The sequence below is a fragment of the Chelon labrosus genome (assembly GCF_963514085.1).
Source record: "Chelon labrosus genome assembly, chromosome: 15".
Classification (NCBI taxonomy): Eukaryota; Metazoa; Chordata; class Actinopteri; order Mugiliformes; family Mugilidae; genus Chelon; species Chelon labrosus.
In genome coordinates this window covers 28,804,475-28,943,735 of record NC_140348.1, presented here as the reverse complement: position 1 = coordinate 28,943,735, position 139,261 = coordinate 28,804,475, and the positions used below count along the sequence as shown (strand labels likewise).

General features: G+C 47.5%; 10 protein-coding genes across 21 annotated transcripts in view; 2 read left to right on the top strand and 8 right to left on the bottom strand.

The window, feature by feature from the left end:
- The window catches only part of ppp2r5d (protein phosphatase 2, regulatory subunit B', delta), a 16,919-nt gene extending 6,747 nt beyond the window's left edge, over positions 1-10,172 (bottom strand). The window contains exons 1-10 of one of the 3 annotated variants that reach the window (XM_084562083.1): positions 9,750-10,172; positions 8,013-8,090; positions 6,701-6,875; positions 3,823-4,025; positions 3,631-3,741; positions 2,329-2,421; positions 1,542-1,672; positions 536-595; positions 331-439; positions 132-185 (exon numbers count right to left, since the gene is read on the bottom strand). In XM_084562083.1, coding sequence (XP_084418209.1) covers positions 132-185; positions 331-439; positions 536-595; positions 1,542-1,672; positions 2,329-2,421; positions 3,631-3,741; positions 3,823-4,025; positions 6,701-6,875; positions 8,013-8,090; positions 9,750-9,776 — 1,041 coding nt within the window. In that variant the 5' untranslated portion in view covers positions 9,777-10,172. Of the gene's footprint in view, positions 1-131; positions 186-330; positions 440-535; positions 596-1,541; positions 1,673-2,328; positions 2,422-3,630; positions 3,742-3,822; positions 4,026-6,700; positions 6,882-8,012; positions 8,091-9,749 lie in introns of all 3 variants that reach the window. The other 2 variants (XM_084562081.1, XM_084562082.1) reach the window with 2 other exon arrangements.
- Positions 10,173-20,260: 10,088 nt separating this feature from the next.
- Positions 20,261-31,840, bottom strand: znf318 (zinc finger protein 318). Its single transcript, XM_084562466.1, has 11 exons — positions 30,806-31,840; positions 30,344-30,453; positions 29,571-30,081; positions 28,283-29,465; positions 28,069-28,175; positions 27,877-27,976; positions 27,484-27,797; positions 26,324-26,509; positions 26,149-26,242; positions 25,604-25,722; positions 20,261-23,787 (listed from the first exon to the last, which is right to left on the bottom strand). The coding sequence occupies exons 1-11, from the start codon at positions 31,037-31,039 to the stop codon at positions 21,232-21,234; spliced, it is 5,514 nt and encodes a 1,837-aa protein (XP_084418592.1). The 5' UTR covers positions 31,040-31,840; the 3' UTR covers positions 20,261-21,231.
- A 1,855-nt stretch (positions 31,841-33,695) lies between these two features.
- Positions 33,696-55,070, bottom strand: LOC311500172 (uncharacterized protein). Its single transcript, XM_084561410.1, has 21 exons — positions 54,052-55,070; positions 53,915-53,965; positions 53,648-53,832; positions 53,515-53,557; positions 53,282-53,407; positions 53,096-53,200; positions 52,809-53,027; positions 47,275-47,421; positions 46,963-47,193; positions 46,455-46,673; positions 46,234-46,380; positions 45,467-45,727; positions 45,213-45,395; positions 44,931-45,140; positions 43,247-43,351; positions 43,026-43,163; positions 41,981-42,088; positions 41,850-41,887; positions 39,360-41,697; positions 39,151-39,262; positions 33,696-34,812 (listed from the first exon to the last, which is right to left on the bottom strand). Exons 1-21 carry the CDS (start codon positions 54,745-54,747, stop codon positions 34,208-34,210), a joined length of 6,267 nt encoding a protein of 2,088 aa, XP_084417536.1. The 5' UTR covers positions 54,748-55,070; the 3' UTR covers positions 33,696-34,207.
- Positions 55,071-57,853: 2,783 nt separating this feature from the next.
- On the bottom strand, positions 57,854-89,906 carry cul9 (cullin 9). 8 transcript variants are annotated; one of them, XM_084561672.1, is made up of 45 exons: positions 89,614-89,906; positions 87,203-87,877; positions 84,574-84,728; positions 82,369-82,986; positions 82,154-82,295; positions 81,888-82,078; positions 80,207-80,393; positions 79,911-80,129; positions 79,645-79,843; positions 79,330-79,531; positions 79,052-79,242; positions 78,752-78,948; positions 78,150-78,298; positions 77,984-78,072; positions 77,798-77,903; positions 76,201-76,428; positions 74,017-74,107; positions 73,774-73,945; positions 73,356-73,461; positions 72,969-73,064; positions 72,707-72,882; positions 72,163-72,296; positions 71,486-71,671; positions 70,791-70,820; positions 70,237-70,379; positions 69,963-70,145; positions 68,966-69,123; positions 68,694-68,892; positions 68,260-68,521; positions 67,105-67,250; positions 66,904-67,030; positions 66,624-66,829; positions 64,876-65,114; positions 64,380-64,497; positions 63,137-63,385; positions 62,891-63,031; positions 62,656-62,820; positions 60,971-61,134; positions 60,415-60,508; positions 60,194-60,268; positions 59,964-60,074; positions 59,772-59,889; positions 59,555-59,688; positions 59,309-59,397; positions 57,854-59,218 (listed from the first exon to the last, which is right to left on the bottom strand). In XM_084561672.1, the coding sequence occupies exons 1-45, from the start codon at positions 89,747-89,749 to the stop codon at positions 58,999-59,001; spliced, it is 8,016 nt and encodes a 2,671-aa protein (XP_084417798.1). In that variant the 5' UTR covers positions 89,750-89,906; the 3' UTR covers positions 57,854-58,998. The 8 variants fall into 8 exon arrangements, with proteins under 8 accessions (XP_084417798.1, XP_084417801.1, XP_084417795.1 ...); XM_084561675.1 differs by having other exon boundaries at positions 68,350-68,521; XM_084561669.1 differs by having other exon boundaries at positions 81,888-82,295.
- A 5,944-nt stretch (positions 89,907-95,850) lies between these two features.
- Positions 95,851-102,187, top strand: syndig1 (synapse differentiation inducing 1; the record flags this gene model as incomplete). The annotated part of the gene is made up of 3 exons (XM_084562493.1): positions 95,851-96,333; positions 97,706-97,843; positions 101,985-102,187. The coding sequence occupies 3 exons, from the start codon at positions 95,851-95,853 to the stop codon at positions 102,141-102,143; spliced, it is 780 nt and encodes a 259-aa protein (XP_084418619.1). The 3' UTR covers positions 102,144-102,187.
- A 906-nt stretch (positions 102,188-103,093) lies between these two features.
- On the top strand, positions 103,094-106,891 carry cst7 (cystatin f). The gene is made up of 4 exons (XM_084562494.1): positions 103,094-103,495; positions 103,789-103,967; positions 105,632-105,751; positions 105,823-106,891. The coding sequence occupies exons 1-4, from the start codon at positions 103,450-103,452 to the stop codon at positions 105,901-105,903; spliced, it is 426 nt and encodes a 141-aa protein (XP_084418620.1). The 5' UTR covers positions 103,094-103,449; the 3' UTR covers positions 105,904-106,891.
- A 1,950-nt stretch (positions 106,892-108,841) lies between these two features.
- apmap (adipocyte plasma membrane associated protein) lies at positions 108,842-116,337 on the bottom strand. 2 transcript variants are annotated; one of them, XM_084562464.1, is made up of 9 exons: positions 115,816-116,337; positions 114,686-114,802; positions 114,494-114,609; positions 114,279-114,371; positions 112,952-113,068; positions 112,594-112,768; positions 111,833-111,967; positions 111,201-111,393; positions 108,842-110,900 (listed from the first exon to the last, which is right to left on the bottom strand). In XM_084562464.1, exons 1-9 carry the CDS (start codon positions 115,905-115,907, stop codon positions 110,691-110,693), a joined length of 1,248 nt encoding a protein of 415 aa, XP_084418590.1. In that variant the 5' UTR covers positions 115,908-116,337; the 3' UTR covers positions 108,842-110,690. The 2 variants fall into 2 exon arrangements, with proteins under 2 accessions (XP_084418590.1, XP_084418591.1); XM_084562465.1 differs by lacking the exon at positions 115,816-116,337 and adding an exon at positions 115,023-115,810.
- A 192-nt stretch (positions 116,338-116,529) lies between these two features.
- LOC311500788 (uncharacterized protein) lies at positions 116,530-118,768 on the bottom strand. The gene is made up of 3 exons (XM_084562381.1): positions 118,701-118,768; positions 118,452-118,524; positions 116,530-118,356 (listed from the first exon to the last, which is right to left on the bottom strand). Exons 1-3 carry the CDS (start codon positions 118,764-118,766, stop codon positions 116,759-116,761), a joined length of 1,737 nt encoding a protein of 578 aa, XP_084418507.1. The 5' UTR covers positions 118,767-118,768; the 3' UTR covers positions 116,530-116,758.
- A 9,254-nt stretch (positions 118,769-128,022) lies between these two features.
- LOC311500863 (uncharacterized protein) lies at positions 128,023-131,353 on the bottom strand. 2 transcript variants are annotated; one of them, XM_084562491.1, is made up of 5 exons: positions 131,207-131,353; positions 129,916-130,027; positions 129,667-129,725; positions 129,478-129,586; positions 128,023-129,314 (listed from the first exon to the last, which is right to left on the bottom strand). In XM_084562491.1, the coding sequence occupies exons 1-5, from the start codon at positions 131,333-131,335 to the stop codon at positions 128,140-128,142; spliced, it is 1,584 nt and encodes a 527-aa protein (XP_084418617.1). In that variant the 5' UTR covers positions 131,336-131,353; the 3' UTR covers positions 128,023-128,139. The 2 variants fall into 2 exon arrangements, with proteins under 2 accessions (XP_084418617.1, XP_084418618.1); XM_084562492.1 differs by having other exon boundaries at positions 129,567-129,725.
- A 1,259-nt stretch (positions 131,354-132,612) lies between these two features.
- On the bottom strand, positions 132,613-136,639 carry vsx1 (visual system homeobox 1 homolog, chx10-like; the record flags this gene model as incomplete). The annotated part of the gene is made up of 5 exons (XM_084562368.1): positions 136,145-136,639; positions 135,975-136,050; positions 134,918-135,041; positions 134,135-134,330; positions 132,613-132,914 (listed from the first exon to the last, which is right to left on the bottom strand). Exons 1-5 carry the CDS (start codon positions 136,632-136,634, stop codon positions 132,613-132,615), a joined length of 1,188 nt encoding a protein of 395 aa, XP_084418494.1. The 5' UTR covers positions 136,635-136,639.
- Positions 136,640-139,261: the final 2,622 nt, after the last annotated feature.

Genomic DNA, 139,261 nt, shown 5'->3' with positions numbered 1-139,261 from the left:
GTGTCTCTGTGGTGTCTGTAATGTCTCAGGCGTGTGTCTCTGTCCACATGTCCACTGTCTGGGTGTCTCTGTGGAAACCACCCACACGCAGTGTTGCCATGGAAACAGAGTCTCTGCTGCAGTTTACTCACAGGCTCCGTCAGACCGCTGTCCTTCTCCAGGAACTGAACCACACAGTAGGCCAGCTGAGGACAGACAGAGAGACAGTCAGAGACAGAGAGACAGAGAGACAGAGACAGGTAGAGACAGTCAGTCAGAGACAGTCAGTCAGAGACAGTCAGTCAGAGACAGACAAAGACAGGTAGAGACAGGTAGAGACAGGTGTGTTACCTGAGGGTGGTAGACGCTCAGAGACTTGACTTTATGCAGCGGCAGCAGAACCCTGATCAGGAACATCTTGTGTTCTTCTTTGAGAGGGAGAGCGAAGCCATTGATGATACTGAGACACACACATGAACACACACACACACGTTAATACACACAACACAACTGACTCAGTGGATACTGTGTGTTAGTGTGTGTTAGTGTGTGTTACCTGCCCAGGATCTCCAGCAGTTCAGCGATGCCATTGTGATGTTCTGTCTCATAGATAAACCTGCACAACGACACATTTAATCACTCTGTCAGTGGTTCTATGTGGTTCCGTCAGTGGGTTCTGTGTGGTTCCGTCAGTGGTTCAGTGTGGTTCCGTCAGTGGTTCTATGTGGTTCTGTGTGGTTCCGTCAGTGGTCCTGTGTGGTTCTGTCAGTGGTTCTGACAGTGGTTCAGTGTGGTTCCGTCAGTGGTTCTATGTGGTTCTGTCAGTGTGGTTCCGTCAGTGGTTCTATGTGGCTCTGTGTGGTTCCGTCAGTGGTCCTGTGTGGTTCTGTCAGTGGTTCTGACAGTGGTTCAGTGTGGTTCCGTCAGTGGTTCTATGTGGTTCTGTCAGTGTGGTTCCGTGTGGTTCCGTCAGTGGTTCTATGTGGTTCCGTCAGTGGTTCAGTGTGGTTCTATGTGGTTCTGTCAGTGGTTCTATGTGGTTCTGTCAGTGGGTTAGTGTGGTTCTGTCAGTGGCTCAGTGTGGTTCTGTCAGTGGTTCTATGTGTTTCTGTCAGTGGTTCTATGTGTTTCTGTCAGCGGTTCTGTCAGTGGTTCCATCAGTGGTTCAGTGTGGTTCTATGTGGTTCTGTCAGTGGTTCTATGTGGTTCCGTCGTTGGTTCCGTCAGTGGTTCAGTGTGGTTCCGTCAGTGGTTCTATGTGGTTCCGTCAGTGGTTCAGTGTGGTTCCGTCAGTGGTTCTATGTGGTTCCGTCGTTGGTTCCGTCAGTGGTTCCGTCAGTGGTTCAGTGTGGTTCCGTCAGTGGTTCTATGTGGTTCTGTCAGTGGTTCCATGTGGTTCTGTCAGTGGTTCTGTCAGTGGTTCAGTGTGGTTCCGTCAGTCGTTCTATGTGGTTCCATCAGTGGTTCTGTCAGTGGTTCAGTGTGGTTCCGTCAGTGGTTCTGTCAGTGGTTCTGTCAGTGGTTCAGTGTGGTCCTGACAGTGGTTCTGAGGAGGTTCTGACCTGTAGAAGATGTTGTTGATCTGGCGGCGGATGTAGGCACGGAGGCCAAGGAACTTTCCATAGATGCGGTGGAGGATGGTTTTCAGGAAGTCTCTCTCTCTGGGATCCTCGCTGTCGAACAGCTCCAGCAGCTTTAACACAGTCAGTCACAGGTTACCCCTGTCTCACCTGTTCCACCTCTTTGACCTGTCTCACCTGTTCCACCTGTCCCACCTCTTCTACCTGTCTCACCTGTTCCACCTCTTCGACCTGTCTCACCTGTTCCACCTGTCCCACCTTTTCTACCTGTCTCACCTGTCCTACCTCTTCTACCTGTCTCACTTGTCTCACCTCTTCTACCTGTCTCACTTGTCCCACCTATTCTACCTGTCTCACTTGTCTCACCTGTCCTACCTCTTCTACCTGTCTCACTTGTCCCACCTATTCTACCTGTCTCACTTGTCTCACCTGTCCTACCTCTTCTACCTGTCTCACTTGTCCCACCTCTTCTACCTGTCTCACTTGTCCCACCTATTCTACCTGTCTCACTTGTCTCACCTGTCCTACCTCTTCTACCTGTCTCACTTGTCCCACCTCTTCTACTTGTCTCACCTGTCCTACCTCTTCTACCTGTCTCACTTGTCTCACCTGTCCCACCTCTTCTACTTGTTTCACTTGTCCCACCTCTTCTACCTGTCTCGCTTGTCTCACCTGTCCCACCTCTTCTACTTGTTTCACTTGTCCCACCTCTTCTACCTGTCTCACTTGTCTCACCTGTCCCATCAACACTTAAACACTGACTTCTTACCGACAGTACAAACTTTTGGTCGATGTATTTTTTGGCGATGTTTGGCTGAAAGTCTGGAGACTCCAGGAAGCGAAGGAAGAACTCATAAACCAGCTGTGAGACAGAGACAGACAGCTGATCAATTCATGTCATTAATGAACGTGACGACAGCATCAAACAGACGTGTGGTCCATACCTGCAGGTATTGTGATAATGTTGTGTTAGCATTGTGATAGCGTTGTGTTAGCGTTGTGTTAGCATTGTGATAGCGTTGTGTTAGCATTGTGTTAGCGTTGTGTTAGCATTGTGATAGAGTTGTGTTAGCATTGTGATAACGTTGTGTTAGCATTGTGATAGCGTTGTGTTAGCGTTGTGTTAGCATTGTGATTGCGTTGTGTTAGCATTGTGATAACGTGTGAGCGCTGTGTTAGCATTGTGATAATGTTGTGTTAGCGCTGTGATAACGTTGTGTTAGCGCTGTGTTAGCATTGTGATAATGTTGTGTTAGCGCTGTGATAACGTTGTGTTAGCGCTGTGTTAGCATTGTGATAACGTTGTGTTAGCATTGTGATAGCGTTGTTAGTGTTGTGGTAACGTTGTGATAGCGCTGTGATAACGTTGTGTTAGCGTTGTTAGCGTAGTGGTAACGTTGTGTTAGCGCTGTGATAACGTGTTAGCGTTGTTAGCGTTGTGGTAACGTTGTGATAGCGTTGTGGTAACGTTGTGTTAGCGCTGTGTTAGCATTGTGTTAGCGCTGTGATAATGTTGTGTTAGCGCTGTGTTAGCGCTGTGATAACGTTGTGTTAGCGCTGTGTTAGCGCTGTGATAATGTTGTGTTAGCGCTGTGTTAGCGCTGTGATAACGTTGTGTTAGCGTTGTGTTAGTGTTGTGATACTGCTGTGTTAGCGCTGTGTTAGCGCTGTGATAACGTTGTGTTAGCGCTGTGTTAGGGTTAGGGTTAGCGCTGTGTTAGTGTTGTGATACTGCTGTGTTAGCGCTGTGATAACGTTGTGTTAGCGCTGTGATACTGCTGTGTTAGCGCTGTGTTAGCGCTGTGATAACGTTGTGTAAGTGCTGTGTTAGCGCTGTGATAACGTTGTGTTAGCGCTGTGATACTGCTGTGTTAGCGCTGTGTTAGCGCTGTGTTAGTGTTGTGATACTGCTGTGTTAGCGCTGTGATACTGCTGTGTAAGTGCTGTGTTAGCGCTGTGATAACGTTGTGTTAGCGCTGTGATACTGCTGTGTTAGCGCTGTGTTAGCGCTGTGATAACGCTGTGTTAGCGCTGTGATACTGCTGTGTTAGCGCTGTGACGTGGTCCATACCTGCAGGTGAGGCCAGGCTGCCTCCAGGGTCGGCTCGTCCTCCTCGGGGTCAAACTCTGCTCCGGTCGGGTTGGAGGACGGAGGAAGCGTCCGGAACAAGTTGACTGAGAACTGGACAGACACATAAACAGCTGTCACTGACTCTCAGACAATCTATTTGGTTGATGTTGCGTTGACATTGCGGTGTCTCACCATGATGACGGCCTCGGGATAGATGCACTCTGTCACCACGTCACTGTTGTGCGTGATGTACTCGACCATCTCGTTAAGCCCCGCCCTCTTGACCTCCTTGTATTTGAGGTCGCTGAGTGGGTCGCTGATGAAGTCGAACAGAACGCAGCACTGACGGAGCTTCTGAACGAACAGCTCCTCCCGCTCCACCGGGTTAGGGGCATCTGAGGAGGAGGTAGGTCACCACAGAAGAAGACGCAGCGTTACTGACACATGGTGGCTGACAGTCACTTCCTGTTCTGGTCAACAGACACGTTCTGTGACTAAACACTGGAGGAACTTAGAACCAGGCCGGTTTGACTTGTCTGTTACTGTTAACATGTGTATAAATTGTGTGTATGTTGTGTACACAGTGTTTTCTTTTGGGGGGGGGGGGGTTATGCTGTCTTATAAATAAAAAAATAATTAAAATACCAACCTGCGGGAGCACGTGTATGAAAGTGCAAATAAGTTCAGTGATGAACAATTTCTGCTGACACTGTGAAGCAGCTCATCTTATCAATAAATAGATTCTTCAAAAAATACTTTTGCTGGTGACAGAAAGAAAACCACTAATCAGAGACGCTAACCAGAAAAAAGGCTTCAGTCTACTAGGGAGCATAAAGACTGGACTCTGGAGGAAGGGAAGGAGGTCATGTGGTCTGATGAGTCCAGATTTACCCTGTTCCAGAGTGATGGGGGCATCAGGGTAAGAAGAGAGGCAGATGAAGTGATGCACCCATCATGCCTAGTGTCTACTGTACAAGCCTGTGCTATGGGGCAGTGCTATGATCTGGGGTTGCTGCAGTTGCTCAGGTCTAGGTTCAGCAACATTATGAGGTCAGCTGACTACCTGAATATACTGAATGACCAGGTTATTCCATCAATGGATCATATTCCAAGATGACAATGCCAGGATTCATGGGGCTCAGATTGTGACAGAGTGGTTCAGGGAGCATGAGACATCATGTTCACACATGGATTGGCCACCACAGAGTCCAGACCTGAACCCCATTGAGAATCTCTGGGATGTGCTGGAGAAGGCCGGTGTCACTTGTTTTTGACCAGTCAGTGTAGAACATTGTAAACTCTAACTCTGTTAATGTCTGGAAAAATGCATTTAACAGACCTAAAGTTAAAGTGACATTTTAATACTTGAAGTATTTTTCAGAACAGAATTGACTTAAAATGGTAAAAACCCAGTTTGTGCTGCTGACTCTTGTCCGTACTGGGACCAGGACTGCTAGCGCTAACAGCACCCATGGTTTCTGTGCTCACTGCAGCGTGCTGTGACTTAGACGTGTGCATCAGCGTGATCGTGTACCAGGAAATCATGCACCGACTAAAGTTCTGCCTTGTTTGGAAGGAAAACAGTGATGAAATGCATGAATTTCTTTGTAATTAATGAATCGTAATTAACGCATTAAAGGGATAGTTCACCCTAGAATGATATTTCGCTCATTATCTACTCACCCTCATGTTGACTAAGGGCTGGAAGAAGTTTCAGAGTCCTCCGTCCCTTCTCTGAGTTACAGGGGGTCTTGGTGTAGCAGTGCATTTCAATGCAACGGTTGTAAAGGGACACCAGAGCTCTTCGTAAAAAAACACACACAAAAAAACATCCAAATACCTCCATGATGCTCGTATGTAATGTCCGTCTTGTGCTGAAGCCCCAAATTGCGTAATTGTCCCGAAAAAAATTAAATAAGTCCACATTCCAAGCATGTTTGTAGCATTAGCTCCGAGTGTTGTTGTCCCGGCTCTTCCGCTGCCAGCGCGCATGCGCAAGGTTCGCACTGAGACTCGCTTCCTTGTTTACCCCGGCGAAGGACTAGAAGCAGCCCGTAATAGCACTGCCTTGCATCAGAAGTAGCTTGTTTAGCCATAGCAGCATAATGTATATAGCTTGTAAAAACGTAAAGTTGTTGTACACACCTCTGGTAGCGTTGTGTTCGGAACAGCGGTTGATTTCAAACACATCCGTCCTATTGGGTTTCTTCGTAAATCATCTGGTGAAAAATGTTCACTACAAACACGGTAGTGTTTGAGTACTTGCAATGGAAGGTCAGGGTCCATGCGAAGCGCCAATAGCCACAGTCGGAGTCTATATGGGTCTTGCAATGGCAGCCGGTGGAAAGATGTATTCCCGGTTCTCCACTTCAGAAGCTTTTCTTGGTTGAAGCATCCAGGGTAGGAACAGACGAGAACCATTTTGGATGGCAAAAAAGAAATGCCGGTATAAGGCAGGCTACTCTTCTCCTCCTCCTTCTTTTTCCTCTCCTTCTTCTTTTTCTTCTTCTTCCAAAGACGGTTTATAAACCTTCACCTTCTTCTTCTTCTTCTTCTTCTTCTTCTTCTTCTTCTTCTTCTTCTTCTTCTCTCGTTGCACGGCGGTTCTGGTCCTTCGCCGGCTGGCTCAATTCGCCGGGGTAAACAAGGAAGCGAGTCTCAGTGCGAACCTTGCGCATGCGCGCTGGCAGCGGAAGAGCCGGGACAACAACACTCGGAGCTAATGCTACAAACATGCTTGGAATGTGGACTTATTTAATTTTTTTCGGGACAATTACGCAATTTGGGGCTTCAGCACAAGACGGACATTACATACGAGCATCATGGAGGTATTTGGATGTTTTTTTGTGTGTGTTTTTTTACGAAGAGCTCTGGTGTCCCTTTACAACCGTTGCATTGAAATGCACTGCTACACCAAGACCCCCTGTAACTCAGAGAAGGGACGGAGGACTCTGAAACTTCTTCCAGCCCTTAGTCAACATGAGGGTGAGTAGATAATGAGCGAAATATCATTCTAGGGTGAACTATCCCTTTAAAGTCCCATCCCAACAAACATACACTGAGTACGTACCTTTGAGGGCAGGGAGCTTCTGCAGCTCTCTGTTCCTGGTCAGACTGAAGCGAGAGGAACTCTGACGTCGTTCCTTCTTCACCAGCTGAGGTCCTCCAGAGTACTTGATCTTGTTGAGCTGAGTGGGAGGAGGCGTGCTGTTACTGGGACGCTTACTGCCGCTCTGCTGCTGCTGCTGCTGCTGGGACACACCAGAACCACGTCACTGAGGAGGAGGAGTACTCTACCCATATACTGTCAATGAGGAGTACTACTCTACCCATATACCATCAATGAGGAGTACTACTCTACCCATATACTGTCAATGAGGAGTACTACTCTACCCATATACTGTCAATGAGGAGTACTACTCTACCCATATACCATCAATGAGGAGTACTACTCTACCCATATACCATCAATGAGGAGTACTACTCTACCCATATACTGTCAATGAGGAGTACTACTCTACCCATATACCATCAATGAGGAGTACTCTACCCATATACTGTCAATGAGGAGTACTACTCTACCCATATACCATCAATGAGGAGTACTCTACCCATATACTGTCAATGAGGAGTACTACTCTACCCATATACTGTCAATGAGGAGTACTACTCTACCCATATACTGTCAATGAGGAGTACTACTACTCTACCCATATACTACCAATGAGGAGTACTACTCTACCCATATACCATCAATGAGGAGTACTACTCTACCCATATACCGTCAATGAGGAGTACTACTCTACCCATATACTGTCAATGAGGAGTACTACTACTCTACCCATATACTACCAATGAGGAGTACTACTCTACCCATATACTATCAATGAGGAGTACTACTACTCTACCCATATACCATCAATGAGGAGTACTACTCTACCCATATACTGTCAATGAGGAGTACTACTACTCTACCCATATACTACCAATGAGGAGTACTACTCTACCCATATACCATCAATGAGAAGTACTACTCTACCCATATACTACCAATGAGGAGTACTACTACTCTACCCATATACTATCAATGAGGAGTACTACTACTCTACCCATATACTACCAATGAGGAGTACTACTCTACCCATACACTATCAATAAGTACGACTACTCTACCCATATACTATCAATAAGTACTACTACTCTACCCATATACTACCAATGAGGAGTACTACTACTCTACCCATATACTACCAATAAGGAGTACTACTATTCCAACTCTGCCAGTGTCTCTCTGTCTCTGTCTCTGTTAGGGTGAACATAGGGGACTGATTCTGGAGACACGGAGGACAGATGTCCTCCATGTCTCGTCCTCAGGGACTGACCTCATCAGTGCTGTCTGAGACGTTGTCCTTCCCGCTGCTGTTGTTGTTCTTGGAGCTCTTGGAGGATTTAGTTGTTTCCTGTTTAGAGAACAGAGACAGTCAGCTGATCAGGACACCAACCATCCAACCAACCAACCAACCAACAAGCCAACCAACCAACCCACCAACCCACCAACCATCCCACCAACCCAACCAACCAACCCACCAACAAGCCAACCAACCAACCCACCAACCCACCAACCCACCAACCAACCAACCAACCCAACCCACCAACCCAGCCAATCAACCCACCAACAAGCCAACCAACCAACCAACCAACCAACCAACCAACCCACCAACAAGCCAACCAACCCACCAACCAACCAACCAACCAACCAACCAACCCACCAACAAGCCAACCAACCAACCAACCCACCAACAAGCCAACCAACCAACCAACCCACCAACCAACCAACCAACCAACCAACCAACCAACCAACCCACCAACAAGCCAACCAACCAACCAACCAACCCACCAACCAACCAACCCACCAACAAGCCAACCAACCAACCAACCCACCAACAAGCCAACCAACCAACCAACCCACCAACCAACCAACCAACCAACCCACCCACCCACCAACCAACCAACCAACCCAACCCACCAACCCAGCCAATCTTACCCACCAACCAATAAGCCAACCAACCAACCCACCAACAAGCCAACCAACCAACCAACCAACCAACCCACCAACAAGCCAACCAACCAACCAACCAACCAACCCACCAACCAACCAACCAACCAACCAACCAACCCACCAACAAGCCAACCAGCCAACCAACCAATCCACCAACAAGCCAACCAACCAACCCACCAACCAACCAACCAACAAGCCAACCAACCAACCCACCAACCCACCAATCTTACCCACCAACCAATAAGCCAACCAACCAACCACCCACCAACCAACCAACCAACCCACCAACCAACCCAGCCAATCCTCCAAGAGAACCAGAACCAGTGACACCTAGTGATTGCGCCTCAGACTGCAGTCTGCTCATGACAGCCCTAGCTAACGCTAACCCCAGCTAATGACAGCCCTAGCTAACGCTAACCCCAGCTAATGATAGCACGAGCTAACGTTAACCCTGAAGAGAAGACACTTCACTGTTAAAAATGGAGGCCAAAGTTAAACTGTCTCAGTCTGATCTCCAGGTCTTTAGAAACCAAAGATGGCGTCTGTGAAGGTTTAGATTTAACATAAATAAAAACTAAACAAACAGATTAATTAATAAGCAGCCAGTTCATTGGTTAAAGCAGGAGAAGAGACATGAGGGTAGTTATCACACACGCACATCAGATGGTTTCCACATGATAAAACACTAAGCTAACAGCTAACAGTGGGCTAGCATCACAGTCATCCCAGAACCTCCACATCCAGCCTGGGGGAAGGCTGGGGTTCCTAGCTCCTCATTGGTCCTTCCACTGGCTAGCTGTTTAGCTAGCTGCTCAGCTAACATGGATGCTCTGTGGCCGTTAGCATGTTAGCAAGCTGTTTCCACCTGAAAGAAAGCGGCACTGATGCTGTTAGCTTAGCTAGCTGGGCCTTAGCAGGGTTAGCATAGTTAGCAAGGTTAGCATGGTTAGCTAGCCGCTTCACTAAAATGTAACGTCTCAAGTCTCCAGCAGCCGAATAACTGCTCCGTTATACCGGCAGTAAAACGGTCCCCGTAGCGGCTCCGCGGCCTCCGGCTCACCTTGTCCTTCTTGGTTTTGTTCGGCATCTTGACCGCGTTGCTGGGATTCTCCACGGAGGTTCCGTGATGTTCTTCCCCGGGACTCAGACGCTGTCACCCGGTCCGTCTCAGCTCCTTGTGCCCGTTCCCGAGCCGGACACACTGATTGGCTACTAACCCTCAAATCTGCCTAGTGACGCGGGCAGGGATTTTTCTGATTGGCTGAGCAAGACTTTGATGGCGGGGGTCTTCCCTAGCAACAAACACCTTCAACCTGATGATGCTGAGCCCCGCAGGCCGAACCAGAACCAGAACCAGAATCAGTACCAGAACCAGAATCAGAACCAGAACCAGAACCAGAATCAGAATCAGAACCAGCTTTATTGGCCAAGCATGTGTGCTCATACAGGGAATTTGACTCCGGTAACTTTTACTCTCTTGTACAGGAACACACGGAACATAAATAAGTGTAAAAAAAATAAATATCAAACTGTACACAGAAAATAAAAATAGAATACAAAAAATAAAAATGGAGAGAAAAAGGATAAGAGCAGATATATTCAATGATCCAGGGTTTGTACACTGTAAAATCTAATTAGTTGACCTTACTTAAAAAAAGTATGCAAACTCGTTGCCTCAAAAAAATTAAGCAAAGTAATCTTAAGATTAGTGACTTAGGAAAGCTTGTTTATTTTAAGTGTGCAGTACTAAATGGAGTAGTACAACTAAAAAAAAAAAAATAAGTTCACGTAACTTAATAGCCATGCTTAGAGTTAACTTAATTTTTTCATGTTGTGTGGACTGCTCGATACAAATTTAACCCCACTTAGAATTACTAAATACCTACAACTTACTACTCACTCATTTTTATTAAGTTCACTTAAATTAAACAAACCAATTTCCTTGAATGGGTCCTTGTCCTTCTTCTCTCTCTCCCATTTTTTATCTATTTTAGCTGTTATTACCTAATAAAGGCAACAACACCATAAAAATATACTTTAAAAAAACACTCACTGGTTGATTCAGCTGTATTACAACATTTATTAAAAAAATAAGAACTGCATCATTGACAGATCTAGGCTGAAGAATAAACGTTTGATATTGTTATTACTTTTGTTATTACTTTACTTACTCCAATTCTCCAATATAAAATTTGTGTTTTATTACTCATGTAATAACCTTACAATAATCAATAAAAATCGTCATATTTAATGTATTTTAAAGCTAATTGTAAAATTGCTCATAGTGTGATCTATGTCTGTTAGGCTATTGTAATAACAATATGCATTAAATCTATTATTCAGCCTCAAGTGTTCTGTTCCCAAGTATCACTTTCTTGTACATTCAAGTACAAAACAGCAGCTAAACAACAAACTTGTAGTTTGATTTGACTGTTGAACATGACATGGACAAGACAAAAATAAAACCAAATTTTTGTGAGCTAATTATACGCATGTAACAGTCTCACAATATTAAACAGGTAAACACCTGATAACTACAGGACTTCAGTGCATGCATTCATTGCATTTCTGATCAAAACTGAAAGTACAACAAATGCTTTTGTGTCCCAAGGCAAGCATCAGTTCAAGGTTTAAAAGAACACAAAGAAAAACATCACTCCGTGGGTTTTGTATTTGTACTACATTACAACTATTAAAAGTTTTCCCAAAATACGGGTCAGCCTTGCTAGGTTTCTTTCTGACAACATTATCTAACAACAACTCTTTGCAACACCATTAACATACCAGCATAACATGGTACAGTGTTTAATGGAATTTTTTTTGTTTTTAACTGAAATCATAAACAAGCCAGCTCAGTTGCATGAAAGCATCAGACTTTCTCTGATAACAGGAGAACATTAATGGCTGCATAACTTACAAAGTGCTATCTGACAGTTGATGGCTCTTTACTGCTCTAACCCAGTAGACTGTTCTTCAGAGTTAACAGTTTTGGTGGGAGGTTTTTCTTTCCCAGTCCAAGCATCACAGTCTGAATGAAGTTGAGTGTATTTGCCATGCATTTTGGGTAATCCAAATGCAAAGCATATGTTAGCCCAAATAACAGACAAACCGCCTGAGGCAAGTTTTTAATACGATCCATGACAATACCTCCCTCCAGAATGATTGCAGTGGAGATGGGCTGGGGGTCCACTGAACTTGGACCCTCGTGAGGACTATCTTCACTGACAACTGTCAGCACACCAACAGTGATGCATTCTAGGGCCTCGTCTTTCGCTGTATCCTACAAAGACACACACGTTCTTCAGCATGGCAATTTGTGCTCTTCTAAAACATTCATTTTTAGTGTTGAAAGCATTTGATAGAGAATATGATTTTAAATATGTGCTCACATTGGATTGTTGTAATATAGCCAACAAAATAAATTTGGTATTGTTTAAACTAAAGCTATGGTCCACAAGGTCCATATATTCTTAAACAGTGACACTGACTTTTCAACCTAGACTCCTGCTCCTTAGATTAAAAATGTATTAATGTGTACAACATTTATGTGGCAAATTTCATTTTTATTTACTGGCTGTTTAAATACCTCTTAGATTAGCTGTGGACAAAATACATCAATCACTGTACAAAATGTATATTGTATATTGTGCAGATAGAATTACATCTTCTATGTCAGCACAGATACAGTTCTATATTAATGCAGACCAAACTTTTTCTTATGTGCAAGTACTTACAGAGCACGTCTTGAAGAATTCACTGGAGTCGTCACCAAGTAAAATGGGAATGCCTTTGAGGACAACAGAGCGAAGTGCTGTCACGTCTGGTGTCTAATAATACACAGAGAGTGAAAAGACCAGTTAACAGAGTAATTTGCACAAGCACAAGTCAGACAGGAAATAGAATAGGTTGGTCTGGATCATCTCATTTAGAACTTGATTGATAAACTATCATACAGATCAAAAGCAAATTTAACCTACTTACCATCCAGCTCATGTGCTGCATCAGCTCACCGAGTTTCTGGCCTACAGTTCCCTTTTTTGTTTTGAAAAGTTCGATGAAACGCGGGGTGTACTGGTCCAGAGCCTCAAAGAAGTCTCCCTCAAGATTCTTACTAGCAATTCTATTAAACTCAGCAAACACCTGTAAAGTAGAGAGAGGGGTGGGTAGGGATGGAGAGATGGCAGAGGTGTTAACATTCCAACAAGTGTGTTTGGATTTCTAACCACACACCTTGAATTTCTTTTTGACTGGCATTATTTTATTGGTTGAGAACACAAATAGCTTACCTGTCTCTCTGTGAAGAGTGCTGGCCATCGTTCAACCATGTTCTGTACAGCAGGCTCCTTTTTTACAATTTCTTGTCTGCGTAGTGGGAATGATTGGTCCATCATTTGTGAGATGAGAGTGCCATTGGGTTGTTTTTTCTTCATTTCTTCCGCGAGAACCTTTCTGGCAATTTCAAGGCTTGTTTCATCATGTCCTTCAGGTAAGTTAGGCAGGTAGTTTGCTTCACCTCTTTTTGGCCGTTTGATATTCTTGCTTGAGGAATCTCCTTTTGGGTTGCCTTTACTTCTTTTGCCTCCATTGATTGCTACATCCTCACATCCAGCTTTTCGAAGCTTTGTGCGATAATTGGCCATCTTAAATTTAAGGCTGTTTTTCCAGCCATACCATCTGTGTGGTCCAGGCTCAGTGAGGCAGGGGTGTTTGCTAATCAGTGCTTTTGCAACACTGCTGAAGTCATCATCTTTAGGGTAAGCCTTGAAACTGTACATCGTCTCAGCAAGCTTTTCTAGTATGTCATGCTTCATATCCCGTGGTAGAGTCATACGTGTTCCATCTTTCATAAAGGCAAGATCTGCCTGTCTGAGTCTATACTCAACATCAACTGAGAAACTGGGTATGTCAAAGAACTCTGGCCACTGTTGTCTTAGCGATGGTGATGCTCTTCCAGTCGACAGGATCTCAGTGTCTGCTGTGCTGCACGTGTCTGATGTTGTGGTGGGTGATGACAATGGGGTTAAATGGAGACTCACAAGAGGGATGATTTTGAGTGTAGCTCTTTCAGGTAAATCAGTTATTTCAGTCAAATTGCAGAGGGCATTATCGAAGTCTTGATCTTCATACTGCAGTTTAAAGTCATACTGCAGTGACAGTTTATCCATCAGTTGCACTTTTAATTCTTCAATAGACTGTGGTCTCTCATTTAAAGTCAACTTCCTTATATCATCTTCAGCGATGATGACTCTCAGCAACAACCTTTGGTCCATTTTGATAACTGTTTGATTCACTCAGCATAATATGTGACGTTTAAGTGTGACAAGCTGCTTGTCTCGAACTCTGTAAAGTGAAAGAGGGAAAACATCATTTAGTTCAGACAACTGGGTGACAGAGAAGGTGGACAAATGGCTACCACAGAGCTCGTATGCTCTAAGATGCTCATTATACCATGATGTCATGAGTCTGCAGACAAATATTATGTCTGTATTGATCACCACAATCTTTGTTATTTGTCTGAAATCTGGGAGCCCTGAGCACGATCCAACGGAAATGACCATATCAGCACTGTACTTAATGCCATCTATGCAAACAGAAGCTGCTACAAGGACTGTGTTCTGGTAGTTATTCCTGAGATAGAGACAGTTCTTCACATTTTCAGGAAATGAAGCAACCATTTCAGACTTCACTCTGTTAATTTCAACAGATGGCTTGAAAAAGGAGGTGGCAGCTAAATGGAAGGCTATCATATGCTGGTGTCTAAGAGCTAAAGTAAGGGGTATGTTCTTGAAGTTGTGAATGTGACGCACAACTTTCTTGAAGAACTTGTGTTTGCCTTCAAAACGCATTGTCCACACATCACACAATGGACCAAAAGTTTGAATTAGTTGAGGGTAGTGCTCAATGTAGTGGTGTTTCGGTCGTAGCTTCTCGTTTGGGAAAACTTCCTGAAATATATCTCTGTGTTCTGCAATCTTGCAGTCAAGAAAGCACACCGACTCCTCTGAGAAGCTTGCAGACACTGACAATTCCACTACATCTTTTAAATTCATTAAAACCTCCCAGGTTTCATCCCCCTCAGGAATGTGATGACCTATCAGTAGTGGCAGAAGGCGGAGGAGTGTCCAATTTTCATGACCATTTCCTCCAATTGTTGCTTTGGAAGCAAAGTTCTTTGTGATGAGCTGAGGTTGGTTTGTTCTGTCTGAAAATGTATATGGAAACTGTTTAATAGCCACATTCAGGGTTTCAAGTGAGAAGTATCCCTTTGATATTAGTGCCTTCAAGCACAAGGCCAATTCAGCCGGAACAACACCCTCCAGAAGATCGTGCAAAAGGTCTGGCGGATAACCATTGACAACATGAAAATGTTCCAAGCTTTCAGTAAGTGGGCAGCTTCTTTTCACGCCATATTGTTGAGCCATGGTAGGATCCTGCAATACATCTTGCACCTGTCTGTCATGATTTTCTTTTGTTCTCGGTTGAAATGAGCCTGTCCGCACTTCCTTGTGTTGTATTTCCTCCCGTTTGGCCATACAGAATCGGCACATCTGACTTACTGTGAAGCTTTCAAAGAACCCTCCCAATGAATGGGCAGCCAAATTGTCTGCTGCAACAAATAATACTGTGCCTTTTATGCTGGCTCCTAACTGTTCAACATATACACCCTGTTGCTCAAGAGAAACAAGGTCCTGAATGAGAGGCCGGAGAATTTCACCATAACCATGGTCTTTGAGACTGTTGACCTTGCAAAGTAGAGCAAGCTGAATGGAATGAAGAGAGGAGCGATATTTAGGGTGTAGATTTCCAAGTACCCAGTAGATGGCACATAGCTTGTGTTTCTTTCTGGAGGTTCCCAAGGGGTTAGCCACCTCAAAATCATCTATGTACAAGCAAAGAGCAATCCTGAATTCTTCCTCTGTCAAGAGAGAATTGTCTTTAAACCGGGAACCATCCCTGTGAGAGCTGTATCCTTGTGACAAATTTGTCTCAGGTGACATGGCCTTATCTAAAATTTCTCCATTGCTTAGTAATGTCTGCAGCATTTTTAGTATGGGGATATACACAACTGTCTGCCTGTCATTTTTTAGGACAAACTCAACAGGCGTTACCACTGAGAATTCTTTTGAAATGTATGATGTTCGCTTGCTAGTGGTTGACAATGACCCCCCAGTAGAAGTAAATTTCAGGAATACATTACTCTCAGTAAATACTTTAGCTATCTCACTCACTAAAGAGTCCTCAACATCTCCACAATGTTGATTTAGTATTTTTCCAACCGAGGTATGTAACAATGGCTGTGAAAGCACATAAATTTGGTTGATCTGCTCTATAACTTCTTGCAGGGCATTTTCAGAGATGTTAAGAATGGATGACATTTTCAGAAAGAGAGCAGCTACATTATGTTCCAACTGACTCTCCAAGTCCTCCACATCTTCACTGAGCTCAGCAACCTCAAACTCAACCTCATCGGTATCAGGGGCACTATCCTCGGGTTGAATATTTATATTAGGTGAAGGTTCCTCAAGTACATTATGTGACACAATTTCAGGTTTGAATGCCATCTTATTGTGGTCTTGATGTTCTTTGCTTCTATGTGCATTAAAGGTAGAATAAACATTGCTCTGAAAGTTACAGCCTTGATATGGACAAGAAACCTTTTGCTTCAGCTTCAAATGTCTTCGTAAATGGGTAAAAAAGTCAGCTTCAGTGCCAGGCTCCACAAAGTCACACAGCTGACAATGGAAAGCAGTTTCACCCACGTTCCCTAGGTCCTTTTGAGTGTGCCATGTTGATAAGTGGACTTTGAGTGCATTGAAAGATTTAAATGTGCACAGGCACTCCTTATGAAGGCACGGTAGTGGTGATATTCTAGTGTGGCACCCATGTTTTAAGCGATAATGCTTAAGTAAGTAGCCCCTCTTTCCAGCACAAAATGTGCAGTACTTACACGTCCACTGCATAGGAAGTTTTTTGTGTTCTCGGAAAAATCTGAAAAGAAAGAAAAGATCATTTTAGCATCAAGCCCAGCAAAATAGAAAGAAAAAAACAAAAACACTAACATGCAGTATCAGACTTGAAATACCAGAGCTATAGAAAAAAACAAAATCCTTGCAAATATCTATCTAATTATCAAGCTTTTAATCATCAAACTTCTTTAAGACAAGAACAGCTACCAAATGAACACAGCAGTACATAAGGTAAATGGTAAATGACTCACTTATGTGGCTCGACATCAAGGGAACTGTAGTCCTGGGTATGATGGACTATAAGTCTAACCCACAGTATCTATAGAGACAGTCCAGAAATACTAATTACATTAAATATTTGAAATTCAAAATATGCACAAAAAAATATTCTGTATGATGAAATATACTATAAGGATGAATTAATTTTAACCATCATGAGATAGATGTATTTTGATTTTCTTGAATTGATTTGCTTTTGTTCTAATCCAATTGCTCTGATGTAAGCATAACTTTTACTTTAGCATGCAATGTGTAGACAGTTCTTAGGTGAAAATACCTTTTATTGCTGGGATTATGGAATGTGTGGATTGATCACCATCTGCCTGAGCCTGGAAGGGGACAGTTAAAAAGTATACAACAATTTAACCAAAGCTCACCACAACTCATACATATCTTGTGTCCAGTACAAGTGAAAACTGTAACATAGGCCACAAAGACAGTATTGTAATGTACACATTCTAAACAACATAGCCTTAATCAGAATCCAAATCAGAATACTTTATTAATCCTTCAAGGAAATTGTTTTGTTGCTGTTGCTCCCATAAAGTGACAGTTGCTAGTTAACAGAGCAAATGCAATCGAATAAAAGTTATACAATAATATATAAAAAATAGGTAAGTTGCATTTTAAAGTAAAAAAAACAATATTGCACAAGTATTCTCAATATACAGAGGTAAAGAATTAAAGAATAACTTAGGCCACTGAGTATGCCAGCAAATACGGATAACAGGCTATGATAAACTGAGTGTAAAGATCTTTTCAGACAGGGAGACATTTGAGTCTGATCTGTTGCTCTCACTGCGCTCCTTGTGTGATCAGACAGGGACTGCGCGGGTAAACAGTGGGCGCGCTACACGTGGTAACCATGGAAACGGCACAGCTACGAATATCTGCTAGTGTTAAGTGAGGAGGGTTAAATAAAATAACATTAAGTTAGTTTACTGTGGTAATATCCCTGATCATAGGTCGACACACAGTGGTAGTCCTGTCTTTGACGAGCACAGACTGTTATTGTTGGTAGCTCAAGTTAGCTAAGTTAGCATTCCTAACTTAATAGCCTAGCTTAAAATAAAATGATAGCCTACATCCAGACTTGTTCTGATGTTCTGTCATGTGAATGCCCTCCTGTTCATGGAAACTCACAAACCGCCAGTCTCTCATCTTGAGTCAGTACTCGATTAGTTACTGGCCTCAGACAAAAAAAAAAAAAAAGTCAACTCTGGCAGCGGGTGTACACGCCCGCGACCGTTAAGCTAAACTTTAGCATAACGTCGCGGGGGTGCTCGGCTAAAGTTTCTCCTCAACTTTAACGTGACAAAAGTCTTCAGTGTTACCTATTTTCAATAACGTCGTGGGTTGAAAAAAATAATAAAGCATTGACCAAGTTTCATTAAAATTTAGCCACATTATGTCTATAAATTAAGCTAGCGTTAACCGACATTACTACACTCATTACTAGCTAGCACGAAAAATATGGCGCTTACTTACAGAAACAAAACGGTCTAAAGGGTAAAATATTACTCACCAAATGAGTGTGCCAAGCACAAGAATGCTGAAAATAATTATCAAGAGTGCCCGCTGCAGCAATTAGGTCCAGCTCCACCGCGTCCGTTGCAGGTATGTTGTTGACATGTATCGTCAAGCGCAGAGAAGACAGGTCTGCGCATGCCCACGGGTCGAAAAAAAAAAATAAAAAAATCCAAATCCATAGAAAAAAAGGACAATTATCAAAAACTTACTTTTTCTAAATGAATCCATCTCAAGTAGACTGAGCTGGTGAGATTTTTTAACCACAAATTACAAGTAACTTACTAAAAGTAAGTGTTAACAGCAATTTGATAAAAACTGACTTAAGTCAATTTACTATTTTTAATTATATACCATGTTTGCATTTACAGTGTACAGTGACTATATCCAGTTAAAGCAGAGTTATAGTCTATTGTTCATGTGGATGGTCTCACACTCTGTGACTGCTCAGAGTTCATCAGAGCGACAGCCCGGGGGAAGAAACTGTCCTTGTGGCGGCTGGTTTTGGCGTACAGTGCTCTGTAACGCCGGCCTGAGGGGAGGAGTCTAAACAGGTTGTGACCAGGGTGTGAGGGGTCTGTGGAGATTTAACTGGCCCGCTTCCTGACCCGGGACCGGTACAGGTCCTGGATGGAGGGAAGGTCGTTACCAATGATCCTCTCTGCAGCCCTGACTGTTCTCTGCAGTCTGTCCCTGTCAAACCAGACAGTGATGGACGTGGTCAGGACAGACTGGACTATTGCAGTGTAGATGATGGTCAGCAGCTCCTGAGGCAGGTTGAACTCCCTGAGCTGATGCAGAAAGTACAGCCTCTGCTGGGCCTTCTTCCTTATGGAGTCTATGTGGGAGGTCCACTTCAGGTCCTGTTAGACTGTGGACCCTAGGAACCTGAATGAGTCTACTGTTGGGACTGTCCTGTTGAGGACTGTGAGAGGAGGGGTTGATGGGGGTCTCTTCCTGAAGTCCACTGTCAGGTTTAGCTCCAGGTGGTTCTGACTGCACCAGAGGACCAGCTGTTCCACTTCTCTTCTGTATGCCCAGATCGAACAGGAGAACCAGAGGACCAATAAAATCTAAATAAAGTCCTGAAGTAAACGGTGACTGGAGCAATAAAGTCAGTCAGTGATACAGGTGGACAGCTGGGACAGGCTCCAGCAGACCCCCACGACCCTTAACAGGAATAAGCCGGTATGAATGAATGAATGAGTGATACAGGTGAGTTCAGTTACATTTATAAAATATTAAATCTGTGCAAACTTTTATAATTTATTTTAAACTGAAACATGTGAACGAACACGTCCATGTTTCTTTTCCGTTTGTTCATGACTTTGTTTCTGCAGGTTGTAAAAGTTTCATCATGACTAAAAAAATGATGTGAGTGAAGACTGACAAATAAAAATCTGAACGTCTGATAATAACTGTTAGTGTCATGACTAAAACCTGTGATAAAAACTAATGACTCGTAAATAATGAACGGATTGATCCAGCTGATGTGACCAGACCATAATAAATAAAATCCTTAAAGCGACAGCGCACAACATTTGTCTCCCCCATCTGGCAGAGTAGTTACACAGTTGATACGCACATGATGTTCTGTATAATAACAGTAATTCATTCATTCATTCATTCATTCATCTTCTGTAACCATTTGTCCTTTGAAGGGTCATTTTACATTTTTTGTAAAGAGCCTTTAAGACCACTGGACCGACTCGGTCCTTTAAAACGTTCTGATCCATAAAAACAATAAAAACGCTGCTTTGTTTCTACTTGACCTCAGAATCAGCACTCAGACAACGGCTGGATTTTCTCACCAACTTTTATTAATGAAAACCTATTTACAGAACAAGGGATGAAACATGAATCAGCCATTTAACGATGAGTAAGAACCAGAAGAACTACAGTCAGAGAAGAAGAACCAGGAGCTTATCTTCAATAGAATCTTTATGAACAGTCCAACTAGCTGACAGAGATCATCTGACACCAGAGAAGACCTTCTCATCGTCACCCTTAAATAAAAACAGTCCTTTAGAGTTTTATTTATTACAGATGTTTGAAAAGAAGACCGACTTTTATGGTGAACTGTTATCTTCTGAAATAATCTTATGACCCAGACCCGTTCCCCCTTCGCTCCAGGAACTTCCCCTGAAGATCAGGAACCTTCTGTGGAATCGGGTCTGGAGGGAGTTTCAGGGGAAACGGGCTTGGTCCAAACACATTTATTTGGTTTGTGATGAATGAACCGACGGCCGACTTCATTAAGCTTTTGAGACGGCGTCCAGCAGGAACCTGTGGAGGTCAGGTTCTCAGGCCTGGCTGTGGTCAAACATTGGCTGAATCGTTTTATTAATCTCTACGAACACAAGTGTTTAGTTCCTTTGGAAAGTTTGCGACAATAAAAGAGAACCAGATGCTCTTATAGTTTTAAGGAACTTTAAGGTTTTTAAGGAATAATGTTCAGGAACTTTCTTATGAACTAAAAGGTTCCTTCACCCCTGAAAAGATCAGATCATTCAGGGATCAAAAAGAAGAACAGTGATTTTATTAGACACGTTCCAGACGAGAGGACGACGTTGACATTAAATAACTTCCTGGTCCTTTTATGTCAGACTAAGTATTTTCTAGGCTGATCTAAAACAAACAAGAACTAAAGGATTCATCTAAACCTTATGTCCCAAACTGTCCTTTAAACAGCTGAAGGTCAATGTTTCTTCTACAGCTGCCTTCAAGTCCAGTACATGAAAGACTTGATGATCTCGGTCCAGTCAGCTGCTACTCGAAGCTGAAGTCATATTCAAAGTCCAGGGAGGTCATATCCGAGGGCAGGCCCAGGGTTTCTGGGGTGATCTCTGACATGGGGGGGTCCTCCTCACTGGTTGCATTAGCCTCCGGCTGTGATCCAGGGCCTGGATCTAATGTGTCTAACTCCTGTGGGTCTGAATCCCCTGAAGCGGACTGAGGTTCTGATTCAGACTGGGTTTGTTGTTGTTGTTGTTGTTGCTGTTGCTGCTGCCGCCGGGTCTGGTATCGGGTTTGAGATCGTGTTTGTTGGGGAGGGCGGGGAGCAGGGGGGCTTTTCTTTGACGGTGTTGTCTTTCCTCTAGTTTTGAGACTTGGTTTGGGTTCAGGTTCCGGAGCTATGTCAGGAGAGGTCTCTGGTTGGACCTGGGTGTCCTGCTCTAGTTGGGGTTCAGGTTGTGGCTCAGGCTGGATTTGAGGAACGAGTTTGGACTGTGACTTTGTTTGAGATTCTGGTTCAGCAGACTTTGCTTGTGGGGTAGTTTGGGATCCAAATTCAGTGGTAAACTGGTTTAGGGCCTCAGAAAGAACTGGCAGAGTAATGTCTGGTGGGGTTGCTGTTTTGGGTGGTGTCACATCAGGTCTTGGAGATGATGTAGGCTGTAGGGACCACACCGACGCTATCTGGATGTCGGAATCTATCTGGGTTTGTGGACTTGGAGGGGAATCATTGGAGGCTGCTGGTAGATCCCGGGCCTCAGTTGGAGGTTGTGACTGCATTCCAACAGGCTGAGGTTCTGGTACTTGTGGGACAGGAAGTGAACATTTTCTAGTGCTACTCTTGTCAGTTTTGGGGTCTGTAGCCGGTTTGGTGAATGAGGATGGGCCTGAGTGACCGGTGCTGCTATAGAAGATGCCGAACAAGTCCTGGGCTTTGGCTGTAGCCAGGTTGCTCTTTAGCTTCTCAAACTTCTGTGCTACGTCGCCCTTGTTCATGAAAGGTGGAGGCTTGACGAACACTGTACGAGTCTGCTCGCTCTCTGGGACTCCAGGAGCCGCCACGTCCGATACAATTTTTACCACCGTGGATTGGGCCGGTGGAGCCTTAGGTGAAGCAGGAGGTCCAGCCTGAGATGGCAAAGGTTTGACGTCTGCTGGGGCTGGTGGTTTGGACACGACTGGGGGTGGGGGCGTAGACACTACTGGGGGTGGGGGCGTAGACACGACTGGGGGTGGGGGCGTAGACACGACTAGGGGTGATGGTGTAGACACGACTGGGGGTGGGGGTGTAGACACGACTGGGGGTGGGGGTGTAGACACCACTAGGGGTGGAGGAGGCACAGACATGACTGGGGGAGGTGTAAAAACTGTGGGGGCAGGGTTGACTCCTAACAATGCAGGTTTTGATGGTGGAGGTTTTGCCTCGATTGGTTCTGGTCGTCCAGGTGGTGGGATGGGTGTTGCTTCTAGCAGTAGATTCTGAGGATTTAGATTCTTAGTGGGGGGCTCAGGCAGTAGTGGACCCACTCTAGGAGGGGGTCCTTGTAAATGAGAGTTTTGGGGTCTCATAGAGAGAAAAGTATTTAAAGGTGCAGGTTTTGCCACCACCGGTGTTGACCTTAGAACGGCAGCAGGAGCTGGGAGGTTGGGTCGGATGCGGCCACGGTTTGCGCCGTTGGACGCCCAGGGGGGAGGCGTGGTCTTCTGTCCCGACAGTTTCTGAGCGATCTCTTTGGCAACAGCCATGGACTTAGCAAACGAATCCTCCACCGAGACGGCCTGATCTTTCACCGCTAATTCGTCTTCCTTGATAAACTGGGCGGCAATTTTCTGCGCCTCCTTCGCCAGGACGCTCTCTTTCTTCTTCCACGTGAACTTTCCGAAGGAGGGGGTTGTGGTGACGGGTGCTGGCTTGGCGAGTTCCTGGTTCTGCTTGCGGAGCTTAGCCCTCATGGCTGGACTGGGACCACAGAGGACCTTGGGCGGGTCGTAGGGCTTTGGCGGTGGTTCTAGTTTGACTTCCTCCGATTTCCCAGCTGGTTTTTCTGGCTCACCCTTTTTCAGAGCCTCCTTATTGTCACCTTTAGGTTTCCCTTCATCTCGTCCCCGTTCATATTTGGTTCTGACATCCGAGTGTTTAGGTCCGTATCTGGGTCGGTCCTCATACCTGGTGTCATCGTCCCTGTGGTACCGGTACCGCTGTTCGTCGTCTCTACCGTATCGGTACCGGTCGTCCTCATCTCTTCTGCTGTATTTGCCCCGGTCCTCGTCCTCTTTGCTGTTACGGTATTTGTCCTCCTTCTTGCTGTATTTAAACTTTTCATCGTCCGCCTTCTTGCTCATCTTCATTTTATCATCCTCTTCTTCCTTTTTAATTTTAGATTTCTCCTCAGTCTGAACAGGGTCGTCCTCCCTCTTCTTCTCTTTGTCCTTTTTTTCTTTTTTGTGTTTGAATTTTTCCTCCTTGTCAGCGGCGTCTTTCTCTTCGTCATCGTGTTTGCGTTTCTTTCCACTTGTCTCCGAGGCCAGACCAGCTTGACGGTCCAGGTTCCTCCTCTGTTCATACAGCGGATTCTCGTACATTTGTTTCTGAAAAAGGAAAGAATGAAGCAAGCTACATGAACGACAACCTTCAAAAACGTCAGTAGAAACCAATGAAAGCACCATCTGTAGGTGGGAGGTGTTTCCTACATTTCATAAAAATGACTTAAGACATCAGATTTTAGTCCTGAAAGTCGACAAAGAGAACCCAATGAACACATGAAGCAGAGATATGAGACTAAAATGAGCCAATATCAGAGAGGAGCTCCTCTAGGATCCAGTCAGAGTCCATGTGTTCAGAAGTGTTTCCATCAATGTAATGAGACTCAGGTGTGGCTCAGTTCCTGGTTTAGTTTCAATAAATCAGGGATTTGTCTCAGTCTGATCTTCACAACACATGTTTGTGGACAAAGGAGCTTTCTGAGGAGCTCAGAGAAAGAGTTGTTGTTGCTCATCAGGCTGGAGAAGGTTCCAGAACCATCTCTGAAGAGTTTGGAACCCACAAATAATCCACAGTCAGACAGATTGAAGACGACTGTTCCCCTCCACAGGAGTGGTCCACCAACAAAGATCACTCCATAATAGTCTGAGAGGTCCCAAAGGAACCCAGGGGAACTTCTAAGCAGCTAAAGGCCTCTCTCTCATTGGCTGATGTTAATGTTGATGAATCCACTGAACAACCATGGTGTGATGGACAAAGACACTGCTCTCCAAGAAGAACATTTCTAAACATCATGTGGACAAGACAGAAGACTATTGGGACAATGTTTAGTGGACAGATGAGACCAAAGTAGAATAGTTTGGTTTAAACTATTTACATCTACAAGAAATCCTTCATCCCCTCTGCAATAGCCATACTGAACAGCACAACATGAACACCACAGTTAGCTGATACCTCAACACCCCATGTCCTGTTTGTATATGTCTGTATGAATGTTTTTCTTGTGACTGGAGCCTTGTCAAAGACAATTTTCTGTAACCTTGTGTAACAGACAATAAAGTATTATCTTATCTTATCTTAAATGAGATGAAACAACACTGCATCATTCCAGCATCAGAACCTCATCCCTCCATCAAACATGGGGGTGCTAATGTCCTGGTTTGGGCCTGTTCTGCTGCATCTGGACCAGGACGGCTTGTCATCATTGATGGACCAATGAATTGTGAATTCTACCAGTGAACTCTAAAAGAAAATGTCAGGACATCTGTCCATGAGCTGAATGTGAAGAGAAACTGGGTCATGCAGCAAGACAACGAGAACCAAGAACACAAGTGGTTCTACAAAAGAACGGTTAAAGAAGAACAAGATGAATGTTTAGGAACGGCCAAGTCAAAGTCCTGACCTTAATCCAATAGAAATGTTGTGGAAGGACCTGAAGCAAGCAGTTGATGTGAGGAAACCCACCAACATCTCAGAACTGAAGTGGTTCTGTTCTGAGGAATGGGCTAAAATTCCTCCAAGCTACTGTAGACCACTGATCAGCAGTTACCAGAAACATTTAGTGACAAGGAGGTCACAGCAGATACTGGACACAAGGAGGACATGATATGTTATATTGGCTCACTTTAGTCTGATATTTCGGTGCCTTGTGTTTGATTGTGTTCTCTTTGTCTACTCTCCGGATGTTTTGCGTAATTTTATGAAGAAATGTAGAAACATTAAACTATTAAGCTGCACTGTCTGTGTCTGGCCTCGTTCTTTAAAGAGTCCGATCCTTGTTGGTTTGAAGATGGAGCAGAAAAGCAAAGCAAACCTTTGTCCTTCAGGTTCTCAGAGGGTCCAGGAGGTCGGACTGTGCAGGTACTGCAGTTTCCCGTGATGGAAACCTAGCTATGTGTTAATATGTGCTGCAGCATTTAATACCTTGTACTTCTCATTGTGAGAGTGTGTGGTGACATGTTCTTCTGCACAAATGGCGTCTCCATAAAACTCTCTACACAGCAGACAGAAGAATCCTCTGACAGGAAGTAGAAACTCTGAACCTGTAGCAAAACACAAACATCACCTTTTAAACCCTCAGGAGGAGGTTAAATCAACTGTCAATCATGTTTACCTGGTGGATGTCTCCATCTCCAGAACCTGTCAGGACATTAGAGGAGGTTATTTCAGAGTGGTGAGCAGAGCTCAGCAGAAACAGGGTCACTATAGGACATGAGGAAAAACTGGGTCTTCTCAGGGAAATGAGGACTTTACATTTGGAGCAGCCTTCAGTGGAGGACGAGACATGAACAAGAAATGAATTGACATCAGAAGTGTGGACAGGAGTCTCCTCTGTGGCTTCGTTAACTTTCATTTAGAGACAGAACCTGCAGCAGATCCACCTGGAAGAGGAAGGCGGCTCAGAGAGCACATCATTGGAGCAAGGGCAGCGTTAAGACGACAGCAGCAAGTCAGGAAGGTGGAGATACCTTTAGCAGGTTTAGTCAGTTTCTCCTCTGGTGCCATGTTTTTGGAGATTTTGGAGGGTGTGGACGCCCAGGGTCGGTCGTACGGGTCCAGAGTCTGTGCAAAGAAAAGAGACGAGTGAAGGAACCGACACTAAAGAACTGTCCAGGACATAAATGTGGCATCTGATGAACAAACCTTTCGGTGCGTTTTGCTGTGCAAGTGTGTGAAAAAATCAAACATGGAACCACTGGTGACGTTACAGTTCTTACACCAGTGGTTTCCAGCGTCATAGTATTCAAAGGGCTCCAGGGGCGGAGCAAGAGCCAGGCCGGGGGCAGGCCGTTTGTCTGGGGACGCCCTTGACGGCGTCGCCGAGGAAGTCTGAAAAACAAAGATGGAGGAGTGTCAACACAGCGAAGGTCAAAGGTCAGAACTCAGATGAAGCAAGTTGTTGTTAAAACTACATTCAGCAGAAAAAGCCGCTTACCTTCAACGAGTTCCAGAAAGTTTTATCGTCCTGTGGCCGTTTACACCGAGAGCAAATTCAGATCGACTTTAAACCTGATTCATTTCTAAGACCTAGACTGAAACCAGTTCAGAGCCGCTGCCTAGAAACGTCTTTATGCCGCTTTTAAAATACAAATATGAGAAAATAGATCTTAACGATCTTCAGTGTTTAACTTTGTAAAGTTCCTACAGAAAACCTTTCAACTTCAAATTACATGAACGACGACGTTTCCAGCGTTTAAAGAACCTTCTTCTCTGGAACACGTCCTGAACCACAGTCAGGCCCTGGTGTCTGGCTGGTATCGGTCATAAGCCCCGCCCCCTCCACATCAGTGGGCGGGACTAAAGTACACATCACATACATTTTAGTTAATATAATGCTGATGTATGTTCAAGTTATTGGACGCTATAGAAACAGGAAGTGAGGTCGCGGTGACTGACAGTTGTCATGACAACGTGTAATTAAGCACCTGTCTGTGTGAGAGCTATTAAACTGTAAAGCTAGCTAGCTACGTTAGCTCTGTGTAACGGATCAGCAGAACCTGGATCCAGTTCTAGACTCAACGGGAGGAAGAAGATGAGACACGGCGGCCATCTTGTTTCTACAGTCTATGGTTCTAGGCTTTTAATGTGAAACACATGCACAGGAAGTGTAAAACTGACATCACCCATCGGATGTCCAACAGGAAATGACGGACGGCGAGGATTCGACCCGTTGAGATGACGCAAAGACAAATCAACGAACACATTTCAGCTAAAATAAAAGTTGAGACAAATAAAAAGACGTCCGTCCGCTGTTCCTAATAAACTGTCCCTAGCTGCTGTCTGACCGAAGCTGAAGGTCGTACCTTCGTCGTGGAGCTTCCCGCCGCCTGCTGCCGCTCGGGGCTCCTCTCCGCTTCCTGTTTCTTCTTCTGTGGTGGCAGCGGCTTGTCGTCCCGGACCTCTGGCGGTTTGCCGGGCCTCAGGGGCCGGTCCGATGGGCTCAGGCCGAGGATGAGGGCAACCTTGTCGATCTCGTTGCGTTTCTTCTCGGCGGCCTCGTGCTCCTTGCGGAGGGAGGAGATCTGAGTCATGACCTCCTCCTGCAGCCGGCTGATCTCCTGCAGCAGAGGGTCTTTGTGTCCGTCCTTCTCTCGTCGTTTCTTCCTCAGGAGTTCACCTGGAAATCAAACGTGTGGACGTCACAACACCGCCCCCCCCCGAGGCCGTCGCTCCATCCAGAGTCCGGATCAACTCACCCTGCTGCTTCCTGAGTCGCTCCAGCTCCTTCATCAGATATTCTTTCTTCTTCATCCTGATCTCTCGGTCCTCCTTCAGCTTCTCTCTCTCCTCCAGAACCTGAAACAAAAACATCAGAACCACACGTCATCGTCCCGTCAGAACCGGCTTTCAGTCCGTTTAAATATGGATGAAAGACTCAGAGACGGGACCTTTTGTTTCTGACTCTCGTTGTTCAGCTCCTCAGAGACCTTCCTGTCGTGGCTGCTGACTTTAGAGCTTCCTGTTTCTCTGTCGGGACCAGAACTCTTCACCAAACCTGAGGACACCGATGTGTTATTACGACGTTACGCGACCAGTAAACATCCAGTAATCAGCTGATCACATCTTAACCTGACAATAAACGGGGAGGGAGGCGGGTCTGACCTTTGGCGGACGCCTCAGCTGCTGCCTTGCTGTAGGGCGGTTTGTAGGGCAGAGTCGTGGGGAAGTCGTTGGCCCCAGTCTGGGGGGGCAAGCTCATGCTGGGGGGTGCATACATGGGGGGCCACTGTTGGGGCATGTAGGGCATGTAGTTCCCATACTGGTTGTACCCCGGCGGGGGGAAGTTGGGGGTCATGATACCATGGACCTGCGGGGGGGGGTAGCTGGGTATGGGCACCCCTGGGTGAGGTGGGAGGACAAGGGGGTCGTTGGCTTGAGGCGGCGGCGGCGGCGGCACTGCATTGCTCAGCTCCACCTTCGCCTCCTTCACATCTCGACTGGGGGGCGGTTTGGGCGGGACCGAGCTCCTCCGGCAGTCATCGTCCTCATCGCTGCTCCAGCTGCCCCCTCGCCCGCCGCGCCCCCGTCCGTCGCTGCTGCTGCTGCTACTGGAGCTGTGGCTCCGCCTCCTGTGACCTGGACTGCGCCGGCTTCCGTCAGAGCTGTCAGACGAGAACCGTCTGCGGCGCGTGGGTGTCTTTGGTGGGGGTTTGTTCCCATGGAGACGCTCTTTGGTCCTGGCAGCCATCTTGCTGATCTCGGCCACGCCCAGGTCCAACCCGATGGTTTTCAGCAGGTCCTGGATCTTCTCGTACTCCTCCAGTGCCTGGCGCTCACTGTCCTCCAGCGGTTCCGTCCCTGGTGGGTAGGACGGGTGCGACACCTGGGCCACGACGTTCTGGTTGGGGGGGCCCGGAGGGTGAGTCGAGGCCCCCAGGGAGCGGCTGTAAGCCAGAGGAGTGGCAGCCTTCTGAGGCGGGTAGTCTCCGTACAGCGCCTCCTCCGTCACGTCTGCGTACAGGTCCAGACTGTGGTGTCGGACCGGCTCCGGCGCCGGCGGAGGTTTGGGCTCCTCTGAGTCGCCATACAGGAACTTCTCCTCGTCATCAATGTCATCCACGACCTTGTCCAGAGCCTTGGACGCAGCTGCTGCCCCCCCCAGCAGCTGGAGGATCTCCTTGATCTCGGTGTCGAGGCCAGCGCGCTGAGCCATCTGAGGATTAGACTGCAGCTCCGACAAGATGGACGCCACCTCGCCGGAGTCCATGGACTTCACCGCCTGTAGTAGTTGCTCCGTGACCCGGGACATGGTGGAGGCCTCAGGCCCTCGAGGAGAGTCCAGACTCTGAAACACAGAAACACTTCCTCCATCAGACAGTCTACATCTGTAACACCTTCAGCTTCACAACGACTGATTCAGTTTTTCTTTTGGTTCAGGGCTCGGTCCTACCCGGACAGACGGCGAGTCCTCAGAGTTGCGTTTCTTGAGGATGGACTTGGTCGGCTGCCTCAGCATCTCCTCCAGCTCCTTCCTGCGTCGAGCTTTCTCCAGCTCCTGGAACGGTTTCGCTCGGTCGTCGCCGTCGCTCTGGCTGCTGGAGCTTCGACTGCGACTCCTCTGTCGACTCTTACTCCTGGTGTTGCTTGCTGGTTTGCTGCAGCTCCGCCCACGACTCCTCCCTCTGGTCCTTCCCCTGGACCGGGACCGGGACCTGGACCTGGACCTGGAGCGGCTACGGGGACGGCTCTTGCTCCGCCCCTGGCTCCTTGCCCGCCGCCAGTCTGGACTGCGGCTCTTGCTCCGCCCCCGGCTCTTGCTCCGCCCCCGGCTCTTGCTCCGCCCTCGGCTCTTGCTCCGCCCTCGGCTCTTGCTCCGCCCCCGGCTCTTGCTCCTGTCTGGACTGCGAGGTCGACTGCGACCCCGGCTCCGGCTCCGCTCGTACTCGGGCCGAGGGTAGTCTCTGTGGAAACCAGGGATTCAGTCTGAGCATGCTCAGTAGGACACAACACTGACAACCAATCAGATCGTTCCAAACTTAGAAGTCACCGTTTAATAGTGTCAATAAAATAAATAAATAAATAAATAAATAAATAAATAAATAACCTTTGTTTTGATACGACTTGAACTCTTTAAACAACTCGATAAAGACTGAGTTTGTGGTTGAACCGACTGTTTCCTGACGTTTGTCTCAAACTAATTAAAAGAAGAAATAAAACTAAAACCTGTCATGGTGGCGTGGGGGGGCGGAGCCTGTTGGTCCCGTCAGCTCGTTGCCCACGGTGATGACCAGGTTGTGGTTGAGTGGAATCGGTCCACGAGGAGATGAAGACCTCTGGAAGAGATGAAACGAAAGCGACTGATCAATGAATGAATCAATAACATCAACACAGGAACAGAAATGTCCCACACTGGAGACCTGCTCCTGAACGCACCAGTTACCATCTCATGAATGACTGGGACCAGGTGGGACCAGGTGGGACCAGGACTGGTGTTCAGATCTAAAGACTCTACTCATTCATAAACCAAGTAATCAGATTACTGAGCGGAGTATTAAACGTCGTGACCAACACAGAGGCGGTTTTTGACCGGACCTCTGTGTGATGTCACAGACCACTGATCTGAGCGGAGGTTCGGAACCGGAAGCAGCTCCGCAGGGTTCGGGTCGCTCGCCCCGGATCACTCACCTCTCTAGGCGGACCATCGGCCCAGTACTCCCCGGGGGACGGGTACCTCCTGCGCGGTGGGGAGCGGCGGTGGGGGTCCGGGGGTCCGTGGTCGTGGTAGGCGGGTGGGTACGGGGGTCTGGGCCGGCTCCGGTCGTCCCTGAATCCCGGGGGCTGGTAAGGCCTCGGTGGCGGTCCCCGGCCTTCGAAAGGCGGCGGGTAGCCTCCTCTCGGCGGAGGCCGTCCGCGATACATGTCCTCCCGCAGAGCGCGCGCGTTCCCTCCGTTAATCAGCTGATGTTCGTTGGTTCCAGGAGAAAAAGCTGCGGGTCAGTCCGAGGAGGGTCCGGGTTCATCTGGACCCGAAGGAAACCTGCTGCTGTGCGCCTTCTTTCTTCTTCTTCTTCTGCTGCTTCTTCTTCTTCTTCTTCTTCTACGGTGACTTTAGCGGCGGAGCGCGGTGCTGCCCCCACAGGCCATCTACCGAACTACACTGAATGAGTTCAACCTTGAACAGAGATGACTTTATTATTATTATTTATTAAGTTATTTATTTTAATGTCATGATATTTAATGATGATTAATCTTTATCTCGGGTGTTTCTAACTCTTCAGGTCATTTCTGTAACGATCTTCCACTTTCATCTTATTTTTCTACTCATTTAACTTCAGTTGTTTTTAAAGCTCGACAGTGACTCGTCCCTTTAACAGATTCTCTCTCATCAATAGGGATCAATAAAGTCGGATTTATTTATTACTTGATGTCGTTTTTACTGTCTAGATTTTCTATATTGCTATTTTATACTTAGCTAATTTTATTCTACTTTTATACTTTTTACTGTTTCTGCTTTGGCTTGCACCGGGACCAGAGTAACTCATTTCATTCTACCTCAGGTACAAACATGTCTCATTTATTAGTTATCGTTTTATTTCTGCTGTTATTGTCTATTGTTGTTTAGGTGTTGAATCTGACTTCTTCACTCAAAGCAGTGACCTCTAGATCACAGCAGCGCCACCATGTGGTCAGAATCAGACCTGCTCTTCCTCCAGTAGTTTGATTCATAAATTCAACACTAATAAAAGTCTCGGGTGTGATTCTTCAAGGATCAAACGACTGCAGGGTCATTAAACGGTTCTCTTCAGATTCTTTATGACCTTTACCCAAACTAATTTATTTCTCTACAGTTTAGTAAAGAAGCTCATGAAGTCATTACCACTGATGATCAACAGAGCTGAACGAGGTAAATGAAGAGCTGAGGCTGTCACTGACAACATGGACCTTAAAGTCTCCTCCTATAATGACTTGATCTGTTCTAAGGTCTAAATCACAAACAGACACAGGAGCAGGTGGACGATTCAGAAAGAAAAGTGATTCTTGTAGCATTTTAGACTTTCTGACACGAGGTACCTGGTCCTCAGCAGAAGAACCAGGTTTATTTAGTGCTGAACACAAGCAAATAGACTAGAGACTACTTCCTGGACCAGAGAGTCCTGGACCAGAGGTCACCGTGGAGACTACTTCCTGGACCAGAGAGTCCTGGACCAGAGGTCACCGTGGAGACTACTTCCTGGACCAGAGAGACCTGGACCAGAGGTCACCGTGGAGACTACTTCCTGGACCAGAGAGCCCTGGAGCAGAGGTCCCCGTGGAGACTACTTCCTGGACCAGAGAGACCTGGACTAGTGGTCACCACGGAGGCTACTTCATGGACCAGAGAGACCTGGACCAGTGGTCACCATGGAGACTACTTCCTGGACCAGAGAGACCTGGACCAGTGGTCACCATGGAGACTACTTCCTGGATCAGAGAGACCTGGACCAGTGGTCACCACGGAGACTACTTCCTGGACCAGAGAGACCTGGACCAGTGGTCACCATGGAGACTACTTCCTGGACCAGAGAGACCTGGACCAGAGAGACCTGTTTCAGTCAAGGACGTAAATCATCTCAGGAGAAACAACATGAAGACTGAGATTAACTTTAGACGACAGAACAAATGGATTTAAAAATAAAAATCTTTTAAGTCTTAAGTCAAACCTTAAAAATACAAGAAATACAGAAAATGAAAAGAGTGAAAAGAGAAACTGCATCTAGTTCCTGTTTGATGCATTAAATCTTAGAGAGCTGGGACATGAACACATTCAACGCAGACATTGAGGGTCAGAGGTCAGAGGTCAGAGGTCAGAATCGACTCCTCTCATTGGTCCTGGTTCTACTGGAGGGGGCTTCCTGTGGTGGAGAAGACTCCTCCGCAGTCGGACCCTGTGGAGAAAACAAAGACTCACCTGGTCGCTCTGACAGGAAGACGACAGATCAACTGACATCACATGGTCACATGATCACATGATCACACGTTGTCTCCTGTTTGTTACCATGAGGTTTTTAGTGGGCGGGGCTTATCCACAGGAGTACGTTAGCTAACTGGTTTAGAAAGGTGAATATCTGAATATGTTCAATGTTCACATTAATGGACGGAACCAGATCCACCTGGACCCTGATGGACGACAGAACCAAGCGTGGACGGAGAAACTGAGGATGTATAACTCCGTAGACTCCAATAAATATTTGTCATGAAAATAAATTTAACAGATGAGTTTTGTGTTGTGTGAAGTTCTGGATTAGCCTTAAAGTGAACTACATGTGTTATGTTATAGCTGATGAATTTGCTAATGGAGGCTACTATACAGGCTCGTGGCTAAGAGGTTAACTGTTAGCTGTGTTACGTTCAGCAAAATATGAAGTGAGTGAAGCCATCCAAGTATCAGTGTGGTGTATTATTTCTAACGTTAGCTAACTTTCTAGTGGGAGCAAGCTAATGCTATTTAGTGAACGCAGACATACAACTAGAAGTTATCTAATGAGCTAATTTGTGATCAGTTGGACAGGACCAATCTTTAGAGGAGTAACCAAACTTACAAAAGACAAAACTTTATTTACTGATGCTGAACAAATGGCCTGGACCCAATCCTTTAGTTTTACCACATTTAACCACAGCTGGTATACGATAACATTTCAGTTTGGAGCCATTAACCCGACTCCTCTGGTTGTGGCACCGACACAAGAACATGTTGACAACAGTAGCCTCATATTCTGCACTGTGCTTCCTGCCTCCAGCTCACCACCGTGACGTAGGACATAAAAGGGTCTTTAAGCTCCGTGTTCTCCAGTCGAAGGTCTGGACGTTAAACATATCTGTGTTTCTATAGCAACCTGTTCAGGGTTCACTTCCTGGTTGTAGTAGACGTCTGAACTCCAGTTTCATTTATCAATCAGTTCTGACTTTATTAATGTTGGAAAACTTTATTTCAGAAAAACTCAACATTTTGACTGAAAGCGTTAAACAGAACGAACATGAACCTTCAGATGAGTCGATGACGTACTAGTGCCTCTACTAGTGTCTCACTACCGTCAAGAATAAAAACCTCTAGCCGGAGTTCGCCTCCATCTCCCATTTCTCCAGGAAGTCCTGCAGGTTGAGGTTGAAGACGTCGATGCCTTTGGGGGACAGGTGGACGCCGTCGGCCCGGTACAGGCCCGTGTTGGCGCCGCACCGGATGTTGTCGTGGGTCAGCGAGGTTCCGCCCAGCTCTGAGATGATATTCTGGATCCGACGGTTGACCGTGGTGCGGACCAGGTCGACCTCGTGGTTGTCGGCTGAGTGGCGCCACACCCGGCGAGGAAGGATGTTGGACCACACCAGAACACAATGTGGGAAGATGGCCCTCATGGAGGTCAGGTCCTTCTTGACGGAAGCCAGCAGGTCGGTGGGGCTGTCGGTGCTCAGGTCGTTGCCGCCCAGGTGCATGATGAGGACGTCGGGGTTGGGCCAGGTGACCTTGAGCTGGTGGAGCTGGGGCAGCAGCTGCGACCATGTCATGCCCTGGATGCCCTTCCACCAGACGGCCACCTTGCTGGGGTGCATGCCCAGCTGCATACCTACCTCTGGAGATTTGGCCCGGGACTCGGCCCAGTACACCAGCGAGTGACCACAGATCCACACGTTCTTGGGCTCGCTGCTCGTCGCCTTGCCTGGAAACGTCAACAAGATAAATTTACTGAACTCTGAGTCTATCCGAAACCATACACAAACATCTGTCGGACCGAGTGGACGTTGTTTTAGCAAGAGACAGCTGCTCTAAAACTGCTGGAGACGTTTTACCGGTGTCCTGCGTTCAAAGGTTCGTTCATAACTCACTATGCAAATGATCTTTACTGCATCAGAATAATTAAAACCAAAGCCGTGTTCATTACATCTGACAACGTCCCAAAGGTGACGGGCTAATATCAGAAACACGGTTTAATGTAACGAGCTAGAGACAAATGTGTAAAACAATTAAGTTTATCAGTAGATCAGAGAAAATCTAAAATCATCACCTACCTTCACATTTTAAACCAGACAAACAGCTATTGACAGCGCGTCCCTAGCTAACAGCTAATGGCTAACAGCTAACGGCTAACAGCATGTAGAGAAACATGCAAAACAACGTCCTTAAAATCTGAACATCATACTTTAACATTCATTGATAATTATTGGTTTAACTTTAGTTTTATTTTTGTATTAAGGTCCATTCAGAGTCCAGTATTTAGTTGAGGAAACGGTATGAGCGTTTAATAGGTACAACTTTGTGTTCTGAAAATAAAACGTCCACAGATTTATAATGTGGCCACTAAAGATCTAACATCTAATTAAATGTCCTCGTTCTACTTGTCTGGTTTTTCTAAGGTTAGGTTTTGTTTCCCGTTTCTGATCCTTAACTCCATACTGGAGTCTGAAGTCACGAGTCTAACCTGGACTCAGGTGCTCACAGAACTGCCACAGGTGAACAGGAAGTGACCTGAGATCATGTTTACAGGTGATCAATGAGTGAACTCAGATGAACCTGAATGACCCACTAGCTTCATGCTAAGGCTACCAGGAGAGTTACAGTTTCAGCAACTCAACTCAAAACGTACAAAGCTAATGCTAATAAGTAGATGTGTTAGCCTCCAGAGCTAACGTTAGCGCCACAGACTGAAGGCTAGTTAACAGCTATGATTTAGCGTTAACGCTGCTGTTAAGTATTTTATAAAGTTGTAAATAATCTTAACATTCAAGAGTAGCATTTTACCTGATGAAGTTAGCTAGTGTACCGCTTGCTGTACCGATGACGAACTAGCACTAAGTTGTGTCGACACCACGCTAAGTGCTAAATGATTAGCAGCACTGTTAGCATTAGCTAAATGAGTTAATAATCAGTATTATTTAAAAACATGGTTGAGTTTAAAACATGATGGGGCTACACGGAATTACTCAAATATTCTTAAAAATACTCACCACAACATTCAGAAGTGTTTAAGCTAACGCTATCCAACTGATGGCCTAAATGATGCCTCCTTTATGTTAGCTTCATAAGCTAACGTTAGCATCAGCAGGTGAGGACAAGCTAGTGCACGGCTCGGAAGACAATAGGTCCACATTCACAGTTTTATTACATTACATGCAAGACACAGGATTGATATTAGCATGTTTCTGTCCCAATGTGTTCTACCAAAATGTCTCAGCTTTAGCTCGCTAAGCTAACTACTCTAACCACTGCATGACAACACTGTAAACAAAAACTGTAGTTGACAGTAAGAAGCTAAAGTATCTTCTTAACTGTTGGTGAAGCTCGGTGAGAACATGTAGCTAGCATCCAAGCAGAAGATGTGTTGGTTCAAGCTGAGGTCTTAGTCTTAAAAAGCTCTGCCTCCGATGTATCTCACACATTAATCTACCAGTGCTAGCTCTGGCTAACAACAACAATAAAGAGTTTTACTGTAAATAAATTAGGAAGTCTTTACTTTTCATGGGAAATGTTCTGAGCAGTCCTCTGGATTTTCTGGACATCCCGGGAAGTCGGAGACACTCTTGACTCAGACTTACCATCGTCAAAAATACAAAACCCAACGTCTGCAACGCTGATGAATTAAATATCTGGAACATTTAGTTTAAACACGGAGCAAGAGCTGATCTAACGGCCAGGACAGGCCTCGATGTTTAAGGCTTTCATGAACATGGCTTACGTTTGTTTAATTTTTATCATCTGCCCACTAACAAGATCTGAAGCTAATCCTAAACCTCTCTAACCTTTATCAAGTTAAAATAATACGACTCAGATTCAGTCTGTCATCAGCTGATGTTGACAGAGAAGAGAGAAATACTTTTACTGGTAGCTTCTAAATTACATTAGCATTAAACTAGCTAGCCTAGATGACTACAGCACAACATGTAGCTAGATCTGAAAAGATACCGACTACTACAAGTGATCCGATGAATGTGAGCCTCACTATACTGAACAAGAAGATGAAGAGGTGGAGATGTTACAAATGAATGGGTTTAAACTTAGACGTCAAAGCTGGAAGAAATTAAATGAAAGTCAAGGCCTTACGGTCGAACCCTTCCTACATGGAACAGATCCTGGACTAGCTACTGAATATCAAACATTAATTAATAACCTGTGGTGTGAAGGCATAGATTCGTCCTGATATTCTGACTGGATGTTTCCTGGTCTATTTAAGCCATGTCTGTAAAAGCCACTCAAACCTAGACGGCCTCCTCAGTCCTGGACCAGACATAATCCTAGCCTAGTTTCCGCTTGTCCTTCTTTGGAGTAAGCAGTTTCAGCTACATGCTGTTCAAAGACAGCAACCAGTCAGGTTTAAGAACAGACTGGAAGTCTTAGCTGGAGGTATAAGCCATAGCACAGACATTAGTGAGGGCTGAGTTTCTACTGGTTCTTCTCCAGATGACCATTCCTGCAAAACTGAAGAAAAGTTCCTGGTTTACTGAAATGGCAGAATGTCTGTATCACTGAGAACCACAAGGTCAAATCCAAGCCAGCAATGACATTTAAAGCTCGCTGCCCTGTGCTTACACTCAGTGGTCACTGTTTAAGAACAACTCCTTAAGCTTGTTACATACTTCGCAAGAAGCGAGAACTTTGTTCTTGTTCCTCAAGGTGAGCGAGAACAAGAACAAAGCTTGTTATACTTCACCAGTAGCTCAAGTACGGAACTGCGGGGAAGTCCTCATAGGCCCCTCCCACCAGCATACATCACACACGCTAAGCATTGTGGGAGATGCTGGACGTGGATAACGAGAGGCAGTTTTCTTATTATTTTCGGATGTCACCAGTTGTCTTGACGTCCGCATCCGTCGGATCATACCGTTCCATCAGCACCCACACACAGTACGACCTCTACCCAGGAGAGATTTGTGGTCACACTGAGAATATTAGCATCTGGGAGCTCACAGAGTGGCAGCTAGCATTTCCTGAACAAACTTCTCTCTCCTCGTGGAGTATGTGACAAGCTTCAGTCTCTGGTTTACCCAAGCTGAGACAAAGACAACTAGAGTTTTCAGCCCCAAACTGGTGGGGACTTTTTATCAGGACCATCTGTGGGTGGAGTCCACCTGAAGGTTACATGACCAGGCAACACCCACAGATGGTCCTATTTGAACTTGGATGAAATGTCTGCTAGCAACCTTTGTTTGAACATTTTGGACAAACCACGACCTGGATTTAGTCTCTGGTCCTTTAGGTGTCTTGTTCAAGAATAGTTTCTTTCATGTTTTCTTGTCAGATGTCCCTACATAGATGCAACGTCCTCCTAAGAATGAAGATTAGCTAGTCAACAAATCAACACAGTTAGAAATCTTGAATAAAAATGAAATGTTCTGTTCAAGGTCAAAGGTGTCCCATCATTTTTGGAAACAACCAGCATCTACACTGGTAGTTATACTAATAAACTGTTCAAACTCTACTGTCTGTATTGGTAAAGGTTTGGAGAATCAATGCTTAACCCTAGAAAATACTCTAAACCCTAGGACAGTCTCATCTAACTACTCATCCCTAGACTAACATGTCTTTTTTAAAAGCTAGATACTAATGAGTCGCCGTATAAAGAGGAAAGAGACGTTACTGTTGGAGCGCAGACCTCAGTCGTCTTCTTGTCTTGATCTGTGGGCTTCGCTAACGGGTGCTGCAGGAAGAACGACCGAACGTTTTATCAATGTCAACGCGTCCTTGTCAAGTCTCATGGGAATCTACGACTGCGTGACCTTTTCGACCAGATCGACTTTTACCACAGGCCTAACGCACGACCGGGCCTCACTAATCCAACCAATACTTCAGTTAGTCCCCATGTTCTCGTCTTCAAACTTTCTACAGTGTGTCCAGAGATGAGGCTAATCAAGTATCTACAATAACCTGCTGAACTGAATGAGAAAAGAAAACAGTGACAGGAATGTACATGAGAAGCACCAGTTTACTTGTATTCATGTTTCATTCATGTTCCTGACCTCCCTGTAATTCAGAACTTAACAAGAACGTAAATGAGTTATAATACCTGGAGGGATCAGTGAACCGTTCTTGTTCCTCTCTCCCTGTTTCCTGGAGGCCAGCATCTCCTTGTATTGTTGGTCTCTCCTTTCTAAAAGCCTCTGGTTGTACAGATCCAGCTGCAACACACACACCTCATTAAGATACAATACTTCAGTCATCCTTTTGATTTGCGCCTACAAACTTCTCAAGTACGTCTACCGCAGTTGCTCGTACCTTCTCCTTCTGCTTGGTCTTCACGTCATCGTCGATCTCTGCCGAGGTCTGAGGAACGGCGACTGATGGCGACTCTGTGGGTAAACTGAACTGGACTGACTTGGCTTGTTTTGCTGGAGGCTGCACAGCCAGAGATTTCACTGTCTCTATGACCTTCAAACATCTGGCCACTGTCGTAGAGATGACCGATGACGAGTCATCGTTTGTAGGACCTGAGGCTGCTGGTGCTGATGATGGTGGTGTTACTGCAGAGGTGGTTAAAGGCTGTGAAGAGGAGTTACAGGGTAGAGATGTGTCAGGCTGTCCCATAAAATGCAAAACGGCATTATTAGAAGGTAGAGGGAAGGGAGGTTGTCCAGTGGGACGCCGTGGGGGAGGTCCAGGTGGAGGTCCTGGAGGAGGCTGTGCAGGACGCTGAGGGGGGGGACCAGGGGGTGGTCCTGGAGGAGGCCCCAGCCTCTGGTGTGGTTGACCCGCTGCAGGAGGAGCAGGGGTGGCCATACCAGTGGATGTGGAGGTCTGTGGTGGGGAGATCTGGGAGGTGATACCAGGAGGCCAGTTAAGCGGTGGAGGTGGGTGTTGGTAGTGAGTGGGGGGAGGGCCAGGAGGAGGTTTGGGAGAAGCCGAGGTGGAGGGTGCGCTCCCCATTGTCTTGGTAAGACTCTGAAGCTGCTGCGCCTTCTTTAGCGCCTCCAACTCTTGCTGGTCCAGGAAGTCTTCGTACTGCAGTGCTGCAGTTTTGCGACGGCGGATCGGCTCCAGACTGGAGGATCTGGCTGGGGAATGGATCTGATCTGATTCAACAGAACCAGGTCTGTGGGTCCGCAGTTCTTCCATTGGGGATGATAAAGTCTCTCTTTCTGCAGACAAGGCCTTTGGGGCGTAACCTTCCTTCTGGGCTCTGCCGGCCAGTTTGGACACGTCCCCTGTGCTCAGCTTCAGGCCGATTGTTCGGAGTAGACTCTGGATCTTATCATACGGTTCCGTCTTTGATTCCTCACCGGATATTTCTACCGAGGATCGCTTAGAGCATGGTTCATTCTTCTCCCCTTCCAGGGGTAGACCGCTGCTAGCTGGTTCCTGACCCAACCCCACTATCCGAGAGAAGCCCTTTCCATCCTGAAGCGCTCGCTCGTGAGGCAGGAGGTCATCAGCAACACGGACCGGCTCAGATTTCTTTTCAGCGTCCGCCTTTTTGTTGAGCATGTCGAGGAAACGATCCAGAGGAGGTCTCTCGGCCGGAGATGACTGCCGTTTGGGAGAAGGGCTTCTAGGAGGAGACTCCATGGGGGAGGGAGGTCGGAAGGGAGGATGGGAAGAGGAAGTGGCAGCAAGAGGTTGGGTAGAGGCAGCAGGTCCAGACTGAAACGGAGATGAGGAGCGATGGGGTTCTGGAGACTGGCTTCGCTTGACAAGACCATATGGATCATAAGGTCGGTCGTAGGGCTGCTCAAAGTGGCGTTCCTCATAGGGTTCGTCATAAACATCATAGCGGTCGGTGTAGCGGTGGCTGGACGACGGCAGGTAGGGAGCTTCACCGTAGAGTCGACTTTCATACAGGCGGTCGCCGTAGGGACGGCTGGCATAGCGATCGCCATAGAGACGGTCCTGGTAGGGACTGTAGGGCCGGTCGTAGTAAGGGTCGTCGTAAGGAGGACGATGGTGGTATTCGGGACCCTCAGGGCGTTTCTTCAGGATGGATCGGACCGGTCTGTACTCCGTCAGGGGGACAGCTATCCTGCCATGATCGTAGTCTATGCAGGTCCTCTGTCCGGGGTCTACCTCCACCAGAGATTTTTTGTAGGCGATCATCTCATTCAGTTCCTCCAGCTCCCGCTTCTTCCTCGCCAGCTCATCGTCCATGACTACTCCTCTCCTGGGGGGCGGTGGGCTCAGCTCCCTCCTCCTCTTGCGGCCTTCTTCATGCTCTCTGGTGACTTTGCTCCTCTTCCTGTAGGCCCGGTCTTTGCTTCTCTCTCTGCTCCGACTCCGACTAGAGCTCAGGCTTCGACTGCGACTCCTACTGCGACTCCTGGAGCGACTCCTGGTTCGCCGATGCGACCTCTCTCGGCTCTGCCTGTACTTCCTACTGCTACGCTCAACGCTGGAGCTTCGTCTCCTCTTGATGATGCGTCCAAACTGGTCCCTTGGAGGACTTCTACTCCTGCTCCTCCCTTTACTCCTGCTCCCGCTTCTTCCTCTACTCCGACTCCTGCTGCGACTCCTGCTGTATCTACACTGAGACGCACTGTTATCCCGTCTGACACTCTTGTTTGTGTCTTGTGCTCTGAGACTCTTCACCACAGCCTTCAGCTTGTCTGTCTCTGGCTTTTCCTTCCTGAAATAAGAAGCTATTGTAAGACCATTTGGAGAGACGTTCTGCTCCTGAGAATATATCTGTCACGTTAAAGTAGAAATAGGCGCCTAAAGGAGTAATAAGAACAGAAAACATCTTCCTCTTTAAACATAAAAAACTGAATCAGAACTCACTCAGATTCCTCTAAAGCCTTTGTTAGCTTGATGGTCATCTACAAAAAGAGACAAACCAACAGAACCACAATGGTCACATCTCCATGTCATCACACACTGTGATTAAATGAATATAACCCAGTCCTGGTTACCTTTCCTTTGTTTGCACTGACTCCTCCGAGTTTCCGAGCAGGGAGGAAAACGCTCTCGGTGTAACGTTTTATCCTGATGGCCTGGTTCCCCCCCTCGGCTGTCTCATGCTTGGAGAAACAATAACAGACATGTTTTAGATCAGAAAAGCTCAAAATTAAAAACATCTTGAAATCCACGACAATCGATTTGCATGTCTTCATTAACCTCTTCCATCCAACACACACCACATGGTCACTTGACCGACAGAATCTTATCCATTTACCTCCATCTAGTGGTCTAATGGTGGTACCACGCATAACAAACACAACACAGTAGTCGTGACAGTTAGCTTAGCATTGATATGTAGCATGCCTTGGTGACTGGTTCCCCTGGGGAGTTACATGTGTGAACAACATGGAGGAAATCTCCATCTTCTTCTGGATTGTATAATGATCACAATGGTAGAATGTGATGATGTCCAGGATAAATAAAATGTCCAAAGGTTGAATTGTGTGTACGTTGCCTCCTGTAGTGGAATCAGTAGGATTTTGTAGCCAGATTCACTTTCAAGAGGTAAAAACCCAACGTGGAACACTTTGGGTTCTTTGGTTCTCCACATGTCCAAATGGAGGAGTGGGCCTGGTTCTATTGTTACTAGAACCTTTGTGGTATTTCTCTAAACTCTTGGTCCAGGTCTAGTCAAGGGGTTGCTGAATGAGTTCAGAATGATATCATTGCTATCAGGGTGTTTTCTACTCTCTGATCTAGAAGATGTTTTAGTTTATCACTAATTAATCAGACACAATGTTACTGACACTGAAGTCTGACCTATCATAGAGACCAGGGTCCATGGAGACCAGGGTCCATGGAGACTAGGGTCATATAGATACCAGGGTCCATGGGGACCAAGGTCATAGAGACCAGGGTCCATGGAGACCAGGGTCCATAAAGACCAGGGTCCATAAAGACAGGGTTAGGAACGTGCACCTGATAGTTCCGGAGATAATCCTCATTTATTTGGTCTAAATTAATCTCAGATCAGTCACCTGCAGCCTCTGAACTCACCGGGACGACGCTGAACTCCACCTTCTCATTCAGCTCCAGCTTCTTTTTCTCAATCACCTCGGACATGTGGAAGTAGAGCTGAGGGTTCTGAGAGCACTTGATGAGCCCTGAGTCCTCCGAGAACTCGATGACGATGCCCTGGTTGGAAAACATCCGACATACCAAGCGTTAAAAGCTGCTCCCACACCAAACCCAACCCAACTCTAGTCTGAGAGTCTTACATGTCGGCGCTGCTCGGTGGACTCCTCGAAGGAGTCCGGGAGAATCTCCACGAACGTGGCTCGCTCTTCTTTGGTCTCCTGGTTGGTGGCGACGTTGAAACGCACCTTCAGAGGGAACACAGGGTCAGACTCGAGCTAACCAACCAGGAAGTGATCAAGTCGATTCTGACTGGCGTTCATAGATTCACAGAGAAACTAAAAGCCTGGGACTCGGTTAGATCTGTGAGACCCTGTTCTGCTTTAGTGATGAACCTTCAACACAAAACCTCCCTAGCAGCTGACCTGTGGACTAGTCTCCTCCACAAGACCCTCTCCCATGTGGACACTGTGCTGTTTGTTGACTACAGCTCAGCATTCAATACCATAGTCCCCTCCAGACTGGCCTCTAAGCTGCATGACCTGGGCCTGCACTCCTTCCTGTGCAGGTGGATCTACAGCTTCCTGACCGGCAGACCACAGGTGGTCCAAGTGGGTCACCACACTTCAGCCCCCCTGACTCTCAACACTGGATCCCCCCAGGGCTGTGTGCTCAGCCCTCTGCTGTACTCGCTGTACACACACGACTGCAAGGCCACTTCAGACACCAACATCATCATCAAGTTTGCTGACGACACCGCTGTTGTAGGACTAATCTCCCACAACAACGAGACAGCCTACAGGAGGGAGGTGTCCCACTTGGAGGACTGGTGCCAGGAGAACCACCTCCTGCTGAATGTCAGCAAAACAAAGGAACTGATTGTGGAATTCAGCAGGAAACAGCAGAGGGACTTCCATCCACTTATCTGTGGCTGTGAGGTGGAAAGAGTGGACACCTTCAGATACCTGGGAGTGACCATCTCACAGGACCTGTCATGGACTCACCATCTGAACACCATGGTGAAGAAGGCCAGACAGCGTCTCTACCTCCTCAGACGCCTCAGAGACTTTAAGCTCCCTCTCAAGGTGCTCAGAAACTTTTACACCTGCACCATCAAGAGCATCACCACCTGGATGGGAAACTGCACCAGGCAGGACTTCCTGGCCCTCAAAAGGGTGGTCCGTTCAGCAGAGCGGACCATCAGAACCCCCCTCCCCAACCTGCAGGACATTTATACTAAATGTTGGAGGATATGGGCCAAGAAGATCCTGGAACAGCCCAGTCACCCCGGACATCAGGCCGGCGTCTCCTCTGTCTGAAGAAGAGTTTCTGTCCCCGTCTATCCGTCTGATCAACTCTGAGCCTGAACTGGACTAAGGCACCACTGCATTACTGCACTTTATTGACACAGCTGCTTTGCAACATAGGTAGCAGGTTTATAAGAGCTACCCCCTTTAGCTTTCAAGTTTACAGTCTATATTTTATTATTTCACAGTTATACATTTATACTTATATTTTTTACCCAGTGTGCTATGTGTAATTATTTACTGTATTACTTTTACACGACTAAAGTTTTTAGAGGTGAATTATTTAATCCCAGGGTGAACGTGTTCTTAGAGGTGACTGAAGATCTGAGTTTGGATCCAGACGATAATCAGTCAATGAAGATAAGGACCAAGTTAGAAGAGACAACAGAATAAAAATAATAAAGTCGCCTTTAGCTCAGACTGAATTTTAATCTGTGGAGCTACTGAGCCCCCCCTTATATGTCCTTGTCTCTATATGCGTCCTTGTCAGTATATGTGTCCCCGTCTTTATGTGTCTCACCTTGTCTCCGTCCAGCATGGTGGCCCCCGTCAGCAGGTCTCTGAGCCCGAAGCTCAACTGTTTCTGTTGACCGTTGACGGTCATCACCAGACGACCAACCTCTGGGTCTGGTTTGGCTCCGCCCCCTCCCCCATCTTTCTTCTTCTCTTCCTCTCCACCCTCCACCTCCGTCTTCTCGTCTTCATCCATTTTCTCCACTTTTATTTTCATCTGCAGGAGAAGAGTTATTCCTCCATGATTTCATTTAATTTTCTGGTCCAGCAGGAATTTGTCTTTATTTACCTGTCCTCTGTCCTCAGCCTGTCCTCCGTCCTCCGTGGCGTCCTCCGTGGTGTCCTCCGGCTCCTTCTTGACCTCCTTGCGGGGGTGTTTGGAGATGGCTTTGAGGACGGTTCCTTGGAAGCGGTCCTTGCTGATGTCGTCCATGGTGTCTGGGATCCTGATCGTGTATCCAAGCGGCGTCCACTGCAAGAAAACATGAGGACACATCACAGGATGAAGGACAGACACCGTCTCTTAAAGGACCTGGTTCTCACCTTGTTTTTAGCGGCCTCCAGCGCTGCCGCTACTTCCTCCTTCTTCCTTTTCTCCACTTCTCTCTCACACTCCTCCTCCTCCTCCCTCCTCATCTTCTCCTCTTCATTCTCCTTTTTCTTCTTCTCCTCTTCCTTCTTCTTCTTCTCCTCTTCCTTCTTCTTCTTCTTCTCCTCTTCCTCTCGTAGTTTCTGCTCGTGCAGGATCTGGTCCTCGATCCTCCTGGCTCTCCTCAGTCTGATGGCTCTCTTCTTTGATTTCACCTGAAGAGACAGAGTGATGAATGAGACGAAGAAGACGAAGAGGAAGACAAAATAGAAGAAGATGAAGAAGCAGCACAAGGAAGAAGACGAAGAAGAATAAGAAGAAGACAAAGAAGACAAAGACAAAGAAGAAGACGAAGAAGACATGGACATAGAAGAAAAAGAAGAAGAAGAAACAGCAAAAGGAAGAAGAAGTAGAAGAAGAAGAAGACAAAGAAGAAGAAGGCGAAGAAGACGACGAAGAAGAAGACAAAAAAGACAAAGACAACGAAAAGGACGAAGAAGAAGTAGACAACGAAGACAAAGAAGACAAAGAAGACATGGACATAAAAGACAAAGAAGAAGAAGCAGCAGAAAGAAGAAGACGAAGAAGAAGACGAAGAAGAAGACACAGAAGACAAAGAAGACGAAGAAGAAGACAAAGAAGATGAAGAAGCAGCAGAAGGAAGAAGAAGAAGAAATAGTTCTGTCCAAGAACCGGTTCTGTGTGGTTCTGCTGGACTCACTATGGCCATGGTGAACTCCACCTCCTTGTGGAGGTCGTTGGGGTTGAACTCTGAGTCGCTGAAGTTCTCACTGATGTCGAAGGGAAGCTCTCCATGCTCCTCTGAGCTGATGAAGCCTTCGTCGGCTGAGAGGCCGGTGATGACGCCCTGAGAGACAGGTATGGTCAGAGGAGGAGCCTGGTTACCATAGCAACGGTTGATCAGGCGATGGAGGGCCTTACCAGCTCCCTGGTCTCCTTGGTGTAGCTAAAGGTGAAGGGGATCTTGGGTTTGATGTTGGCCGCCCTCCGCTTCCCCGTCACCACGTCCACCAGCAGGTTGATCAACACGTGGTCATTCTTCAGCAGCGTCACGCCACAGTCCCTGTGGTCAAAGGTCACGTTGGTCCTGAGGGGCCCGATGTTGGCGTGGATCTGACCCGGGTAGCCGGGCATGACGGCCTGCAGGAGAACCAGAAGCATGAAGATCTGAGCCGGGAGAAAACCTCTCTGCAGGTATTTACTCCAGAGACGTTAACGTTAAATCAGTATTTACTGTAGGATATAAACTGACTAAAACCACAGAAGAAGAACCAGCAGAAGAAGAGGAATGAGAGTAGAACTGGATAAAGACTCTTTATGCAGACTGAAGTAGAAACAGGTGAGACAGGTTACCGCCATTCTCCTCTCTGACAGGATGGTTTCAATAAAGCTCCATTCAAACAAAATGGCCGCCGTGCTGTGTCCTCACCGTGGGTTCGATGATGGGCTGGCTGACGATGCCCTCGTACAGCTCTGTGTCCAGCTTCATCATGGGCCCCGGCTCCAGCTTGGTGTTGGCCCTCCCTTTCTGGGTGGAGCCTTCCTCATCGTCACTGTTCTGGGCGTCGGCCTCCTCGCTGGCAGCGGTGGCGCTGCAGAGCGTCAGTAGGAGGGGCTCCTTGACCCGACGGATCCTGATGGCTCGTTTACCTGCTCTAAGCTGAGGACAGGAGGACAGGACCATGTGAGGACAGGACATGAGAATGTGAGGACAGGAGGACGTGGACAGACGTCTTCTCACCTCCATGACGGTGAACTCCACCTCCTCATTGATATCCTCACTGGTGAATTCTACGTCGCTGAAGTTCTCTTTGACATCGAAGGGAATGTCTCCGTGTCTGTCCGACCTAAGGACGCCCTCGCTATCCTTCAGGCTGAGGACGACGCCCTGAACCAGAGACACATTTAACACTGACGACCCAGATCATACCAGACCAGGTCATCAAATCTCTGAGGTCAGATCAGTTTAATCAGTCCAATCAACAGAAATAATGAAAAGATCAACGATTATCTAGAAGATTTACACCAGGATAAAGGATGAAGGATAAAGGATGAAGGATGGAGGATAAAGGATGGAGGATAAAGGATGGAGGATGGAGGATGGAGGATAAAGGATGGAGGATAAAGGATGAAGGATGGAGGATAAAGGATGGAGGATAAAGGATGAAGGATGGAGGATAAAGGATGGAGGATAAAGGATGGAGGATGGAGGATGGAGGATAAAGGATGGAGGATAAAGGATGAAGGATGGAGGATAAAGGATGGAGGATAAAGGATGAAGGATAAAGGATGAAGGATGGAGGATAAAAGATGGAGGATAAAAGATGAAGGATGGAGGATAAAGGATGGAGGATAAAGGATGAAGGATGGAGGATAAAGGCTAAAGGATGGAGGATAAAGGATGGAGGATGGAGGATGAAGGATGAAGGATAGAGGATGGAGGATAAAGGATGGAGGATAAAGGATGAAGGATGGAGGATGGAGGATAAAGGATGGAGGATGGAGGATAAAGGATGGAGGATAAAGGATGAAGGATGAAGGCTGGAGGATGAAGGATGGAGGATAAAGTATGAAGGATGGAGGATAAAAGATGAAGGATGGAGGATAAAGGATGGAGGATAAAGGATGGAGGATAAAGGATGAAGGATGGAGGATAAAGGATAAAGGATGGAGGATAAAGGATGGAGGATGGAGGATAAAGGATGAAGGATGGAGGATGGAGGATGGAGGATAAAGGATGGAGGATAAAGGATGAAGGATGAAGGATGGAGGATAAAGGATGAAGGATGGAGGATAAAGGATGAAGGATGAAGGATAAAGGATGAAGGATAAAGGATGAAGGATAAAGGATGGAGGATAAAGGATGAAGGATGGAGGATAAAGGATGAAGGATGAAGGATAAAGGATGAAGGATAAAGGATGAAGGATGGAGGATAAAGGATGAAGGATGAAGGATAGAGGATGAAGGATAAAGGATGGAGGATAAAGGATGGAGGATAAAGGATGGAGGATGAAGGATGGAGGATAAAGGATGAAGGATGAAGGATGGAGGATAAAGGATGAAGGATAAAGGATGAAGGATGGAGGATAAAGGATGGAGGATAAAGGATGGAGGATGGAGGATAAAGGATGGAGGATAAAGGATGAAGGATGGAGGATAAAGGATGGAGGATAAAGGATGGAGGATAAAGGATAAAGGATGAAGGATGGAGGATAAAGGATGGAGGATGGAGGATGAAGGATGAAGGATGAAGGATGGAGGATGGAGGATAAAGGATGGAGGATAAAGGATGGAGGATGGAGGATAAAGGATGGAGGATAAAGGATGGAGGATGGAGGATAAAGGATGGAGGATAAAGGATGAAGGATGGAGGATAAAGGATAAAGGATGAAGGATGGAGGATAAAGGATAAAGGATGAAGGATGGAGGATAAAGGATGGAGGATGGAGGATGAAGGATGAAGGATGGAGGATAAAGGATGGAGGATAAAGGATGAAGGATGAAGGATGAAGGATGGAGGATGGAGGATAAAGGATGAAGGATGGAGGATAAAGGATGGAGGATAAAGGATGAAGGATGGAGGATGAAGGATGGAGGATAAAGGATGAAGGATGGAGGATAAAAGATGAAGGATGGAGGATAAAGGATGGAGGATAAAGGATGAAGGATGGAGGATAAAGGATAAAGGATGGAGGATAAAGGATGGAGGATGGAGGATAAAGGATGAAGGATGGAGGATGGAGGATGGAGGATAAAGGATGGAGGATAAAGGATGAAGGATGAAGGATGAAGGATGGAGGATAAAGGATGAAGGATGGAGGATAAAGGATGAAGGATGAAGGATAAAGGATGAAGGATAAAGGATGGAGGATAAAGGATGGAGGATGAAGGATGGAGGATAAAGGATGAAGGATGAAGGATGGAGGATAAAGGATGAAGGATAAAGGATGAAGGATGAAGGATGAAGGATGGAGGATGGAGGATAAAGGATGAAGGATGGAGGATAAAGGATGAAGGATAAAGGATGAAGGATAAAGGATGAAGGATAAAGGATGGAGGATGAAGGATAAAGGATGGAGGATAAAGGATGGAGGATGAAGGATAAAGGATGGAGGATAAAGGATGGAGGATGAAGGATAAAGGATGGAGGATAAAGGATAAGGATGGAGATGAAGGATGGAGGATAAAGGATGAAGGATAAAGGATGAAGGATAAAGGATATAAGGATGAAGGATGGAGGATGGAGGATAAAGGATGAAGGATAAAGGATGAAGGATGGAGGATAAAGGATGAAGGATGAAGGATAAAGGATATAGGATGAAGGATGAAGGATGGAGGATAAAGATGGAGGATAAAGGATGAAGGATGGAGGATAAAGGATGAAGGATGAAGGATGGAGGATGAAGGATGAAGGATCGAGGATAAAGGATGAAGGATGAAGGATGGAGGATGGAGGATGAAGGATGGAGGATAAAGGATGAAGGATGGAGGATAAAGGATGAAGGATGGAGGATAAAGGATGGAGGATAAAAGATGAAGGATGGAGGATAAAGGATGGAGGATAAAGGATGAAGGATGGAGGATAAAGGATAAAGGATGGAGGATAAAGGATGGAGGATGGAGGATAAAGGATGAAGGATGGAGGATGGAGGATAAAGGATGGAGGATAAAGGATGAAGGATGAAGGATGAAGGATGGAGGATAAAGGATGAAGGATGGAGGATAAAGGATGAAGGATGAAGGATAAAGGATGAAGGATAAAGGATGAAGGATAAAGGATGGAGGATAAAGGATGAAGGATGGAGGATAAAGGATGAAGGATGAAGGATGAAGGATAAAGGATGAAGGATAAAGGATGAAGGATGGAGGATAAAGGATGAAGGATAAAGGATGAAGGATAAAGGATGGAGGATGGAGGATAAAGGATGGAGGATAAAGGATAAAGGATGGAGGATAAAGGATGGAGGATGGAGGATAAAGGATGGAGGATAAAGGATGAAGGATGGAGGATAAAGGATAAAGGATGAAGGATGGAGGATAAAGGATGGAGGATGGAGGATAAAGGATGGAGGATAAAGGATGAAGGATGGAGGATAAAGGATGGAGGATGGAGGATAAAGGATGGAGGATAAAGGATGAAGGATGGAGGATAAAGGATAAAGGATGAAGGATGGAGGATAAAGGATGGAGGATGGAGGATGGAGGATGAAGGATGAAGGATGAAGGATGGAGGATGGAGGATAAAGGATGGAGGATAAAGGATGGAGGATGGAGGATAAAGGATGGAGGATAAAGGATGGAGGATGGAGGATAAAGGATGGAGGATAAAGGATGAAGGATGGAGGATAAAGGATAAAGGATGAAGGATGGAGGATAAAGGATAAAGGATGAAGGATGGAGGATAAAGGATGGAGGATGGAGGATGAAGGATGAAGGATGGAGGATGGAGGATAAAGGATGGAGGATAAAGGATGAAGGATAAAGGATGAAGGATGGAGGATGGAGGATAAAGGATGGAGGATAAAGGATGAAGGATGGAGGATAAAGGATGGAGGATAAAGGATGAAGGATGAAGGATGGAGGATAAAGGATGAAGGATGGAGGATAAAAGATGAAGGATGGAGGATAAAGGATGGAGGATAAAGGATGAAGGATGGAGGATAAAGGATAAAGGATGGAGGATAAAGGATGGAGGATGGAGGATAAAGGATGAAGGATGGAGGATGGAGGATAAAGGATGGAGGATAAAGGATGGAGGATAAAGGATGAAGGATGAAGGATAAAGGATGAAGGATGGAGGATAAAGGATGAAGGATGAAGGATAAAGGATGAAGGATAAAGGATGAAGGATAAAGGATGGAGGATGAAGGATGGAGGATAAAGGATGAAGGATGAAGGATGGAGGATAAAGGATGAAGGATGAAGGATGGAGGATGGAGGATAAAGGATGAAGGATGGAGGATAAAGGATGAAGGATAAAGGATGAAGGATAAAGGATGAAGGATAAAGGATGGAGGATGAAGGATAAAGGATGGAGGATAAAGGATGGAGGATGAAGGATAAAGGATGGAGGATAAAGGATGGAGGATGAAGGATAAAGGATGGAGGATAAAGGATAAAGGATGGAGGATGAAGGATGGAGGATAAAGGATGAAGGAAAGGATGAAGGATAAAGGATAAAGGATGAAGGATGGAGGATAAAGGATGAAGGATAAAGGATGAAGGATGGAGGATAAAGGATGAAGGATGAAGGATAAAGGATAAAGGATGAAGGATAAAAGATGGAGGATAAAGGATGAAGGATGGAGGATAAAGGATGAAGGATGGAGGATGAAGGATGAAGGATCGAGGATAAAGGATGAAGGATGGAGGATAAAGGATGAAGGATAAAGGATGAAGGATCGAGGATAAAGGATGAAGGATGGAGGATGGAGGATAAAGGATGAAGGATGGAGGATAAAAGATGGAGGATAAAAGATGAAGGATGGAGGATAAAGGATGGAGGATAAAGGATGAAGGATGGAGGATAAAGGATGGAGGATGGAGGATGAAGGATGGAGGATGGAGGATGGAGGATAAAGGATGAAGGATGAAGGATAAAGGATGAAGGATGGAGGATAAAAGATGGAGGATAAAGGATGAAGGATAAAGGACGGAGGATAAAGGATGAAGGATGAAGGATGGAGGATAAAGGATGAAGGATGGAGAATGGAGAATGGAGAATGGAGGATAAAGGATGAAGGATAAAGGATGAAGGATGGAGGATAAAGGATGGAGGATAAAGGATGAAGGATGAAGGATGGAGGATGAAGGATGAAGGATGAAGGATAAAGGATGAAGGATGGAGGATGGAGGATAAAGGATGGAGGATAAAGGATGGAGGATAAAGGATGGAGGATGGAGGATGAAGGATGGAGGATGAAGGATAGAGGATAAAGGATGGAGGATAAAGGATGGAGGATGGAGGATAAAGGATGGAGGATAAAGGATGATGGATAAAGGATGGAGGATTGAGGATGGAGGATGGAGGATAAAGGATGAAGGATGAAGGATAAAGGATGGAAATGGAGGATGGAGGATAAAGGATGAAGGATGGAGGATGGAGGATAAAGGATGAAGGATGGAGGATAAAGGATGAATGGACAGAATGACTCTCTCCATGAAGCTACATTTGATCAAATCACTTCCTTCCTTTGTTATTTTCTGGTCATCTGTGTGTTGTTCTGTCTCAGACGTGAAACCCGTTAAAAGTGAAGCCCCCGTCGCCTCGTCACCTTCTCCCTGATCTCCTTGGTGTGGCTGAAGGTGGCGGGGATCTTGGGCCGGATGTTGGTGGCCCTCCTCTTCTCAGTGACAATGTCGGTCAGCAGGTTGATCAGCACCTGGTCGTTCTTCAGCAGCGTCACTGAGCTGTCCTTCCTGTCGTAGGTCAGGTTGGTCCTCAGGGGCCCGATGTTGACGTAGACCTGGCCGGGGTACTGGCGCTCGCCGGGCTGCAGAGGAACCAGAGTTGAGGCGAGTGGTGCCTTGGATAGATGTGAACTCTGGAGGAGACACTGACCTGAGGCTCCAGGATAGGCTGACTGACCACGGCCTCGTAGATCTCTGGGTCCACGTTCTCCGTTCCTCCTGGAGCCACCTTCACGTCCGTCGCTATAGCGCTGTCCTGGAAACACAAACCAGGAAGTTTACCTCAGAGACACTCACCTCCGTCAGCAGCATCTCGCCGCCCTCGCCGCCGTCTCACCTTCTCCTTACAGCCAGTGAAGTGAACTCTGACCCCGGGCGTCATGGCCTTGGGGTTTCCAAAGAAGGCGTTGAAGGTGAAGGTGAACTTCTCCAGGTCCTCTCTCTCGATGTAGCCAAACGTCGGCTGCAGGACAGAGACAGAAGAAGAAGGAGGAGTAGGTCAGACAGGAAGTGACAGGTGGATCTGCTTCTTCTTCTTCTTCACGTTAAATTGACGCTGTGTTTCCTCACCCCAATGAAGGAGATGATCCCTGTTGACCTGCCTGGAGGAGGCCTGAGGACAGACACACCACAGAAGAAGAAGACAGGAAGTCAGACGATGATTCTGAGACAAGCTCGACTCAAACATCGACCACAGACTTACTTGTCAAACGTGCGTTTTCCCAGAAGCCCGAGGACTTTGTTGGTCTTCTTAGCCACAGGTTTAGGTTTGGGGGGGGCAGCCACAAGCTCGGCCGCCGGCGCCTTGGAGACCACCGGCTCCTCGGAGGATTTCTGCGTCTCGCTGGGAGTTGACTCAGCAGCCGGAGCTGAGATCAGAGCTTTGATCTGGAAAATAAGAAATAATGAATTATTAATAATTACTGATCAACCAACAGGAAGGGTTAGGGTCAGTCAGTTCTGGACTCACCCACTCCGGCTGCTCAGGGGGGGGGTTGAGCATCGGTTCCTCCACAACTGGCTGAAATCAAAGTGACAAAATAACATGACTCAACCCAATCAGGGATCAATACGTGATACTTAAGGAGGAGCAGGGGACACACTCACCTCTCCGGTCCAGCTGGGGGGAGGACAGGCCGGGAACCCAAATGAAGGCAAGCAGCCCGGAGGGGGGACAGGGGGTAGGGCCATGGGGCCAAAGGCTGTAGGATCTGGAGGAGGAACCCCGACAGGAGGAGGAGGAACGCCGATAGGAGGAGGGGGGATCCCGACAGGAGGAGGTACAGGTACTGGGGGACCTGGCTCGGGCCCCCACGGCTCGGGACGACCTTCTGGACCCCAGCCAGGAGGCCCCCAGTCCTCAGGAGGACGTCTCCAGTCGTCAGGGTGTGGGGGTCTCCAGTGGTCGGGGTGACGACCCCAGTCTTCCGGAGGAGGCGGCCAGTCGTCAGGATAAGGCCCCCAGCCTGGAGGCGGGGGGCCCCGAAGATGCCAGTCGGGAGGCGGGGGCCCTCTTGGGCCCCATCCTTCTGGCGGTGGAGGCCATCCATCAGGAGAAGGAGGGCCCCAGGCTCCTGGCGAAGGAGGACGCCAATAACCCGGCGGAGATGGGCCCCAGCCACCAGGAGGGGGAGGGCCCCAGCCACCAGGAGGGGGAGGGCCCCAGCCACCAGGAGGAGGAGGGCCCCAGCCTCCAGGAGGGGGAGGACCCCAATCCGGTGGACCCATGTCGAACGGAGGTCCGTCCTCCATCGGGGGTACCATTGGAGGTCTGCCCCGCGTAGGTCCCTTTCCCCGGCCCATGTCCTCAGGGGAGCGGCGCTACAGAGCCTCCAGCTCGGAGCGGAGGATGGATGTAGCACAGGAGCTAGCTGCGTTAGCTAGTAGCAGAGTCAGCTAACGGCTAGCTGCGTTAGCTAGTAGCAGAGTCAGCTAACGGCTAGCTGCGTTAGCTCGTAGCAGCGTTAGCAAACAGAGCGGGTTTTCCCGGTTATTCCTGGAGAACAGTCCGTGCAGACTGAGCCGGTGTCGTTTAAATATTCACCGCGGAAATAAAAAGTTTCAAGCCGAACTCTGAGAAGGTTTCTCCGCTGCAGCTCAGTCTAATGGCGGCTCGACTCTGGGTCTTCTTCTTCGTGGGTAAACCGCGGTCAGCAAACAATACACGAGCGTTAGCGCCGCCGGCTGGTTGTGATGATATCGGTCTAATGTGATCCGGTCCTTCAGTGATATACAGGGTTCTCCTTCAGTGATCTACAGGGTTCTCCTTCAGTGATATACAGGGTTCTCCTTTCAGTGATATACAGGGTTCTCCTTTCAGTGATATACAGGGTTCTCCTTCAGTGATCTACAGGGTTCTCCTTTCAGTGATATACAGGGTTATCCTTTCAGTGATATACAGGGTTCTCCTTCAGTGATCTACAGGGTTCTCCTTTCAGTGATATACAGGGTTCTCCTTCAGTGATATATGAGGTTCTCCTTCAGTGATTTATGAGGTTCTCCTTCAGTGATATACAGGGTTCTCCTTCAGTGATATACAGGGTTCTCCTTTCAGTGATATACAGGGTTCTCCTTTCAGTGATATACAGGGTTCTCCTTCAGTGATATACAGGGTTCTCCTTTCAGTGATATACAGGGTTCTCCTTCAGTGATCTACAGGGTTCTCCTTCAGTGATATACAGGGTTCTCCTTTCAGTGATCTAAGTGGTTCTCCTTCAGTGATATATGAGGTTCTCCTTCAGTGATTTATGAGGTTCTCCTTCAGTGATATACAGGGTTCTCCTTCAGTGATATACAGGGTTCTCCTTTCAGTGATATACAGGGTTCTCCTTTCAGTGATATACAGGGTTCTCCTTCAGTGATCTACAGGGTTCTCCTTCAGTGATATACAGGGTTCTCCTTCAGTGATCTACAGGGTTCTCCTTCAGTGATATACAGGGTTCTCCTTTCAGTGATCTACAGGGTTCTCCTTCAGTGATATACAGGGTTCTCCTTCAGTGATATACAGAGTTCTCCTTTCAGTGATATACAGGGTTCTCCTTTCAGTGATCTAAGAGGTTCTCCTTCAGTGATATACAGAGTTCTCCTTTCAGTGATATACAGGGTTCTCCTTCAGTGATATACACGGTTCTCCTTTCAGTGATCTAAGAGGTTCTCCTTCAGTGATATACAGGGTTCTCCTTCAGTGATCTAAGAGGTTCTCCTTCAGTGATATACAGGGTTCTCCTTCAGTGATCTACAGGGTTCTCCTTCAGTGATATATGAGGTTCTCCTTCAGTGATTTATGAGGTTCTCCTTCAGTGATATACAGGGTTCTCCTTCAGTGATATACAGGGTTCTCCTTCAGTGATTTATGAGGTTCTCCTTCAGTGATATACAGGGTTCTCCTTCAGTGATATAGGCCTACAGGGTTCTCCTTTCAGTGATCTAAGTGGTTCTCCTTCAGTGATCTACAGGGTTCTCCTTTCAGTGATATACAGGGTTCTCCTTCAGTGATCTATAGGGTTCTCCTTCAGTGATATACAGGGTTCTCCTTCAGTGATATACAGGGTTCTCCTTTCAGTGATCTATGAGGTTCTCCTTCAGTGATCTACAGGATTCTCCTTCAGTGATCTACAGGGTTCTCCTTCAGTGATCTATGAGGTTCTCCTTCAGTGATCTAAGAGGTTCTCCTTCAGTGATCTAAGAGGTTCTCCTTCAGTGATATACAGGGTTCTCCTTCAGTGATATACAGGGTTCTCCTTCAGTGATATACAGTGATCTATGAGGTTCTCCTTCAGTGATTTATGAGGTTCTCCTTCAGTGATCTATAGGGTTCTCCTTCTTCAGGAGGACCAAACTATCTCACTAAAAATACTTAACAAACGTCAGAGTTTATTTCACTTATTTCAATAAAAAAATAAAACTCATAGAAGCTGAAAGTCCTTTCCCCTGTGAGGACACGTGTCGGCCATGTTGGAACCAAAGTGGTTTCAGACCGATCTCCAGAGTTGAGTCAATAAAATCCTCATTTATTTATTGTTACAGCTTAAAGACATTAATGTCTGTCCAGTTTAAATATTGATGGAAATCTGTATTTCCACAAACAGGAAGTATAACGTTGCCATGGATACAGTGAGCCACACTATGGGATGCAGATTTGTTATGACCCTATAATCAGACATTTTCTCAGGCAGCTTCTGAACTGATTTATTTTTTTATTTTGAAGGAGAGCAGAGGTCACGACCCTGAACACGTCTGACCTGCGGCTGGACGCAGAGGTCGTGACCCTGAACACGTCTGACCTGCGGCTGGACGCAGAGGTCGTGACCCTGAACACGTCTGACCTGCAGCTGGACGCAGAGGTCGTGACCCTGAACACGTCTGACCTGCGGCTGGACGCAGAGGTCGTGACCCTGAACACGTCTGACCTGCGGCTGGACGCAGAGGTCGTGACCCTGAACACGTCTGACCTGCTGCTGGACGCAGAGGTCGTGACCCTGAACACGTCTGACCTGCGGCTGGACGCAGAGGTCGTGACCCTGAACACGTCTGACCTGCGGCTGGACGCAGAGGTCGTGACCCTGAACACGTCTGACCTGCGGCTGGACGCAGAGGTCGTGACCCTGAACACGTCTGACCTGCTGCTGGACGCAGAGGTCGTGACCCTGAACACGTCTGACCCGCTGCTGGACGCAGAGGTCGTGACCCTGAACACGTCTGACCTGCGGCTGGACGCAGAGGTCGTGACCCTGAACACGTCTGACCTGCTGCTGGACGCAGAGGTCGTGACCCTGAACACGTCTGACCCGCTGCTGGACGCAGAGGTCGTGACCCTGAACACATCTGACCTGCGGCTGGATGCAGAGGTCGTGACCCTGAACACGTCTGTTTCCTGATCAGCTGATCTGGGAGGAAGAGAGTCATCGTGCATCGTAGCAGAAAAAGCTTTTATTTAGTTCAGCTTGAGTCGCTCGACTCCAACAAAGAAACATCATAGAACAACAATATGAATATAGGATCTGTCAAATTACAGCAGAACAGGAAGCGGGACGATGTCCTCCATCAGACGTCCTTACAGACAGAGAACAGCAGGGGGCGTCTTTGCTAGCGAGTGACGATCGGTTATTGCAGTGATACTCGAGGATTCCTCCCGTCAGTCTTTCTTCAGATGCATAGAAACGTCCAACTCTTCAAAGCATAAAAAAACTAAATGTGGAGTTTTTATTTTTAAATGAAGGCGTCCTCCGTCAGAAACATGGAGGCAGAACATGAGACGTGTCAGGACGAGAGAAACAGTCCGACTGCGGATCCACTTTCCCTTCGTCGCAGGCAGAAACCAAAGCAGCAGCAGCAAGAAACAACAAGGAAACCACCCAGAACCAGAACCAGAACCAGAACCAAGGTGGTCCGCTACAGAAGAGACGGTGGGATGCAACGGGACGAAACCGGTTAAGAGATTCATCGATTAAACGTTAAATCGTAACGTGAGACAAATAATAAAATGCTTTGAAAGCTTCAGACTGGTTTAATCAGGTTTCAGACTGGTTTAATCTGGTTTAATCAGGTTTCAGACTGGTTTAATCTGGTTTAATCTGGTTTCAGACTGGTTTCAGTCTGGTTTAATCAGATTTCAGACTGGTTTAATCTGGTTTAGACTGGTTTAATCTGGTTTCAGACTGGTTTAGACTGGTTTAGACTGGTTTCAGAGCTGAGTGAATGAATAAACACAGAAACAAGTCAAATATTTGACTTAATTTATCATCTAAAGACCAAACTAAGACTTTTCTCAGGATTCAAACGTTGAACTCAGAACTCGTGTCCGTCTCGTCGCCCGTCTCGTCGCCCGTCCTCTGAACCAACGAAAACACAGACGGTGAATTACAGATGTGAAAAGCAGGTGCAGCTGTGTTTGGGAGGGTGGGGGTGTCCAGGCGCAGGAGGACGTCTCTCTGATCGTCTCCCGTTGTGCCCGACGTCCTCGGGTGGCGTCAGATCGTAAGGAGGGGGCGGGGCCTCGTTAGCGTCCGAGTCGCCTTCACTCTCTCCCCCGAGGTGTCCTGTGCTCAGTCCAGATCAGTCGAAGGGACCGAAGTCCCTCTCCAGGTTTTCTGACTCGTCATCGTCGGAGAAGAAATCGTCCTCATCAATGTCGTCCTCATCGTAGTCCTCGTGCCACTCGGGGACGTACTCTTCATCGTACTCGTCGTCGTCGTCCTCGGCCTCCTCCCCACCTTCGCCTGTGTAGTTGTTATTGTCGGAGTCTCCAGAGTCCGACGCCCGTTCCGACTTGGACCTGGACCAGAAGGAGACCAGATTACTGGCTGCTGGACGGAAGCGGGACAGAGACACGTCTTACATGAAAGGTCAGCGGTGTGGTACTCACACTTTGTTGGCGTCGCTGTTGTTGGACAGGTTGGACGTCTGAGTAGATTCTGGTTCCTGGCTCTTGGACTGATATCCAACCCTGAAGTCCTGGACGACACAGAGACACTGATCAGCTGATAAGAGACACCAGGACCAGACCACCACACGGGAGTCTAAATGGTTTAACTGAGAGACTGGTTTCAATCTGGTTTCAATCTGGTTTCAGACCGGCGTCAGACCGGCGTCAGACCGGCGTCAGGGGTACCTGGGTGGAGTGCTGCAGGATGGCCAGCAGGCGCTCCTGGATGCGTCGGATCAGCTCCAGCCCGGTGTTCAGGTGTTCTGGTTTCAGCAGCCGGACACATGAGGCCAGGTCAGTGCACTGCAGCAACGTTTCCTCTGAGGACAGAAACCAGGACACACGGTGAGACCAGGTCCGAAATGACTGGCGTCTCCTGGTGGACGGTGACGCTGAGCCTCACCCAGCAGGATCTGCAGGGCGTTGGTGTGCAGGTCCAGAGCCTCGGTCTGCTGCTCCATCACGTCCATCTTCTCCGTCTCCTGGTTGTAGTAGCTGTAGACGCAGGAGTAGGCCAGCACCTGAGGACAGAGGACACGTCACTGTCTGCATCCCCCCAGAGACCCGTCTCTGAGGACGACAAAGATCCAGATACCTTCCGAGCCTGAGCCAGGACTTTACAGGCGTCGATGACGAAGGTCAGAGCCTTCATCTGCAGAGCTTCGTTGATGGACGACACCTTGTTCTCCAGGTTGATGGCAAAGTCCTGCAACAGGAAACGTTCAACGGTTAGCATGCAGCTAACGGTTAGCATGCAGCTAACGGACAGCATGCAGCTAACGGTTAGCATGCAGCTAACGGACATGCTGCTGCAGCATTAACAACCTTGGCCTGGTGGTGGAAGGTGCATCTCTCGTTATAATCCTGGAACTTCTTCTCCTGTCGCGCTGCTTTGCTGACCTGCAGCAACAGAGACGTCAACGAGTTACAACGTCTCACAAACCAGACACACTAAAGACAGTCATGACCAATCAGATCCACTGTTGATAAACTGTTGCTCGTCTCTGATTGGACGAGCTCATGTGATCATGTGACTGTGAACCAACCATGGCGGAGCAGTTGTAGTAATCTTTGTGAGTTGGTTTCCATGGTTTCAGACAGCGCCAGCAGAAACCGTGGTTACACTTGGCACAGGTCATGCTGAGGACAGACAGAGAGATCTTCATCATCATCATCATCATCATCATCATCATCATCATCATCGTCATCTTCATCACCACCACCCTCCTCTTCACCACCACGACCCTCCTCCCCCCCCTCCTCCTCCTCCTCCTCTTCACCACCACCCTCCTCTTCACCACCCCCCTCCTCCTCCTCCTCTTCACCCCCCTCCTCCTCCTCCTCCTCCTCTTCACCACCACCCTCCTCTTCACCACCCCCCTCCTCCTCCTCCTCCTCCTCTTCACCACCCCCCCCCTTCACCACCCCCCTCCTCCTCCTCCTCTTCACCCCCCTCCTCCTCCTCCTCTTCACCCCCCTCCTCCTCCTCCTCTTCACCACCACCACCACCCTCCTCTTCACCACCACCACCCCCCTCCTCACCACCACCCCCCCCTACACCGCCCCCCCCCCCCTCCTCTTCATCGCTCCCAGCTGACGTACTGCAGGCAGCCCTCGTTCTTCTCGATCTGGGCCTGGCAGCTGGGGCAGCGTTTGGAGATGAGCTTGGCCAGATGTTTGCTCTGAGCCTCCATGTTCATCCCTTCATAGAACCCTCCATCATCCATCCACTGGGACATGTGGCTGCAGCTGGCTGGGTAGTGAGCCTGGGGGGGGGGGCATGTTAGCACATGTTAGCTGGATGCTAGCAGAGACATTCAGAGACAGAGACAAACAGATGGAGTAATACTGGCGCTGTGAGCGTCTGATCTGTTGATGCAGATAAACGTGGATCTGAGGGGGGCGGGGGGTAAACTCGGGCTGCACCACCTCCCACTCTCTCTATTATCCTCAGTCGCTGAGAAACAAAATGGAGGAGCTTCAGAGCTTCAGGCATACGTTAGGGTAGAACCGGAGTCTACTGAGCTTTGATGGCTTCAGTCAACCTGTCCAGGTCCATGGTGACTCACAGAGGACCAGGGAGGGGGCGTGTGCTTGAGGGAATCTACCTGTAGCCCTCACAATGACCTGCTACCTGTCTTAAAACGTCCCTGGGTCACCTTTACCAGGATGTAACCTGTCCTACAAGACGTGGTCAGGTGCTGGACTATAAAGGGCCACACAAGTCTAAGTCTTCTGAGCATCATCAAGGACGAGTGGGACACACAGAGGTTCAGCAGCTGGATGTCTTCTAACAGCAGCGCCAACTGGGACGTCTTCATGACACGAGCTGACCGTCACTGTCTCTGGAAACACTTGATCAACCCCAGGAAGACAATCACAACACACCTAAATAATAAACCTTGGCTCACTGAAGAATACTGGAAATCAGTCAAAGTATAGCTGGGGTGTAGCTGAGGTGTAGCTGAGGTGTATCTGGGGTGTATCTGGGGTGTAGCTGAGGTGTAGCTGAGGTGTAGCTGAGGTGTAGCTGAGGTGTATCTGGGGTGTATCTGAGGTGTATCTGGGGTGTAGCTGAGGTGTATCTGGGGTGTAGCTGAGGTGTATCTGGGGTGTATCTGGGGTGTAGCTGAGGTGTAGCTGAGGTGTAGCTGAGGTGTATCTGGGGTGTATCTGGGGTGTAGCTGAGGTGTATCTGGGGTGTAGCTGGGGTGTAGCTGAGGTATAACTGAGGTGTAGCTGAGGTGTAGCTGAGGTGTAGCTGGGGTGTATCTGGGGTGTAGCTGAGGTGTATCTGGGGTGTAGCTGGGGTATAACTGGGGTGTAGCTGAGGTGTATCTGGGGTGTAGCTGAGGTGTATCTGGGGTGTAGCTGGGGTGTAGCTGAGGTGTATCTGGGGTGTAGCTGGGGTGTAGCTGAGGTGTATCTGGGGTGTAGCTGGGGTGTATCTGGGGTGTAGCTGAGGTATAACTGAGGTGTAGCTGAGGTGTATCTGGGGTGTAGCTGAGGTGTATCTGGGGTGTAGCTGGGGTGTAGCTGAGGTGTATCTGGGGTGTATCTGGGGTGTAGCTGAGGTGTATCTGGGGTGTATCTGGGGTGTAGCTGAGGTGTATCTGGGGTGTAGCTGGGGTGTAGCTGTAGACCATGTCCTGGACCTGTCAGCTACATACGTGATAACTTTCTATGTTTCTATCAATGTGGCTGTTGAAAATCAAACTGGGACAATAAAGACTTTCTGCTGTAATCTATTCAGAGACAGAGACATGCAGGGACATGCAGGGACAGACCTCTGGGAAGTTGCAGCTGAAGCAGGACGTCCAGCAGCACTTGGAGCATGTCCCCATGCTGCCCATGTTCTCTTTACACAGGATCTGGTCGCAGCCCTGAGGGTTGGTGCACCACGTCAGGTTGGAGCAGCACTCCACGTAGCCTCTGAGCAAGGCACTCTCATACTGAGGACACAGGACACGGGTCAGAGGACGCAGGACGGGCCCAGAGGTGAGCTTGGCTGAGAGGCGTTACCTTGGCGACAGTGTCCTTGTCGGTCAGGATGCTGAGGAAGAACTGGGAGGTGGGCTGGGCCTGGCAGTCTGTGATTGGACAGTTACAGTTCATCACCAGGTTCTGTTCGATCCGGGCCGTCAGGTACTCCTGCCAGCAGGACTGGAGAGACACAGGCCGTCAGGACCAGGGGACACACCCACACACCGTCACAACCAGGACCAGGAGACACACCCACACACCATCAGGACCAGGACCAGAACTCACCCGGCAGCAGTAGTGCATGCAGCTCAGACAGGGGACCGGTTCTGTGGCCTCGGACCTGGGGCTCAGGCACACGGGGCAGGAGGAGGCGGGGCTTGGTGGCGGCTGAGGGTTCCTGCTCTTGAGTCCTGCGGCCATGATGACGGCGTCCGGGTCGTCGCTGTAGCGTTGGACCAGGAGATCCACGTTCCACCGGCAGTGGACCAGGAGGTGCTCAGCCCGGTCCAGGTCCAGACTCAGGGTCCCCGAGACCTGAGGGGACGGAGACAGTTGTTGTCCACGTCTGACTTGACTGACCCGAGGCGTCAGACGTAACCAGAGGTGTCAAAAGTATTCACATTCTGTACTTAAGTAAAAGTATGGATACTTGTCTAAAAAAATACTCTGGTAAAAGTAAAAGTACTGATTCAACTCCTTTACTCAAGTAAAAGTAAGAAAGTACAGGCTCTGAAATGTACTTAAGTAAAAAGTAAAAATTATTTTTTGCTATTAATGAAACTATTCATCCGTAGATAATTTTGCAAAATGAAAAAGTTCTATCAGAATAATCTAGACTGAATTGACCAGAGGTCCTGCATGAACATCTGGATCATTTTTAATAATAAATTGAGGATTACTCGGTTGTTGTTTTTAAACCGCTAGCTAGTGTTAGCTATAAACTATCAAAACGATGGGTTTCCATAGCATTGCTAACGTTGTAAACTAGCTTCCAAAAAATCCTCAAAAAGCTAATGATAGCAACAGAAACCACACCATACATGAATTTGTTTTTTCACATTAGACCAATAGTTCTCAAATAGTGGGGTCAGGTGGACTTTCAGTATTAACGTCTCTATTGATGCTTGAACGATAAACCAGCCTCCAGTCACTAGGTGGCAGCAGAGCTCAAACTAATCAACAGGCTGCCTGTTCAAAACAGTAGAAGAAGAACACAGGAAGCGCATCTTCGACTTTCCTTCTCTAGCCCGATGCTCTAGTCATGTCCGATCATGTCACGTCTTTTACGTCTTGTCATCCGTGGAGGTTAAAAAAGTAACGAGCCTGTTTTTCAAATGTAAGGAGTAGAAAGTACAGATACTTGTGTAGAAATGTAGGGAGTAAAAGTAAAAAGTCGTCAGAAAAAGAAATACTCAAGTAAAGTACAGATACCTGAAAAATCTACTTAAGTACAGTAACGAAGTATTTGTACTTCGTTACTTGCCACCTCTGGACGTAACCATGACGACCTATTCATGTCCTCACTGACCTGTTGGACCGTCCTCTGCATCAGCTGACGGACTTCTTCCTGCGTCATCGTCCGACCCATCGAGAACAGAACCGCATCCAGAACTCCGTCCTCAAAATGCTGGGAGGCCGCGACCAGGCTGAGACATGGAGACAGAGACAGGGACAGGGACAAGGACAGGAACAGAGACAGGAACAGACACAGGGACAGACACAGGGACAGAGACAGGTACAAGGACAGAGAGACACAGGAATAGAGAGAGGGACAGAGAGACAGAGAGAGACACAGAGACAGAGACAGGAACAGAGAGACACAGGAACAGAAAGACACAGGGACAGGTAGAGGAACAGGGACAGAGAGACAGAGAGAGACACAGAGACACAGACACAGGGACAGAGAGAGAGAAAGTTGAATGAGGTGGTTTTATTTTGAAAAGCTCTCTCCAGCATTCATGGAGGTTTCAGTTAAATGAAGCTGCAGTGACCATGTGACCAATCAGCTGATCATCAATAAACACCTGATGTCTGCAACGCCGTCCTCCCTGGCATCGGCCCGGCTGAAGGAGAACTGGGCGTGGCCTTTCTGCGGCGTGGACGGGTCCTCAGGCAGGAACTCGACAATGTGTGGGTTGTCGTCATGGCGACGGATGCAGCCTCTGCTGATGACGTGCATGATGCAGGACAGGACGTCGCCGGTGCTGCAGCTGAAGCCTCCACGAGACCGAGACGCTTCCTGCTTCTGACACGAGTCCAGAACCTGGAAGACACGGTCCACATGAGTCCCACCAGCGGAGGGCGCCATGGCAACCACACATGCTCAAACGTAACCATAGAACTACATTTCCCATGATCCTTGATGTTGTTGTGATAGTGCTGGGCAACGATGTCAAGTTTTAATCAGGATCAATAATGAAGTGTTAAGTTACGTATGGTGTCCTTTAATTTTAACGGTTCTGCTGTAGTTACTATTAAGGTGCAGCAGTAAGGTGCAGCGGTAGGGTGCAGGAGTAAGATTCAGGAGTAAGGTTCAGGAGTAAGGTGCAGCGGTAGGGTGCAGCGGTAGGGTGCAGCGGTAGGGTGCAGGAGTAAGGCGCAGGAGTAAGGCGCAGGAGTAAGGTGCAGCGGTAGGGTGCAGCGGTAGGGTGCAGCGGTAGGGCGCAGGAGTAAGGCGCAGGAGTAAGGCGCAGGAGTAAGGCGCAGGAGTAAGGTGCAGGAGTAAGGTGCAGCGGTAGGAGGCAGCAGTAAGGTGCAGGAGTAAGGTGCAGGAGTAAGGTGCAGCGGTAGGGTGCAGCGGTAGGAGGCAGCGGTAGGAGGCAGCAGTAAGGTGCAGGAGTAAGGTGCAGGAGTAAGGTGCAGGAGTAAGGTGCAGCGGTAGGAGGCAGCAGTAAGGTGCAGGAGTAAGGTGCAGGAGTAAGGTGCAGCGGTAGGAGGCAGCGGTAGGAGGCAGCAGTAGGGTGCAGGAGTAGGGTGCAGCGGTAAGGTGCAGCGGTAAGGTGCAGCGGTAAGGTGCAGGAGTAAGGTGCAGGAGTAAGGTGCAGGAGTAAGGTGCAGCGGTATGCTCCAGCGGTAGGAGGCAGCGGTAGGAGGCAGCAGTAAGGTGCAGCAGTAAGGTGCAGGAGTAAGGTGCAGGAGTAAGGTGCAGCGGTAGGGGGCAGCGGTAAGGTGCAGGAGTAAGGTGCAGGAGTAAGGTGCAGGAGTAAGGTGCAGCGGTAGGGTGCAGCAGTAAGGTGCAGCGGTAGGGGGCAGGAGTAAGGTGCAGGAGTAAGGTGCAGCGGTAGGGTGCAGCAGTAAGGTGCAGCGGTAGGGTGCAGCGGTAGGGGGCAGCGGTAGGGGGCAGCGGTAGGGTGTAGCAGTAAGGTGCAGGAGTAGGGTGCAGCAGTAGGGGGCAGCAGTAGGGTGCAGCAGTAGGGTGTAGCAGTAAGGTGTAGCAGTAAGGTGTAGCAGTAAGGTGTAGTAAGGTGTAGCAGTTGCAGCTCTAATACGTCTTAAACATTATTGTAATCAAATCAGATATAATTGAGCTCTCGTGAAGGTCGGGACATTCCTCCATCGTTCTGTCCCATGTGGACGCTGCAGCAGTCTTAGGCCCACCCCCAAACGCTGTCATTGGCTGAGACGTGTGATGACGCCCAGCATCCCGCCCCTCCTGTTGTGTATTCAGTTAATGAATGAATGAATGTGTTAGTAACACGTGGCCCAGCCCATGTTTTAAACGTCTCCTGACCAGCTGGTTGTCCTAGACCTAGACCCAGACCCTGACCCTGACCTTGAAGACCAGGTTGTCGATGTGCATCTCCTTCTCCTGCTTCATGATGTGGACGATCAGACAGTAGACGTAGTTCCTCTTCCTCTCCAGCGTGCTGGCAGCGTCCTCGTCCACGTTCAGGTACGTCTGTCTGGGCAGCAGGTGGACGGACGTGGGGACGCCATCCAGGCTGCGAGACGCCACCTGCTGGTTCAACTGCAGCACACCTGAGAGCAGAGGTGGGCGGGGTCAGAAGGAGGAGGGGGCGTGGCTTGTGTGCCCGTGATTGCGTGTTTCTGACCTCGGCTGGGTTGGTCCATGTGGCTGCAGGACAGAGGTCCTCCGTCTCCGATCAGAGGCTGCAGAGCGTGAAGCAGGACGGCAGAGGACAGACCGGTCGTCTCCATTAGAGACTGGACGTCCACCTCCTGAAAGACACACAGCTGATCAACATCTGGACACGTCTCCAACGACAGAGACAGAGAGACAGAGAGACGGAGACCTGGTGGACGTTGAAGTGCAGCAGGATGAACATCTGCAGCGTGGAGACGTGAAGCGTCCAACAGCCGAACTGAAGCTCAGCGTGACCCAACCAGGTCCACTGCAGCCGACGAGGCTTCGAGTGACTGAGACCAAACATGGACTGACCTGCACACAGAACCAGAACCAGCACAGAACCATCAGAGGAATAAGACAAAACCAGAACCAGCACAGAACCATCAGAGGACTAAGACAGAACCAGAACCAGCACAGAACCATCAGAGGACTAAGACAGAACCAGAACCAGCACAGAACCATCAGAGGACTAAGACAGAACCAGAACCAGCACAGAACCATCAGAGGACTAAGACAGAACCAGAACCAGCAGTGAACCATCAGAGAAGCGGTTGTGTTCCAATAGAAGAAGAGCTAGCTCCTTCCATACACTAGCTGTTAATGACTGAACAGAACCGGGTCTGGTACTGACTGAGAGTAGAACCGGGTCTGGGACTGGCTGTGAATAGAACCGGGTCTGGGACTGACTGTGAATAGAACCGGGTCTGGTACTCACAGTGAATAGAACCGGGTCTGGTACTCACAGTGAATAGAACCGGGCCTGGTACTCACAGTGAATAGAACCGGGCCTGGTACTGGCTGTGAATAGAACCGGGTCTGGTACTGACTGAGAGTAGAACCGGGTCTGGTACTGACTGAACAGAACCGGGTCTGGTACTAACTGAGAGTAGAACCGGGTCTGGTACTGACTGAACAGAACCGGGTCTGGTACTAACTGAGAGTAGAACCGGGTCTGGTACTGGCTGTGAATAGAACCGGGTCTGGGACTGACTGTGAATAGAACCGGGTCTGGTACTCACAGTGAATAGAACCGGGTCTGGTACTGGCTGTGAATAGAACCGGGTCTGGTACTGACTGAGAGTAGAACCGGGTCTGGTACTGACAGTGAATAGAACCGGGTCTGGTACCGACTGTGAACAGAATCGGGTCTGGTACTGACTGAATAGAACCGGGTCTGGTACTGGCAGTGAATAGAACCGGGTCTGGTACTGGCTGTGAATAGAACCGGGTCTGGTACTGACTGCGTAGAACCGGGTCTGGTACTGACTGTGAATAGAACCGGGTCTGGTACTGACTGAATAGAACCGGGTCTGGTACTGACTGTGAGAGTAGAACCGGGTCTGGTACTGACTGTGAGAGTAGAACCGGGTCTGGTACTGGCTGTGAGAGTAGAACCGGGTCTGGTACTGACTGTGAGAGTAGAACTGTGTGAACTGGTTCAGGTAGGAGCAGAGTTCTGCTGGAAAGTGTTGGGCTGGTTCTTCCAGGAAGCATAGTGAGGACACGGCCCAACAGCGTGGAGACAGAACCAGAACCTGGACCTCCGCCTCCTCCTCTGACTCCACCCACTCGTCCTCCATCATCTATGGAGACAAGGAGAGGACAGACAGAGGACAGACAGAGGACAGAGAGAGGACAGACAGAGAGTCACTGTCGGTTTGGTTTTAATTAGTTCTGAACAGCTTTTCTTCTTCTCTACTTCCTGTGACTCTAATTGGTCCCCGTCCTCAGAGGGTTCTGTGGGTTCTCTCTGACCTGGTCGTGGTCTTGCAGGTGCCGGTCCAGCTGCTGAAGCCGGTACAGGTGGAACTCCTGCTGCAGCTCGGCCGACTCGCTCAGGTTCTTCAACATCTGCTGAGGGAAGCGACTCGGGAAGCAGCTGCCAATCTGGTCCACGACGGCGTTCTCCAGCCACAGGTTCCCCCGGGCCAGCAGCCGGTCACCCAGGTAGTACCTACAGAGAGACAGCTTCAGCACCGGTTCCTGCTGGCGCCGGTTCTGACCAAGACCGTGCGGTGACCTCTGACCTGTAGAAGTGCTCGAAGGTGTTGGCGAGCTCCAGGCCCGACAGGAACAGCATCGGCTCCAGGAACTGCTGCAGCCGCTCCAGAGTCTCCACGCCGCCCGACGCCGCTCCACCGGCCTGGATCATCTGATCGATGTACTGAGCAAAACGCTCGCTCACCTGCAGTAGGGACAGCCATCAGAACCAGAACCAGAACCAGAACCAATCTGAATCTTTAACCTCTTCAGCTCCTAGGCTGCTGCAGGTTAACTCATCTAAGAAGACTAGATCCAGAACCATCAGGTCCATGTTCCTGAACCTGGTCTCCGTGGACCCTGGTCTCTGTGGACCCTGGTCTCTATATGACCCTGGTCTCTATATGACCCTGGTCTCTATATGACCCTGGTCTCTATGGACAGGTCAGCTTGGACATCATCACATTCTACCATTGTGATCATTATACAATCCAGAAGAAGATGGAGATTTCCTCCATGTTGTTCACACATGGAACTCCCCAGGGAAACCAGTCACCAAGGCATGCTACATAGCAATGCTAAGCTGCTACATATCAATGCTAAGCTGCTACATATCAATGCTAAGCTAACTTTGATTACTCGATGACTGTGTTGTGTTTATTATCTGTAGTACCACCATTAGACCACTAGATGGAGACAAATAATTAAAGCTCAGGGCTCAGATTCTATCAGTCAAGTCACCATGTGGTTGATAGCTGATGTAGAATCATGTGATAGACTCTAAAGGACAGAAGATAATAAAACTAGACCAGTTATGTTTGTCGTCAGTTGTTTTTGGATTTGATGAAACATTGAGACAGAAGAAGAAACTCTGACACGACGACTGAGACATAAAAACGTTGAGTGTTTTCTCTGTTACGCTATGTGCTGTGTGAAAGAGTAGCTCCTCTAGTTTCTCATTTATTTTGATTGTTCCTGTTTTTATTAAAATTTTAAATATAGTGGTGTTGTTCTGAGGTGGAGCAGGTCACCGTCAGGACTCACATGCATGGCTCTGAGGATGGAGAGCTGCAGCAGCGCAGCAGAGAAGCCGTGACGCAGCGCCAGGACGAAGGCCGTCTGCTGACCAAACAGCTCCTCCATGGCGTTCTTCAGCCGCAGGTACAGAGCCCGATAACGTTCCACAAAGTCTGGCAGACTGCAGCTCGACTCCAGGAACTTCTTAACCTGGGGAGGAGGAGGAGGAGGAGTCACGTTTACTCTTCATCATCATCATCTGGACTCAACATCAGGAAGAAAAGACAACGGTGCGTCTCACCTGGCGCTGTACCACTCCCTGCCAGCAGAGGGCGATGCCTGCGATGCTGCTGCTGCTCTTCACTTTGGGTTTAGCTGAAGAGGAGGAGGAGGAGGAGGAGGAAGAGGAGGAGGTGGCATCTTTGTTTTTTCCCTCCTTACCGTCTGGAAGAAAGTTTAAAACGTTGTTTATCAGGAAGAAGACGAGTCGGTGGAAACATGAAGGAAATGAAACGAGCAGCCAAACTAAAGACCAAGCCGTGCTTCTTTTCCACCTGAAAAGAAATCCTGTCAGAGACGACGAGGACAGGACGTCCAAACGGAAACAAAAGATGGTCAACGGGTTTCAGTCGGTTCAGACGAGGAGGAGGAAGCTCGGCTGGGTCTGAGTTTACACTGCAGCGCCCCCCGGTGGTCTGGCCAATTAACAATAAGGTCCACATCATGGAGACTCATTACTAAAGTGTCTCCGGCCAGCAGGGGACGCCACCACACTTCCTGTCCTCGTGTGGACTCATGAAATGTCCAAGTGTAAAGAAAGGAGAGGCAGCAGAACCTGAACGCAGCTCCACTTACTCTTCAGTTCTTTGCTTCTGTTCAGGCCTTCTGGAAACAAAACAACCCACTTCAGTCATAGAACCATCAGAACCAACAGAACCAACCAAGCTCACATTCACTAGAACCAGAGGAGCAGACGACCCGTATGGGGACTCCTCTGACTAGTGGAGACGAGGAGGAGACACTCTGGTCGACCAGCATTCATTTGTTTTACATGTTGTTAACAGGAGAGTGGGCGGAGTCAGATTTAGGTTCCAGTCCGTCGCCTGCAGCGTTAATGTCGTTAACGAAGACGATGACGAGCTAAAACCAAGATGTGACGATAAAAAGAGGCCAGACGAGAAGGTTCTATCTGAATATCTGAGGGTTAGCGTTAGCTACCAAAGCTAGCATGCTGCTACTAGCCCTTTTACTGACACATATGTAAACTGTAGAGTGGACGATGGATTAGCATTTAGCATTGAGCTAAAGCTGTCCATACAGTTTTCTGTAATGTCTGACTCAACGTGATCCAGACTCTGACCTGGATTCACATGAAACTGGTCTGAAGAGACAAACTCTGTCCCCTCCTCTGTCCACTCTGTCTCTGTCTCCTCCTCTGTCCACTCTGTCTCTGTCCCCTCCTCTGTCCAGTCTGTCTCTGTCTCCATCTCCTCCTCTGTCCAGTCTGTCTCTCTGTCTCCGTCTCCCACACATGAACCAGAATCACTCACTTGACTTGACCGGTGGTCTGAGCTCCTCGCCGTCCACTCGGCTCGTGTCCACGTGGACCAGCAGGTGTGTGAGACGTCTCACTCTGGAATTAAAGATGGCCGCCCGACTCTTACAGCGGCGGGCTGACTCTGCGTTGTCCAGGTACTCGCTGAGCAGCCAGGACAGAGGACTGCACGCCGAGGATTCTGGGAGTTATCAGATTTAGATCAGACAGAAGGTTAATCATGCTCCTCCCCTGGCCCCACACCTCCCCTGGCTCCATCCCTCCCCTGGCTCCACCCCGCCTCTGGCCCCACTCCCTCCTCCCTTATCTGGCTCCACCCCTCCTCTGGCCCCACCCCTCCTCCATCCTCTGGCCCCACCCCTCCCCTGGCTCCACCCCTCCTCTGAGTGTGTGATGCCGAGTGTGTACCTGAGTGTGTACCTGAGTGTGTACCTGAGCGTGTACCTGGGCGTGTACCTGAGTGTGTACCTGAGCGTGTACCTGGGCGTGTACCTGGGCGTGTACCTGAGCGTGTACCTGAGCGTGTACCTGAGCGTGTACCTGAGCGTGTACCTGAGCGTGTACCTGAGTGTGTACCTGGGCGTGTACCTGAGTGTGTACCTGGGCGTGTACCTGAGTGTGTACCTGAGCGTGTACCTGAGCGTGTACCTGAGCGTGTACCTGAGCGTGTACCTGAGTGTGTGATGCTGTGGACTATAGGTGTGATCAGAGCCTCCCAGCAGGTTCGACCCAGAGCTTCAGCTGCTTCGGCGTCTGGCAGGAAACGATCTGCAAACATCTGCTCATGTCTCAGAGCACTGTTGAGTCTGACACAGAGAGGAAGAGGAGTGACACCATGACAACCAAGAAGAGGAGGAGGAAGAAGAAGAAGAAGAAGAAGGAGAAGGAGAAGGAGAAGAAGAAGGAGAAGGAGAAGAAGAAGAAGAAGGAGAAGAAGAAGGAGAAGAAGAAGAAGAAGAAGAAGGAGAAGAAGAAGAAGAAGAAGAAGAAGGAGAAGAAGAAGGAGAAGAAGAAGGAGAAGGAGAAGAAGAAGAAGAAGGAGAAGGAGAAGGAGAAGGAGAAGGAGGAAGAAGAAGAAGGAGAAGAAGAGGAGTGACACCATGACAACCAAGAAGAGGAGGAGGAGGAGAAGGAGAGGAAGAAGAATAAGATAGAGAAGAAGAAGAAGAAGAAGAGGAGGAGGAGTAAGCAGAGGAAGAGGAGGAGGAGGTCGTACTTGTTGAAGAGCTGCAGCAGCTGCGTCTGGTCCTCCATCACCTCCTGACACCAGGTGTGAGCCTTGGTGCTGTAGAACAAGAAGGTCCGACAACACAACTGCTCCTTGAACACGGGCCAGAACGTCGGCTTAGGACCAAGAACCTCAAAGCCATGGACACGGGTATCGATCCCTCCCTGAGGAGGAGGAAGAGGAGGAGGAGGAGGAGGAGGTCAGGAAGCTGCTGATGAAGGTGACTAATGAAGACTGGAGCAGAACTCACCTGTTGACATCTCTTGATCCTGATCTGGATAATGGACCAGAACCGGGTCATGTTCTCCAGCAGAACCACACGACTGGCCGACGGTGTCACGTTCACCTGAGGACACAGAGAGGAGGACACTGAGAGGAGGACACAGAGAGGAGGACACAGAGAGGAGGAGAGGAGGACACAGAGAGGAGGACACAGAGAGGAGGAGAGGAGGACACAGAGAGGAGGACACAGAGAGGAGGACACAGAGAGGAGGACACAGAGAGGAGGACACTGAGAGGAGGACACAGAGAGGAGGAGAGGAGGACACTGAGAGGAGGACACAGAGAGGAGGACACAGAGAGGAGGAGAGGAGGACACAGAGAGGAGGACGTCCCTGTCTCTGGGGGACAGACTCACCGTGTTGAGCTCCGTGTTGATGTTGGTCGGGTCGTCTCCTCCCAGAACCAGAACCCTGGCCGGCATGTAGCTGGAGTCCTCACTGGCGACCAGGATGGCCAGTTGTCTGAGCAGAGACGGAGGAGAGAGTCCCATGTGAGTGGTACCGCTGCTACTAGCAGAACCAGAACCAGTACCAGTACCAGTGGTACCAGCAAAACCAGAACCAGTACTAGTGGTACCAGCAGAACCAGAACCAGTACCAGTACCAGTGGTACCAGCAGAACCAGAACCAGTACTAGTACCAGTGTATCAGCAGAACCAGAACCAGAACCAGTACCAGTGGTACCAGCAGAACCAGAACCAGTACTAGTACCAGTGGTAGCAGCAGAACCAGAACCAGTACCAGTGGTAGCAGAACCGGGTGGTACCGGTGTACCTGATAACGACTCCTTTGTGCATGTAGATGTTGATGAAGTGAGAACCGGTGCAGCCGTTGGACTCCCAGTAGGTCTTCGGGTTCTTGTCGGTCAGTTTGTTTGCTCGATGGTGATTGGACGAAACCTCCACCTTCTCCCAGCATTTATCCTCCTTCAGCTCCACGCTGGACCCTGAACACACCACCAGTTAATCTACAGCCTCCACCTGCATTCAGACAAACTGACATACGAAACAAACGCACCCTGGCACAGATTCCTCAGGAACACGTCGAAGAACGGGATGTTGATTGGCTGATGGCTGCGTCGGTGCTCCTCGATCTGACCCAGCACCATCTGACAGGAAGCAGGAAGTAGAGACAATAAACTGCACCATCTGACAGGAAGCAGGAAGTAGAGACAATAAACTGCACCATCTGACAGGAAGCAGGAAGTAGAGACAATAAACTGCACCATCTGACAGGAAGTAGAGACAATAAACTGCACCATCTGACAGGAAGCAGGAAGTAGAGACAATAAACTGCACCATCTGACAGGAAGCAGGAAGTAGAGACAATAAACTGCACCACCTGACAGGAAGCAGGAAGTAGAGACAATAAACTGCACCACCTGACAGGAAGAAGAGACAATAAACTGCACCACCTGACAGGAAGTAGAGACAATAAACTGCACCACCTGACAGGAAGTAGAGACAATAAACTGCACCACCTGACAGGAAGAAGAGACAATAAACTGCACCACCTGACAGGAAGTAGAGACAATAAACTGCACCATCTGACAGGAAGCAGGAAGTAGAGACACTAGGCGCGTTCGACTTCATGCAGATCTGACTTGACGTGATGCATGCTGGGTTGTTCATGCTCATAGATCTCGAATATGATTGGTTAAAATGAACTTGTTCTACCCAGGGTTTCTGCAGGTTTGATCAAGTGAAATTTAAGACTTTTTAAGACCTTTTTAAGACCATTATGGGTTACATTTAAGACCTACTCGAAGTACAAATTCAACTATCAACTATCCTCTTGACGTGATTTAACATCCTCCTGCATCTCATGTGCCATGCATACTTTTGTAATATTTCAATGGAATTAAACAGCTTTGAAACACATCGCTGTAGACCACTATAGAACTCCGGGTGTCACGTGACTTTTTTTTGGTTGACACCACCATACTGGCAGGAAACCTCTGAGGAAAAATTAATAGAGCCAGTGGTGATTTCCTTATAAGGACCGTTCAGCACATAGTTGAGCCAAACAACGAAATCATTTCACTGTTAGGGTTAGGGCTGTAACAGCCGAGCTTTACATGGAGTAGTACCAGTTTACGCCACACGGCGGCGCCTCATTTGTTTTCATCGCTTAGTTCAGCAGGTGTTACTCTTGAATCCGTCTCCTTTGTTTTTTACTTCCTCAATCTCCGTAATGTGGACGCAGGTGAAAGCTACAAGCCACGAACGTTTTATTATCTGCTATTATAGTTTGTAATATGCCGTGTTATATGATTTATATGGTTCTGTTTAATAAATGTATTGTGCGTAAATCCCTCCACTTCGTCTCCTGCCTTGCTACTTCATGTTGAAGCATACTACTGGCAAACGAGGCTAAGCTTCTCTCCAACTTCACGTTACAAAGCCAGCAATCATTAAACTTACATTTCGGAAATTTCCCAAGTTGACAACGAGGTTCATGTGACAGAAGAAGTCTCGAATCCAAAAGTAGGCAAAAATCCATAACGCTAACAAACGTTATGTGACGATAAAATCTCCCCGCTTGGCCTGCGCTGTACGACCGGACCTACCCGGTGCAGCAACACATCACAAACCGGGCTGAACACCGGATTCCACTTCCTGGTCTCATTTGTAGTTTAATTTTGGCGTACTGCTAATAGTTATATTTAATAAAGAACTACACAGAACACACGGAACTAACAGTGAATGACACCGACGCATTGAACGAAATGCGAATGAAGCGGTAAATGCACGTAAGGATTTAAGACTTGACGAAATGTAATTTAAGACCTACGATGCAAAATATGCTCGTATTTAAGACTTTTTAAGGCCTTAAATTGGCATTATCAAATTTAAGACTTTTTAAGACTTTTTAAGACTCCGCGGAAACCCTGTCTACCCAGCATGCATCACGTCAAGTCAGATCTGCTCAGATCTGCATGAAGTCGAACGCGCCTAATAAACTGCACCATCTGACAGGAAGTAGGAAGTAGAGACAATAAACTGCACCATCTGACAGGAAGCAGGAAGTAGAGAGTAGAGAGTAAGAAGAGAGAATAACTGTAAACAGGAAGTAAAGATGACCAGTAATAGCAGTGTTATAACAGACTGTAGTCTTTTTGCCACTTCCTGGTTGGCTGTTGAGTTATTTGTCATCAAACAAAGCACTTCCAGGTGAAGTAAGCCCCGCCCCTCCCAGTACCTGGATGCATCCTGCCAGAACGCTGGTGGTCATCTTCTTGTAGAGGCTGGCGTACTTCTCACAGTCGGTAATAAGGTCTCGGAGCTCGGTGACCGTCAGCAGGTTGGTGCTGTGTTTGTCCAGAGCTTTGACCAGAGCCTCTTTGGTTCCTAGACGACACATGACCACGGCGTAGTCCTTGTTCAGAGACGCCAGCCGGTACAGGAACCGGATGAACAGCTGCACCACCTGTAGGAGACCGTAGCAGGTTAGCGTGGCGCAGGTTAGCATGGATCAGGTTAGCGTGGAGCGGGTTAGCGTGGAGCGGGTTAGCGTGGAGCGGGTTAGTCTGGAGCGGGTTAGCGTGGAGTGGGTTAGCGTGCAGCGGGTTAGCGTGGAGCAGGGTAGCGTGGCGCAGGGTAGCGTGGCTCAGGTTAGCGTGGAGCAGGGTAGTCTGGAGCAGGGTAGTCTGGAGCAGGGTAGCGTGCAGCAGGGTAGCGTGCAGCAGGGTAGCGTAGCGTGCAGCGGGTTAGCGTGCAGCAGGGTAGCGTAGCTTGCAGCAGGGTAGCGTGCAGCAGGTTAGCGTAGCGTGCAGCGGGTTAGCGTGCAGCAGGTTAGCGTAGCGTGCAGCGGGTTAGCGTGGAGCAGGTTAGCGTAGCGTGGAGCGGGTTAGCGTGCAGCAGGTTAACGTGCAGCAGGTTAACGTGCTGCAGGTTAACGTGCTGCAGGTTAACGTGCAGCAGGGTAGCGTGCGGCAGGTTAGCGTGCAGCAGGTTAACGTGCAGCAGGTTAACGTGCAGCAGGGTAGCGTAGCGTGCAGCAGGGTAGCGTGCAGCAGGTTAACGTGCAGCAGGTTAACGTGCAGCAGGGTAGCGTAGCGTGCAGCAGGGTAGCGTGCAGCAGGTTAACGTGCAGCAGGGTAGCGTAGCGTGCAGCAGGGTAGCGTGCAGCAGGTTAGCGTGCGGCAGGTTAGCGTGCAGCAGGTTAACGTGCAGCAGGTTAACGTGCAGCAGGGTAGCGTAGCGTGCAGCAGGGTAGCGTGCAGCAGGTTAACGTGCAGCAGGGTAGCGTAGCGTGCAGCAGGGTAGCGTGCAGCAGGTTAGCGTGCGGCAGGTTAGCGTGCAGCAGGTTAACGTGCAGCAGGTTAACGTGCAGCAGGTTAACGTGCAGCAGGTTAGCGTGCAGCAGGTTAGCGTAGCGTGGAGCGGGTTAGCGTGCAGCAGGTTAGCGTGCAGCAGGTTAACGTGCAGCAGGGTAGCGTAGCGTGCGGCAGGTTAGCGTGCAGCAGGGTAGCGTGCAGCAGGGTAGCGTGGAGCGGGTTAGCGTAGCGTGGAGCGGGTTAGCGTAGCGTGGAGCGGGTTAGCGTGCAGCAGGGTAGCGTGCAGCAGGGTAGCGTGCAGCAGGGTAGCGTGGAGCGGGTTAGCGTAGCGTGGAGCGGGTTAGCGTGCAGCAGGGTAGCGTGCAGCAGGGTAGCGTGGAGCGGGTTAGCGTAGCGTGGAGCGGGTTAGCGTAGCGTGCAGCAGGGTAGCGTGCAGCAGGGTAGCGTGCAGCAGGGTAGCGTAGCGTGGAGCGGGTTAGCGTAGCGTGGAGCGGGTTAGCGTGCAGCAGGTTGTCTCACCTCTCTGTCGTTGATGAAGGCCGTCATGGAGGACAGACACGGCTCGATGCTCTCGTGCCACGGCAACATGTCCTCCTGGTAATTGTCCAGGAACTTGTTGAGGATCCTGTGGGAACAAACGTCACGTTACCATAACAACGAAAACACCATGACGACGGGGTCAGAGGACAGAGGTGGCAGGCTGACCTGAGGATGGAGAGCTGGACGGCTCGGTCGGCCCGGTGCTGCTCCAGGAGGCGGACCAGGTCCTGGTAGGTGTCTCGGCTGCGAGTCACCTGAGGAGACAGGAGGACACGCTCAGATGGACTTCCTGGTCCATCCTGATTGGCCAAGCCTCTAAAGGTGAGCCTACCTGGCTGCGCTCCTCCTCCAGCTGAGACGTGTCGTCACACAGCAGCTGCTCCAGAGTCTGGATCACCTCCTTAGTCGCCGTCAGCTCCTTCAGACTCACCACCAACATCTGGAGCTCCGTGTCCTTCAGGTCCAGCTGTTGACAGCTCTCTGGACGGGGGAGGGAGGAGAGGAGAGGGGAGGAGAGGAGAGGGGAGGGGAGGAGAGGGGACGGAGAGGAGAGGAGAGGGAGGGGAGAGGAGAGGAGAGGGAGGGGAGGGGAGGAGAGGGGACGTAGAGGAGAGGGGAGGGGAGGAGAGGGGACGTAGAGGAGAGGGGAGGAGAGGGGACGTAGAGGAGAGGGGACGGAGAGGAGAGGGGAGGAGAGGAGAGGGGAGGGGAGGAGAGGGGACGGAGAGGAGAGGGGAGGGAGGGGAGGAGAGGAGAGGGAGGAGAGGCAGAGATAGATGTTCCAGTAAGTTTTGGTTGTGATCAGTTTCGTTCCACCCCCAGTCCTCCCAGTCCTCCCAGTCCTCCACCCCCAGTCCTCCCAGACCTCCCAGTCCTCCCAGTCCTCCACCCCCAGTCCTCCCAGTCCTCCACCCCCAGTCCTCCCAGTCCCACCTTTGGTGTCCAGCTTGTGGACCATGGAGATGTGGTTGAGGGCGATGATGGCCAGCATGGCGTGGTCTCTTGACAGACGGAGACACTTTTTGAGGACGGTGGAGACACCGGCGTCCACCAGCTGCTCAGCCAGACTCTTGTGGTTGGAGATGAGCATGATGACAACCAGCAGCCCGTTCCTGACCGACGGCGAGCAGCTGGAATCAGATCACCCGTCATCAGCCCCCACATCCTCCGCAACAGGAAGAACAACCACACCCCTACACCCTCGGAAACAGGAAGTAGAGAGAGAAACCTCACCCTTTGGTGTCCAGCAGGAGGTCCACGGCGGCGGGGATGGCGCCCAGAAGTCCTTTGGAGCCCTGGGGCGTGGCCGAGCCGATGCTGGCGAAGATCTCCAGCATCATCTGGGTGCCGGACTCTGAGAGGGGGAGGCTGCTGCCGACGCTGCGCAGGTCGTGTTTACTGGCTCCGGTGATGACCTTCAGAGTCTGACGGGAAGAGAGACACGTGTGTCACTCACCCGTCTCTGTGTCTCACCTGTTTCACACCTGGAAGACGGGGGCGGGGCATCTCACCGCCAGCGCCAGCTGCTGCACGTGGACTACCGAGGAGAACTCCTGCATGCAGGACAGCACGGCTTTGACCCCCCCTTCGGTGGCGAAGGACACCCTCCACTCGTACTTAAGCATCAGGAGGTGGGTCAGTCTGAGCGCGCTCACAACCACGTCCCTGGAGGACGAGCCCAGCAGCTCCACCAGCAGCTTCAGCAGCTTCTCCCTGGGGACAGGAGGACAGGAGGACAGGGGGTGAGTACTGATCTAGGACTGTGTACTTCCTGGCCGGCCCGGTGTACTTCCTGGCCGGCTCGGTGTACTTCCTGGTCGGCTCACCTGACGGTCTGGGCCGAGTCGCTCCTCATGGAGTTCTTGTCCTGGGCTCCTTTCTCCTCCAGCAGCCTGGTGATGAAGAGGACGGCTGCCAGCTGCTGCGCCTGGTCTGAGGCCGACCCCCCCTTCTTCAGGATGTCCACCACCTCCCCCAGCTTCTCCAGCACCGTCTTCTTCCCCTGGACCCGGGGGTTGTTAAACACTGCAGGAGGACACACGCCGTCAGACACGGTCTACTTCCTGGAGTCTCAGAGGACAGAGCGTCTCACCTTTCATCTTGTCGTCCAGGTCCTCGGGGTATTTGCTGTCGTCCTCCGTGGGCAACTCGCTCTCCGTCTCTGAATCAGCAGGAGGTTCCTTCTTGGCTTTCTTAGAGACCGAGCCCATGGCCGTGGAGGAGGAAGAGGAGGAGGAGGAGCTCTGAGCTTCACTTCCTGCTCCTCCTGCGCCTCCTGCTCCCAGACTTGATGAGCCCAGGGAGCTCTCAGCTGAAGAACAATGACTAGTCAGATGTCTGTGTGGACAGAATAAAGGACAGAGACATTCAGAGAGGAGGTGTCCTCACCCAGCAGCTCCTCGTCCTCCAGCCTCCCCCCTCCTCTCCTCAGGTAGTGTTTGGAGAAGGTGTGGGAGCACAGCAGGTCGCTGAGGCAGGACGACGGCAGCTTCTGCTTCAGGTAGTGGAGCAGCTTTTTGGCCACGTCCCCGGGGACGGACAGGCTGATGAGGGACGCATCGTCCAACTCCAGATCCTGGACCATGGACAGAGAGGAGGAGACAAGAATAAACTCTGGACAATGGAACCAAAATGGCGGACACGTCTCCTCCTCCTCCTGCTCCTGCTCCTGCTCCACCAGTGACGAGACGTAGTCATGGCAACCGTTTTATAGTGTCCAATAACTAAAACATTTGGACACATGTCTTTCTGTCCTCCGACTCTCTGCCATGGTTTTTGGAACCAGTGGATGCCATGACGGCTCCTCTACCCCCTGGTGGCTGATCTGTTTATTTAGAGTGATGTGTGTGTGTAGCCTGGTAGCATAGCATCAAGGTGTGTAGCCTGGTAGCATAGCATCAAGGTGTGTAGCCTGGTAGCATAGTAGCCTGGTAGCATAGCATCAAGGTGTGTAGCCTAGTAGCATAGCATCAAGGTGTGTAGCCTAATAGCATAGCATCAAGGTGTGTAGCCTGGTAGCATAGCATCAAGGTGTGTAGCCTAGTAGCATAGCATCAAGGTGTGTAGCCTGGTAGCATAGCATCAACGTGTGTAGCCTAGTAGCATAGCATCAAGGTGTGTAAGCATAGCATCAAGGTGTGTAGCCTGGTAGCATAGCATCAAGGTGTGTAGCCTGGTAGCATAGCATCAAGGTGTTTGGCCTGGTAGCATAGTAGCCTGGTAGCATAGCATTAAGGTGTGTAGCCTGGTAGCATAGCATCAAGGTGAGTAGCCTGGTAGCATAGCATCAAGGTGTGTAGCCTAGTAGCATAGCATCAACGTGTGTAGCCTGGTAGCATAGCATCAAGGTGTGTAGCCTAGCAGCATAGTAGCCTGGTAGCATAGCATCAAGGTGTGTAGCCTAGTAGCATAGCATCAAGGTGTGTAGCCTAGTAGCATAGCATCAACGTGTGTAGCCTGGTAGCATAGCATCAAGGTGTGTAGCCTAGCAGCATAGTAGCCTGGTAGCATAGCATCAAGGTGTGTAGCCTAGTAGCATAGCATCAACGTGTGTAGCCTGGTAGCATAGCATCAAGGTGTGTAGCCTAGCAGCATAGTAGCCTGGTAGCATAGCATCAAGGTGTGTAGCCTAGTAGCATAGCATCAAGGTGTGTAGCCTGGTAGCATAGCATCAAGGTGTGTAGCCTAGTAGCATAGCATTAATGTGTGTAGCCTAGTAGCATAGCATCAAGGTGTGTAGCCTGGTAGCATAGCATCAAGGTGTGTAGCCTAGCAGCATAGCATCAAGGTGTGTAGCCTAGTAGCATAGCATCAAGGTGTGTAGCCTGGTAGCATAGCATCAAGGTGTGTAGCCTGGTAGCATAGCATCAAGGTGTGTAGCCTAGTAGCATAGCATTAATGTGTGTAGCCTGGTAGCATAGCATCAAGGTGTATAGCCTAGTAGCATAGCATTAATGTGCAGCATAGCGTCCGTATGGGACCTGGTCCGTCTGTTCGTGATCTGTGATCTAGAGGAAGGATGGACATGTCGGCCATCTTGGTTCTACACAGTCTCTGCCCCGTCCCCTACCTGCTCGTCAAGGCTCTGTCTCAGGACCTGGTGGACGTCCTGCTGCTGCTTGGTCTCCAGCTTCTTGATGAAGAAGAGGACCTCCCACCACTCGGCCCGGCTCAGGGCAGCCGGCTCCGCCAGCAGAGGCTCCTGGAGGTAGGGCAGCGAGTAGAGGCCCCCGGGGGGTTTGGAGAAGAAGGTCTGGCTGGCTGGGGGGGCGGAGACAAAGACACGTTCAGACCGACGGCGAGCTGAGAGAGCGGGGGTCGCCGAGCGTCTCTTACCGGATGTGAGCTGCAGCGTCTCCGTCAGGGACGAGGCCTTCTCCTGCGTCTCCTTCTCGGCCTGACCGCCGCCGCCGCTGCCCAGGATCTCAACCATGTGCCAGTGGACCCAGTAGGTCCTGGACAGGGAGTTCCAGTACACCTGAACACACCACAGGACAGGTCAGAGACAGGTGTCCAGGACTACAGACAGTAGAAGAAGAAGGAGGACTCACCTGAACGGGCGGCGAGCCGTCGTTGCTGTAACGGAACTCGCCCTCGTCGCGGGCGCACACCTCCTCGTAGTCCTCCAGCATGCGGACCATCATGCCGCTCTTCAGGTTCTCCTGGACGTACTCCACGTAGGCGGAGCGGCTGGCGAAGTCCGACCGCGTCTTGAAACCGTTCCCCGTCTTCTTCTTTGCTGGTGCTGCAGCGGCGGCGGTGGGCGTGGCCACGGCAGCGTTAACGGAGAGAGCGACGGGCGAGGCGAAAAACCGAGGCTGGAAGATGGACCTGAGGACGGGGCGGGTCGGCTCCTCCCCCTGCTGCTCCCCGCAGGCCACGCCCCCTCCTGAGTGGCGGGCGGCACCGTCGGGTGGCTGGCGGTTCCGGTCCCAGCCCATGACTCGAACCAGCTCCGAGATCAGGTTGGCCATCGCCATGGTGAAGTCAAACTCTCGCTGGACGCGCAGGTGCTCCGTCTGGTGGGCGGAGCTAGAGGAGGAGGCAGGGGAGGGGCTGGCATCCTGTCTGTCAGAGCTAGGCTCCGCCCCCGCAGTGTTGAGCTTGTCCATCAGAGACGTGACGCACAGGTAACGCTTGACCAGAGAGAACAGCAGCTTACCTGGAATCTGAGCACAGAAGAAGAGTTAAGGTCCTCACAGGGACATGGGTCCTCACAGGGACATAAAGACACAGAGACACGGGTCCTCACAGAGACATAAAGACACAGGGACATGGGTCCTCACAGGGACATAAAGACACAGAGACACGGGTCCTCACAGGGACATAAAGACACAGGTCCTCACAGGGACATAAAGACACAGGGACACAGGTCCTCACAGAGACATAAAGACACAGAGACACAGGTCCTCACAGGGACATAAAGACACAGGCACACAGGTCCTCACAGGGACATAAAGACACAGAGACACAGGTCCTCACAGGGACATAAAGACACAGAGACACGGGTCCTCACAGAGACATAAAGACACAGAGACACGGACATAAAGACACAGAGACACGGGTCCTCACAGGGACATAAAGACACAGGTCCTCACAGGGACATAAAGACACAGGGACATGGGTCCTCACAGGGACATAAAGACACAGAGACACAGGTCCTCACAGGGACATAAAGACACAGAGACACGGGTCCTCACAGGGACATAAAGACACAGGCACACAGGTCCTCACAGGGACATAAAGACACAGGTCCTCACAGGGACATAAAGACACAGAGACACAGGTCCTCACAGGGACATAAAGACACAGAGACACGGGTCCTCACAGGGACATAAAGACACAGGTCCTCACAGGGACATAAAGACACAGAGACACAGGTCCTCACAGTGACATAAAGACACAGGTCTTCACAGGGACATAAAGACACAGGGACACAGGTCCTCACAGAGACATAAAGACACAGAGACACAGGTCCTCACAGAGACATAAAGACACAGGCACACAGGTCCTCACAGGGACATAAAGACACAGGTCCTCACAGGGACATAAAGACACAGGTCCTCACAGGGACATAAAGACACAGAGACACGGGTCCTCACAGGGACATAAAGACACAGGCACACAGGTCCTCACAGGGACATAAAGACACAGAGACACAGGTCCTCACAGGGACATAAAGACACAGAGACACAGGTCCTCACAGGGACATAAAGACACAGGACCTCACAGGAACATAAAGACACAGGGACAGAGGTCCTCACAGGGACATAAAGACACAGAGACACAGGTCCTCACAGGGACATAAAGACACAGGGACACAGGTCCTCACAGGGACATAAAGACACAGAGACACAGGTCCTCACAGGGACATAAAGACACAGGGACAGAGGTCCTCACAGGGACATAAAGACACAGAGACACAGGTCCTCACAGGGACATAAAGACACAGGGACACAGGTCCTCACAGGGACATAAAGACACAGAGACACAGGTCCTCACAGGGACATAAAGACACAGAGACACAGGTCCTCACAGGGACATAAAGACACAGAGACAGAGGTCCTCACAGGGACATAAAGACACAGAGACACAGGTCCTCACAGGGACATAAAGACACAGAGACAGAGGTCCTCACAGGAACATAAAGACACAGAGACACAGGTCCTCACAGGGACATAAAGACACAGAGACAGAGGTCCTCACAGGAACATAAAGACACAGGGACACAGGTCCTCACAGGGACATAAAGTTACCTGAGGCAGGTGGATGCCCTCGAAGGAGATCCCGTGTTCCTCTGATGACGTGGTCTCAGCGAACAACTCCAGCAGAGTGTAGCGGTTATCAAAGTCCATGTGCTGCTCAATTCCATCCTGCTGACTGAGAGACAGCAACACGTAGGCCCGGCTTCCTGAGGAGGACATGGGGAGGACATGGGGAGGACATGGGGAGGACATGTCATAGGGCTGGGTGGTTAATTGAAATTTGATTTCGTCTTCCCTCGATCATGAAAACAAGACAACTGTAATATAACGATTAGGGGTGGGAAAAAAAATCGATTCTCCGATTTATTTCGATTCTATTCTGAACGATTCTGTCTCGATTCAAATAAGTTCATAATCGGAATTTTAAAATTAAAATTTTTAATTAGTTCGCCCGCTGCAATATTCTGTGCGCCTGCTGCGGAGCTCAACAGAAAACTCTCCTCTCTGGCCTGCTGATTCTCTGCTATACGCGCATGCGCACACACGTGCGAGTTGTTTACATGCGCCGATAAAATGGCTGCAACAGCGAGCGGTAGACCCACCTAATTTGAGTACGTGAGGGCGTTCACACTGAAAATTCCAACGAGACGAAGTGCGCTGCAAGTACCCGGATGGTGTTCTCATAACGGTCAAAAAGCTGAGTGTGGAACGCTGCACACTTTCCACCCTTAACGGTAGCCATCTTGGCTACGTAGCGGAAGGGGAGGGGCTATCAACCCAATTCAAACTTGCGATAGTGGCGGCTGATATCGGCGGCATTGATTTGGAAGCGGTGGTGGAGCAGTTTTACAGGTCCATACAGATGTAAGTTATAATATGACATTTAATGAAAATGATTTATATTGCTGTTTTACACGTAGTACTATTAAATTGCTGCTCGATATACGCTCGCGGTCAAAATCAAAATACGGCGTTAGTCATTCGTCATTTCCGGTAAGTATAGGCGTAGTACCCGATTTGAGACGATACTACCTTTTTGAAAATTACGCACTACGGACGTAAGTGCATAGTGCTCATAGTGCATGATATCGAAGTGTACTGACGAAAGTACGCCATTTGAGACACAGTCATAAGACTTGCACCGGCTTCTTTAAAAGCTGACGTATGGCAGCATTTTGGATTTTTTGAGGATGGAGGAAAGATCGACAAGACTTTCACCGTTTGTAAGGTAAATTCTAAAAAAAAATTAGAGAAGGTAATTCATCTGTTTTTCTTTCTCTAATGATCAACACAATAGTAGGAAATGATTTGCAAATTCTGAGTAGCAAACTCATATTTAAGAATCTGACCAAACTAAAATGTGTGTGTGTGTGTGTGTATATATATATATATATATATATATATATATATCACAAAATTTAAAGTCACGCATGGAAATGTACATTAAAAAAAAAAAAAAAAAAAATCGATTAATCGATAATTGATTAATCGATAATCGATTAATCGATTTTTGACCCCGTTTTAGAATCGAATCGTTGACCTCTGAATCAGAATCGAATCGAATCGTGAGGTGCCAAGAGATTCCCACCCCTAATAACGATGGTTGTGCTTCAGACCGTGTCTTATGAGGTAAATGAAGCGAACCCTTCCATCTCCACCTGTGGACTCTGCTCCGCCTGAAAATGTTCTTTGAGCCGCGCCGGTGCGTATTACCAGTGGCAGCCTTTGGTGGGAAGAAAGGAAAAGTGAATTCTGTGGCGTGGAAACACTTCGGCCTCGAGGCGTCTGACTCAGAACAAACCACATACGTAACTAAGGTTACCAGCCGTCCCTTAAAAAACTGAGTCGTCCTGTATTTACAAACAAAAGTACGCGTCCTGTATGGAGCTGAAGCAGGACGCACTTTGTCCCGTACGTCTCCTGCTCTGTAACCAATGAGATGACAGCAGGAATCCCGCTGTCATCTCATTGGTCGAGGGACTGTTGCTTGATTTAAAAATAAATTGTTGAATAATAATCAGTTTTCCATGTGTTCATATCACTCATATGCATCTAATTCAACTCAGTAGTTGAAGTCTGGGACAGTGTTTATTTGTATTTGTACATATTATTTATAAAAGTTAAAGTGTCCTGGTTTACCTGAACCCGTCAGAGCTGCAGACACGGATCAGTGTTTCAGGATCTTAAGGTTCCTACCACCAGATCACCATGACGACGGGACATGTTTATGTGGTGGTTACCGAGGCAACCAGAGGCTGGACCACTAGACCTCCTCCTCCTCCTCCTCGCCCCCTGCTGGCGGCCTCAGTACTGTCATAGTGTTGATGTTTAACTGCAGTCAACTAGATGACTAGCATATTTAACAAGCTAATGTTAGCGCTACAGCTAACTAGCTGGACAGCTAGCAGTTACAGATTATCAGCATTTAACGGTCAAGATGGCGGCGGCTCTGCTACAAGAGGTGTGTACGGCAGTGGGCAGGGCCTCATCCCTGTGACTCCGCCCCTAACCACTATGGCCCACAGGTGTTCAGGTACGTATAGAAGGAGGAAGACGTTTCTGTTTGGTCCAGGTCTAATGACGCTAGCACTGAAGCAGCTTCACCTGAAGCAGCTTCACCTGTAACTATGAACTTCCAGCTGCACCTGAAGGCAGCGTGGCCTGGTCCAGGTGAGCTTACCTGCGTCGTGGGAGGCGAGCGCTCGCAGCATTTTGCCGGCGCTGCGTCTGGTCTGCGTCTCCTTGTTGCAGAGCAGCTCCATGAGCAGGTTGAGGGCGCCGGTCTCCTTGAACACGCCGACCAGCGAGCCGATGCTGGCGTAGGCGCTCAGCACGTGGATGGTGTGCATGATGTTGATGGAGAAGTCGCTCTTCTTGGCCATCTGCTTCCTGGCTCGCCGCACCAGGTTCTTCACGTCCTCCTTCATGTCCGACAGCTCCACCTCGTCGAAGGTGACGTCTGCCGCCACCTCGCCGCCGCCTCCCTGGCCTCCGTCCGCCGCCTCGCCACCCTGCTGCTGGCCATCCGTCTTCCTCTTGCCCAGCAGCGTGGGACAGTTGGCGTACACGTCCTCCGTGGACATCCACATCAGGATGTTCTCCGGTTTGGTTTCTCCAGAGGAGGAGCCGCCGGCCCCGCCCACCCCGGAGCTGGAGCCGCCCGTCCCTCCCGCCTCACTGGCTCCGCCCCCAGAGCTGGAGCCGTCGTCCAGGGTGACGAGGCACCAGCGAATCAGGTACTCTGTCTGGCTATCATGTGTTCGCCGCTGACGAATCAGCTCCTCAGGATACGCCTGGAGTCTCGGACCGAGCTGGACCAGAAGGTTCCCACTGCGACGTTCACCCACCATGGTCTCTGAGGAGGAGGCGCAGGAGGAGGCGCAGGAGAGGAGGCGGGAGGAGACAGGAGGAGACGGGAGGAGAGACGGTAGGAGACAGGAGGAGAGAGGAGAGGAGACGGGAGGAGACGGGAAGAGAGGAGACGGGAGGAGATGGGAGGAGACAGGAGGAGACGGGAGGAGACGGGAGGAGAGACGGTAGGAGACAGGAGGAGAGAGGAGACAGGAGGAGAGAGGAGAGGAGACGGGAGGAGACGGGAAGAGACAGGAGGAGACGGGAGGAGGAGACAGGAGGGGAGAGGAGAGGAGACAGGAGGAGAGGAGACGGGAGGAGAGAGGAGAGGAGACGGGAGGAGACAGGAGGAGAGAGGAGAGGAGACAGGAGGAGAGAGGAGAGGAGACGGGAGGAGACGGGAAGAGAGGAGACGGGAGGAGATGGGAGGAGGAGACAGGAGGGGAGAGGAGAGGAGACAGGAGGAGAGGAGACGGGAGGAGAGAGGAGAGGAGACGGGAGGAGACAGGAGGAGAGAGGAGAGGAGACAGGAGGAGAGAGGAGAGGAGACAGGAGGAGACGGGAGGAGGAGATGGGGAGACAAGACAGGAGGAGAGGAGAGGAGAGGAGATGGGAGGAGACGGGAGGAGACAGGAGGAGATGGGAGGAGGAGATGTGAGGAGGAGATGGGGAGAGGAGAGGAGGAGAGGAGAGGAGGAGACAGGAGGAGGAGAGCATTGAAAGGGAAGACAACAACATATATTCAGTTCATTAAACTTTGACACAAATAAAAGTTTGTTTTTTAATGAAAAACTATTTTGACTATAAACAAACTGTTCGGTTCCAGGTATTAGACGGTTTCATCTGATCGTTTCCTGTCGCTGGTTTTATTTTCGGTTTTTCACAGCACTTCCTCTACAGCCGGTCTCCGTCTAACACCTGGAGCTAGCTGCTAACGGGTTAGCCTGGACTGACACGGTCTCAGCCGGCTTTAGTGAACAGTCCCGGGCCGATGACTGACACCAGCCAGGGACATGTCCACCCGCCAGTCACTCACCAGTCCTTTAGTTTCAGTAAATAAACAGGCCGCAGACTTTTACACCTGAACGCAACAGCTAACCGGCTAACAGCGATGCTAACGTTAGCTGCTCGCTACTGTTATGGTTTAACAAACATCTGAGAACTGAACCAGGTTAACTCTGCAACCAGCTAGCTGCTAGCTACATCCATACCAAGTGATAGCTAGCCATATGCACGCCGCCCAGAAAACGTCAGACCAGAGTCCATTTAGGAATCTCCAGATTTAACGTGTCGGTGATTCCAGAAAAACATAACTGAAAGTTTGGACGCGTTCCTGACAGCTGCTGGTTTCAGATGATCTCCCGGTGAAAACGGCGCCGTTAACGAGTTCATCTTAATCAGTATACAAACTTCTACAGTTTAAAGTTTTGACCGTTTAACGTTCTCAGTGGGTTAAACTTGTTCAAACTGCTTTTAAAGTGAATTAGCTGCTGTTTGAGGCGCTGTGTTGAAGAGTGAATCTCAATAAAACATTCATCTCCACATGTTGTCCGTTGAGTTTTCTTAAATTAGCGGGTTTTTGAATGTAGTCTGGTGTGTCATCCCTCCAGGAGGAGTGACCTGTGGAGGAGCCGAGGAGCCGAGGAGCCGCGGCGGGCCTGCGCTGCTCCCCGCTCGGGTCAGGCAGCAAAGCGGCTCCGCAGAGTCTCTCCGGCTCTGCCCCAGGTGTGTCAGGCTTACCTGCCGCGTCACAGACTCTCCTCGCGGCCTCGGCCTTGCTCCCGAAGCGCTGTTTTCTCTTCCGCCCTAACGTGTCGTTTCCCAGCCTGCTGCTGTGACCGCTCTCCGCCGGAGGTCTGAACTGTTGGATGCGCATTTGCGCACTGTGACAGGAACAGCATCACCCAGGACTTCTTCTTCTACGCCTGCTTCAAACATCATCTTCTTCTTCGCTTGTTCTAGTGACAAACCAGTTTAGAGGCGCATTACTGCCAACGATGGCCTTTAGTGTGAACCGAGTATAAACCATAGACATATATATATATATATATATATATATATATATATATGTCTATGGTAGAAACAGTCAACAGTTTAGACTGTAAAATAAAAACTCCTTCTACTTTGTGATATTTATCCCAAACTGCTGTAAAATGTGCAGCCGAGTCACGACAATAGATCAGTGTGTAAATAGTTTATCTGTCCGTCTATGATAATAATAATATTCTTATTTATTAATTATGTTAAACTTTGAAATGACTCAAATCAGATTTCGTTTATTTTTATTTTCCAACAAAAAAACTGAGTGTTAGCTTCATGTTAGCTCCGTGTTAGCTTCATGTTAGCTTCATGTCTATTATCTTCATATTAGCTCCGTGTTAGCGTCATGTTAGCTCCGTGTTAGCTTCATGTTAGCTTCATGTCTATTATCTTCATATTAGCTTCATGTTAGCTTCATGCATATTAGCTTAATGTTAACTTCATGTTAGCTTCATGTCTATTAGCTTCATGTTAGCTTCATGTCTATATCTTCGTATTAGCTTCATGTTAGCTTCATGTCAATTATCTTCGTATTAGCTTCATGTTAGCTCCGTGTTAGCTTCATGTTAGCTTCATGTTAGCTTCATGTCTATTATCTTCATATTAGCTCCGTGTTAGCGTCATGTTAGCTACGTGTTAGCTTCATGTTAGCTTCATGTTAGCTTCATGACTATTATCTTCATATTAGCTTCATGTTAACTTCATGTTAGCTTCATGTCTATTAGCTTCATGTTAGCTTCATGTCTATATCTTCGTATTAGCTTCATGTTAGCTTCATGTCAATTATCTTCGTATTAGCTTCATGTTAGCTCCGTGTTAGCTTCATGTTAGCTTCATGTTAGCTTCATGTCTATTATCTTCATATTAGCTCCGTGTTAGCGTCATGTTAGCTCCGTGTTAGCTTCATGTTAGCTTCATGTTAGCTTCATGACTATTATCTTCATATTAGCTTCATGTTAGCTTCATGCATATTAGCTTAATGTTAACTTCATGTTAGCTTCATGTATATTAGCTTCATGTTAGCTTCATGTCTATTATCTTCATATTATCTTCATTATAGCTTCATGTCTATTATCTTTATATTAACAACATGTTAGCTTCATGTCTATTAGCTTCATGTCTGTTAGCTTCATGTTAGCTTCATTTCTGTTAACGAGATCAGAGTTAATCTCAAAATCAGCTTCAGAAGACTGAAGGAATGAAACTGCTGCAGGAAAAGAAGAAAAGAAGAAGAAGTAGTAGACGTAGTAGAAGTAGTAGAAGTAATAGAAGTAGTAGAAGTAGTAGACGTAATAGACGTAGTAGAAGTAGTAGACGTAATAGACGTAGTGGACGTAGTAGCGGTAGTAGACGTAGTAGAAGTCGTAGACGTAGTAGACGTAGTAGAAGTAGTAGACGTAGTAGCGGTAGTAGACGTAGTAGACGTAGTAGAAGTAGTAGACATAATACACGTAGTAGACGTAGTAGCGGTAGTAGACGTAGTAGACGTAGTAGACGTATTAGACGTAATACACGTAGTAGACGTAGTAGAAGTAGTAGACGTAGTAGACATAATAGACGTAGTAGACGTATTAGCGGTAGTAGAAGTAGTAGACGTAGTAGCGGTAGTAGACGTAGTAGAAGTAGTAGACGTAGTAGACGTAGTAGAAGTAATAGAAGTAGTAGACGTAGTAGAAGTCGTAGACGTAGTAGACGTAATAGACGTAGTAGACGTAGTAGAAGTAGTAGACGTAATAGACGTAGTAGACGTAGTAGCGGTAGTAGACGTAGTAGAAGTCGTAGACGTAGTAGACGTAGTAGACGTAGTAGAAGTAGTAGACGTAGTAGCGGTAGTAGACGTAGTAGACGTAGTAGAAGTAGTAGAAGTAGTAGACGTAGTAGCGGTAGTAGACGTAGTAGACGTAGTAGAAGTAGTAGACATAATACACGTAGTAGACGTAGTAGCGGTAGTAGACGTAGTAGACGTAGTAGACGTATTAGACGTAATACACGTAGTAGACGTAGTAGAAGTAGTAGACGTAGTAGACATAATAGACGTAGTAGACGTATTAGCGGTAGTAGAAGTAGTAGACGTAGTAGCGGTAGTAGACGTAGTAGAAGTAATAGAAGTAGTAGACGTAGTAGAAGTCGTAGACGTAGTAGACGTAATAGACGTAGTAGACGTAGTAGAAGTAGTAGACGTAATAGACGTAGTAGACGTAGTAGCGGTAGTAGACGTAGTAGAAGTCGTAGACGTAGTAGACGTAGTAGACGTAGTAGAAGTAGTGGACGTAGTAGCGGTAGTAGACGTAGTAGACGTAGTAGAAGTAGTAGAAGTAATAGAAGTAGTAGACATAGTAGAAGTAGTAGAAGTAGTAGAAGTAGTGGACGTAGTAGCGGTAGTAGACGTAGTAGACGTAGTAGAAGTAGTAGAAGTAATAGAAGTAGTAGACGTAGTAGAAGTAGTAGAAGTAGTAGCCGTAGTAGACATAGTAGAAGTAGTAGAAGTAGTAGACGTAGTAGAAGTAGTAGAAGTAATAGACGTAGTAGACGTAGTAGCGGTAGTAGACGTAGTAGAAGTAGTAGACGTAGTAGAAGTAATAGACGTAGTAGACGTAGTAGCGGTAGTAGACGTAGTAGAAGTAGTAGACGTAGAGGAGTCCTGAAGACGACCAGCAACCTCCAGGTCTGAACCATAGACAGTATAAAGATGGATGATGGAACAGCTCCAAGTCAAACCAAGTAGACCTCCCACGGTGTCTGGCTGCAGTATAGATCATAAGCTCCACCCCCTCCATATTAGTGGGCGGGACTTTGACTAAAACACTAAAGTACACGTCAAATGTTTTTTTTATTGATGGTTTCAGTCATGTTAGTTAATATAATGTTGATGTTCAGGTGAGCATTGTTCTGATAAGTCTTGTTTTAGTTATTTGATGCTATAGAAACCGGATGTGACCTCATGATGAGTCCATATTTATATACAGTCTATGCTCTGAACAGTGGCGCAGGACTGAAAAGACCTGCAGTTCATCGAGTGACCACTTGAGGCTCTAAAGGAGACGTTGACAGTTTGGTTTGGTCTCAGTTTACTTCACTAGTATTTCTGGGTGACATCACAGAGGGTTTGTCATCACCAGGACCTCCAGACTCTGATGAACTCCTTCAAAATAAAAGCTCCAGGTGACTCGTTGACTCTCAGTGTTACTAATGACCTGAACAGTAGATGGCGCTGACGCTTCATCAACAGCAGCTCTGCTTCCAGTCACATCATCAGGATCATCTCCTCCTCCTCCTCCTCCTCCTCCTCCTCTGTCTTCATCACCTCCTCCTCCTCCTCCTCCTCCTCCTCTGTCTTCATCACCTCCTCCTCCTCCTCCTCCTCTGTCTTCATCACCTCCTCCTCCTCCTCCTCCTCTGTCTTCATCACCTCCTCCTCCTTCTTCTCCTCCTCTCTTTGTCTTCATGACCTCATCTTCCTTCTTCTTCTTCTTCTTCATCTCCTCCTTCTTCTTCATCTTCTTCTTCATCTTCTCAGTCTTCTCCTCCTCCTCCTCCTCCTCTTTGTTTTCATCATCTCATCTACTTCATCTCCTCCTCCTCCTCCTTCTTCTTCATCTCCTCCTCCTCCTCCTTCTTCTCCATCCATCTCTGTTGTCTTCTTTTTTATCTTATTTTGTCTTCCTGTCTTTTTATGTCACCTGTCCTCTGTGCTGTAGTTCCTGGTTCGTCCAGGTGGGGGCCTACTGATGGTTCTGGATCAACAGCTCTGAGTTCTGGTTCTGCTGCCGACGGTCTTTAGGACCATGAGGAGGACACCTCTGCTGGTATTCATTCCTCTGTATTCAGAGCATGCCTCCTCCTCCTCCTCCTCCTCCTCCTCTCTGCAGAACACCCATCCTCCGGTCAGACGGACTCCTGTCTTCCCGTCCACCTCTCTCCTCTTTGGGTTCGTTGTGTCTCGGAGCTGCGGACCTTCACAGCGGGACTCCGTCGGCTCTCTGCGCCGCTCACAGCGCCCCGAGGTCCGCTGGAGGACGGAGGAGGAGCCGCTGTGGCGCTGGATGGATGGATGGATGGATGGATGGATGGTCTCACGGCTCACCTTGGGAGGTGAGTGTGTTCTTTTATTTGAACATGAGAACAAACATTTCAAAATACTAAAAGAAACAAATTAAAGCTTCAAACTTTGACCAGAACCAGCTGATGATGAGTTAAATGAGAATAAACCGTTTAAAACATCAACATCAACACAAGCAGCCGGAAAAACAGATTTACAGTCAGGTCAGTGAAGTACTCATTATTTATTAGTAAAAGATCTGAAATGGTTTAGAGATGTCCTCACTGTAAGACATGTCCTCACTGTTAGACATGTCCTCATAGGTTAGACATGTCCTCATAGGTTAGAGATGTCCTCATAGGTTAGAGATGTCCTCACTGTTAGAGATGTCCTCACTGTAAGACATGTCCTCACTGTTAGAGATGTCCTCACAGTTAGACATGCCCTCACTGTTAGACATGTCCTCACAGGTTAGACATGTCCTCACTGTTAGAGATGTCCTCACTGTTAGACATGTCCTCACAGGTTAGACATGTCCTCACAGGTTAGAGATGTCCTCACAGGTTAGAGATGTCCTCACTGTTAGACATGTCCTCACGGTTAGAGATGTCCTCACAGGTTAGACATGTCCTCACAGGTTAAACACGTCCTCACAGAGATGTCCTCACAGTTTAAACATGTCCTCACAATTAGACATGTCCTCACGTGTTAGAGATGTCCTCACAGTTTAAACATGTCCTCACAGTTAGAGATGTCCTCACAGTTAGAGATGTCCTCACAGTTAGACATGTCCTCACAGTTAGAGATGTCCTCACAGGTTAAACACGTCTTCACAGTTAGAGATGTCCTCACAGTTAGACATGTCCTCACAGTTAGAGATGTCCTCACAGGTTAAACACGTCTTCACAGTTAGAGATGTCCTCACAGTTTAAACATGTCCTCACAGTTAGAGATGTCCTCACAGTTAGAGATGTCCTCACAGGTTAAACACGTCTTCACAGTTAGAGATGTCCTCACAGGTTAAACACGTCTTCACAGTTAGAGATGTCCTCACAAGTTAAACATCCTCACAGGTTAAACATGTCCTCACGTGTTAGAGATGTCCTCACAGTTTAAACATGTCTTCACAGTTAGAGATGTCCTCACAGGTTAAACACGTCTTCACAGTCAGAGATGTCCTCACAAGTTAAACACATCCTCACAGGTTAAACATGTCCTCACAGTTAGAGATGTCCTCACAGGTTAAACACGTCTTCACAGTTAGAGATGTCCTCACAGTTTAAACATGTCCTCACTGTTAGATATGTCCTCACAGGTTAGAGATGTCCTCACTGTTAGAGATGTCCTCACAGGTTAGACATGTCCTCACTGTTAGAGATGTCCTCACTGTTAGACATGTCCTCACAGGTTAGAGATATCCTCACGGTTAGAGATGTCCTCACAGGTTAGACATGTCCTCACAGTTAGAGATGTCCTCACAGGTTAAACACGTCCTCACAGAGATGTCCTCACAGGTTAAACATGTCCTCACAATTAGACATGTCCTCACGTGTTAGAGATGTCCTCACAGTTTAAACATGTCCTCACAGTTAGAGATGTCCTCACAGTTAGAGATGTCCTCACAGGTTAAACACGTCTTCACAGTTAGAGATGTCCTCACAAGTTAAACACGTCCTCACAGGTTAAACATGTCCTCATGTGTTAGAGATGTCCTCACAGTTTAGAGACGTCCTCACGGGTTAGTTCAGGGAGAAGGGGACATTTGAGACTTGTTTTTGTCGCTGTTTTTGTTTTTTCAGGAGGGTTCAGTACACGATGCCTGACCTCTGACCCCTGACTTGTGACCTTTGACTCCCGGCCTCTCTGACAGACAGCTCTGAGGAGCAGCAGGAGGAAGGATGGAGGGAGGAGGAGAGGCTGAGAGCTCCTCTAAGCTGAGGAGAGCCTCCCCCAGAGGAGGAGACGTTCTCATCGGCACCCACAGACTGCTGGTGGAGCCGGTCTACTCGGCTCCTCAGTACCAGGCCCACGTGGTGGTCGGTACCCCCCTCCAGCAGGAGCACAGCAGGGGTCCTCCCCAGCTCCTCAACCCCCGCGCCCTCCTCCACCACCAGACGCCTCCTGACTCCCACCTCAGACCGGCTCCCGGCCTCCTCCTGTGCCCAGACAGCGTCCTACGAGCGTGGGGGGAGGCCGGGGGAGGGGACTGCTGTGAGACCACCTTCATCGAGGGGCTCGGTCCCGACGCCTCATCCTCCTCCTCCTCCAAGGAGGTGCTGCTGTTTGCCGACGGGAAGTTTCTGGACTTTTCTGGAGACGATGCAAAGATTCATACGCTGTCGTACGACATTGATGACGACGACGACTTCCAGGAGCTGGAGGTGAGGACGGAGGTCCATTTACAGCAACATTATTTGAAGCTAGCGCCACCTGCTGTGACAAACTCTATGCTAACTGAGTCCAGAGATTAACTTAGCATTTAAGCTATTCACTTCAATTCCATTTCTAAAGCATCAATAACAATATAAATTGTCTCAAGACGCTTTACAACACCCGGCCTGAAACCCTCTTTGGTTTAAAAAGCTAACAGTGTTCAAAAGCTAATAAAGCCTAGAAGATAACTGAACTTAGAAGCTAATTAAACCTAGCAGCTAACTATTCCAGAAGCTAACTGATCTCTTTAAGCTAATTAAACCTAGCAGCTAACTATTCCAGAAGCTAACTGATCCTAGAAGCTAATTAAACCTAGCAGCTAACCATTCCAGAAGCTAACTGAACTTAGAAGCTAATTAAACCTAGCAGCTAACTATTCCAGAAGCTGACTGAACTTAGAAGCTAATTAAACCTAGCAGCTAACTATTCCAGAAGCTGACTGAACTTAGAAGCTAATTAAACCTAGCAGCTAACTATTCCAGAAGCTAACTGAACTTAGAAGCTAATTAAACCTAGCAGCTAACTATTCCAGAAGCTAACTGATCCTAGAAGCTAATTAAACCTAGCAGCTAACTATTCCAGAAGCTAACTGATCCTAGAAGCTAATTAAACCTAGCAGCTAACTATTCCACAAGCTAACTGATCCTAGAAGCTAAAACTGCTTTCAAAGTCTTTGTTCTGTGGAGTCTGTAATGTTCAGCCTAGCTTAGCACAAAGCTTGAGGGCAGGTGGAAGTTGTTAGCCTGGTTGTTTTTTCTCCTGCAGCCTCATTTAAATTGAGCCAGAGGCTAGCTGGAGTTACAGCCTTGTCTCAAACACTACATGTCACTGTGTTGTCTGTAGTTATATGTAGCTTGAACACTTTGACTTTTAGCTTAGCATAGAGTAAATACAGGGAAACCATTAGCCCAGCTCACCTCCACATTTCCATCCTCCCGCTAGTTCCAGCAGAATGAGATTAGTGACCTGCAGCGCTCTGATCTGAGCGGCACATTTGGCGAGCTAACAGCCAATCGCTTTAGAGACGATTAGCCTCAGACGCTCGGTGCTGGAGTCCAGCTTTAATCTACTCTGGGGCTCTAATTCTGGGATTACAGCGGTGGCGGGTGGAGTGCTGGCACAGAGATTACTCATTTCAACACAACCTAGCCTGACATGTCAGGTTTTTCACAATAAAAGTTCAAAGTGTCAGAATATATAGAAGATATCTATTCTCATTATCGTGTTGTGTTCACTGTCATAAAACAGTAGGGAAACTAGCCAGCCGCTGTGTGTGAATGTCGAGAGGAGCATGTTAGTGAGTGTGTGGTGTTTCCTCAGAGTGATTACTCCAGCGAATCAGAGAGCGAGGACGCCTTCCTGATGATGCCTCCCAGAGATCACCTTGGCCTCAGCGTCTTCTCCATGCTCTGCTGCTTCTGGCCGCTCGGCATCGCCGCCTTCTACCTGTCGCACGAGGTGAGGACTCACAGACAGACACTGGACATGTACTGCATGTCAGACGCTCAAATGTTGTCAGACTTCAGCTCATCGCCATGACAACCTGTCCTCAGAGAGACTTTCCAGCTTGTTCCAAAATCTGGAACAGACAGAGAAACTGAGACACCTTTAACCCGTCAGCTGTGAACACAGGTACAAACAGATGGACAGTTATCTGACCTGGTCCAGGGCTCAGACCTGGTCCAGGGCTCAGACCTGGTCCAGGGCTCAGACCCGGTCCAGGCCTCAGACCCGGTCCAGGGCTCAGACCTGGTTTCAGGGTAAAGATTATAATCAGGTTACAGGGAACACATAATATCAACAGAACATCCTGACAAAGAGCCACAACCTTATATAACTGATCTACAGTCAGGAAATGGACTGGATGTCATGGCAACATCAAGCCGAGGGGTCCAGTGGGCACAGTCTGTAGTTGCAGTTGTCTGTAGGTGTATATACAGTGGTTGCAGTTGTCTGTAGGTGTATATACAGTGGTTGCAGTTGTCTGTAGCTGTACATACAGTAGTTGCAGTTGTCTGTAGCTGTACATACAGTAGTTACAGTTGTGTATGCAGTTGTCTGTAGCTGTACATACAGTGGTTGCAGTTGTCTGTGGCTGTACATACAGTAGTTGCAGTTGTCTGTAGCTGTACATACAGTAGTTGCAGTTGTCTGTGGCTGTATATACAGTAGTTGCAGTTGTCTGTGGCTGTATATACAGTAGTTGCAGTTGTCTGTAGCTGTACATACAGTAGTTGCAGTTGTGTATGCAGTTGTCTGTAGCTGTACATACAGTAGTTGCAGTTGTGTATGCAGTTGTCTGTAGCTGTACATACAGTAGTTGCAGTTGTGTATGCAGTTGTCTGTAGCTGTACATACAGTAGTTGCAGTTGTCTGTAGTTGTACATACAGTAGTTGCAGTTGTCTGTAGCTGTATATACAGTAGTTGCAGTTGTCTGTGGCTGTACATACAGTAGTTGCAGTTGTCTGTGGCTGTATATACAGTAGTTGCAGTTGTCTGTAGCTGTACATACAGTAGTTGCAGTTGTGTATGCAGTTGTCTGTAGCTGTACATACAGTGGTTGCAGTTGTCTGTGGCTGTACATACAGTAGTTGCAGTTGTCTGTAGCTGTACATACAGTAGTTGCAGTTGTCTGTAGTTGTACATACAGTAGTTGCAGTTGTCTGTGGCTGTATATACAGTAGTTGCAGTTGTCTGTAGCTGTACATACAGTAGTTGCAGTTGTGTATGCAGTTGTCTGTAGCTGTACATACAGTGGTTGCAGTTGTCTGTGGCTGTACATACAGTAGTTGCAGTTGTCTGTAGTTGTACATACAGTAGTTGCAGTTGTCTGTAGCTGTATATACAGTAGTTGCAGTTGTTTGTAGCTGTACATACAGTAGTTGCAGTTGTCTGTCTTTGTACATACAGTAGTTGCAGTTGTATGTAGCTGTACATACAGTAGTTGCAGTTGTCTGTCTTTGTACATACAGTAGTTGCAGTTGTATGTAGCTGTACATACAGTAGTTGCAGCTGTCTGTCGCTGTTTATACAGTAGTTGCAGTTGTCTGTAGCTGTACATACAGTAGTTGCAGCTGTCTGTGGCTGTACATACAGTAGTTGCAGCTGTCTGTAGCTGTACATACAGTAGTTGCAGTTGTGTATGCAGTTGTCTGTAGCTGTACATACAGTAGTTGCAGTTGTCTGTAGTTGTATATACAGTAGTTGCAGCTGTCTGTAGCTGTACATACAGTAGTTGCAGTTGTCTGTAGTTGTATATACAGTAGTTGCAGTTGTCTGTAGCTGTACATACAGTAGTTGCAGTTGTCTGTAGCTGTACATACAGTAGTTGCAGCTGTCTGTAGCTGTATATACAGTAGTTGCAGTGGTCTGTAGCTGTACATACAGTAGTTGCAGCTGTCTGTAGCTGTATATACAGTAGTTGCAGTTGTCTGTGGCTGTATATACAGTAGTTGCAGCTGTCTGTAGCTGTATATACAGTAGTTGCAGTTGTCTGTGGCTGTATATACAGTAGTTGCAGTTGTCTGTAGCTGTACATACAGTAGTTGCAGTTGTCTGTCTCTGTACATACAGTAGTTGCAGTTGTCTGTAGCTGTACATACAGTAGTTGCAGCTGTCTGTAGCTGTATATACAGTAGTTGCAGCTGTCTGTAGCTGTACATACAGTAGTTGCAGTTGTCTGTGGCTGTACATACAGTAGTTGCAGTTGTCTGTAGCTGTACATACAGTAGTTGCAGCTGTCTGTAGCTGTACATACAGTTGTTGCAGTTGTCTGTAGCTGTACATACAGTAGTTGCAGTTGCTGTAGCTGTATATACAGTAGTTGCAGCTGTCTGTAGCTGTACATACAGTAGTTGCAGTTGTCTGTAGCTGGTCTGTAGCTGTACATACAGTAGTTGCAGCTGTCTGTAGCTGTACATACAGTAGTTGCAGTTGTCTGTAGCTGTACATACAGTAGTTGCAGTTGTCTGTAGCTGTATATACAGTAGTTGCAGCTGTCTGTAGCTGTACATACAGTAGTTGCAGTTGTCTGTACCTGTACATACAGTAGTTGCAGTTGTCTGTAGCTGTTGACGGTTCAGCTGACTTTGTGCTGTTGAGCAGGAAATAGAATGAACTGTGGGTGAAGATAGAATGATCAGTTCCAGTGTCAGTTGTCTTGTTGCTGATGTATTGTGGATGTTGTTCCCATGGCAACGTCTTCACACCTACAGTGCCAGAGGAGACAGGGTTGGTTGCCATGGGCAACCCTTCCCACACTGAAATCCATCCACAAACAGGTCTGGGGGGGGGGGCTCCTCCAGGAACAGCTCCACCAGACTGAAACACAGCGACAGTGACGTGTCCAGTCTGTCTGATAATCTGATCTGAGACCAACACACTGAGCTCCTGATATAACTCCGCCCTCTTTCATGTCAGCATGACATCTGATTGGTCAGAACATGTAATTAAATCTTGGTGGAAATGAGGCGGTGATTAAAGCAGCGGCTTCCAGCCAACGAGACGTTTAATCAGGTTTAAACAGTTAATGAGCTCGTTAAGACTCAGACTGACCTGAGAGGACAGAGGACAAGAGACAGAGGACAAGAGACAGAGGACACACATCAGGACTCTTTAGTTTGTGTCAGTAAAAATGTTTATATTTTGCATTGACTCCGGTTGGAGACTTGAGGACAGTTGTGTCTCAGGAGACGTCTTCATCAGAGACTACATTGTGTCTCAGGAGACGTCCTCATCAGAGACTACGTTGTGTCTCAGGAGACGTCCCATCATTAGGAAACTGATTAAGGGTCACATGACCAAGTTCTTCCTCTGCAGATCAGGTTTCTACATCTTCTTCTTCACCTTCATCATCTGAGCAACACACAGATCTAGGTTTAAATAAACGACTGGTTATTGATGATTGATGACTGGTGATTGATGACTGGTTATTGATGACTGGTTATTGATGATTGATGACTGGTTATTGATGATTGATGACTGGTGATTGATGACTGGTTATTGATGATTGATGACTGGTGATTGATGACTGGTTATTGATGATTGATGACTGGTTATTGATGACTGGTTATTGATGATTGATGACTGGTTATTGATGATTAATGACTGGTTATTGATGATTGATGACTGGTTATTGATGATTAATGACTGGTTATTGATGATTGATGACTGGTTATTGATGACTGGTTATTGATGATTGATGACTGGTTATTGATGATTGATGACTGGTTATTGATGACTGGTTATTGATGATTGATGACTGGTTATTGATGACTGGTTATTGATTATTGATGACTGGTTATTGATGATTGATGACTGGTTATTGATGACTGGTTATTGATGATTGATGACTGGTTATTGATGGCTGGTTATTGATGACTGGTTATTGATGACTGGTTATTGATGACTGGTGATTGATGACTGGTTATTGATGATTGATGACTGGTTATTGATGACTGGTTATTGATGACTGGTTATTGATGATTGATGACTGGTGATTGATGACTGGTTATTGATGATTGATGACTGGTTATTGATGACTGGTTATTGATGACTGGTTATTGATGGCTGATAGACTGTCTCCTGTCTCCGTCTCAGACCAACAAGGCCGTCTCCAGAGGAGACTTCCACGTGGCGAGCTCCAGCTCTAGACGCGCCCTCTTCCTGGCCGTGCTGTCAATCACCATCGGGACAGGCATCTACGTGGGCGTGGCCGTGGCGCTCATCGCCTACTTCTCCAAGAACCACCACTGGTAGACGTTACCCATCAGCCCCTGCTGGGACCACTGGGACCGCTGGGACCAGGACTTCCTGTGCTGATGGGGGCGTCTGTTTTAAATAAGTCTTTAAACACAACGCCAGCCCCCACACAGCAGGGGGCGCTGCTGCTCTAAATGCTTCATGGGTGGTTGGTTTGATTGACAGGTGCAGCTGTTGACTTCCTGTTTGTTTTTATCGTTTCTTTCTTCAGACTCATCAAATAAAGACAGATTCACTTTAGACAATCAAATCACAGCCAGAGACCAGAGACAGAGACTCTGTCCTCTGCTCTGTCCTCTGCTCTGTCCACTGCTCTGTCTGAATAAACCAGGAAGTAACATGAGGGCATCCAGGACATCTTAAGACGTCTGATGGATGTCCTGAAAGACACGCGTGGCTGTTGGAGACTTTTCTTTCTTCTCTGACGTCCTTTCTTTTGATCCTTCTCCTCTATCAGAGTGTTTAATAAGCCCCACCCACCTGGGAGGACGTGGTGATAGAAACCAAGTGATCTCAAGATTTACAGGGCGGAGCTCTGACAGGAAGTTCGTGTCTCCTCCTCCTTCTTCTTCTTCTTCGTCTGTTTTATTTCCAGTAGATTTGATGAACCTCTTCTTCTGTTATTAACTGTGGATGTAAACACATGCATTTTTTCGGTCTCCATGGAAACAGTGATTGACAGCCTTAAAGAAAGAAATTTAAAGGAACAGTCTGTCTTCTGTGGTGACTCCTCTGTTAGCCTAGCTTAGCACAAAGGAGAGACAAACACACACACACACACTTCCTAGAGAAGAGAGCCACTCTCTGATTGGCTGGTTCTTTTTTAAACCTCTGGATTTCAAATGCTTGTTAATAAAATGTTAACGTTCTATTTCCTGTGTGTTTTATTTGTGAAGAAGAAGAAGAAGGAGGACTGGGACAGGAGACGTTTGGCTGGTCACAACTTTATTTAGAGGCACATAAATGTCATGACAGGAAGTGACTGAACTGACAGGAAGTGACTGAACTGACAGGAAGTGACTGAACTGACTGGAAGTGACTAGGCGTGTTTGACTTCATGCAGATCTGAGCAGATCTGACTTGACGTGATGCATGCTGGGTTGTTCATGCTCATAGACCTCGAATATGATTGGTTAAAATGAACTTGTTCAACCCAGCATGCATCACGTCAAGTCAGATCTGCACAGATCTGCATGAAGTCGAACGCGCCTAGTGACTGAACTGACAGGAAGTGACGTCGGCTGCTGGACGGGCGGTTGTTGATCTGTGGTCAGAGTTGTTTCTTCACAGGAAGTTCAGACGGATGGAGGTGAAGACGCTGCTGCTCGTCTCTCTGTTCGCCGTCCTCGGTGAGACTCTTATTCTTGTGTCACTGTCGTGTTTGTGTCTGATCGAGCGGATCAATCATTTATTTATTATTGATCCATGAAGAATGATCTTTAAAAGCTGTAGAAGATGCACAGGAAGCGTTTCTGTGTCACAGCATCAGTGATACTGATGAACAAAACGACCTCTGACCTTTCAGACAAACGTCTGTTCCAGGTTTCACTGACTCTTCTTCTTCTGTTCTGGAGACCTGGGCGTCTCAGCGGTGCGTTCAAGGCCTCGTCATGTGTTCACTTCCTCTCTCTCTCTCCTCCAGATCTCAGGCTGGTGGCCGGCAGCCATCTTGGCCGCTCCATGCCCGGCGCCCCAAGCAACGTCAGCAGAGACGACCTCGGCCTCCAGCAGGTCGTCCTCGCCGCCGCCTACGCCTTCAACAACCAATCAAACGACGCCTTCCTCTTCAAAGCCTCAGCTGTCCTCACAGCGCAGCGGCAGGTACGACACCCCTGTCTGCAGGGTCAGGGGTCACGGGGAGATCAGACTAAAGGCGTATTCACACCAGGAAGGTCCGTTAGTTCACTTGCTTTGGTCCGGACCAATTATTTTTTTCTTTTTTTTTTTTTAGTGCGGTTCGCTTTCACACTGTGATTAATTGCAACCGGACCAGAATTTATAAACAAAAACACATGTGCTAAGGTCGTTCAGCCATTGGCTGGTAAACGTATAGGCGGGGTAAAGAAGGAAGCCAAATGTCCCACGTAAATAGGCTACAATGGAGACTTTGCGTACTGTAGGTCTACTTGTTATTATGCTAGCAATATGGTTTATAAACTGAGCGCTGGAATCCCCTCTCTCTCATTTGTTTACTAAAAATCTTATATACTTCTGCATTTTTATGTGTTTTCTCCAGCATTTGAGATATCTGGACATCTGCCCAGATATCTAGGAGGCAGCGTGTCTCCTCAGAGCTCGGTTAAGCCACGGCTCATCTCTACCTAACCTACCTGCGTTTGTTTGCTTCACGTGTCTCTCTCTGTTGTGTGTGTCACTGGGCTATCCTACATTTCCCATAACTAGTGCAGTGCCCGTCGGAAGTATGTATTCCTATAGTGGGAGCTGAAGAAGATTTTTCAGTTGTGACCATTGTCGTGACCCATGTCTCCTCCCCACAAAGACACCTGCCCAGTTTCAAATCAGCGTGCCACAGACAGACAGACAGACACAAACTCACCAAATAAGTTAAAAGAAATTCTTGATTTATAGATAGATGATCAAATCACTCATGTTTTGTCTGTAAACTGTAAAATAACGTTGAGTCTCCGTTGCCATGGTTACCATCTAGCGTTTGAGCCAGCGCAATAATTTAGACCTGTCATCAGGCAACTGGAAATATTAGAGCGGAGAAAATCTATTTTACCGATATATTTTACATTTCTTATCCAAACAACGTCAAACTTAGCAGTGCACATCTTCGTGCCCGTAGCGAGACACCTGCCCAGTTTCAAATCAATCGGGCCAACGGTTCGCGACATATGCGTGCCACAGACAGACAGACACACAGACGCTTCTTGATAGATGCGCGAAAACTACGGGAGCTCGTCAAATCCAAAAAGGTAGATTTTTGCAACTTGGGTCGGATCGAGGTCGGGCTGCTTTCACACCATAAAGGAACCGCACCAGGGTTCGGTAGGAACCGCTCCGAGACCACCTCCTCAGCTGGGTCTCGGTCCGCTTGTTTGGTCCGCACCAGAGTTCGAGTGATTGTATTCACACCAGTCAAAAAGGTCCGAACCAAGCAAGGAAACGAACTTGAGTTCGTTTTAATCGAACTAAACAAGGCAGGTGTGAATACACCCAAAGTCAACTCTAATTTACAGATTACCACTGAAGGCACCGCTGGGTCACTGCTGCTCAATATCAGTCAGTCAGTTAGCATGTTAGCATGTTTACAGTGATATGCTAATATTGAGCATGTTAACAAGATACTGTGCTAACTGTTGCTAATGTGCTAGAGTTAAGTTCTTCCATTAAACCAGACTCCATTCTGATTTTGTCTAAGTCTACTGTCGCTCTCTTTGTTTCTGAAGTCAGATCCAGTTCCATGAACATGACACCGAGTTCCTCCTCAGTCAGCTGATCTGAATGAATGTTTGTTTCAGATCGTCAGAGGCCTTCGTTACATCGTAGACCTGGACATCTCCAGGACCGTGTGTCCCAAACGAGAGGACAACAAGGACCTGTCCAGATGTCTCTTCCAGCCTCCAGGTCGTCTTCAGCAGGTCAGTTCCTCCAGGAGACATAATCCTGAGTCCACAGCCTCAGAGACGCTGACATTGGTTTGTGTTTGCAGACGTTTCAGTGTCACACTGAGGTCTGGTTGATCCCCTGGGAGAACCAGACCAGGACCCTGGTGTTGGTCTGTAAATCCTGAGGCAGCAGCAGGACGTCCAGCTTCATCATCTCAATCGTCTCCATCATCTCTCTCTTTATATTATATGTGTCATATATGTTTAACTTGATCTGAGCAGCAACAGAAATAAACTCACAGGTTTCACTCGTATCTCGTGTTTGATTATGAATCAAGAAATCAGAGGAAGTGAATCTGACACGAATTTGATTTTAAAACCCGAAACAAAAACTTAAGAAACAACTGGTACCTGGGTTTTATTTTTAAATCAAACAACATCTAAGCTTTATGTTGTTCTGCCGTCTAAAGTTAATCTGAGTCTTCACGTTGTTTCTCCTGAGGTGATTTCTGGTCCTTGACTGAAGCAGGAGGTGGAACCATGGTGACCACTGGTCCAGGTCTCTCTGGTCCAGGAAGTAGTCTCTATGGTGACCACTGGTCCAGGTCTCTCTGGTCCAGGAAGTAGTCTCTATGGTGACCACTGGTCCAGGTCTCTCTCTGGTCCAGGTCTATCTCTGGTCCAGGCCTCTCTCTGGTCCAGGTCTCTCTGGTCTCTCTGGTCCAGGTCTCTCTCTGGTCCAGGTCTCTCTGGTCTCTCTGGTCCATGGATCATTGTGTTCAGCTCTAAATAAACCTGGTTCTTCTCCAGACGACCAGATCCCTTGAGTCAGAAAGTCTAACATTACATCTGAACATTGCTCCAGAGTCACGTCCGTGCTCCGTTCAGGGGTCACCAGAGCTACTTCAAGGGTCCAGAGTAATACGAAGGTCCAGCTGTTTGATACAAACCTCCTGAATAACATAATCACACAGTTCACCTTTAATAATAATAATAATAATAACTTATATGTGAGGAGACTGTCTGCTCATGTTGATGAATTATAATATTAACAATGATTTAAATGTTTATTGCTCCGTACCTTGTCGAAAGTCACCTGTTTTATTTTTGTTCAAATTAACTTTTGTGACATTTTTGAACAAAGTGATGTAATATTAAAATAAACATCATCTGTAGCACTTCTAACATATAATTACATCTGTTCGTTTTTGAGTTTAACGTGTTTCACTAAAACATCCGTAGAGCGGCTAGTTAGCAGTTAGCATGGAAGCTAGTAGCTTCAAGCTAGCGGGACTCGTCTCTCCACGTCATAGAGAGCCGAAGTCCCGCCCCCTCTACTTCCGGGTTATGGGACCTATCTTTCTAAAACATATGAACGGCAGTCTATGGAGAAAGATAAATTATTTTCTGGTCCCGATCGACTTGTGCCTTGGATTATACATATGTTGTTTTTCAGAATAAAAAATGATTTTACATGTCAAGAATGTCACAGTTTGTCTCAAGATAGTTCAGTAAAACGCTATGGAAAATACGTAATTAAACGAACTACAAGTCCCGCATGCTGGCGCGTACAGAACCGACCAAAACTCCCTTGGTGTAACTACAGCTCTGGACATGACCCGATTTATAATGATTGTCACCTCGTTTGATGCTTCTGCCTTCGTCCTGGAAGAAGACGGTAAAGCTCAACAAGGAGACAGCCATAGTTCTCTAGGGATCTCTAGAGAGATGTAGTTCACTAAGCGATCTCATACAAAACCTAATGTTGTTCAGCTTATTTACGTCAAATAATTTATCTCTTGACGTGAAAAATTATCTTTTAAATTCACACACATCATATGTGAAATTCATGCCACAATTCGAACGGGACCAAAACCTGCCAACATTGAGCTATGAAAAAGAGGGAGATTTTCTGGGGTAGCGGAAATGTGCTACAACGTACGTCTGAAATGACTCTACAGCTTCTTGGAGGCAAATGTGTGTAATTTTAATCGCAATAAAATACAATGTACAATTATACATACAATAACAACAGAAAACCTTGCTGTCAAAAATTTCAGTTTTTAAACCACACACATAATATAAATGTACATTATTAATTGTAACTGAAGAAACCAAACATATTTCGTTTGTGAATTAATAAAATTCAAAATAGCAATTTCCAGTCTGTAGAGCACTTGCGTTAAATTCATATAGTTAACCCCTTTAATAATGGGGTCAAAATAAAGACACACTTTTACTGAAGTCATCACAGAAAACTAAAGGCATGTTGTTCGTGACCAGCATCACCATCACGCGCCTCAGAAACAATGACCCGATGCTTGGTTCTTTCTGGGCCTCACTGCTGCTTGTGTTTAGCACAACGTCGTGTTTCCCTCCGCGCCCTGACACAGTTTAGACGCATGGGAGACGCTTAAAGCCGAAATTATGCTTCCGCGTTGACACAGCGCGTCCGTGCGTACGGACCTATTACGGACCTATTGCGTCCTTGCGGACCCCCGTCCTACCTACGCAAGGGCCAGACGCGCACCTCCCAAAAATCCTCGACGCGCGTCGAGGCGACGCAACAGCAACGCAGCGGCATTGGCTGTGATTGGTCCGCTAACTACATCCGCTGGAGACCGCTTTTCCGGTTTCCACTCATAAACATAATTGTCTCCTTTGTCGTGCCCTAATTTGCAATAGAAGTATTTCTTCCTCTGCTTGAATAATTTGGAGCTCCAACGCCAGTCTCTCTGTCTCGGTGTCCATCGTTCACTGTGACTACGGCAAAAGCCGGAAGGTAAATAACGAGGCGAGATACGTCACAAGAGTCTCGGTCGGTCAGTCACAAAAAACCATAGCGCCCTCTTCCGGTGTGGCATGCATTTCGACACGTAAACCCCACGCAGAACCATCACGGTCTCACACTGCGTCCAAGCAACTGCGTGGCCATTGCGTGATCACTACGGGAAGCATAATCTAACCTTTACGTGACGACAAAGGTGATCTGCGTGGTGTGACACGTGTCCCACCCACAGTCAATGGTCCCACCCACAGTCAATGGTCCCACCCACAGTCAATGGTCCCACCACCCAGATTGGAACTTTGAAGCATAGCCTACTTTTCGTTTGTTGTCTCCATCTTGCTCATTTTGTGTAGCCCGGGAACTGACGTAGGCAGTGACATAAGGGACACGAGGCACGCAGAGTGGGAGTGTTTGGGTTGGGTTGCCAGGTTGTCAGGTACCAGGACACATGAAACACCATCGACTCATTTCACTTTAAAATCGGGAGATAGCGGGAGAAATGACAGATCGGGAGCAGGACAGGAGGAAGTGTTAAACATCGGGAGCCTCCCGCATAAATCGGGAGTGTTGGCAGGTAATTAGGATCTCTCCATTAACTCCCGTTCATGTTTTTTCGAAAGATAGGTCCCGTGGACCGGAAGTAGAAGGGCGGGACTTCGGCTCTCGCCGTTGCCATAGTAACAAATGAGACGTACACACGTTTCTTTTACGGTTATTAAACGTTTCTTTTCCTACTCATCGTGAAAATTTAACGTTTTCTTTCGCTCTAATGTGAACAAATATAATTTATATTATTTAACACCATAGTGTTACTGATATAAAAGAACAACAGTTAAATACAGTTTTAGGGGCATCACCATGGTGACAAGTGTTTTACAACATACCCCCGGGACTCACGTGGCCGTGGGCACCGTGTTGGTTAAACCTGGAGAACAACACAAACGTTTTTAAATCATTGACTCATGGAAACAACTTGTTGTTGTTGTTGTTGTTGTTTACCAGTCGAATAACCTTTGGTTTCAGGAAGTAGGCGGAGCGTGGGGCCCCCTGCTGGTCAGACACAGGAACAGCTCCAGTCAAACATTATTCACTGACAGTAACAGACTTAGATCATCTCATCAGTTAAAGGAGGAGGTCGACAGGTTCTTGATTCTATCATTAAAATGTTCATTCATTCATTCTTCATGACTGTTTCCTTCTCTGTCTGTGGATAAATGTTCAGAGTTTGACCTGATTCTAAAGTTTAACACTGAATAAAGAGAATACAATTAATTCAAACTGATTTATTTATTCAAAATAAAGACAGAAGCAAACACGGACCCTGAACGCCTCACTGTCCTTTAAAGGACGAGAGTCCAAAACAAACATGAACGAGAAAAGAGAAATGAATCATCAGCTGTTTGATCCTCATCCTGAACTATGGTTGATTGACATGTGACGTCATCAGCTGATCTGACTTGTGCTGCGTTCAGGTGACACATAAGTTAAAGAAAACACTGTTCTCGGTTTAAATGAAACTACAGGACGTCTGAACACGGAGCTGTTCGCATGTCAACAAGATAAAGTAGTAAATGATGTAACTACCATTAACTTGTAGCTGTCGAACTTGTTGAAATGCTAACTGTAGCCAACTTGCTAACATAGACATATATTAGCATGCTAAGATGCTAATGCTGGCTTCAGCTACTGTGAGACCTTTCTGATATTTCTGAGCTTTTGTTTTGAACGAAATGTATGAAAACCAAACAAACATGGACGTCTGATGTGAACTGAGAACTAATAAACACTTCATTTTGTTTAACTGAAATGTTATGAGACCACAGCCTCTTTAGGTCAGACAACGCTAACAAAGCTAGCATTGATCGCTAACCTCTGCCAAACACATGCAGGATAGCGAGTGAAGGAAACACTTTAATGACCAAGCTCACAAGATAGCGTGCTAGCAAGCTAACCAACCAGCTGTACAAGTTAATTAGTTTGAGCTAATCAGTGATGTCGTGGTGTTCACTTGTGTCGTCCTCACTGAACAAAGACGATAAAACGTCTGAAGAGAAATTAACGGACTGAAATTAAACTGAACTCAGCTGACATCAACCTGCAGGAGGCGCTAGACCTTCGTCCACACGGGACCAGGACGGTTCAGTTCTCCGCGGAAACGTCAAACTGAGTCAAACTGAAAATGCGTTACAGGTGTCGGAGGTCGAGTTTGGCGATGTAAGGCGAACGGAAGGAGCCCAGGTACAAACTCCCATCATGCTCGTGGGCCTCGCTGACGTACGCCGCCACCACGCCGTTGGGGTCGTGGAAGCTCCTCGTGCAGATGCCACCATCGTGGAGCTCAGCCACCAAACTATAGCGAGGAACAAACTTCATCAGCACCTCCTGACTGAAGAGCTGAGAGGAGGAGGAGGAGGAGGAGGAGGAGGAGGAGGAGGAAGAAGAAGAGGAAGAAGAGGAAGGAGGAGGAAGAGATGGAGGGATGATGAGGAAAAGAGAAAACAATGAGTCTGAAACGTCTCAGATAAAATAAAAACATTCTGCCATCGTCAAAGACACAACTTTGACCTGAACACTAATAACCAGATTACTAATAACCAGATTACTAATAATCAGATTACTAATAACCAGATTAATAATAACCAGATTAATAATAACCAGATTAATAACACCGTCTGCAGTCAGCGTCCTGTTTACCTTGAAGATGAGTTTCTTGATCCAGGGTCTCTGGGACAGGAAGTCCAGCATGGAGAAGCCGGGGTTGGGTCTCACTGCAGACATGGACACCCAGTAGCCTCCGGTGGAGCTGGGACGGATGTTGTCGGGGAAACCGGGCAGGTTGTCCATGAATGTGTCCATCCCACCTTTATTGAGGCCGGCCACATGGACCCTGAGATGGAGACGATACGTTTGATGACGAAATTTACGTCACCGATGCTTTAATGTTTGAGTCAGACTAATAGTCCCAGTGTTTCAGATTAAAGGTCTGTGTTCCTCATGTTTATGTTTATAAAGTTTCAAATGTCTCCATCACAAGGACAGAAATAAACCGGGTGGACAACATCAACACCTCCCACTACAACCACACACTCAGCTTTATGTAACAGCCTGAAGCTCTGAAGCCACGGGTCCTCACTACCTGACTAAAACCTGCCCACACACACAGAGGAAGCCTGTTTCCATGGCAACAGAGAGCCGGTTGTGTAAGTTCATCACACATGAAATATGGAGCAAGGAGTCAAACAGGAAGTGGTTGATGTTCTGTTATATGACGGACTTTTAATTTGAAAGAGAATCAGTTCCTGTTTCAGGTGTTTCAGGTGAGTTACCTGCGGATCCGGGCCATCGTGGTCTCAGCCACCAGGACAGACTCCTCATCAGGAAGCAGCTGGATACCGTTTGGGAATCTGAGGTGATCCATCACCACAGACACTTCTCTGCTCTCAGTGTCCAGCTCCAACACCCTGAGACCACGACACAGACCAACAGGTGAGTGTTCAGGTGTGTGTGGTTGTTCAGGTGTGTGTTGTTGTACAGGTGTGTGTTGTTGTACAGGTGTGTGTTGTTGTTCAGGTGTGTGTTGTTGTTCAGGTGTGTGTGGTTGTTCAGGTGTGTGTTGTTGTACAGGTGTGTGTTGTTGTACAAGTGTGTGTTGTTGTTCAGGTGTGTGTTGTTGTTCAGGTGTGTGTGGTTGTTCAGGTGTGTGTTGTTGTTCAGGTGTGTGTGGTTGTTCAGGTGTGTGTTGTTGTTCAGGTGTTGTTCAGGTGTGTGTGGTTGTTCAGGTGTTGTTCAGGTGTGTGTTGTTGTACAGGTGTGTGTTGTTGTTCAGGTGAGTGTTGTTGTACAGGTGTGTGTTGTTGTTCAGGTGTGTGTGGTTGTTCAGGTGTTGTTCAGGTGTGTGTTGTTGTACAGGTGTGTGTTGTTGTTCAGGTGTGTGTGGTTGTTCAGGTGTTGTTCAGGTGTGTGTTGTTGTTCAGGTGTTGTTCAGGTGTGTGTTGTTGTTCAGGTGTGTGTGGTTGTTCAGGTGTTGTTCAGGTGTGTGTTGTTGTACAGGTGTGTGTTGTTGTTCAGGTGTGTCTTGTTGTCGTACCGTCCGTCGGCGGTAGCCTCCATGATCAGGTGCAGGTAGTCTCTGCGCTGCCACCTGCTGCTGGAGTCGGTGAAGTACACCTTCTTTCCATCCTGCGTCACTGCTACGTCGTTGATGAAGGACAACTTCCTGCCGGCAACCACCTGACCACCTGACACCAACCTGGTTGCCTCACCTGCAGAGAAACCGCTGAAGGTTTAACATCAGCAGCACAGAAAGCTATCTTTACTGATGCTAAGCTAGCATTAGCCAGACTCAAAGGAGAAGACAGGAAGTGAAAGAAGGGAGCAGACAAGCACGTGAAAAGCTAAAGCTAGCATGTTGTTAGCATGTTGCTAGTCTTACAGGGGTCACTGACCTGTGGTGGGGTTGACCTCGTACAGACCCAGGTAAGCGTCGGCTACAAACAGAGTCCCGTTGGGTCCAACCCGGATTCCCAGCGGCCGCCCACAGGTAGGCTCCTCCTCCCTGGAGCCTGGAGGTCAACGACAACGAGGTCAACGACAACGAGGTCAACGACAACGAGGTCAAACAACTGCTGAATAAACCGTCGTCCTCAGAGTCAACAGGCTCGACCAAGAGAATTCTAACAACTTTTATTTTGAAGTCTCTGAAATAATTTATTTATTTTTTTATTCAGTTTAAGGACAGTATGCGCTTCCATTAATCCTTTTAAAGAAAAAAGCTCATTTCCACCTGTAGTTGTACGTAAACAGAAAATAGACGCCACATAAAAACAAAATGCTCAAGACAAGATAAGCGTAGGTCCACACTCAGCCTAGAGCTGAACAATGAGTACAAGTACCAGCACTCAGTACCACACATACACGTACAGGACAGTGCCACATCGTAAAAATATCACACATACATGTGACACACATCAAGACGACATGGGTCAACCTGATACCTGATGTGACTCTATTTAAATTATGATTAAAAGGTTTCATTTAAATAAACTTTTTTAATGTTTGGGACCAAATGAAAAGTTCAATCTAAAGTTACAGCAGTGTAGTACTACATAGTACTATAGTATACTATAGTACTATGTAGTACTATAGTATACTATAGTGTAGTACTATAGTTTAAAGTTTAAAGTTGACTTCCTGTCTCAACGTGTTTCAGTTGCTTCATTTTCAGCAACAACAGGAAACAGTTTGTCAAGGTCGTGTAAAGGCCATGTAAAGGTTGTGTAAAGGTCATGTAAATGTTGTGTAAAGGTCAAGTATATGTTATGTAAATGTTGTGTAAAGGTAATGTAAAGGTCGTGTAAAGGTCATGTAAAGGTAATGTAAAGGTTGTGTAAAGGTCATGTAAAGGTTGTGTAAATGACATGTAAAGGTCATGTAAAGGTCATGTAAAGGTCATGTACGGGTCATGTACAGGTCATGTAAAGCTCATGTAAAGGTTGTGTAAAGGTCGTGTAAAGCTCATGTTAAGGTCATGTAAAGGTCGTGTAAAGGTCGTGTAAATGTTGTGTAAAGGTCATGTAAAGCTCATGTAAAGGACATGTAAAGGTCATGTAAAGGTCATGTAAAGGTCATGTTTCATTTAAAGGATGAGAACTAACACCCATCTGATCAGGAACCATCACAGTCAGCTCAAATCAACAAAACTTACTCAGCTTTTATTTTGACAGCGGCTCCTAAAGTTGAATTTAAACTTTATTTAAATCCTGACTCTCTCACCACACGGAGGTTTTCCGAGCGTCGTCACCGTGTGGATCCTTCGACCAATCAGCTTCAGGATTTTGCCGTCAGCTGTTCCAGTAAACAAAACATCTGCAGAGACAAACAAACATCTGTCAGCCTTCATCGTGGTCTTCATCACTGACACAGGTTTAGAGTAGAGTCCTGACTCCTCAGACTGACCCCTGACCCCCGACCCTTGACCTCAGACTGACCTCCGATGTTGGCGATGGACTCCGGTCCGACCAGCTGGTCCTCGTAGAGCCTCTGGGCCCCTCGGAGCTTCAGGTTGGGCTCCCAGCAGCCCTTCATGGGCGGCGGCTCCTTCAGGCTGCGGCGGGACGCGTCAGAGACGTTAGAGAGGAAACACTTAGAGGGGCGGAGCTTTAAAGAGACTGGGTTCTGACCTGAAGGCCTCGGGCTGGACCGGAGACTCCAGGATGAGGACGATGACGAGAAGAGGAAGAAGCAGGAAACCGCCCAGAGAGATGAGAGTCACCTGGAACACCTTACCACTGTAGGTGCTGAGGAAACACAAACAAAGCTGCTACTGACGTGACATCTGACCCTGACATCAACCATGTGACCCTGGAGACACGCTGAGCAAACCTTAGAGGTCCATAAGCTACGTGTTAAAATATAGAATGACACAAGGAAAGGTACTGAACACTTAATTAAACGTATTTAATAGTAATAACAGCTGGAAGACGTTAGGGTTAGGTCATCGTCCTCCAGTGCCCCCACCTCCACACTTCACTGTTGCTACGGTGATTCTGGGTGATGGGCTGTGTTATGGCATCCAGAGAGGTCAGTGTCATGTGACCAGACCAGATTCTCAGTGTTTCAGCAAACTTTAAACGAGCTTCAACATGTTTTCTGAAGCTTGTTTGTTGAAGTCATGGCTGCTCAGTGCATCACTTCCACTGCTCGTTGCTGGTTTATGGTGATTATGACCCAACAGTTCTCACTGGAACAGTCACCCTGGAACAGTCACCCTGGAACAGTTCTCACTGGAACAGTTCTCACTGGAACAGTCACCCTGGAACAGTCACCCTGGAACAGTTCTCACTGGAACAGTCACCCTGGAACAGTCACCCTGGAACAGTCACCCTGGAACAGTTCTCATTGGAACAGTCACCCTGGAACAGTCACCCTGGAACAGTCACCCTGACCCTGAACCCTCCTGTAACCAACGGCAGCGCTGCCTTTAGCAACAATGAGGTTGAGGACGTGTCGACAGAGATCTGTGGTTTCACCATCATGAGATGTCTCTCACGTCCGTCCGTCCATCCATCCGTCCATCCGTCCGTCCATCCATCCGTCCATCTATCTATCTATCTATCTATCTATCTATCTATCTATCTATCTATCTATCCATCCATCCATCTATCCATCCATCCATCCATCCATCCATCCATCCGTCTCAAACCTCCAGCCTCTGACTGATTGGTCTTCTCTACAGGAAGCTGCTCATCTCACTTCCTGCTTCAGCTTCCGGTTTGTGATCAGCTGACTGGATCGATACGTCGTCTCTTACCCGGTTCCTTTGTGTCGATGCTCCGGCAGCTCGTCGGTGATCACTTGCGGTCTGTGCAGCCGCCGGAACCGGAGCCCCGCCGACTCGTTCATGCTGGACTCTGCCGGAGAACTCGGATCAGTTCGGATCAGATCGGCTCGGCTCGGCTCGGCTGTTGGCCTGCAGCTGGACCGGGTCAGTGTGCGGAGTTTATCCTCCAACAGACGGACTGAGGCCGAGAAGAGAACCCAACATCCTCCCCGTGACAGAGCCTACTTCCGCCCCCTTCAAAATAAAAGCCCCAAGTTTAAGAAACGTCGTCACAACGTCGTTTTTCAAAGTAAAAGTTTCCGGAAGTACGAAAACAAAAACTATTCCAACTAAAGATGAAGCTAATAATAATAATAATAATAATAATAATAATGAATGCGTTAATACTAAATAATAAATGATGAAAATATAAAACAAAAGGAAACTAAGAGAAAAAGTAAAAATATAACTGAAAACTGAACATTAAACCTGAGACACAGACGTATTCTCTTTTATAATATATATATATATATATATATACTAGAATTTTATTCTGTTTGATTTTCTCATTTTAGGTTTTTCTTTTTAAAAATGTGTTGTTCTGTTTCACGTTGTTTTACTGATTTGATGTTCTTTTTATGTAAAGTGTCTTTGAGTATCTTGGAAAGCGCTTTTAAATAAAATGTATTATTATTATTTATTTATTTGTTTTCTTTTATTGTCATTGAAGCGAAACAACCAGCAGCTGACAATCATCTGAACAGTTTACTAGAAAACAATAGAAGTTGTTCAAATAAACGTTTAAGTTTAAAACAAGAATCAGAAATAAAATGAAAATATTCAAACTGTAATAAAAACTAAACCTGAATAATAAAATAAGAACAGAGTGTTGGTGTAAAGAACCAGAGAAGGTTTTAAGTCCTCGTCGTCGTCTTCAGGGACAGGTCTGACAGCTGTGTCCTCTGAGGCTCCTGGAGGAGGCGAAGCTGCGGCTGCAGGAGGAGCAGCTGAACGGTTTGAGTCCCGAGTGAATCAGCTGATGAGTCTTCAGGTTGCTGTTCTGGTTGAAGCTCTTCCCACAGACGCGGCACTCGAAGGGTTTTTCTCCGCTGTGGACGCGTTTGTGTCTGACCAGGTTCTGTGACACGCTGAAGCTTTTCCCGCAGACCTCGCAGACAAACGGTTTCTCGCCGCTGTGCGTCCGCTGGTGCAACGTGGCGCTGGCCTGCGTGGAGAAGCTCTTCTGGCACAGAGCGCAGCTGAACGGTTTCCCCTCCGAGTGGCTGCGCCGGTGCGTCTTCAGGTAACTCGCCGAGCTGTAGCCGCGGCCGCACACGTCGCAGGTGAACGTCTTCCTGACGGCGTGCAGCTGCAGGTGATTCTTCAGGACCTGGGCGCTGCTGCAGCTCTTCCCACACTCGTGGCAGGTGTGGACGTCCCGTCCAGCGTGGACCAGCAGGTGGCGCTTCAGAGACGTGGACGAGGAGAAGTTCTTGGAGCAGTCGCTGCAGCCGTACGGCTTCACGCCACTGTGGCTCCTCTCGTGGACGAGCAGCGCGCTGCGTTGTCTGAAGCCTTTCCCGCAGGCGTTGCAGATAAACGGCCACTCGGCGGCGTGCAGGCTGCGGTGGACCTTCAGGTGCGCCGCCTGCGAGAAGCTGCGTCCGCACACGTCGCAGCTGAACGGCCGGCGGCCCGAGTGGACGAGCTGATGGCGCCGCAGGTTGGCGGCCACGCTGAAGCTCTTGCTGCAGGCGTGGCAGCTGAAGGCCTTGTCCCCCGTGTGGACGCGGCGGTGGACAGACAGACTGCTGCGGCTGGAGAAGCGTTTGTGGCACTGGTCGCAGGCGTGCGGCCGCTCGCCAGAGTGCGTCTGCAGGTGAGCGCTGAGGCCGCTGCGTTGGCTGAAGCTCTTCTCACAGACGCTGCAGCTGAACGGCCTCAGGCCTCCGTGGACCGTCCGCTGGTGGACGAGGACGCTGTGGCGTGCCGTGAATCCTTTGCCACACGAGGGACACGTGAAGGGTTTGTCCTTCAGGTGGACTCTCTGGTGAGAGGACAGGTAGCTGCGTTTAGAAAACTCCTTCCCACACTCCACACACCTGAACGTCTCGTCTGCTCTCGGACACGTCAGCCGGTGTCTCCTAAGGCCGCACGCCGCCGCCAGCGTCTCGCCGCAGGACGGACACGTGGGCGGCTGGCGTCCGACCGACAGGTGCGTCCTCAGGTGCGTCCTCAGGTGCGTCCTCAGGTGCGTCCTCAGGTGCGTCCTCAGGTGCGTCCTCAGGTGCGTCCTCAGGTGCGTCCTCAGGTGGCTCCGGGCCCTGAACACTTTTCCGCAGTGAGAGCAGCTGAGCGGACGCCGCTTCCTGTGGGCGGAGAGCTGGCGGACGCCTCTGGAGCAGTTGAAGCTCCGCCCACCGCCTGCAGCTGGAGTCTGCTCTGATTGGCTGGGGACACCTGTAGGGGTGTCTGATTGGCTGTTCACCTGAGCGTCTGCAGCAGGAGGGGTGGAGTCTAGAGGAGGTCCACCTGCAGAGAGACGGAGGTGATCAGCTCCAGAGCGTCACATCAAACACGTGACCAATCACACACAGTAAAACTACAAACAGGAAGTAGAGTCTGACCTTTGACCTTCAGCAGTGAGGTGAGCTGCAGCAGCAGAGCGTCACAGAGCCTCCTCATCACCTCCTCCAGCTCCTTCAACACAAACAACATCATTCATTTCATTCACATCATCTGACTTATATTTCTATTCTTTCTTCTTCTTTTTTCACTTCTGAGTTTTCACGTGCTTTTATTGTGAAAGTCCGCCCACCGCCGCCCGGTTTAACGGCTGACTTCCGTCGTTTTACCGCCACCGTAACGTCACTGACCTCCGTTCCGCTGTTTCCGGGTTTGAGAGAAGCTCTGCGGCGGATTTCAGTCACCGCCGCCGACATGAAGTCCTGGAGGACGGAGGACAACGACTCTGACAGCGACATGATACCGGACCGGAAGTGGACCCGATCACTTCCGGGTGAGGCTGAGTTGCCCTCTCATGTTGACCTCACCGTCTGTGTGTGTTAGGCTGCCCCCTGCTGGATGAAGGTCACCAACACAACAACACCTCAGGTTAGATTTAAAACACTTTAAATAAATAATAATATGACCCATAATTATAATAAATAAATAATAACTAGATTTATAATAATATGACCAATAATTATAATAAATAAATAATAACTAGATTTATAATAATATGACCAATAATTATAATAAATAAATAATAACTAGATTTATAATAATATGACCCATAATTATAATAAATAAATAATAACTAGATTTATAATAATATGACCCATAATTATAATAAATAAATAATAACTAGATTTATAATAATATGACCAATAATTATAATAAATAAATAGAATTTAAAGGATTTAAGAGAAAATAATCTTTTAATTTATCCACATTGACACTGGCTCATTCTAGTCTAATGTTTCTGTCTGATGTGTTCATTCATTCATTCATCTTCTGTAACCTCTTGTCCTCCGGGGGGCGGGGTCTGCTGGAGTCTACCCCAGCTGTCACTGGTCTAGAGGGGGGGTCCACCCTGGACAGGTCTCCAGTCTATCCCAGCTGTGATTGGTCTAGAGGGGGGGTCCACCCTGGACAGGTCTCCAGTCTATCCCAGCTGTGATTGGTCTAGAGGGGGGGTCCACCCTGGACAGGTCTCCAGTCTATCCCAGCTGTGATTGGTCTAGAGGGGGGGTCCACCCTGGACAGGTCTCCAGTCTATCACAGCTGTCACTGGTCTAGAGGGGGGGTCCACCCTGGACAGGTCTCCAGTCTACCCCAGCTGTCACTGGTCTAGAGGGGGGTCCACCCTGGACAGGTCTCCAGTCTATCCCAGCTGTGATTGGTCTAGAGGGGGGGTCCACCCTGGACAGGTCTCCAGTCTATCACAGCTGTCACTGGTCTAGAGGGGGGGTCCACCCTGGACAGGTCTCCAGTCTATCCCAGCTGTGATTGGTCTAGAGGGGGGGTCCACCCTGGACAGGTCTCCAGTCTATCCCAGCTGTGATTGGTCTAGAGGGGGGGTCCACCCTGGACAGGTCTCCAGTCTATCCCAGCTGTGATTGGTCTAGAGGGGGGGTCCACCCTGGACAGGTCTCCAGTCTATCCCAGCTGTCATCGGTCTAGAGGGGGGGTCCACCCTGGACAGGTCTCCAGTCTATCCCAGTCTAACACAGAGAGACAGAATCACCAATGAACCTAACCAGCATGTCTTTGGACGGTGGGAGGAAGCTGGAGAACCTGGAGAGAACCCACGCAGACACAGGGAGAACATGCATCTGATGTTCTTCCTCTTTAACGATGTTTTGAGTCATTTCCATAAAGACATATAGAAGATTCTGTAGAACATACAGTTTTATAGACAGTTTAACGAGGTGACATGACTGGTGGTTGTTTGGTTCAGTCAAACCTTTAAACTGTGAATGTGAAGATTTAAATGTTTTTATATCAGAGTAAAGAGAGTTCCTCTGTTTTCAGGGTGTAAATGTTCTATCTCTGTTCTCACTCAGAGGAAGAACGTGGACGTTCCCGTTCTCTGACCAGACCAGTCTCCATCAGTCTGAGTGAACCCAGAGGATTTTGGTGAAAGTGACCTCTTGTGAGGATCAGACGTGAGGCTGAAGGAGACCTCATCTAATTCAATCCACGCTGATGAGAAACGCTTCTTTAACAGGAAACTAGCGGATAATTAATTTGGGCGGCGATCATCCCGACACAGTCTGAAAGTCTGTTAATCAAAGCAAACAGATGCTGGCGCTTTAATAGAAAGATTAAACTGAGAAAGAGAGCGGCGTCAGGCGAAGGTTTAACAGTTAATGAGACACTGAGACTGATGAGAGGACATAAACCAGCCCCATCTGAACACGGGGTGACGTTTGACACATGCACCGTCCTGAAGGAGACACACTACGGCGTCTAACGTCCACTCACCTCATCACAGTTAATTCTGGAGTTCCTCAAGGCTCAACACTCGGCCCTCTGTCCCCTCACAGGACACGTTGTCTTCAGTGACAGACCGAAGACGTCTGGTGATAAGAAACCAAGAATAGTGGAAGGAGTGTTAGTTTGAGAGTCACCTTCTGTCCCATGAGAACAGGCTGGACGCTGATGGGACGATGGGAGCTCCTCCCCCTGCAGGACGAGGGGCGATGCAGACCCCTCTGGTCTCTGACAGAACCAGCAAAATAACCAGCGTCATAAATAAATCAGATCTTAACATGTGAGAGTCTTTCCATCTTGTTCCAAAATCTGGATCATGTCTCAAGTCAACCAGCAGCTGTTGATGGTTCTGATCCAGCGGTAGGTAGAGATCCATTAGAGACAGCAGCTGTGACCACATGATGGCGCTGCTCATTTACAGACACACTTTATTTATCTGGGCTCTGATGTGTCTCACATGTGTCCTCAGAGCGAAGCTTTAATTTCCTTTAATTTCTTAATTTATTGGGGATTGTTTCCTGTTCAGAGTCAGAAGCAGCTGGTGTAGACTTTAAAGTCCGATTTAAAAACAACACTCGAGGAATTAGGTCACACTGTGGGTCAGTGATCCTCCAGCGCTGTGGAGGAGGAGGAGGAGGAGGAGGAGGAGGAGGAGGATTGGATCTTAATTCATTCTCTGCAGCGCTGCAGATGTTCTGCTGCTCATCAGTTAAATTAGACGATTAAAGCTTCAGACCAGACCTCCAGGAATAAAACCCGCCGACATCCAGGACTCGTTGATCAGGAGACGGACAGAGAACCAGGAACTAACAGGAGCTGGAGACATGAGGACACGTCTTCCTCTAAGAGCTGCAGCTCCTCCATCGTCCACTAGAGGCTCCACCACTGGTCTCAGATTAAATCAGACCAATGATTAAAGCAGATTTAAGGGGGCGTGGCCTCTTTGACTGACAGGTGTCAGCTCCCCTCATGTTCAGTTCCACTCAATAGTTGATGAGCTTCAGAATCAGACAAGACTTGAATGTCAAATAGGTTTGGACGGTCAAGGAACTTGTTTTGGTGTTGCTGCATCCAGTAAACAAATAAAATAAATAAAATCTAGAAACTCTTCTCTCAAACATACAAAGAACATATAGACAGTATAAACTAAAAGCAGAACATTTACAGTGGGACGGTCTGATGTGTCCATGGGGGGACGGTCCTGGACTCGATGGATCTCAGTCGTCTGTTAAATAGTCCGTGTCCAGGGTCCAGGATCCAGGATCCAGGGTCCAGGATCCAGGATCCAGGGTCCAGGATCCAGGGTCCAGGGTCCAGGGTCCTGGATCAGACACAATCAGCTGCTTCAGATCCTGGAAGCGTCCATCTGGTCTAGAGACGTCAGACTGCAGCCAATCAGCTTCTCTGCAGAGACTCTGCAGCATAACAGGTGGTGATGGACACAATGAAGACAGAGGACAAGTGGACAAGTGGACAAGTCAACCATCACTGTCTTTGGTTGACTTGTCTTCAGCTGCTGCTTTTATATAATAATGATCAATGACTGAACCCTGATCAGTTGAATCACTAACTAAACAACTGAAGAGGCAACCAGGGGCAACCAGAGGCAACCAGAGGCAGCGAAAGGCAACCAGAGGCAACCAGGGGCAACCAGGGGCAACCAGAGGCAACGAGAGGCAACCAGGGGCAACCAGAGGCAACCAGAGGCAACCAGGGGCAACCAGGGGCAACCAGAGGCAACGAGAGGCAACCAGGGGCAACCAGAGGCAACGAGAGGCAACCAGAGGCAACCGGAGGCAACCGGAGGCAACGAGAGGCAACCAGGGGCAACCAGAGGCAACCAGAGGCAACTAGAGGAAACCAGAGGCAACCGGAGGCAACCGGAGGCAACGAGAAGCAACCAGAGGCAACGAGAGGCAACCACAGGCAACCAGGGGCAACGAGAAGCAACCAGAGGCAACCAGAGGCAACCAGAGGCAATGAGAGGCTCCTGTCTGTCTCTGTCTCTGGTGATGGTCCAACGCTCCTTGTCTTTCTCTGATAAATCAGCTTTATCCCCCCCCCCCCCCCCCCAATCATGAGCCGTTAAGCTGCTTTAGAAATTAACTGATAAATATTTGGACGTTTTTGTTCAATTATCACGTCGTGTCTGTCAGATACAGGAAACAGCTGTTTCTCCCTGTCACTCACATTTGAAGCTTTAGGCTGCTTCATCCTCTTCATCGCCAGCATCCTCTTCATCACCAGCCTCCTCTTCCTCGTGGGGACAAACAGTCATGATGACCACATGATGGCGCTGCTGATTTACAGACACACAAACTGAGATCAGATCTCAAGTGCTGGCTGGGGACGCATGTGGAGACACATTTATATTAAGACCAGGTAGAGACAGGAGGACATAGAGGAGGACAGGGGACAGGAGGAGGTGTGGAGGACAGCAAGTGTGGACAATGCCTTTGGGTTTCCCTGTCTTCACCGGCTCTGGAGGACAGACATCAGGAAATACCACAAAGGTTCTAGTAACAATAGAACCAGGCCCACTCTCCATTTGGACATGTGGAGAACCAAAGAACCCAAAGTGTTCCACGTTGGGTTCTTACCTCTTGAAAGGGAATCTGGCTACAAAATCCTCCTGATTCCACTACAGGAGGCAACGTACACACAATTCAACCTTTGGACATTTTATTTATCCTGGACATCATCACATTCTACCATTGAGATCATTATACAATCCAGAAGAAGATGGAGATTTAAATGGTTCAGATTCTATCAGTCCAGTCACCATGTGGTTCATAGCTGATGTAGAATCATTGATAGACTCTAAAGGACAGAAGATGTTTCCTCTGTTAGCTGAGGCTAGCTGGTTAGCTGAGGCTAGCTGGTTAGCAGGGGCTAGCTGTTAGCTCCAGCTATGTGAAAGAGTAGCTTCTGTAATGACACCCAGCATGGCAGAGTGGGGCAGAGAGGATTGTGGGTAATGCAGCTGTTTTATTTGGACTGTCCTTCATATTTACAGGACTTTTATTTTTATGTAGAGATATTTTATACTGACACTAAAGAATCTAAAATCTGATTTAAAACCTGTGAACATGTGACGACTTCCTGTTTTCTGTACTTTCATCAATGTCTCAGGTTTCATGAGCAAACAGCTGATTTTAGATAAAAATAACAGCAGAAAGTTTCCATCAGTGTTTTGTAAGGATGGCGTGGCGCTGTGGACGCACGCCATCATCTCGTTTAGACTCTGATTGAATGTTAATCCTAAAATGGATTTAAGGCTGAAGATCCTGTTTGAGTGTCACGCAGCGACTAAACCACAAAGAGCAGAATTATTAGAATATTATTGGATTATTACCAGAGACAGAAAAACATCAGAGGAGACAAAGAGAAGCTCAGCATGTGAGCTGAACAGGATTTGTTGTGTTTTAACGTTTAGTTCTTTAAGTTCTTTTCTAACGTTCTGACTCGTTTGTTCTGAAGGAGAACAACGATCTCGTCTTTCTGTCTCGATTCAATTTAAACATTTTTAACCAAGAAAATCAGGAATTTCATCTTTGATTTATTTGGATGAATCTTTTCTAGTTGACACAGTAAAACATTTGATTTATTTTTTCTATTTTTAGACTCAATAAATACGTTTATTTAGTTTGAACAAAACTTTAATAATTTTGACTTTTTATGTCAAACGAGCGAGAAAATGAAAGGTTGAATTTTAATTAATTTTATTTAAAACTGTTTCATTCGTCTCTTTTATTTTCACATCAAGACTTTTGTCTGTTTGACCTGAACATGTGGTTGATTGTGGTTCTTCAGTAGAACCTTCAGAACGACTGAGCAGGTATCAGTGAGCTCCTCCTACACCTGATCAGCTGATCACTCCTGAACTCACCAGACACGTCGAGGGTCCCGTCCAGGAACCAGAGGACCTCCCCAGTGCTCAGGATTCAGACCCGGACTCTCTGGAACGGTTCCAACCGGTGGAGCCCCAGAACCGGTCCAGGTCCCAGTGGGTCAATGGGTCAGGAGGGTCCTGAGGAACCCGGTCCCCCCTCCATGAGCAGCCATGTTGGATCTGAGAGTCCGAGACACACACACACACACAGGAGCTAACGGCTAAGCGCTAACAACATATTCATCTCTAAAGTTTTACATTTTTAACAAAACAAAACTACGAGAATTAATTCATTTATTCACATTTTAATATATATTTATATATATATGTGTTTTAATAATAAGTTACTTCACTGATTCCTTTTATTCTGACTTTTCAACTGATAAATTAAAATCATGTGACCTTTGTCTCATTTACGTCTTCATACATTTATTTTTTTATTTTCATCAAATAAATTTGCAGATTTATCAGAGTTATAATAATAATTATAATAATAATTATAATGTATAACTAATAATAACTAATTCAATGTTAAAATTCAGCTAAAACTAATCTGTTTCTTTAATAAGGAATTTAAATAAAGAAGAAACAGATTTATAATCATTTTAACAGACGTTTCATTCTTTTCTTTTTTACATTTTACTCTAATTTATATTTTATGATTTTGTTTTTGACCTCGCCGCCCCCTGCAGGTCACAGCAGGTGTTACATGTGTTTGTCTGGAGAGGTCAAAGGTCACAGGTGACCGACAAACAGAAATGAAATGATGTCAGTTCCTCTGTGAAGCCTTTAAGCAGATAATTAATAATAAAACATGGAAGGCGGCGCTGGGATTAACGTTGTTTACATCCTGTAATCTGCAGACAAACATCTGGATTACAGCGATCACTGACGATGACCACGGTCGGACGATGAAGGTGCGCCTGCTGAAAACTGGAGCTTTAATTTGAAAGACAGAAGGAGAGTTTAACTGTCCACTGTTCAGTCTTTCAGAATAAAAGCAGATGTAATCAGTCACTTTTTAATCTCATTATTCTGTCGAAGGTTTTTTCAGTTTTGACCAAAGAATTAAAAAATATCTGATCACATGACCTTCGGCCTCACACATCCTCAGGAAATATATTTTTACCAGATAATTTAAGTTTGAGTCAACATTTTTATTTAACTAATAACTTTAGACTTTTTCAGATTCAGATAGAAAACGATTCTATTATTTTTATTATAAGTCTGAATTTTAACAGTTTGTCCCGTTTGTATCATTTATTTTTCACATTTATCTCATAAATCATTGTTTTATCTCTTTTAGAGCTGATTGATTTGGGAAAATAGTCTAATTGTGTTTTTTTTCTCCCAATATTGCGACTGCGATTTAATATGTAATTTTTTATTTATTTTTTATTTTATCCTCTTTTTTTCCCCAACAAAAACATAATGAATGATTTAAATATGAACAAGATATACATTTAGTGTTAATGTTCTTTCCCATAGGCTGGGCCTATTTGTTAGAATTAAAGGAACAGTATGTAGGATTGTGGCCAAAACTGGTACTGCAATCACTTTCAAAATACTGTAGAACGGTGTATCCCCTCCAACCTCCCCCCTGACTCCAGGTTGCCAGGTTACCGAGGTAACGTTAGGCTACTCAATACGTCTCAGTTACGTTTCACATTGCCATAATCGACGTGCTAATGTTGTTTTCCTCGGCGTTTCAGCATAATGACAGAGAAACGGGCTCATAATGCTAATGCTAATGTTAGCAACGACGACTCGCCGTTTTTATTTCCCAAACAATTCCTTAGCTTTTCAATTCGATGAGCCACCTCCTCTGTATGCGCTAACGTAACGTTACTTTGCACGAACATGCATAACTTGTCCAAATGTCCATTTACATTATGTACAAGTAAGTTAGCCAAACATAGATGAATCTTACCTGTCCACGTTGGCGTCTGTCTTCAAATTCTTCTCCGTTTTCAGCCGTCTCCATCTTTCAAAGGCATCTCCTACAAATCCTTGTTTTATTTCGGACTTTGTCACGACGTAGTTCGGATTCATAATGAGGTCTTTTAGGTTTCGTAACGTTATACATGTTTTATCCGACACGTTCGTAGCTGCAGCTGCGGTAACTAGAGCAGAGCTGGCAACCCGGATGACCAAACTCTACTGACTTGGTGATTAGTAGATAGGTGGAGGGTGGAGCCTCAGACCAAAACTGCTCATTACAGAAACATATGTGGCTTTGCCACTGTGCATTTAAAGGGAAACTACTGTTTTTTACAACCTGGACCTTATTTCTAGCATAAAATATCATCGTTTACTCACCGATATCACTTTTCAGGAGATAATTAATCACTTTTCAGGAGATAATTAGATCAGCGTATATCCATGCAGCAGGAGTGGTCAGGGCATCGAAACGCAGCCTCTAAATAACATTATCTGCAGCGAAACTCGTTCATTCCACCAATACTTTGTTATGATACGTTCGTGCTATTCCCCGTTAAGTCCGGAGTTACGTGTTAACATCATCCCAGATGATGTCTTCTGACCTCTGAGCAGCGCGCGCACCCCCGATGGTCGGCTTGTTCACCTGTAATCTGCTACTGCTATGGTTCGTCCACAACATCAGAGTCGGACAAATATTCAGCCATGCTGCAAAAAACTAGCAGTAACAGATTACAGTTAAACAAGCCGACCATCGGGGGAGCGCGCGCCGCTCAGAGACACCGTTCAGGTCAGAAGCTTAGCATCCGCGTCGCTCGCGTCACGTGACCACCTTGTCATCGCGCAAGTTGCGGTTAGAAAATCGCGTTGTATCATATTGCAATATTATCGCACATGCAATTAATCGTTCAGCCCGAGTCTCTTTCTTCTAATGTCTAAGTCAAATTTGAACTAATAATTTTGACTTTTCAAATCCAAACTGGTTTTTATTTACTTACATTAAGTCAAATGTTTAATCTGTGGCTCCTGATGGACGACATGAAAACACTAAAGGAATAAAAATGTAACTGGAATAAACGACGTCGTTCATGAACCAATAAAAAGAACTTTATAAATGATTTAAACTGAAGAGTTTTATTGTTTAAATCTGATGAGTTCTTTTCTCCAGCTGTGCAGCGATGAGGAAACTCTTCCTCGTGTAGTTCATCAGTTTTTTCTAAATTTCTTTCAGTGATCTCGTTCTCTGAACTCATGTTCTCCTCAAACTGTGGTGGAGGACGTTTTAGTCGGAGGTCGGAGGTCAGAGGTCAGAGGTTGGAGGTCAGAGGTCGGAGGTCAGAGGTCAGAGGTCGGAGGTCAGAGGTCAGAGGTTGGAGGTCAGAGGTTGGAGGTCAGAGGTCAGAGGTCAGAGGTCGGAGGTCAGAGGTCAGGGTCAGAGGTCGGAGGTCAAAGGTCAGAGGTCGGAGGTCAGAGGTCAGAGGTCAGGGTCAGAGGTCGGAGGTCAGAGGTCGGAGGTCAGAGGTGGCAGCCTCCCTCTGCTGCGTCTGCTTCTGGTGAGCTTTGGTCTGCAGGTGCGCCTTGAGGAAGGTGAGGAGGCGGAAGTGTTTCCCGCAGTCGTGGCAGCTGTACGGTGTCTCTCCGGTGTGGACGCTGCGGTGTCTCATGAAGCTGGTGGCCAGGTTGAAGGTCTTGGAGCACAGCGAGCACCGGTAGGGTTTCTCCCCGGTGTGGGTGTACCTGTGGTCCCGGAGCAGCTCCTTCAGGCGGTAACTCTTCCCACAGATGTCGCAGTGGAAGGGTTTCTCCCCGGTGTGGCTCCTCTGGTGGACGCGGTACTGCGACGGGTTGGGGAACTTCTTACCGCAGACGTCACAGCTGACGACGGAGCCTGCGGCCGGCAGCTGGTCAGCCGGGAGCTCGTGTGAGTGTTTGCTGATGACGTGGTTCTTCAGGCAGCGGAAGCTCTTGCCACAGATGGAGCAGAGCTGCCTCTCTCCGCTGTGGACGGCCTGGTGGCTGCGCAGGTTGGTGGCCTGGGTGAAGCCCTTCCCGCAGGTGGAGCAGTGGTACGGCCGGACCTCCTGGTGCACCAGTTTGTGGCGGGTGAGGTGGCAGGCGTGGTAGAAGCCTTTCCCGCAGACGTCGCAGATGAAGGTCTTCTGGAAGTGCGTGGTCCTGTGGGTCTTCAGCACGCTGACGCAGGAGTAGCCCTTCCCACAGACGTCACAGTGGAAGGGTTTCTCACCCGTGTGTCGCGCCTTGACGTGGAGGTCACGGTGAGCTTTGTGGTTGAACGCCTTGGGGCAGTAGTCGCAGGCGTACGGCAGCAGTCCGTGCTCTTTGATCTCGTGTTGGCGGAGCTTCAGGATGCCGGTGAACATCGCCCCACACGCCACGCACGCCGGGTGAGACTTCCTGTCGTGGTCGGCGAGCCGCTCGGCGTTCGGAAACAGCATACCGCAGCGTGAACACGGCAGGTGAATGTCTGCAGCCGCTCTCACAGCGTCCTTCCTCCTCCGACTGACTCCGCCCACCCTCGACGCGGCGGCGCAGAGCGACGGCGACGGCGGGCGGGCGTATTCATGGTCATCAGCCTGAGGGGGAGGAGGGGAGGAGGAGCCGTGCAGCGTCGTCTCCTCACCTGAGCTGCCGTTATTCTCACCTGTAACAGGAGACCCTGGTTAGTAAGTAGTTAGTCCTGAGCTGGACACCAGGGGGAGCTGTGTCCTGTCACCTGTCCAGGTACGACACAGCGTCACGTTACAGCTCTGTCTGTGCTCTGTCAATATTATACTATTTAAAAACACCTTTAATGTTAAACTCACCGCTAGCGTTGTTAGCATTGTTAGCGTTGTTAGCGTTGTTAGCATTGTTAGCATTGTTAGCAGTGCTTGGCAGCGACGGCAGCAGACACCTGGAGTCGTCCACAGCGCTCTGCGGGACAGAGAACAGTGATGAGTGTTTGGGTTCGTTCGGTGTCGTCGTTCATCTTCTCGGACTCTGGTTGGATTCACCTCGTACACCAGGATGTAGGTCTGCTCTGTGGGGGGGGCGCCACCCCCCCGGTCCTCACCTGAAGCACAGAACAACATGATGAGATCACAGCAGCTCAACCTTCCAAGGATCGTCAGCAGAAACTGCTTCAATTATTAAAATAGACGATGTTCAAATGGAGTCTGGTGCAGCAGGAAGAGCTTAAGTGCAGATGAATGTGTCTCATGCATTCTGAATAGTTAAAGAGTTAAATCCTGTCTTCATTCAACCTTCTCCGCTGCCGTCAGACCGATCCTCGTCCTGCGTCGTCGGCTCAAATATCTTCAGGATTTTCTCCACGGCGTCGACGCACAGACGTTCCACCAGCGCGTCGAGTTTCTCCTGAGGAGACGTCAGAGTCAGCTAAAGGTTCCAGCTGGTTACACTGGAACCAGGAGTCAGCTAAAGGTTCCAGCTGGTTACACTGGAACCAGACAGAAACACTAACAGGTACAGACGTGCTCATAATAATGGTTCATCAGCTGACTGATGGTCTGGGATCAGCTCAGAGCAGCTTCAGAGATAAATCAGCTCCAGGACGCATCAACAGAAAGAAACGGCTTGAACTGAACTTTAACTGATTTAGAGCAGAATAAAGAGTTAACTCAAAGGTCTGACCAGGAAAACCACAAACATCTGTTAGAAACATAACAGAACGATCTGTTTCAGTATATAACTGAATAATAATGATTTGCTGGCTTCTTTTTCAGGACGATTTGTTTTGTTATTGACGCTATAGAAATTAGTTGCTAGCTAACAATTACTCCACAATGCTAACGCTAGCGTTCAAATCTGAAAATCTAAATTTACATTTAAACTCAATATCTGGACCTTTTCTTTTATTGACATATCACAGGTTTTACTTTTTAATCTCATTATCTTTCTCTTAGTTTTCGCCTAGAAATTTATAATTTTTTATCCAATCATTGTGAAGTTTTATTAAAACTGTCAAATAGAAATTAAATGTAACAAATAATTTTGACGTTTTATGTAAAAAATAAATAAATAAATAAATAAATAAAATTAGCTGCAAAATAAAAAAGTCTTTATTGTGACGTTTAGCCAGATAATTCTCATTTATTACTATTATTATTTCAGTTTTGACTTTTCACTGATTTAACATTTAGATTAGATAAAACTCAGCTGTTCGTCACAAGCAGGGGAGACGCTGCAGAACCTGCCTGAAAATCTTCATGTTTTAAACTTTTCTTTCGTGTCACTTGAATTTACTGATGGATATGTGAACATACAATGATATAAACCATAAAGGAACAACTCATGGTGAATTCGGCGCAAATAATTTTACAACATTTATTATCATTTTAAAGTGTTGTTCGTCTTAAAACAGCAACATTTAAACCGTCGTCTATGATCAATAAACTTCATAATCCAGGAGGTTTTTACATGAGCAACATTAACTTAAACTTAAACTCGTATTAAATATAAAAACAACTGAACTCCTGGAACCGGAAGCGTTAAAGTTCCGCTAGCTGTTAGCCGCCGCTAGCCGCGTTAGCTTACCTCACTCTCGGGGTTTTGTTTATTTAAAGAAAATTTCTCTGCTGCTGTAAAAATCTCCGCCACCACCGCCCTGGCCAGATTATTCACGACGAACGCCACTTCGTTTTTAAAAGTCAATAAATCCACCATGGTCAACAATCCTGGCTCGAAGCGCCCGGTTAGCTTAGCATACAAACGGCTAAATGCGGAAAGGGGAAGTGACGTCATTGTCTCCGCCAACGACAGCCGCTGATGTATGAGATTCAATAAAGAAAATATAATCTCTATTTTACTAAATCTATTGAGTTCAGTCAGATTATTGATGCCGTAAAGTCTTTACTGTTTGACGTGTTATTTTATTTAGGTCAACAGTGGACGTACGGCAAATGATAAACTGAATGAACGTATCTATCCTTTAATTAGACGATTTCTACATGGAGTTTGGTACAGATCTGTATTTTTATTTAGGATAAAACTATTTAAATCCCCTAAGCTTCAACTAAATATTTAATAAATTTGTGTTGAATATTTTACATGTTCGTTTCAACTACAAAGTCAAAGGTTTGTATTTATATAATTATGTTGATGAGTATAAATTCAGTTGAAGAGGTTTTCAAATCAAATTGTTAAAATTAAAATACTTCACATATAAATCAGTGTGTGACAGATAAAAAGGATTCAGTAATTAGTAATATAATATAATATATCTGATTTCAAATTAACTTTTCATTATTTTTGTTAATGACAAAAATAAAAGTTCCAGTGATTCCAAAAATACTTTTATTGACCATCTGCTGAACCTCCAGCTGTACATAAATATGATGATAATAAACAGACTTTTTAAATATTACATTTAAATTACATTCATTCACGGCGCTTCACTCAGGTCCAACTAGAAAACACACAGAAACCGTCAGGAAGGAAACATTAAATAAGCTCTTCTTTAAAAAAACAAACAAAAAAACATGGATATAAAACGATAAAAGAAGGAACACAGGGACAGAAACATCGTCATTCACATCCGTCAGAAAAGATTCGGTCCGATTCCTGGACGTTGATCTGGCCGCGGCGTTGTTAGCTTTCCTCGTTGCGTTAGCATTAGCATGGGCTCTGTTTCCTGGGAGCGCAGCTAGCAAACAGCTAAAGTTCTTATTAGCGCACAGTTCATCAACAGCAGAATGTTGCCCAGGCTAATAGCATGCTAACATGCTAACAGACTTTAACCTTTAAAACAATTATTAGTAGCGTTGACTGTTTAAATATCTTTAACAAGCTTTTCTGCTACTTCCTGGTTTAGAGACTTTGCATAGTAACGAATGACGTCACGTCTGTTTGTTCATTGGCTGAGCTCCCTCAAAGTAGAGCCAATCAAATCCTAGGACGGAATAACATCATCAAACCACCTCCCCGTCAGACTCCTCCCACATTCAGCTGTGTTCGTCCGATTCACGGCTGCTGGGCCGTCGAGGTGAGGGGGCGGTCCTTATCGAGGCTCCGCCCTCCTCTTGCTGCTGCTGTTTGGAGGAGCTGGACAGGTCGATGGCCACCTCCTCCTCCATTTCCTCCTCCTCCTCCTCCTCCTCCCCCTCCAGTAGCTCCTCCTCCTCCGCCTCCCTGGCCTCGCTGTTTCGCCGCTCCGGTGCGTCGCAGAACGAGTCAGAGCGAGTCGACTCTGACGCCGGAGGACTCGAACACTTCTTGGACATCTCCAGAGATTTCTTGTGCATCCCTGTGAGGACGGAGTCAGATCACGATTCAGTCGGGTCTGTGAGTCACAGCTTGGTTTACAAGTTCATTCACTCTGTCAACTAGTCCAACAAGTCCCACCAGACCCAGGTCTAGACCAGACCCAGGTCTAGACCTGTCTTTATTTAATGACAGTTAAAACGTGTAAACTTAAACTGTTACAGAATTCATGTTGAAGATGGTTCCTGATGAAATGAACATGTTTATGTGGAGATAAGATGCTGCTGTGTGATCTGATATCTGATAGTTAAGTTATGATGAAACCATGACCTCATCCTGTCTCAGTGTGACCTCATCGTTTCTCAGTGTGACCTCATCCTGTCTCAGTGACCTCATCGTATCTCAGTGTGACCTCATCCTGTCTCAGTGTGACCTCATCGTTTCTCAGTGTGACCTCATCCTGTCTCAGTGACCTCATCGTATCTCAGTGTGACCTCATCCTGTCTCAGTGTGACCTCATCCTGTCTCAGTGACCTCATCGTGTCTCAGTGACCTCATCGTGTCTCAGTGTGACCTCATCGTATCTCAGTGTGACCTCATCCTGTCTCAGTGTGACCTCATCATATCTCAGTGTGACCTCATCCTGTCTCAGTGACCTCATCCTGTCTCAGTGACCTCATCCTGTCTCAGTGTGACCTCATCATATCTCAGTGTGACCTCATCCTGTCTCAGTGTGACCTCATCCTGTCTCAGTGACCTCATCCTGTCTCAGTGTGACCTCATCCTGTCTCAGTGACCTCATCGTGTCTCAGTGTGACCTCATCGTGTCTCAGTGTGACCTCATCGTGTCTCAGTGACCTCATCCTGTCTCAGTGTGACCTCATCCTGTCTCAGTGACCTCATCCTGTCTCAGTGTGACCTCATCCTATCTCAGTGTGACCTCATCGTATCTCAGTGACCTCATCGTGTCTCAGTGACCTCATCCTGTCTCAGTGTGACCTCATCCTGTCTCAGTGACCTCATCCTGTCTCAGTGTGACCTCATCCTATCTCAGTGTGACCTCATCGTATCTCAGTGACCTCATCCTGTCTCAGTGACCTCATCGTGTCTCAGTGTGACCTCATCGTGTCTCAGTGTGACCTCATCGTGTCTCAGTGACCTCATCCTGTCTCAGTGTGACCTCATCCTGTCTCAGTGACCTCATCGTGTCTCAGTGTGACCAGGTGTGTTGATGCTGGTGTGGTGCGTGTGCGTGGCACTGACGTGCATGCGGCTCACCGAGCAGCCAGGGGGCGCAGGATCCCATCATGCCGTTCTTGGCAGAGTTGAGGATGGACTCCGGCAGCGGGATGGAGTGACGCACCATGGCGCCGTACAGGCCGTACTCCGCCATGACGCTGCTGCGACCCCAACACTTCTCACGCTTACGCCACTTTGCCCGCCGGTTCTGGAACCACACCTGGAAATAAAACCAAGAAACACGGTTCAATATGGCACCTGAAAGAATCTAACCAGACTATAACCAGATTATAACCAGATTATAACCAGATTATAACCAGACTAACCTGGCTATAACCAGATTATAACCAGATTATAACCTGGCTCTAACCAGATTATAACCAGACTAATTTGGCTATAACCAGATTATAACCAGACTAATTTGGCTATAACCAGATTATAACCAGACTCTAACCAGATAGAACCAGATTAGAACCAGACTATAACCAGACTCTAACTAGATTATAACCAGACTATAACTAGACTCTAACCAGACCACATTATAACCAGATTATAACCAGACTATAACCAGATTGTAACCAGACTCTAACCAGATTATAACCAGACTATAACCAGACTCTAACTAGATTATAACCAGACTATAACCAGACTCTAACCAGATTATAACCAGATTATAACAAGATTATAACAAGATTATAACCCTAACCAGACTCTAACCATATTATAACCAGATTATAACTAGATTATAACCAGACTATAACCAGACTATAACCAGATTATAACCAGATTATAACCAGACCGTCTCACCTGTATTCGGTCCTCAGGCAGCTCTGTCTTCATGGCGAGCATCTCTCGGGCGTAGACGTCGGGGTAGTGAGCTTCATGGAACGCTTTCTCCAGCTCCTCCAGCTGATGGGAGGTGAACACCGTCCTGCAGCAGAGAACAAGCTGGTCAACATCTGGATCAACATCTGGATCAACATCTGGATCAACACCTGGATCAACACCTGGATCAACATCTGGATCAACACCTGGATCAACACCTGGATCAACACCTGGATGTTTTCTTCCATTTAATGGATTAAAGTTCATCACAAGATGAAATCAGATCATCATATTCATTTTGTTTTTATTGTTATTAAATGAATCCGTTCTTGGTTTCAGTCACTTCTTCAGATGATTCTGTGTAAATTTAAAGAAAAGAAGAAAGTTCTAAATGTATAATTTATTGTTTATTAAACGTCTCTAACGGACTATTTCAGGTCTATAAAAGCTGTCAAGCATTTCTAATAATTTAAATATATTGTAAATAAATAATCTGAGGAAAAATATTTGAAATAAAATAAAATAAAATATCTGAAGAAAATATTTTTAAAATTATAGTTTTAATTTAATTCTTTACAAACGACTTAAATATTTGTAACATGACTAAATAAATGTCCTTTTAGTTTCTTTAGATTAATTCAAGTAAATAAAACATCAATGAATTATTATTTATCTGTTAAACGTTTGAAATTAATTTGATGATTTAATGAATCTTCGTCAGATTTAAAGCGTTTATCGTTTATTTGTTAAAACGAATTTTATTTGTTTGTTTCATCAACTTTTTAAAAGCTGAACATTTGTAATTTAATTTAAATAATAAAATATAAATAATTAGTTATCTTTAAATCATTTAAACAGTCCCGTTTTCATTTCAGCTTCAGTTCAAATCGTCTGAATTATTAAATCATTGATTCATTTTTCTGATTTAGACTAAAAACTAAATTATAATAAAGTCAAACATAAATATAATTAGTTCATCTTTAAATCATTTAAACGGAGAAAACAAGTCTCTTTATATTATAACTTAATTCTTCCTCACCGGTGCCTCCTCTTCTTCCTCTTCTGAGAGTTCCCGGAGCTCTTCGGGTCGTTTCTGTCGGACAGACACTCTTCATCTGAAACAGGATTTAAAAGATTCAGTCAAATAAATCTCATTCATCTCAGCTCACTGAGCCGAGCCGAGCCGAGCCGGACCGGACCGGGCCGTACCGGAGTAGGTGTCCCTCTGGGCCTCCAGGTTCTGCAGGTAGTGGCTGTCGGCCCGGGCCTGGAGCAGCGGCAGGTGTCCGGGCAGGAAGCAGGGCGTCCCGGAGGGCTGCTGGGCCGCCAGGCTGCACAGGAAGCCGAGGCCGAGGGGCAGCGACCCCCCCGGGAAGGAGAAGCCGCCCAGCCCGCCCCCGGGACCCTGCGGCTCGGCCCCGGGCCCGGAGCCCGCCGCGGACAGGCCCGGGGCCGAGCCGGGCTGCTGCCGCTGCTGCAGGTCCGACTCCAGGCCCAGGAGGTCGGTGATGGCGAAGCCTTTGGACCGGAACCCGGAGCCGTGGAGCCGGGACTTGTCGATGCCAAAGCCCGGGGACAGCATCCTGACTCTGGGCTTCTCTTCGCTGAGGTCCTCCCTGCCGGTCATGACTGAGGATGAGGAGGGTGATGAAGGTGATGGACGTTCACTGAGCGGGACCCGGCGGGTGGCGGGCTCCATTTATCCGGGCCCGGTCCCCGGGGATCACGGAGGCAGCCAATCAGGAGTCAGAGCGGCAGGGCGGGGGTGTGGCGGGGGGGGGGGCAGTTTCTCCGCTTTTCTCTTTTCAATCCCAGAGGATTAATTGGCACCAATTTATCTCCAATCCGATCAGGATTTCTCCCAGAGAGAGGAGGAAGAGGAGGAGGAGGAAGAGGAGGAAGAGGAGGAAGAGGAGGAGGAGGAGGAAGAAGATGAGGAGGAAGAGGAGGAAGAAGAGGAGGAGGAAGAGGAGGAAGAGGAGGAGGAGGAGGAGGAGGAGGAGGAGGAGGAGAACTAGGATGAGGAGGAAGAGGAGGAAGAGGAAGAGAACTAGGATGAGGAGGAAGAGGAGGAGGAGGAGGAAGAGGAGGAAGAGGAGGACTAGGATGAGGAGGAGGAAGAGAACTAGGATGAGGAGGAAGAGGAGGAGGAGGAGGAAGAGGAGAACTAGGATGAGGAGGAGGAAGAGGAGGAGGAGGAGGAGGAAGAGGAGGACGAGGATGAGGAGGAGGAAGAGGAGGAAGAGAACTAGGATGAGGAGGAGGAAGAGGAGGAAGAGGAGCATGAGGAAGGTCTCTGTCTGTGTTGTGTAATGTGAGTTTTTCAGAGAGAACTCAGATTAAGTTTAATTATCTGTGATAAGCAGATTCCTCTAATTGCTTTTTAAAACCAGTTGACCATTTCTACCTCAGCCTGACAGTCAATCCTCAGGGATTAGAGCAGCAGCACATCAGTAATAGTCATATGATGACTCATAACTGTGGCCAGAGGTCAGAGGTCAGAGGTCAGAGGTCACGCTGGACGGTGACGTTTGAGGTCGTCTCATCTGATTTAAATCTGTCGAATCACCCAGAAGAAGAAGAAGAAGAAGAAGAAGCAGAAGAAGCAGCTGATCAGGAGAGAGCTTGTGCCTGTTAAACCACCATAGAAGAAGAGTAGCTGGAGCTCCTCCTCCTTCTTCTTCTGTCCTGAGGTGTGTCTGACCCTCTGTTGAGATTTATTATTGATCAGGACTGACTTCATCACGTATCCATGGCAACGACGCGATGCTTCCTGCTGACAGGACGTTTTAAAGTTTTTAAATCACATCCAACGCTTGTTCTTCTTCTTCTGTTTTTATTTCTGCGTCCAGAGATTAAAGCTGACAAACTTATGTGGAGTGTTAGAGCAGCGTGGATTACCTTCCTATGAGGCAGGACACGGATTGATTATGTGCGTCTGAATAATCTTCAGATTAAGGTCCTTCATTCTTTTGGCTGCTCTGAGCTTTTGATCCCGCTCCACTTCATCTTTATGCTTTTATTTGGTTCCTGTTGTAATTAACGAGTCACCAGCGCTGACCAGAGATCAGGTCCAAAGCTGATTCATCGTCACACGCAAACACAATATTCACTTTAATCAGTCAAACTGTCAAATGATCCAGAACACGCAGCACTTTGTTCCTGACGGCGGCCATGTTGGGGCTCCTTGGCTCTAAAGTGAAACCTGTAGCATCAGCTGTAGCTCTGATAAACATGTACTACTTCCTGTTGTGACTTTTCATAGTAAGCTAACTGTGAAGCTAACTGTTAGCTAGTGTGGCTCTTTTCATTTAGCTAGCTGTTATTTTATACTGATGATTAATTTAAGAAGCTAACGTAACATCTAACATCATGCTAGCTACTGTCACTGCTATCACTCAAAGATAAGAATCTAATAAAAGTCAGGTTTGAGTCAAATAATTAAAAATCGTTTCACAAACACAAACAAGGGCTAAAAACAAATCAACACGCTGGGAAGGGTGCAGGCAGTCGGGTCGGCCGGTCCCGCCATCGAGGGAGTTGTCAACGCTCGAACTAACTGAACTACAGGACGTCTTTCATCCTCAGTCCATCGGGACAACAACTCACCTGTCTGTAACAGAAGACTCACCTGTCTGTTAATGGACACTACTACACCTCACTATCATCCCTGTGTATATAATATATTCTTCCATCTCTGTTTCTTGTACATTTGTCCATATGCTAATATGCTAATTTGTACATTTGCTTATACTATTTTTATTTTATCTTACTAGGCTTTATTTAATTTATTTTTATTTTATTTAATCTTTCTTTCATCTGTGGTTCTTAACAGTGTTGTTTATGTGCATCTAAGCTACTGTGACCAAGTAACTCGTGGATGAATAAAGTTTCTCTAAGAGCTGCTTTCATCCCGTTAGCATCATTAATGGTTGTTAGCCTCTAACATTAGCTCAGTGAACGTTGCTATCATCATATTAGCCACTGCAATAACATTTAGCTTGTAGAGCAGCAGTGCCATATGAGCTAGCTGAGCTTTGCTGTCATTATGTGGTAACTGTGGTAACCTCTAATGCTACGATACATGAATGAAATAAAATAAACCTGGACGTTATTTAAACATCTGCTCAAATAACATCAAACAAAATGAATTCAGTTTATTTTCTAATTCGATTCAATTAAAGCTACAAGTTGCTTCAGAGACTTAACTCTGGGTGTGATTCATCTTTCATGGCGTCCCAGCTCATTGATTATTTTGGCGGGTCGTTCCTCAGGGTGTGAAAAGAGGAGGCGTGTTTCCCCCGAGAGCCGCTGGGAGCCAGTGAA

Bases quoted from the DNA above. Each gene is read 5' to 3' on its own strand.
- LOC311500172 (XM_084561410.1), bottom strand. From the start codon at position 54,747: ATGGGCCGGGGAAAGGGACCTACGCGGGGCAGACCTCCAATGGTACCC. The intron at 42,089-43,025 runs GTGAGTTCAGAG...TGTTTCTCCAAG, and splicing joins TGGAGTTCAGCGTCGTCCCG to CATGAGACAGCCGAGGGGGG. The intron at 41,888-41,980 runs GTAACCAGGACT...CTCTTTTTGTAG, and splicing joins TCAGTGCAAACAAAGGAAAG to ATGACCATCAAGCTAACAAA.
- LOC311500788 (XM_084562381.1), bottom strand. From the start codon at position 118,766: ATGTCGGCGGCGGTGACTGAAATCCGCCGCAGAGCTTCTCTCAAACCC. The intron at 118,525-118,700 runs GTCAGTGACGTT...TTTGTGTTGAAG, and splicing joins CCGGAAACAGCGGAACGGAG to GAGCTGGAGGAGGTGATGAG. The intron at 118,357-118,451 runs GTCAGACTCTAC...GTCTCTCTGCAG, and splicing joins CTCACTGCTGAAGGTCAAAG to GTGGACCTCCTCTAGACTCC.
- cul9 (XM_084561669.1), bottom strand. From the start codon at position 89,749: ATGCGCATCCAACAGTTCAGACCTCCGGCGGAGAGCGGTCACAGCAGC. The intron at 79,532-79,644 runs GTGAGCCGACCA...TCCTGTCCCCAG, and splicing joins GACTCGGCCCAGACCGTCAG to GGAGAAGCTGCTGAAGCTGC. The intron at 70,146-70,236 runs GTGAGACGCACC...CCTCCTCCCCAG, and splicing joins AGGGAGTGGTACAGCGCCAG to GTTAAGAAGTTCCTGGAGTC.
- LOC311500863 (XM_084562491.1), bottom strand. From the start codon at position 131,335: ATGGTGGATTTATTGACTTTTAAAAACGAAGTGGCGTTCGTCGTGAAT. The intron at 130,028-131,206 runs GTAAGCTAACGC...ACGTCTCCTCAG, and splicing joins AACAAAACCCCGAGAGTGAG to GAGAAACTCGACGCGCTGGT. The intron at 129,726-129,915 runs GTTGAATGAAGA...TCTGTGCTTCAG, and splicing joins GTCTGACGGCAGCGGAGAAG to GTGAGGACCGGGGGGGTGGC.
- apmap (XM_084562464.1), bottom strand. From the start codon at position 115,907: ATGAACGAGTCGGCGGGGCTCCGGTTCCGGCGGCTGCACAGACCGCAA. The intron at 114,803-115,815 runs GTAAGAGACGAC...GTGTTTCCTCAG, and splicing joins CATCGACACAAAGGAACCGG to CACCTACAGTGGTAAGGTGT. The intron at 113,069-114,278 runs GTGAGAGAGTCA...GTTGACCTCCAG, and splicing joins GCTCGGAAAACCTCCGTGTG to GCTCCAGGGAGGAGGAGCCT.
- znf318 (XM_084562466.1), bottom strand. From the start codon at position 31,039: ATGTATCGCGGACGGCCTCCGCCGAGAGGAGGCTACCCGCCGCCTTTC. The intron at 26,510-27,483 runs GTACGACCTTCA...TTTGTTTTTCAG, and splicing joins CGGGAAGCTCCACGACGAAG to ACTTCCTCGGCGACGCCGTC. The intron at 23,788-25,603 runs GTATTAAATGCT...TTCCTTTTTCAG, and splicing joins CTCACAATGAGAAGTACAAG to AAACAAATGTACGAGAATCC.
- cst7 (XM_084562494.1), top strand. From the start codon at position 103,450: ATGGAGGTGAAGACGCTGCTGCTCGTCTCTCTGTTCGCCGTCCTCG. The intron at 103,496-103,788 runs GTGAGACTCTTA...TCTCTCCTCCAG, and splicing joins CTCTCTGTTCGCCGTCCTCG to ATCTCAGGCTGGTGGCCGGC. The intron at 103,968-105,631 runs GTACGACACCCC...TGTTTGTTTCAG, and splicing joins TCCTCACAGCGCAGCGGCAG to ATCGTCAGAGGCCTTCGTTA.